At 42.2% G+C, this 125,677-nt stretch overlaps 2 protein-coding genes and 1 non-coding gene across 6 annotated transcripts; 1 reads left to right on the plus strand and 2 right to left on the minus strand.

The window, feature by feature from the left end:
* Window positions 1-19,022: 19,022 nt before the first annotated feature.
* Window positions 19,023-44,630, minus strand: GTF2H2C (GTF2H2 family member C). 2 transcript variants are annotated; one of them, XM_045075246.1, is made up of 16 exons: window positions 44,525-44,630; window positions 41,427-41,510; window positions 40,702-40,779; window positions 40,346-40,382; window positions 39,849-39,935; window positions 37,243-37,293; window positions 36,863-36,917; window positions 31,850-31,955; window positions 30,555-30,645; window positions 30,300-30,387; window positions 29,341-29,448; window positions 27,906-27,969; window positions 25,145-25,248; window positions 24,503-24,605; window positions 22,105-22,144; window positions 19,023-19,624 (listed from the first exon to the last, which is right to left on the minus strand). In XM_045075246.1, the coding sequence occupies exons 2-16, from the start codon at window positions 41,480-41,482 to the stop codon at window positions 19,505-19,507; spliced, it is 1,188 nt and encodes a 395-aa protein (XP_044931181.1). In that variant the 5' UTR covers window positions 41,483-41,510; window positions 44,525-44,630; the 3' UTR covers window positions 19,023-19,504. The 2 variants fall into 2 exon arrangements, with proteins under 2 accessions (XP_044931181.1, XP_044931182.1); XM_045075247.1 differs by lacking the exons at window positions 40,346-40,382; window positions 44,525-44,630 and having other exon boundaries at window positions 41,427-41,461.
* A 4,373-nt stretch (window positions 44,631-49,003) lies between these two features.
* Window positions 49,004-113,858, minus strand: OCLN (occludin). 3 transcript variants are annotated; one of them, XM_004764493.3, is made up of 9 exons: window positions 113,723-113,858; window positions 104,783-104,895; window positions 99,510-100,185; window positions 96,876-97,037; window positions 66,839-66,984; window positions 58,563-58,778; window positions 55,118-55,289; window positions 53,770-53,811; window positions 49,004-51,537 (listed from the first exon to the last, which is right to left on the minus strand). In XM_004764493.3, exons 2-9 carry the CDS (start codon window positions 104,830-104,832, stop codon window positions 51,436-51,438), a joined length of 1,566 nt encoding a protein of 521 aa, XP_004764550.1. In that variant the 5' UTR covers window positions 104,833-104,895; window positions 113,723-113,858; the 3' UTR covers window positions 49,004-51,435. The 3 variants fall into 3 exon arrangements, with proteins under 3 accessions (XP_004764550.1, XP_004764548.1, XP_004764549.1); XM_004764491.3 differs by lacking the exon at window positions 113,723-113,858 and adding an exon at window positions 113,493-113,616; XM_004764492.3 differs by lacking the exon at window positions 113,723-113,858 and adding an exon at window positions 111,929-112,124.
* Window positions 72,323-72,434, plus strand: LOC123390837. Its single transcript, XR_006605444.1, has one exon. It is a non-coding gene; the product is annotated as a U6 spliceosomal RNA (small nuclear RNA).
* Window positions 113,859-125,677: the final 11,819 nt, after the last annotated feature.

Genomic DNA, 125,677 nt, shown 5'->3' on the forward strand with positions numbered 1-125,677 from the left:
TAACTCACTCTTGACCCAGGATCTACAAAATGTTCTCCCTGAAGAAAATTAAAATTCAAGTTAGCAACTGTATGACTTAGAGTATACACTGATCTATGAATAATAGTTGCTAGACCTTCCCCCACCCCCAACAAAGAGTTGGACTGGATTGTGGGGCACGGGTTTTTGGATGGTCATTCCTTTAATTTTCATTTCTATTAATGGAGTGTTTTTTAAGATTTTATTTATTTGACAGACAGAGATCACAAGTAGGCAGAGAGGCAGGCAGAGAGAGAAGGAGAAAAAGGCTCCCTGCTGAGCAGAGAACCCCATTCAGGGCTTGATCCCATGACCCTGAGATCATGACCTGAGCTGAAGGCAGAGGCTTAACCCACTGAGCCACCCAGGAGCCCCATAATGGAATTTTAATGCAGTGCAGCCCCCCAACCCCCCCACCCCCGCTCCAAAAGAACACCTATGAATGTGTATTTGAGTCAACAAGGAGCCTTCTTAGGGCTCCAGAGATCCAGTTCAAACTCAGGATTATATTTACATTTCAGATATACTTTGGTTAATGAGGACATTTAAGCTACAGGGAGGAAAATGGATTCAGAAGGGTGGATAGGTGTTAAGCAACCTCCCCTTCTGGTAATAACACCAGCTTCCTTTCTGAGCAAACACTCCTCCCCCACTTCCCCGTCTTATTCTTTTCAGGGTTCTCATCTTCTGAGTCCTCTTAGCCCATCAGTCCTCCTTTTGCTTCAGCCAATTTGGGATGGGCTGTCACCTGCCACAGTAAGGATTCACAGTGAATCCTTACTAACAGAGCATAAAGTAAGCGACCAGCAGGCAGCAGCTCTGAGGCCGGCTGGAGGGATGGTACCTGATCTGAATATCTCATCCCGCCCTTCAGGTTGGGGCACCAAGGCAGGCTAGGGGAAGTGGCCTCAAAGAGGGGGACACTGGCTCCAGTTCAACAAGACAGTGTCCATGTGGGAAACAAAAGCAAAAGAAATGCAGCTTAAATTAAAATCTTGTTAAAGCTTGCAGCCCACGGAGAGATTCCAGAAACCTGCAGAGTATGACCTTCCTCAAGGAACTCCTGGCTGCCTTAGTCCCTTAAAGTTTAAAAGTACCTTATCTTGGCAGCAGCAGGCCCCTGGAGGTCCTGAAAGCCTTGCCTCCAGATTCCTTGCAGACTCGCGGTAACCCTAACCTCTACTAATGAAGACAGATACCATCAGTCACTCCTCACAATCCACCTTAACTCTTTCTGCCCACAGGTCCTGTCCCGTGAGTAGGGAAGCCGTGAAGGTATGTGGTTTTGGAATACAGGGGAGGTTCGGCAGGCTGGGATCCGGAGCCGACCACCAAGAAAGAATTCTTGAGACATGTCTGGTGCAAAACGGTGGTTTACTGAAGCACGGGGACAGGCCCGGTGTGCAGGAAGAGCGACTGCCCCAGAGTCTTGAGGAATGGTTGATTATATACTCAGGGAGTTGGGGCAAGTAAGGGAAAGGGAGGTTTGGGGCGCCTGGCTGGCTCAACCAGTTTAGCGTCTAGCTTCAGCTCAGGTCATGATCCTAGGGTCCTGGGATGGAGCCCACATCCGGCCACTCTCCTTACGCCTACAGCGCCCCCTGCTCGCGTGCTTGCTCTCTCTAATAAATAAATACAATCTTAAAAAAAAAAACAAAAAACTTTTATATGCTAAAGTGGACCTCCAAGATAATGCCAGAGAGAACAACAAGATAATCAGAGGCCTTGCAGGTTTCAAGGCTGTTTTCCCCTCTAGCAAGGGATTGACATTAAGGTAGCTGGGAGATTCCTGGAAGAATGTCACACCTGTCCCACCCAGGAGTAGGGGGTGGAGCAGCTTCTGCTTTGTTTTTAGCTAGCCTTCCACTCCCTCATCAAAAGTCTAGCCAAGGGGCGCCTGGGTGGCTCAGTGGGTTAAAGCCTCTGTCTTGGGCTCAGGGTTCTGGGATCAAGCCCCGCATCACATCGGGCTCTCTGCTCAACAGGGGCCTGCTCCCTCCTCTCTCTGCCTGCCTCTCTGCCTACTTGTGATCTCTGTCTGTCAAATAAATAAATAAAATCTTTAAAAAAAACAAAAACAAAAAGGTCTAGCCAAGAGAGACAGGAGGCCCTCTGACTCCCCCAACCAGACTCACGCAGGAGACTACGTGACCAGGCTCCGCTACTCCTAGCAGCGGAGAAACACTCAGGCTTACAAAACCAGAGATAGATAAGGGAACGTAAGGAGACTAATGGTCATTTTTGGAATGTAGGTGAGGTTCGGTGGGGTGAGGTCCAGAGCTGACAGCCAGAAAACGTTCTTGAGACGCCTTTGGTGCAAAAGGTGGTTTTAGGGGCGCTTGGGTGGTTCAGTAGGTTGGGTGGCTAGCCTTTGACTGGGGCCATAGTCCCAGAGTCCTGGGGTCGAGCCCAGGAGTTCTCCCTCTGCCCCTCCCCCTGCTTGTGTTCTCTCTCCCCATCTCAAATAAATAAATAAAATCTCTTTTTACAAAGCGCAGGTGGTTTATTAAAGCACAGGGACAAGGCCACAGGTCCTGAGGGGTTGTGAAGAGCTGACTGAAGATATATTCTGGAGTTGGGGAAAGTTAAGGAAAAGAGATGTTTTCAGAAGAACTTTCATATGCTAAAGAGGACTACCGGATAGTGGAAGCCTTACCATTGTCAAGCTCCGGTTGTTTTTCCCTCTAGTAAACCATTAACATTCAGATAGTTGGGAGTTTCTTTCTGGAGGTTAGGTTATGGACAAAAATGCTTTTTTTCTTGTAAATTACTGACATTTTGTAAACTGAGGGAGACTGGCTCTGGCTGCACTGTGATCCCTGTTAGTTAACCATTTGTTTTCCCTTCCCTTAGCTTTAGGGCAGCCAGGGGAGCCTGAGGAATGCCCCACAGACCCCACCTGGGAGCTGGGGGTAGGGGTGGGCTGCAAGATGTCAGCCTACGCTTGCCCTCAGCCCACCTTCTGCTACCTCATCGAGACTGCCTCGTTACATCTTTTTTTGTTGTTGTTGTTAAACTATATCACAAGTAGGCAGAGAGGCAGGCACAGAGAGAGAGAGAGGAGGAAGCAGGCTCCCTGCTGAGCAGAAAGTCCAATTCGGGGCTCGATCCTAGGACCCTGGGATCATGACCTGAGCTGAAGGCAGAGGCTTTAACCCACTGAGGCACCCAAGTGCCCCCTCGTTACATCTTAAATGTCGGAGATGAGCTATCCCTATGACAGTTTCAGCTGGACCACTAAAAATTACCCAACTCCAAAGGAAAAGCAAACATGGTTCTATCAGTGGTAGAGAAGTCAGAAGATTCAGGTTCCTGGTCACTTTTCAGTAAAAGGCTGCCTGCAAAAGCCCTCAGGGGCAACCCATCCGCAACCCTTCTCCATCCCTGTAGAGAGCTTTTTCTTTCCTTTCTGGTCTCACCTTCACTTAATAAACTTTCACTTCACTTCAACCTTTGTGATTGAGTTTCCTTACTACGTACAGCTCACTGACTAGTCCTTGAAACAGGCAGAGTGAGATTCTTCTGGTGACTTAACAGCATCGATGTTGACATTTTGCTAAGGGCAAAGGCAATCCCAGCCCAAACCGCACCCCCACCAGCCTCCAGGATCCTGTAAGCCTAATTTATCATGTAACAATTCCTTTAGATATTTCCTTTATCTCTAAACCCCCCAAGATACCTTTTGGCAATCACCACCCCAAGCATATGACCCAATGATATACATCTGAATGGTCTCATGACTGAATTTCTACTCAACAGTAATAAATAGGTAGCCCCCTCAGGATCCTGGAAACCTTGTTTCCAAAACAGGGGAGAGGCTTACACTATCCCTAACCACCCCCCCAACTTGAAGATATATAATCACCACCCTCACAACTCCATTGAAGCTCTCTCTGCCCACGGGTCCTGCCCTGTGCTTTAATAAAAACACCTTTCTGCACCAAAGACATCTCAAGAGTTATTTCTTACTCCTCAGCTCTGAACACCAACATCTTTCCTACATTGGTTATATATAAGCCACTGGGAGTAAGGTAAATTATATTTAAAAGTTCTACACAGGGGCACCTGGGTGGCTCAGTGGGTTAAAGCCTCTGCCTTCAGCTCAGGTCATGATCTCAGGGTCCTGGGATGGAGCTCCACGTCGGGCTTCCCTGCTCATCAGGAAGCCTGTTTCTTCCTCTCCCACTCCCTCTGCTAGTGTTCCCTCTCTTGCTGTGTCTTTCTCAAAATCTTTTTTTAAAAATGGAAATTAATAAATTTTGAAATTTTGAGAGGATATTGAACACCATTTAAAAAACACATTCCTGGGGCGCCTGGGTGGCTCAGTGGGTTAAGCCGCTGCCTTCGGCTCGGGTCATGATCTCAGGGTCCTGGAATCGAGTCCCACATCGGGCTCTCTGCTCAGCAGGGAGCCTGCTTCCATCTCTCTCTCTCTGCCTGCCTCTCCATCTACTTGTGATTTCTCTCTGTCAAATAAATAAATAAAATCTAAAAAAAATAAAAAAATAAAAAACACATTCCTTCGGCGCCTGGGTGGCTCAGTCAGTTAAACGTCTTGACTCTTGATCTCAGCATCCCCAGTTTATGCTTTTTAAATTGTAGTACTCAATAAATTTAAAAGTCTACTCAGACATCTCTGTCCATAGCTTATAAAAGAAGCAGCAAAGGTAGTTTACAAAATTGAACTCCAAGCAGCTAACAACAGACAACCAAACAGAAGCTTGGACATTTTTAGTCCTAATTTCAGCTCTGAAACTTATTGGCTAACCATGTGCTCATGAGGACAAAAAGATGAAAGGTGACATTAGTCATCTTCATGTAACACACAATAGTTTTTATAAGGCATTTGTTGCCTATACTTTAGACTCCTGACAACAACCATACATCTCCATGCTACCATGTGCATTCTGACATACCCAACTCAGAGGTGCAGGAACTGGTTGGTCAACTCAATCGCAGGAAACAAACTGAGGATTGATGGAGGGGAGGGGGGGGGGTGGAGGAATGGGGTGTCTGAGTGATGGAAACTGAGGAGGGTATATGCTATGGTGAGTGCTGTGAATTGTGTAAGACTGATGAATCAAAGACCTGTACCCCTGAAACAAGTAATACATTATATGTTAATAAAAACAAACAGAAAGGGCACCTAGGTGGCTCGGTGGGTTAAGCCGCTGCCTTTGCTCCGATCGTGATCCCGGGCTCCTGGGATCGAGTCCCACATCAGGCTCCCTGCTCAGCAGGGAGCCTACTTTCCCCCCTCTCTCTCTGTCTGCCTCTCTGCCTACTGGTGCTCTCTTGTCTGTCAAATTTAAAACAAACAAACAGGGGCACCTGGGTGGTTCAGTGGGTTAAGCCGCTGCCTTCGGCTGGGGTCATGATCTCGGGGTCCCGGGATCGAGTCCTGCATTGGGCTCTCTGCTCAGCGGGGAGCCTGCTTCCTCCTCTCTCTCTCTCTCTGCCTGCCTCTCTGCCTACTTGTGATCTCTCTCTGTCAAATAAATACATAAAATCTTTTTAAAAAATAAAATAAAACAAACAAACAAACAAACAAACAAACAAAAAGCTTAGAACACTCCCTCCAGTAGGGTAGCAATTAAAAGAATTAAAGAAAGATGGAGGAAAAGCTGAGAAATGCATAGAAAACTAGGGTCAGGTTGACCTCATGATTTAGTTGGAGGGTCCTGAGAATGCAATCAGTACTGTCTAAGGTCCAAATTTAAGGAAAAGTAACATTTTATGAAATATTTGGCAAATTGTTTTATACAGTGAGTTCAAGATACTAAAATTGAATTTTAATAAAATAGACAATATACCTCATAGAACACATTTAACAGGTGAGGAAAAATTCAAAGATTATTGCAATTCAAATAAGGAACCTAGGGGCACCTGGGTAGCTCAGTGAGTTAACCAGGACTCTTGATTTGCGCTTAGGTCATGAGCTCAGGACTGGGAGACCCAGCCCACCCCCGCACCACCTCCCACTCCCACCCTCGAGGCTCTGGTCTGGAGATGGACCTGCTTGAGATTCCCTCTCTCCCTCTGCCCCTCCCTCGCTTTAAAAAAAGAAAGCATCTGGGTGGCTCAGTGGGTTAAGCCGCTGCCTTCGGCTCAGGTCATGATCTCAGGGTCCTGAGATCGAGTCCCGCATCGGGCTCTCTGCTCAGCAGGGGGCCTGCTTCCTCTTCTGCCTCTCTGCCTACTTGTGACCTCTCTCTGTCAAATAAATAAAATCTTAAAAAAAAAAAAGAAAAGAAAGAAAGACAAAAGTGGAACCTAAACTTAAAAACCCCAGAGAAATTTTTCATAAAATGACTTCAAAATTACCTATAAAAACAAAGGCAGCAGCTGAGAGGTCCCTTGCAGATACCACTTGTACGGAAAATGGCCAGTTCCTGCAAGATTCCACTCTCCCCTGTCTTCCTGGTATCTAGCTTTGTGCCCTCCCAGCTTGTTCCCTGGGTTCTTGGCTCTTTTATCATACTTGGCAATGTTACCAACACCACTGCCCAAAAGGAACCCACAGTCTGCATGAAAGTGCTTGTGGTCTTCTGCGGGGAGACTCCGGAGGCGAGCACCACAGACGACTGAGCTGCGGAAGAAGCGCCGAACCCGCCGCGGGTGCAGTGAAGCCCAGCGCCGCCATCTCCCGGGCGCGCATGCGCTGGACTGGTCCTAGGGCACCCAACCCCAAGCTTGTTGCTTCACTACGCATTTGCGAGTCAAAGCCTTCCTGCGTTTTGTTCCTTCTGCTCCTCTTCCATTTTTTTCGGCTTAGGGAACCTTTTGCAGTGCGGGGGACGGCTGCCAGCTCCAGAGCTAACGGAAGCAGAGAAATGCTCTCTTCCGAGGCCTCCTCCCCGGCGGCCATTTTCTGAAAAGGGAAGAAAACCACTTCTGTGTGGTTTACTAGCGCCCAGACTTCCCCTGGAGATTTTCTTTATTTGAGAGCAAGAGCAGGAAGAGGAGTGTGTGGGGGATGCCACCTGAGCTGAAATCAGACACTAAACCAGCTCAGCCCCCCAGGTGCCCCTAGTCCTCCAACTTCTTTCTACCCTTTCATCCTTCCTGTTGCCCTTCTTCCTAAAAACACTGATCTTCTGTTTACCTTCCAACCCCATTCAGAACAAATGTGCCAGGAGGTATGTGAAGGTGTCGCGGCCATTCCCCAGCTCACCAGTGGGAGGGTCACTGTCTGAGCCCCCATCACCACTTAGGTCAAAGGGACAAAACAGGGCCTCCCCTCAGTACTGTCATTTACCACCGAGCCCGGGCATGCATGCTTGCGGTCTCAACTCCTGGGGGCCTCAGGAGTATTTCAATACCTACACCAGAAGTGGAATGGTTCTGCCCCACCGATGGGTTTACGGCCCCGCCTTCACACAGTATAGCTGATCTACCCACAGTGCTGCAAAAGCTGCAGCTAATTGAAAATCTTGATTAAGAGCAAACCTGGGGGCCCATGAGTGGCTCAGTGGGTTAAGCCTCTGCCTTCTTTCCGCTCAGGTGGTGATCCCAGGATCTTGGGATCCAGCCCAACACAACATCGAGCCACAACTCTCCTTTGGCATCATGCTTCTTTCCAGAATAAAGGGCCAGAGTGTAGTGGACTCAGTGGACTTAGCCAAAGCAGCCAAAACCAGCCAAGGAAGAGTATTCTTGGCAGACTTCTCCTTCTGAATTTGTTTTAATAAAGTGTGGCTCTTTCCTCTGGTTCTGATATACCCCCTTTCACTTCCTTTGCTGTGCTTTTCCTCCCTTCCCTAGTTCTCTTATTTGAAATCAAGCAATCCATGCCTCAGTCTCTCTCCCACTTTTCATCTTTTTTCCCTCCGAAAGCTTTCACCATCAAATAAATTATAAGTGTTGGGCGCCTGGGTGGCTCAGTGGGTTGGGCCGCTGCCTTCGGCTCGGGTCATGATCTCGGGGTCCTGGGATCGAGCCCCGCGTCGGGCTCTCTGCTCAGCAGGGAGCCTGCTTCCTCCTCTCTCTCTCTCTGCCTGCCTCTCTGCCTACTTGTGATTTCTCTCTGTCGGATAAATGGATAGAATCTTTAAAAAAAAAAAAAAAAGAAATAAATTATAAGTGCAACAACTGCTTGAACGATTCGAGCCACAGTGCCCTCTCCGCAATTACACAAGGGCAGCTAACTGAAAAAAACTCGTAAGACTCTACACAATATACTTTTATAAGACTATAATGAAGGTTAAAGACAAAATACAAAAGTAACAAAATTTTTTTTAACATTTTACTGATTTGAGAGAGCACACAGAAGCTGGGGGAAGGGGCAGAGGGAAGAGAAGCAGGCTCCCCACCCAGCAGAGAACCAGATATAGAGCTCAATCCCACAACTCTGAGATCATGGCCAGAGCTGAAGGCAGCTGTTTAACTGACTGAGCCACACAAGTGCCCCACAAAAATAAAAATTAAAAACAGGTCTACTCAGTTTCTAGGGATCCTTTCTCTATTGCACAAAATGCTCTTCATTTTAGGCCATGAACCACCTACACAGCTCTTAGGGAAGCTGTTGGGTAAGCCATCACCTCGGGGTCTTTTATACGCCTCTGGTCATGTCGCACAAATTAGGCTGCAAGGCCAGTCTCAAAACCAGAAACGAGCTGGTCCAGGCTGCCCCCTCGTCTGTCTCAGATCCTGGCACAGGACTCGTTAGGAGATGAATAACTCGTTAGGACCTTTCATTCGGTTTGGCCAGCACCGAGCACCGCAGCTCCCCATCTCTCTGGAGATCTACAGAAGCACCAGGTCCCAGCCGGCCAGCTGGAATCAGTCCTGTTCTTAGACAACAAAGTTCAGGTCAGTTTTGCTGGTGCGCAGGTCATTTCTGGGCAGAGGAACCCTCCGGGGCCTTCCTAGCTCTCCTGTTCTTTGTCAGCAAGAGCTAAGGGTGCAGGGAGGTGACCGTGTCAGGCAGCTCGGATTCTGCGTGACCTCTGTGTGACTCTAGTGCCTGTCCTCTGGCCTCCCGAGAGAGAAACAGGAATGAGCGAAATACGAGGGCTATAAGGTTAGGTGTGGAAGGAAAGCACCTTGGCCAGAGAAGGTTTACTTACAGAGGTTTGTCCTGCATCCTCCTCAGATGGAAGGGGAGTGTGTGACGTAAGTGGAGAGGCTCTGGGCCAGCCTTTCAATGGGAAACAGTGGGAAAGTATGTGAGGAACTTGGACTCAAATTGCAGTGTCCTGGGAGGTTACCAGTTGAAGTTCTAGGGCACGGAGTCAAGAGGCATTAAATGGTCAGGACTTAACACCTACCAGCTGGCCCAAAAGAAAGTATTTTATTCTAAAGAGTTTTTCAAGATTAATGAAAGGTGGAGCGCTTGGATGGCTCAGTTGGTTAACTGTCCAGCTCTTGGTTTCAGCTCAGGTCTTGATCTCAGGGTCATACGAGAAATTGAGCCCCAAGACAGGGTCCCTGCTCAGCACCAAGTCTTTTTCTCTCTCTCCTTCTATTGCTCCCCCTGCTGTGCTCTCTCTCAAATATGAGGGGGACGCCTGGGTGGCTCAGTTGGTTGAGCAGCTGCCTTCGGCTCAGGTCATGATCCCAGCGTCCTGGGATCGAGTCCCGCATCGGGCTCCTTGCTCGGCAGGGAGCCTGCTTCTCCCTCTGCCTGCCATTCTGTCTGCCAGTGCTTGCTCTCTCCCCCTCTCTCTGATAAATAAATAAAGTCTTAAAAAAAAAATTAATGAGGGGCGTCTGGGTGGCTCAGTGGGTTAAGCCGCTGCCTTCAGCTCAGGTCATGATCTCAGGGTCCTGGAATCGAGTCCCACATCGGGCTCTCTGCTCAGCAGGGAGCCTGCTTCCGTCTCTCTCTCTCTGCCTGCCTCTCCATCTACTTGTGATTTCTCTCTGTCAAATAAATAAATAAAATCTTAAAAAAAAAAGATTAATGAAATTTATGATGCTAGTATGTCTTATTCTTCGATGGTGACAGTTTCTCTACCTTTCTGGTATCTTTTAAGAATTTTCTCTTTTGGGCGCCTGGGTGGCTCAGTGGGTTGAGCCGCTGCCTTCGGCTCAGGTCATGATCTCGGGGTCCTGGGATCGAGTCCCGCATCGGGCTCTCTGCTCAGCAGGGAGCCTGCTTCCCTCTCTCTCTCTCTCTCTGCCTGCCTCTCTGTCTACTTGTGATCTCTCTCTGTCAAATAAATAAATAAAATCTTAAAAAAAAAAAAGGATTTTCTCTTTTATCCTTGGGATTATAAAAATTCAAAGTATTACGTCTAGGTGTAAGTGTTTCTACATTCATCGTGCTGGGCATTCAGCAGGCTTCTTTATTCTCAAAACGTGAGTCTCCCCTGGGCAATTAATTATCTTCTATTATTTGGTAAGTGCCTACCGTCTGTTCTCTTTCACTCTGCCTGGTATTCCCAATATTCAGTTGGAAAGTCTTCACTTTCCTTCCCTCAAACATTCTCCTACTAGTTTGCTCTACTTTCTGGAGATTCCCTCTCCATGATCTTCCAACTCTCCAACAGGAGCCCTTAATGTCTGCAATTACACTTCTAATTCCCACAGCTCTTTGTTGTTCTGACTCTCAAAACTAAATCAATTTTTTAAAGATTTTATTTATTTGAGAGAGACAGAGAGAGAATGAGCATGAGTGGAGAGAGGGGGAGAGAGTGGGAGAGGGAGAAGCAGATTCGCTGTTGAGCAGGGAGCCACTTCGGGACTGGATCCCAGGACCCTGGGATTATGGCCTGAGCCAAAGGCAGATGCTTAACCCACTGAGCTACCCAGGTGCCCCAGAACTAAACCAATTTAATAACAAGTCTGTAAGAACCTCACAGGTAAGGGAGTGCTATTGCCAAGGGATTTTGAGGAGCCACTAGCTTTGTAGAGAAGAGGCAACATGGAAACTACCATTGGCTAGGAGGCGGATGGTTTCCTTGTAAGGGTGGCAGGCCCTATTTTCTAGGGCAAGGTAAAAGAGCTAAAGCTGAGGTAGAGCACTGTGGCTGGTCTAGTTAGATTTCTCTGACAGATGTTGCCAGTAAGCGCAGGCTTACCTAGGTTTAGATTTTACCTAGGTTTAGACTTGGCCCTGTCTATGGGGCTAGTCTCCATTTTGTGGGTCCTGCTATAGAAATTGAACTTATCAATACTGATGTTTAAGCTCATCTGTCTTCTGCATTACCTGTTTCATTGAAAAGCTATGACCTTTTATCTTGGTGTCTGTTTTTCACATTACCAGCTCTCCTCAAATGTATACACGCCTTTGGTTTCACATTTAAGAGTTAGGCAAATGAGGGGTGCCTGGTTGGCTCAGTCATTAAGCCTCTGCCTTCGACTTAGGACATGATCCCAGGGTCCTGGGATGGAGCCCCACACTGGGCTCCCTGCTCAGCGGGAACCCTACTTCTCCCTCTCACACTCCTCCTGCTTGTGTTCCCTTTCTGTCTCTCTCTGTCAAATAAATAAATAAAGTCTTCAAAAAAAAAGTGTTAGGCAAATGAAAAGCTCACTGGCCAATGGGATGGTTAAAAATCTACGCAGGCTTGGGTGGCTGAGTTGGTTAAGCAGTTGCCTTTGCCTCAGGTCATGATCTTGGAGTCCTGGGATTGAGCCCCACATCTGCCTCTGCCTCTCTCCCTGGCTTGTGGTGTCTCTCTCAAATAAATAAGTAAAATCTTTTTCTTTTTTTAAGATTTTATTTATTTGACAGACAGTGATCACAAGGAGGCAGAGAGACAGGCAGAGAGAGAGGAGGAAGCAGGCTCCCTGCTGAGCAGAGAGAACCCCGAATCAGGCTCTCTGCCAGGACCCTGGGATCATGACCTGAGCCGAAGGCAGAGGCTTTAACCCACTGAGCCACCCAGGCACCCCAATAAGTAAAATCTTAAAAAAAAAAAAAAATCTAAGTCACATGAGTGTGCCTTGAACCTAAGCCCTTTACTTTATGGAGAACAGAGTAGGAAGCCAAGATTTACTTCAGAGAAGCCAATCTTAAGTGTCAGAGAAACACCTCAAACAATGAATTCAACTTACCTTTGTAAAGACAGAGCTAATAGCTCAAAGCTCACTTGGGATGATCCTTGAGCATAAAATGGTCAATTCTGGAAGGATTGTTTGGGGGTGCCAGTGCCCACACTAGATCCTCAAAGCCAGTTGAAGCAGTTTATTCACTTTTTTTTTTTTAAGAGAAGACCTTTTTTTTTTTTTTTTAAAGATTTTATTTATTTATGTGGCAGAAGAGATAGAGAGCACAAGTAAGCAGAACCACAGGCAGAGGGAGGAGGAGAAAAAGGCTCCCCGCTGAGCAGGGAGCTCCATGTGGGACTCAATCCCAGGAGCCTCAGATCATGATCTGAGCTGAAGGCAGCAGCTTAACCAACAGGCACCCAAGAGGCAATTTTTTGCCTCAGTGTTAACACCTGTCTATAAATAACCTGGTGGTGGGATAGAGGGAGCTGCCTTTTAATTGGTCCCTTGACATTCAGCCCTTCCTGTCACTCCCGCCCTTCTTACCTGGCATTCTGGGTCCCCAGGGTTCTATGCAGGGAACATCCTCTCTCATAGGCTACGTGGGTTTTCAGACTGTGGTTTTCTTTGGGCTGTTCTTTGATGACTACAATTCCATTGGAGTTTCCATCTCCCAAAAATCTGTTAAAATATTCATTTTTTTAAAAAGATATTATTCCTTTGAGAGGGGGAGCAAGGGAAAGAGAGCACATGCAAGTAGGTATTCACCAGCCCCTTCTCACCTTTCTATTACCAGGTATGCTGTTACAGCAACTGTGCTCCTTTGAAGCACTTTCCATGAGTCACCCAGCTGCTGCTGAACCAGCAATTCCTTTTGTAGGATGTCCAGAGGTCAGTGGACCTTCTCCATGCTGCTGACCTTTCTGCCTATAAAATTTTCCCAAATCAACCTTACTTTCCATTTATAATGTTGTGTGCTTCTTTGTCCAATATATATTTATTGTAGCATCTTAAAAGATTTTGTTGCCTTTATGGATTGGATTTTTTTTTTTTAAAGATTTTATTTATTATTTATTTGACAGAGAGAGAAATCACAAGTAGGCGGAGAGTCAGGCAGAGAGAGAGAGAGAAGCAGGCTCCCGCTGAGCAAAGAGCCCAATGCGGGGCTCGATCCCAGGACACTGAGATCATGACCTGAGCCGAAGGCAGCGGCTTAATCCACTGAGCCACCCAGGCGCCCCGTGGATTGGATTTTTTTGAACTTAAAATTCTATCTTCTGAATTTTTATTGATGATGTCCAGGACTCCTTCTGGTCTGTTTTTAATACATGATTGTAAATCCTCTTGTATATTGTAAGTAGATATTTGTATCTTCCGAATATTATGACTGTTTTTTTATTGTCATTTCATTGTCTTGTCACATTGATTATATTTAAAACAATGTTGCTTTAAAGCAGTGATAATAGATACTGTATAGTGACTTCGGTAGGAATTCTTCTAAACTTTCACCCTAAAGAATATGGGTTGTAGGGGTGCCTGGGTGGCTCAGTGGGTTAAAGCCTCTGACTTCAGCTCAGGTCATGATCCCAGGGTCCTGGAATCAAGCCCCGCCTCGGGTTCTCTGCTCGGCAGGGAGCCTGCTTCCCTCCCTCTCTCTCTGCCTGCCTCTCTGCCTACTTGTGATCTCTGTCTGTCAAATAAATAAATAAAATCTTAAAAAAAAAAAAGATAAAAAGCTTAATAAAAAAGAATATGCGTTGTAGATTTTTAGTGGATATCCTTTATCGGTTGAAAGAACAACCCTTTTACTCCTAGTGCCCCTGAAAACTCCTGCATAGCCTTAAAATTTGGTAGAATTCTATTACTGGGACCTCTTTTTAAGTTCTACACACCTTGCAATACTATGAGAAGCAGTGGTTTTCCTACTTCAGCATTTATCACAGTCCCCAGAGGATTTGCTGAAACAGATTGCTAGGCCCTCCCCAAAGGCAGATTCAGGTCTGTAACAGGTCCTAACGATGTGCCTTTCTAATGAGTTCCCAGGCTTTTTAAAATTCTAGTATAGGGGTGCCTGGGTGGCTCAGTGGGTTAAGCCTCTGCCTTCGGCTTGGGTCATGATCTCAGATTCCTGGGCTCGAGCCCCGCATCGGGCTCTCTGCTCAGCAGGGATCCTGCTTCCCCCTCTCTCTGCCTTCCTCTCTGCCTACTTGTGATCTGTCTCTCTGTCAAATAAATAAAATCTTAAAAAAAAATTCTAGTATAGTTAACATACAATGTTAGTTTCAGGTGAACAATATAGTGATTCAACAATTCTGTACACTGAATTGCATAGCCTGTGTGGTTTTTGAAAATTAGATGTCAACATTTAAAACTTAAAACTCACTTAAGATTGTATTTATTTTCAGAGAGCGAGTGAGCATGTGGGAGCGGGGTTGGGGGAATGGGGGTGGGGAAAGGGGCAGAGGCAGAGGGAGAAAGTGAATCTCAAGCTGACTCCCACGGCTGATGCAGAGTTCTGCGCAGGGCTGGATTCCACACCTTGAGATCATGACCTGAACTCAAGAGTCGTGCACTTAACTTTATGAGCCACCCAGGCATCCCTAGGGAAACTCACTTAAAAACCCAGTTTCAGTATCAAAATATTTGGTACCAGGGGGACTACATTCCCAGGAGGAAAAAATTGGCTGGGGCTGAGTCATGGTTATTTCCCCAAGAAAGTATTTTTGACTAGGTAACAAATGAGCCTGTACAGAATTCTGAAGGTATGAAGGATGCCCAGTGAAAGCTGTATCTCTCTTCCATCCCTGAGCCCAGAGTCTAGATGTTGTCTCCTTTAGATGGCACAGAGCTTTCCAGACACCACCACTTCGCATTACCTGACCCCCCCCTTCACTTACTGCCATTATCTGCCTGGTCCCTTTAGGCATCTGACTGCATCCAAGACCATTTTCCAGTCCCTCTTGTGCATTTAAAAAATTGTTTTAAATTTTTTTATTAACATATATTATTAGCCCCAGGGGTACAGGTCTGTGAATCGCCAGGTTAACACACTTCATAGGACTCACCATAGCACATACCCTCCCCAATGTCCGTAACTTAACCACCCTCTCCCTCCCCCCTTTCCCACACCTCTTGTGCTTACAGCACTTGGATTTTGTTAGCACATTCACACTGACTTCTTCATAGGTTGGCCTCTTAAGGATGGACAGACCACTGATCCACGAGGTTAGGGTGTGTGTCCTTTTGGTGTCTACATCCTAATGCTTAGGATCCCATAGCAGATGTACAGGTTTATTTAGAGAATTAGTAAGTTAATTAAGAAACTGTGTAGTATTTCCGGAACCCTAGCCTGAGGTGCGACTCAAACAGCAATTTAGTCAGGTGAAAAAAAGAACTGAATTCCCGTAAAGACCCCATCAGAGTCCCCAGTCAACCTTGTAACAGGTAGCCCCAGAAGAGAATTTGAGAACACGGAAAGTAATGCATCTTCAATTCTTTTAGAACCAGATCCAAAGAGGTATCAAGGACACTCCTGAGGCTACTTCCCGTAAGTGTGATGTCATACAACCCTTTCTTCCTAGGGCCCGGGATTCAAACTTCTGGCCCCTTCTCATGAACTCTTGCACCCACTAGAGCTCTTAGGATTTTGCCACCTGGCTTCCCATCAGCTGGCCGTGCCCTGTGGCACCTCTGTGAAACTGTTCCTCTGGTTATGTACTAGCCAGTCATTACAGAGATACAAATAGCACAACACAGATGTGCCCACACATGAGGAACATACATTTTGAGAAATTTTACAAAAATGTTTGTTTCTTCTTCCAACTGCCATTCTGAGCATCAGAAGCCCTCTTGTCCCCTCAGTTTCCACACGGGTCATGTTTTGATTATGACATGGCATGCGGATGTACAGCACGTTACATGTGGCCTCTACACCCAGAACTTACCTGATTTTCAACCAATTACTTCTTGCATGGATGTAGTTCTTCTCAAGGGCAAACAAAAGAAACAATGCACACATTGCCATATTAGAGGGAAAGATTATTGTTTGAACCATGATCCAAGTAAAAAAATTTTTTCCATTTCCCCTTCAACCGCCTGCTCCTTAGTTATTTATTACCTTCTTTGATGAATGGGACTGCTTTTGTGTTATTGTTCAGGGCCTCCACTAACAGCTAACATTAACTTCATTACTTTATTTTCATTTGTTTCACTATGACTTCCCACAATTCTATACATCTTATTATTTTGAATACTCAATTTGTTTATATGGCTCAAAAAACTTAAACCAAATAAAAATCTTTTTAAAAAAATTCTCATTCTCATCCCTGCTTTTGTCCACTCAGTTCTATACCCCCACCCCAGACAAACACTTTTAGATCTCTGAGTTTTCTTCCACTGCTTTAGTTCTTTTTTTTTTAATTTAATTTTTTTAAATATTTTTATTTATTTATCAGAGAGAGAGGGGGGGAGAGAGCGAGCATAGGTAGACAGAATGGCAGGCAGAGGCAGAGGGAGAAGCAGGCTCCCTGCTGAGCAAGGAGCCCGATGTGGGACTCGATCCCAGGACGCTGGGATCATGACCTGAGCCGAAGGCAGCTGCTTAACCAACTGAGCCACCCAGGCATCCCAACCACTGCTTTAGTTCTTAAAAGGCAGCCTTACTGATATATTTCACGTACCACACAACTTACCCAGTCAAAGCACGCCATAGTTGTCAGTAGGTTCACTGAGTTGAAGAATCATCATTATCACACAGTCGCAGATTATTTTCATCACTCCAAAAAGCAGCCCTCTGCCCACTGACATTCACTCATTGTCCCAGCTAGCTGTTCACAGCACTCACATTATAATCTTTATTTCCATAAGGTCCAGAGTGGTATGTCCTCTTTTTTTCTTCAGAAAGATCGCTTTTTTTTTTTTTAAGATTTTATTTATTTATTTGAAAGAGATCACAAGTAGGCAGAGAGGCAGGCAGAGAGAGAGAGGAGGAAGCAGGCTCCCTGCCAAGCAGAGAGCGCAATGTGGGGCTCGATCCCAGGACCCTGGAATCATGAGTTGAAGGCAGAGGCTTTAACCCACTGAGCCACCCAGGCTCCCCTCAGAAAGATCTCTTATGTTAAATAGTCTCCTTTACTACTATAGTATATTGTGAAGTTCCAAGAGGGAACTTCATTCCAAACCGGAACTAACATTCTTAGATCACCATCTCTATTTCTGTCATCTTAAACAAGCCAGTACTTTCTCTACAATATCCCTTTTATGTATGGTAGTAAGGTTATGTCTCTAAAGTATGTCTAGTAACTTTTCAAGAGGTGACCACCCATGGCGGTTCTTCTAGATCAGGTGATCTTGTTAATGGCATCTCCTACCACAGATAACCTGTGCTGACAAAAGGAAGGAAAACAGTAGTTACCTGGTTACCTATAGCTGAAATCTGTTTCCATATAAAGGACCACTGGGTCTAGGTTCGGAGAGTGTGACTCAAGGGAGAGAGAGCTGTTACTTTCATGTGGTCACATTATGTCTCTGGGCATGTGTGTGCACGTGCTATGGAAGGTGCATATTGCTGGGCTCTAGTCAAGATTCACTGAATGAACTCTCTAAGGTAGGATTACATTGTCTTCCTGACAATGTTCCTAACTAAAAGTTGTTATTTATAAACTCATACATATTGTAGCAAAACTCAATTTTAAAGTTTGTAGATTTAAAATAAACATACCTTTGCTATGGAGACCTCAGTAACTCTCAACAGGGTATGCCTTGTAAAGACTTCTGCCTATACTGGTCTCTCTACACTGAACCTAAAAGATGGCCTCATCATACATCCTCACTTAAGTTTTTGCAGTGAAAACAGTGACAAAGTTGAGAGGATTAAGTTAAATGGTCCCTGGGTATGAACCTGTGATGAAAACAGTGGCAAAGTTGAGAGGATTAAGTTAAATGGTCCCTAGGTATGAACCTCAGACTAACAGCAACAGACACAACTCTGACTTCATGAGCCTGAATGAAAAGGTAAACCAGTCTCACATATCAAATACACAGAACGGTGGTATCAAATATGCTCCACTAAGTAAAAATGCTTTAGCAGTCATTACAAAGGATGAAAGAGGCTTACCATATGAAAATGAAAGGATTAACAAGACTTTTCATTCACTGCATGAGAATGCCCCGTTAGTTATGCTTTCTAACCATGTCATCATAATAACTGATGAGGGGAGGAAGGTCAGCTAGGTTTCTAGGCAACTTTACTGTGGCAAAAATGACTCCTGGCTACTAAATTGTATCTGGACTAAATGCACTATAAATAACCTGATGGGAACTTCATGCTTTGGGCTCTTCTGGGTATGGGGTCTCTTAAAACTGACAGGTCCCTTGTGGGGCCCCTATAAGTTGTATTAGGGAACTGTTGTAAGAGGTAGTGGCTCCTTAAGGCCTGAGAAGGATGTCATCACCTTGCACCTGAACTGTATTGGATGAACTGCTACAGGACTTCCGCTGCTAAGGGGGACTGCCTGATGGTTTTCCGGCAGTCCATGCTCCTGTTTAATAGCCCCTGGAGCAGCCAACCCATGCCACGTGTGGCCACAGTTATCTTTTGAGTTTGAACGTGTACACCTAAAAAGATCCCTTTTGGTCAAAGCTATAAAATAGCTCTAGATGCATAAATTCTATAGTTATATTATGATTGTTTAGTTAAGACCAAAGAGACCCCTCAGGTGGGTGGAACAGTAATAATTTCCTAAATATTGCTAAGTTTTAATCTCACACTGAATTAATTAATAAATAAAATTTAAAATGAATAGATTTTTAAAATAAATTTAAATCAAAAATTTTTAACAAATAATAAATATTTATTTGCCAGAGAGAGAGAAAGAGAGAGAACACAAGCAGGGGGAGAGAAAGCAGGAGAAACAGGCTCCCCACTGAGCAAGGAGCCCAGTGTGGGACTTGGGACTAGGATCATGACTGGAGCCAAAGGCACACACTTAACTGACTGAGCCATCCAGGCACCTCTGAATTCACATTTATACTTAATTTTGTTTACACTAAAACTGAATAAAAATAAATCAGAGATTCTGTATTTACTTTAATTATAAAGCAATGAAATTATCCCATCAATTTAATCATTGTAAGTAAAGTAGATAACATAATGTGTAAGACTTTGAAAACACTGTAACTCAAAATAATAGAAAACAAAAATGAGTGAACTACTATTGAATTCTGGGCACTTCTGTGACAGGACACAAATTTTAAAATTTAATAAAATTCTACATTTTCTTTTTCTCCCCTCCACCCCTTTAAGTTTATTTTACCTTTAAGCAATTCATCGTGGTGCTCAAACTCACAACCCTGAGATCAAGAGTCTCATGCTCTTCCAAATGACCAAGCCAGGCGCCCAATCCTACATTTTCTTAGCAAAAAGTTTCTTAAGTCAGATTTTCCTTTCAAACTGCTCTTCACATTTTAACTGGAGTTTCTTCTGAAGAATCACTTTATTAACAATTGCAAATGTCCTTTTAACATGTATAATGTGTACCATATGCTAGAATCAAATACTTGAAGAAGTTGGAATCTTATGAATACAGCCAGGACAACAATGAAGAGAGTCATGAACAAAAACATCACAGTCCACACAGAAAACATTTTGGCACACAGCACAAACATAGACCTGCAGAGAAAAAGAAAAGAAAATTTAGACAGCAGTTTCCAGAAGTACAGAACAGCTAGAAGACATTCAAACTGCTTTGCTCTTTTAGATCTCTATCAATTTTCCCTACCCATCTACCTACTTTATTACTTTCAATATACTATTCTCCAATTTAAGGTGATTATTTTTCAAAAAAACCCATTCCTTACAAATGAGAAAATTACTTTGTCTTGACTCCTTAAAGTTTCTTGTATTGTAAAACATTCTTAATTACTTCGTTTTAAGTAACTACTGGGGAAGACACCTAAGCTTGAAATTAGTACTACTTTCAAATGCTTAGATCATTCCTCTGATTTGATTACAAAGAAAATCATAAATATTTAACACAGATTTAGTTATTGCTAGGGAATGACCTCACAACCAAACAAGTTATATTCCTCTTTTATTTAACTATTAAAGAATATGGAAAAAACAAATTTAAGACAAAAAAAAATCCATTATTCCATCAATATTACATATATGGATACTTGTGCCTTGGGGTGAAATTTCCAAGGCAGCATTATAAACAGGTTAAAAATTATTACATCTCAAGGGATGTCTGGGTGGCTCAATTGGTTGGACGACTGCCTTTGGCTCAGGTCATGATCCCGGAGTCCCGGGATCGAGTCCCACATTGGGCTCCCAGCTCCATGGGGCGTCTGCTTCTCCCTCTGACCATCTCCTCACTCATGCTCTCTCTCACTGTCTCTTTCAAATAAATAAATAAAATCTTAAAAAAAAAATTATTACATCTCAAAAGGCACAAAAATAAAGACAAAGTGTTTTCAACGACTTTTATTTATTTATTTATTTATTTATTTATTTATGTTTAAATTTATTTGGTAGAGAGAGAGAGATCCCAAGACAGGCAGATAGAGAGGGGAAGCAGACTCCCCGTTGAGCAGGGCCCGATGAGCAGGGAGCCGATGCGGGGTAGGGGGATGGGGTGGTGGTGCTTAACCATCTGAGCCATCTCAGGTGCCTCAAGACAAAGTGTTTTTAAAAACTGTCAAGTGAGGAATGCCTGGATGGCTCAGTAGGTTAAATGGTTAAGCCACTGCCTTTAACTCAGGTCTGTATGGATTCCTTGCTCAGCAAGGAGCCTGCTTCTCCCTCTGCCTGCTCCTCCCCGTGCTGTGCTCCCTCTCTCACTCTGACAAAAAAGTAAAATCTTTTAAAAAAAACAAACTGTCAAGTGATTCAAAGGTGGCTCTAGTAAGGATGAAGCTACTGATGTCCAAGAAGGATGTAAAACTTAATAAAATCGTTTTATGAATTGTGAGAGTAGAACAAGCAAGCAATCCTCCCAACTAATATTTCATACAGGGCATAAAGCATAGTTTTAAATATGAACACATAAATTCATAAAAACTTAAAACTAGACAGCTGTCTTATTTGCATCTTTACATAAGTGTATACATTCAAACTGGTCCCCCTCAAAAATTTAAAAGATATTTTCTCACTGGGACAATGGGGGAACAGCCTTTGATCTGTGGCCACCTTTAGCAACAACTTCAGAACAAACTGTGAAAGAGCTTGAAAATACCATATGGAGAAAGAACTCCTAATACTTCCAACTAAAGACTGTTTATTAATTAAAGGTAAGTGGATTTTTAATTTAAAAAAAATTTTTTTTAAGGGGAGGTTGTTTGTTTTAAGGTTTCATTTATGTGACAGGGAGAGAGAGACAGCAAGAGAGGGAACAGAAGCAGAGGGAGAAGCAAGCTTCTCTCTGAGCAGAGAGCTTGATGCAGAGCTCCATCTCAGGACCCTGGGATCATGACCTGAGCTGAAAGCAGATGCTTAATGACTGGGCCACCCAGGTGCCCCAGTTTTTGTTTTGTTTTGTTTTTTAAGGTTTTATTTATTTAAGAGAGAGAGACAGAGAGCATGAGAAGGGGGTAGGGAGGAATAGAGGGAGACAGAAAAGCAGGCTTCCTGCTGAGCAGGGAGTCTTGACATGGGACTATCTCAGGACCCCTGGATCATGACTTGAGCTGAACACAGACAACCGACTGAGCCACCCAGGTGCCAACTAAAGACAGTTTAAAGTACCAAAATGCTGTTACAGAAAAATGAAAATGCAGAATTATAACAAAGACTATTTAAACCATTTTACTCCCATTTTATCAGGAATTTATTTATCAGTTTATTTATCAGGAATAACCTGATAGGAGCTTGATTTTCGGTAATATACTAGAAACTTCTAATGTTATTTCCTCAATATTTCTTACATAATACTTAATATTTATCTATTTATTTATTTAAAAAAAAAGATTTTATCTATTTATTTGTCAGCGAGAGAGACAGCACGAGCAGGGGGAGCAGCACCAGGGTGGAGGAACCAGGCTCCAACTTGATCCCAGGACCCAGGATCATGACCTGAGCCAAAGGCAGATGCTTAACCAAATGAGCCACCCAGGCATCCCAATACTTAATATTTAGAAAGTAGATGAACTTACATGTTGGTCTTTCAATTCCCCCTGACATCCATAACAAAATCTGAAAAGAAAGTTTAAGAATCATTTTGTTAGGAATGCATTCCTTAAAATAGCGTAGCAAAATCTCAGTAACAAGAATCCTGTAATTAGTAAGTATATTATCTTTACACATGACTTTTATGAGAAAAACTGAATTAAGAATACCAATAACTTAAGAAATTTTACAGTATATTGCAAGATCATCTCAGAAAGCAAAATCCTACTTCAGAAAATCTGTTAAATTTTATTTTCATCAAGGTTAAATATGAGCATGCTTTCCCTCCTGGGATTCTGTGAGGGAATTACACCCTACAGAAAATAATCTGAGTGACTATTCTGCAACTCTCCTGAGAATAGCAGGTAGCCAGTATAATTCCAGATGCACAGAACAGAAGCTAATTCATGTCTGGATAGCTAAGGGCTTAATTTTCAAGAAATGGTTTTAAGAGTTAGAAGTTCTCAAAACTTAATACAAAATATAGCAGCCCTCTCCTTACCAACCCCACTTCATTTCCAGTTCCCAAACACTTTCGAAACTTGTAACTGTTTGATAGCTACCCTCACTTACAGTGCTATTTCTTGTTTTTCTGCCATTGGCTATAAGCCTCTATCTAAGGAAGATCAGAATTTAATTCTCTTTCAATCCTCTTGATCCCACAGCATGTACATACACATAAGTAATGCCATTCTCAATTCTATGTACTGCAATAATTTTGAATAGAGTAATATTAAATGCTTAGCTTATTAGGACTATATAAACATATTCAGCGGTGTCTGGGTGGCTCAGTGGGTTAAGCCTCTGCCTTCAGCTCAGGTCCTGATCTCAGGGTCCTGGGATTGAACCCTGCATCATTACATCATCGGACTCTCTGCTCAGCGGGGAGCCTGCTTTCCCCTCTCCCCTCTCTCTGCCTGCTTCTCTGCCTACTTGTGATCTCTTGTCTGTCAAATAAATAAATAAAATCTTTAAAAAACAAAAAAGGCTTATAAATTTAAAAAGGGACAAATGAGGAATTTAAAAAATAAATAAACAAACATACTCATCTAAGCCATATAAAACAACTCTTCCAATCTTCAAAACATTTTTTTTCCTGGAGTTAATAACTATATTGTGGTCCACAAGCTTAGTTTTCTATATAATTACCACCAGCACACCCTCAACTTTTCCCTGAAAAATCTAAATGTCCTCTCTACATTCACCCACATCAGGAATTCCAGTTTTCACCCTCTTGGTGACCTCTCTCCTGGAACATTCTAACCTTCTCCAAACTGGACTATTTTGACATGTGACACAAAAGTGTTATTCTGGAATCTCCCCTTATCATCATCCTAGGGCTTTCTTTAGACACATTTGAACTAGAACAATATTCCTATTCTCTTCCGGTCATTCTCTTTCTCAGTTCCTCTGAATCATCACTTCCACAGCTTCCCCAGAAAGTCTCTTTTGAAAGCCTCACAAGTCTGAAAATGTCTTTATTCTACCTACATTTATTTTTTTTTTTAAGTTTTTAAAAGGTTTTATTTATTTATTTGAGACAGAGAGCAAGCATGAACAGTGGGGGTGGGGCACAGGCAGAGGGAGAAGCAGGCTTGCACTGAGCAGAGAACCTGATGTGGGACAGATCCCAGGACCCTGACATCATGACCTGAGCCAAAGGCAAACGCTCAACTGACTGAGCCACCCAGACGGTCCTCTACCCAACATTTAATTGATAGGTTTGCTAGGTATGTCATTTAAGTTGGTAACAACTGTCCACATGTTGAAGGAAATCTTGCTCTCTGGCAGCATCCAGTATTATTGAGAAGCAAAATAATTTTAATTCCAGATTATGTGACCTAATTTGCCCTCATCAGAAATGTTTAGTTTTTTGCTGCTTATTCTAAAATTGCACAATGATAAACTCTAGCATGGGTCTATTTTCTCTGTTAAGACTCCTGAGAGTCCCTTTCAAGTTCTGTCCTCCCATAGCAGAAAATGTCCTTTAACTATTTCTTCCCTACTCTTCATATGATCTTTTCTCTATTTCTCTTATTATTCAATACTAGACCTTCTGGATAAACCCTCTGGTTTTATACCATGAAAATCAGCTAAGGCTGCAAACTGGGAATTTTTTTTGTTGTTTTAGAGAGCTGATTTTTCAAAATATACCATACTTACTATTCAGAGATGGGCTTAGGGAAATTAATAGATTTCTGGAGATCCAGATCTGTTTAATAATGACTCATTTCAGTCAGAACCAAGGCATTCTACCATCTCATTTTCCATTTTAGAAGTAATCTTGCCCAAGTTAACAGGACTATTTTTTTAATGTAATAACAATGCATTCAAACATTACTCTACCACATATAACAGATTATAGATTAATCAACACTCATATACTTTTCTCCATTATGTTCTTCTAGAGGAATTTCTTGAAAAGCATCCAAAGGAAATAAATGATGGTAGGACCGAGCCAAATGTGGAGCAGACACCAAAGTGAGACCTAACAAAGAAAGCAGAGAACCATGTTTAATAGCCCAAACCTCGTTAAGACAATGGCTGAAATGTCAAATGATAGGCTAAATATTTTCAAGGTTTTTTTTAGGTTTGCTGGTACTCATTTCTTCATTTACAGATCACCTTAAAAAGGAGATTCCAGGATGGAGTCTGTTTTCTGTCATTAATCGTGTGACCTCTCTTGGCTATTTGCTTACTTAAAAATGAAACAAATTTCTACAATGCAATTACTTTTTTTTTTTTTTCAATGCAATTACTTTAATTCCTCATTGTCTTTACATATATTTTACAAAGGTTAAGAGCTGCAAAGATGTCTCCTGGATCTACTGCAAAGCCTTTGAAGAACAGACTCCTTTCAGAGGGAGAATCAGAAAACTCCTGGAATGTCATGTTTATACTTAGAAATGGAGTATTGGGCCCTCTGTAAAAAGAGGAATCCTTAATATTTACAGTTACTTTAAGAGCTACATAGATAAGAAGTTATTCAAGATTAATTTACTGGATAGAGAACAGCTAGTTTCTTACCACAGATTTTACATTCAACTGGAAGCTCACAGTACTTGGCCCGACACTGTGGGCAGAAGTATCCTCCTAATGTAAGTCCTGGCTCAGTGTTGCTATCCAAGTGCCTGTGGGAGGAAACAGCACTTTTAAAGTGGTATAGAAAGATGGGAATGGTTACAGCAAAACGAAGTACACTACCTTGATTTTAAAATCTTGAAGCTGTTTCATAGTTCATTTAAGCCAAGGTTTTCTTCTTTTCTCTCTGCATTTCTGTTTTGAATAGCATATATTAATGTCTGTTTTTGTGTGTGGGGGTGTTTTTGTTTTTAAGTAATCTGCACATCCAACGTGGGGCTGGAACTCACAACCCCAAGATCAAGAGCTGCATGCTCTCCTGACTGAGCCCGTCAGGTGTGTTGCATTAATGTCTTTGAATTCACTCATTTTTTTTCTTCTTGAGGGGCTCATCTGCTATTAGTTCCATCCAGTACATTTTTCATTTCAGACCCTGTATTCGTCTCTAAAACTTTGATTTGGGTCCTTTATGTAATAGCTGTTTTAATACTTTGTCTACTAATTCCATTAACTGTGTTGTTTCTTTTCTTTTCTTTTTTTTTTTTAAGATTTTATCTATTTATTTGACAGAGAGAGATCACAAGCAGGCAGAGAGGCAGGCAGAGAGAGGAGGAAGCAGGCTCCCAGCTGAGCAGAGAGCCTGATGCAGGGCTCGATCCCAGGATCCTGAGATCCTGACCCGAGCCGAAGGCAGCGTCTTAACTCACTGAGCCACCCAGGCGCCCCTAACTGTGTTGTTTCTAAGTATGTTTCTGTTCCATGAATCTCTCTTTGATATGGGTCCTATTTTCCTATTTCTTTCCATGCCTGGTCATTTTTTGTGGGTGGGGTACTAACCACTTCTCAGTTACATTATCATAGGTGTCTTTGTGGGCTAAGTTTTTTCATCTGATAAATGCATATTCTTAAATTTAATGTCCAACTTATCTATTTATTTTGGTAGCATAATTCTTTTTTTAAATTTATTTTTAACATATAATGTATTATTTGAGGGGTACAGATTCATCACTCTTACACAATACACAGTACTCACCATAGCACATATCCTCCTCAATGTCCATCACCCAGTCACCCCATCTTTCCCTCCCCCTCCCCTCCAGCAACTCTCAGTTTGATTCCTGAGATTTAGAGTCTCTTAGTTTGTCTCCCTCTCTGGTTTTCTCGTTTCATTTGCTCCTCTCTTCCCCTATGATCCTCTGCCTTGTTTTTAAAATTCCACATATTAGTGAGATCATATGATAATTGTCTTTCTCTGATTGACTTATTTCCATCCATGATGTTGCAAATGCAAGATTTCATTTTTTTTTCATGTCAGGCCTGGTCATTTTTAATTGGCTGCCAGACATTATGAATTTTTCTGTTTCAGATGCCGGATTTTTTGGTAATGCAAATAATATGTTGGGGCTTTTTCTAGAATACAGTAAAGTAACTTGGAAATAGTTTGAACTGTTCAAAACTTGCTTTAGAGTTCATCAGGCTGTCCAGAACAGCTGTTAGTCTAGGGTTAATTTGGTTCCATTTCTGTGGACTCTATTCAGAGCCCATTGTTAAGATATCCCTCCACACTGGTAGGACCATGAAGTGTTTCCTGCCCCATGTGGGCTCCTACAACTATGCTGCCTGCTCCTCATCAGGAGTTCTTTCCTGGGCCTCTAGTGGCTCCCACACGAATGTGCTGATCATGACTCTGCTGATAACTCATGGGGAAGTCTCTGCAATCTAGAGAGCTCTCTGTACATCTCTTTACTTTCTAGCACTGTGCCTGGAAAACTACACCCATTTAGCCTCCCCCAACTCTGAACTTGGTGTCTTTACCTGACCAAGACCCCCAGGCTCTGCATGGGTTTTCCTTCCCTGTACTGCAGCCTAGAAATTCTCTCGAGGCAGTAAGCTGCACTCACAGGGCCCACACCTCATTTGCTTCCCTTCCTGCGCTGCTTGTTGTCCACATCTGAAAATCATTGTTTCATATATTTTGTCTGGTTTTCTGGCAGGAGGGAGGACAATACATTCAGTCCCTTATTGTACCTTTATAGCTGAAGACACAACTCTTATTTGTGATTTTGAAAAATTGCTTTTAGTTTTATAATTACAAAAATAAAAAGCTCTGAAGTTAAAACACAGTATGTTCAAAAAGGCCTAGGAGCCATCCCTTTGCCTTTCTCCACACACTGCCCAGGTAAACATTTGTTTAGTTTTTACTTTTTATTTCTGTTACTTTTTTTTTTTTTTTTAACATTTTATTTATTTATTTGACAGACAGAGATCACAAGTAGGCAGAGAGGCAGGCAGAGAGAGAGGGGGAAGTAGGCTCCCCGACGAGCAGACAGCCTGATGTAGGGCTCGATCCCAGGACCCTGAGACCATGACCTGAGCCTAAGGCAGAGGCTTAGCCCACTGAGCCACCCAGGCGCCCCATAAACAAGTATGTATATCCAGTGAAATGCCCACCGTCATCTTAGATGAGTAGCAGCATACAATACACTTTTCTCTAACCCGCTGTTTTACTTAGTAACAGAAGATTTCTCCGCAGGAGTAAACAGAGATAGTCCTCACCCTTGTTACAGCTATGAAGACGGTAACCTTTTACGAAAGCCATTGCACCGCAAGCGCACATAACTCAGTTATGTTCTTTTATTTATAACTTATAGGAAAGAATTTAAAATGTCAAAACATAATCACTGACAGTTTCAAGGTTTTTACTTACGCCATGCTGAAAGAGGGTTTTGCATCTTGATCAGACAGAGAAGCAATGGTATGCTGAGGAAATCCTTCAGAGAAGAAAATGTATTACTTTCTTTTTTCAAGCAAATAGCAAAATTCTAGGACTAGGAACCTAAAAATGTTCCTACCAGAGAGCCCACAGAGTTATACAAAAGTTCTCTCTCCTGCCTTTCAGATTTATTACAGTATGGCCAAGCTGACTGTAATTCAGGTCATGAGAAAAATTAAAAGTAGAGAATGTGGGGCAAAGTTCTGTCTGTACATATGGTTGCAGATTCTAAAGTTTATAATTATCTAATTTAATGACGACACATACTGCTTTTAAAAAGAAAATGTTTGTAAGTTTTAAATACTTCAGACATAATGGAGGAATCTATTACATAGTTGTCCACTTTCATTTTCTTATTATTATTTTTAAAGATTTTATTTATTTGACAGAGATCACAAGTAGGCAGAGAGGCAGGCAGAGAGAGAGGGGAAAGCAGGCTCCCCGCTGAGCTCCCAGGACCCTGGGATCATGATCTGAGCTGAAGGCAGAGGCTTTAACCCACTGAGCCACCCAGGCACCCTGCCCAATTTCATTTTACGTAAGAATTTACTTCTATGTTTAAAATCCTGGAATGCCTAAACTCATGCAGTCTGTCTTCCATACATATTTTTAAATTGAAAATACATCCAAGAAAAACAAAAACCATAAAAAAAAAGATTTCATTACAGAAAAATGTTAAGTCTATCTACATATCAAAGCAAGTAAGTAAGGGTACATGGGTGGCAGTCAGTTAAACATCTAACTCTAGATCTGGGCTTAGGTCGTGATCTCAGAGTTATGAGATTGAGCCCCACACCTGGTTCCACGTTCAGCACAGTCTGCTCAAGATTCTCTTTTCTTCTCTCTGTCCCTCCCTGTGGCTTGCACATGCACACACTCTCTCTCAAATAAGTCTTTTTTTTTTTTTAGTAAAGATTTTATTTATTTATTTGACAGAGAGAGACACAGTGAGAGAGGGAACACAAGCAGAGGGAGTGGGAGAGGGAGAAGCAGGCTTCCTGCTGAGCAGGGCGCCCGATGTGGGACTCCATCCCAGGACCCAGGGATCATGACCTGAGCCAAAGGCAGATGCTTAATGACTGAGCCACCCAGGCATCCCTCAAATAAATGTTTAATAATAAACAAATATCTATTTTATTTTATTAATTTTTAAAGATCTTACTTATTTGGGAGAGAGACAGAAAGAGCAAGAGCAGGAAGGGCTGACAGAGGAGGACAAACAGACCCCGCATTGAGCACAGAGCCCAATGAGGGGCTCGATCCCAGGACTTCGAGATCATGACCTGAGCCCATGTCAGACACTTAACTGACTAAGCCACCCACGCACCCCTAAATATCCATTTTAAAATAACATAAAATAAACACTTACCCATGCGAATAAGTGAACATTCAGAACTTGAGCTAGCAGGTGGAGGACTAACATGATGTGTCAGCAATTCTTTGTAATGGCTTTCATCTAAAATAACATGGTATGTGCCTAATCAGATGAAAAGTAAAAGGAAAAAAAATTAGCTTTCCAGGCATAGGTACCAATCATAGTTTCTTTTCTTTTTTTTTTAAGATTTTATTCTAAGTAATCTCTATACCCAAGGTGGGGCTCACACTCAAAACCCGAGATCAACAGCCACATGCCCTTTTGACTGAGCCAGCCAGATGCCCCTCAATTGTAATTCCTATGCAATTCTGTAAAAGTTTTACCATTTGAAAATGTATATTTTCAAAGTAAGTATTTAGGTTAAATTATCATTTTTCAAAAACCTCACTTAAATGACATCTCTAAACTAACTTCTCCAGGAATAATTATAATCACAATATAATTAAAGCCAAGTTGTAAGATCTTTACAAAGTATTACGTATTAGTGAAATTCCTAGTGTTTCTTTTTTTTTTTTTTTAAAGATTTTATTTATTTATTTGACAGACAGAGATCACAAGTAGGCAGAGAGGCAGGAACAGAGAGAGAGGAAGAGAAGCAGGCTTCCCGCTGAGCAGAGAGCCCAATTTGGGGCTTGATCCCCGGACCCTGGGATCATGACCTGAGCCGAAGGCAGAAGCTTTAACCCACTGAGCCACCCAGGCTCCCCTCTAGTGTTTCAAGACTTATAATGCTTCCTCTAAACACTGACATAATTACTGTAAAGTCCCTGCATTTTGAGATGATATCTTATAGAAGCAATGACACATTTAAGATGACTATCCATATTATGGATTTCAGGCCATGAAGTGACTTAAATTCAGTACCTTAAAAGTAGATGAAAACATCCTAATTAATAAATTGTTACTTCTTACATAGTAATTATGAATAAATATTGAGGAATCTAGATATATACCACCAGTTTCACGAGCAAGTACAGTGCAAACCCGAACCTCTGCAGACAATCCAATAACAGACACTCTTATTTTAGCTGACTTTAGGGTCTTCATAAAGTCCATGTAAATGAAGGATTTTGGGGGAAGAAAAAAAAATGCAAAAATTAACATACTTGAAAAACAGAATTTTCTGAAAACTAGTAATAAATTCACTACAGAATTCTCTTTAGAGTTATGACTCTGGTTTTGATTATGAAAAAATGCAGTGGTTCTACCTTGATTAGATCATAGATATTAGATGGATCACAAGTTGTGAGGCTGCTAAAGATGATTAGGACTTCTCTACTTGTATGTCCAGGCATGTGTCTACAGAAAGATAAAATATATTCCCATTAGGTATAACTAATTAATAAAGACTTTACCCAGACAAAATAGTCCATGTGGTTTATGTGTTTAGACTACAGAGTATCTCATTTGTTTTAACATTGCAAAGGAATGAACTGGGTATATTCTAAACATGTTAATGTAAATTTTTCTAAAATTAGCTACACAAAAAACTGATTCATTTACTGTTTCCATAAATATTTACTGAATACTCTTTTAGGTTCTAGGAATAGAGTAATAAGCAAGAATGAACAAGGTTTCTGACATCATGAAGCCTACAAACCAGTAGATTCATTCTGTGCAAACTCTAAAGTGTACACTGGAAAAGTATGACAATACCATATGGATCAACTTTAAGGTGTGTCTTGACAAAAGTAGCATGCTTCTTTTTTGAAGGGTATAATTTAACCTCATGGTGATTCAGAGTGATAATATTCATAAACATTAATTTCTGTGTATCATTTAATTATATGATAATTTAAAGGACTTGAAGACACAATGAACTATTTTCCCCTATCTAAAAGGTATCTATGCTTTTTGGAGCAATTTTATCAGCTATTTACACTTTCCTGCTTCTGTCTGCATTGCTGGGCCCTCGGATTTCATTTGTGGATGCTTCTCTTGAGCCTACCTCTAATGCGGGTGTTAGCTCCTTCTCACCTACTTCAAAACTAGAAAAATGCCTATTATACAAAGGTATAAAAGTCACGACAGACTTCCAGAGATAAAATATATGTGCTAGCACTAACAGAATATTTCCATTAGGGTCTTAACAACCTTCCAGATATCTGAAGTTGCTGGAAAAGCATGCTACTAATGTGCAGATGTACTACAAAGTAAGGAAAGTCAATAAACATACAACAAACTCAAAACTATTATGCACATTACATTTCATAATTTCATAATTTTTAACAAAATATTTTTCCATCAACATTTCCTTTTATACTAATATTGCTACAGTTTTAACTGTATTTTTCTAAAACCTCTAAGAATCTATCTTACCAACTCAAACGTAAAATAAAAACTACAAGTGGACACCACACTAAACATCATAAATGAGATTACATATTTCTCTTAATGGTTTCATTACTGCTCAGCTTAGGAAGATACATATCAATACATTATCATCTCAACTCATTCAAAACAACTGGACACCAATTATAAATAAAAAATTTGAAATACCAACTTTAGAGTTTGCATAGCCATGCTTAAGGAGTTATAGAGAGATGGTTCTCCATGGCAGGTCATATCTACAGCTTTCTTCAAAGATGTTATATGTTTCCTTGGGTTTCCTAAAATAGAAATAGAATAATCTACTCATAACATTTTATCTATACATTACAGAAATTTGTTTCTCCCCAAACTTATCTATGTTGTTAAAGAACAGAATCCCTTTGATTTACATTTTTAACAAGTTCCACTTTTACCAGAGGCATTTGTTGTATCAACTTTTACTTCATACAGAAAAGACAAAATAAAAAAGTTTCTATGAACTGGCACACATTTTTTTTAAAAAAGATTTTGGGTTTTTAAAAAATTTATTTGACAGAGAGAGACACAGCAAAAGAGGGAGCACAAGCAGGGGGAGTGGAAGAGGGAGAAACAGGCTTCCCGCCGAGCAGGGAGCCGGATGCAGTGCTCAATCCCAGGACCCTGGGACCATAACCCGAGCCAAAGGCAGACACTTAACGAATGAACCACCCAGGTGCCCCCACATTTTTTTTTTAATGTGAGGCTTGAACTCATGACCCTGAGACCAAGAGTTGCATGCTCTACTGACTGAGCCAGCCAGGTACCCTATTAGCACATATTTTAAATATTATTAACTTAAAGTGCAAAACTTTTTAATTTTAAGACTCAAACATTTTCACATCTCTGAAGTCATGCTGCATCTTCCAATCATTGGCAGCCAAGGAGCACCTGTGACGCAGACATCACTGCTCCCACGTGAACCTACGAATGGCTACCGCGGCCTTTTTCCAAATGCATCACGTACTTTTTTGTACTATTCATGCTTAGTCTCACTGCCACTTCAAGTGTTTCTACAAAAGGTTATTAATGCAAAAGGTTCTATTTTTATGTAGAAAGGCAAGGAACAGAGCAGTGAGGTATAAATTTATTACTAGTGAAAAAAATTCATTAATAAAAGAAAAATTCCCTATTTTTCTTCAGGGGATTAAAAAAAGAGCTTTAGAAGACCTAAGAAAGGAAGATTTCTGCAAATAAAAACAGCTGTATTATCTTCTGTTACCAAAATAACATCTGAAAAGATTGTCTATTGCTATTTTCTCACACCAAACAATACATTTTTTGGTGTGAACAATTTATATATATCATCTAGCACTGTAACAAATTTTAACTGCTAGAATGCTTCCTTCTTGATGGCTCATAAAATAAAAGTATCTTACAAATGATGGAATCTCAGAATCAATGACATATGGTACTCTTCAAACATTTTCTTCTATTTCAACACTGTCTTCATATTAATTAATGAAAATCAAAATATCATGAAATTGATTTGATCAGGTAATTCATCAAATTACCTCCACACTATTGAACACTTCTTCCCAATTTGTCACTACTGTTACAAAGAGCGTATTTGTAGAATGAGGTTTTTTTCTTCTTTCATAATGTTTCTTAAGTATAAATTCCAAGGAACAACCATTTTTCTATCTTTTCCCAAAAATGTTAAATAAATTAATCAGTCTATCAACACTATAGGTACCAGTTTTTCCATGGTTCCATAAGTAATATACTGCTTTTTAAACTTCATTTTGTTCATTTAAAGTATATAAAGTAATAAAATACTGAGTGGTTTAGATTTTCGATCACTTGTTTGACTAAAATTTCTTTTTTTTTTTTTTTTTTAAAGATTTTATTTATTTATTTGACAGAGAGAGATCACAAGTAAGCAGAGAGGCAGGCAGAGAGAGAGAGAGAGAGGGAAGCAGGCTCCCTGCCGAGCAGAGAGCCCGATGCGGGACCCGATCCCAGGACCCTGAGATCATGACCTGAGCCGAAGGCAGCGGCTTAACCCACTGAGCCACCCAGGCGCCCCAAATTTCTTTTTTTTTTTAATTATTTTTTTAACTTTTTTTTTTAAAGATTTTATCTATCTATCTATTTATTTATTTATTTAAATTTTGTTTGTTTGTTTGTTTAAGATTTTATTTATTTATTTGATAGAGAGAGATCACAAGCAGGCAGAGAGGCAGGCAGAGAGAGGGGAGGCAGCAGGCTCCCTGCTGAGCAGAGAGCCCAATGCGGGGCTCGATCCCAGGACTCTGAGATCATGACCTGAGCCAAAGGCTGAGGCTTTAACCCACTGAGCCACCCAGGCACCCCAAAGATTTTATTTATTTATTTAACAGACAGAGACCACAAGCAGGCAGAGAGGCAGGCAGAGAGAGAGGAGGCAGCAGGCTCCCTGCTGAGCAGAGAGCCCAATGCAGGGCTCGATCCCAGAACCCTGGGATCATGACCTGAGCCAAAGGCTGAGGCTTTAACCCACTGAGCCATCCAGGTGCCCCTTAATTCTGTTTTTTTTTTTTTTTAATTAACATATAATGTATTATTAGCCCCAGGGGTACAGGTCTGTGAATCGCCAGGTTTACACACTGTACAGCACTTCCCATAGCACAAACCCTCCCCAATGTCCATAACCCAACCACCCTCTCCCTAGTCCCTTCCCCACAACAACCTAAAATTTCTTTTTTTTTTTTTTTAAAGATTTTATTTATTTATTTGACAGAGAGAAATTACAAGTACACTGAGAGGCAGGCAGAGAGAGAGAGAGAGAAGGAAGCAGGCTCCCTGCTGAGCAGAGAGCCCAATGCGGGACTCGATCCCAGGACCCTGAGATCATGACCTGAGCTGAAGGCAGCGGCTTAACCCACTGAGCCACCCAGGCGCCCAATTTTTCTTTTTTTTTTTTTAAAAGAGTTTATTTATTTATTTGACAGAGAGAGATCACAAGTAGGCAGAGAGAGAGGAGGAAGCAGGCTCCCCAGCAAGCAGAGAGCCCGATGTGGGGCTTGATCCCGGGATCATGACCTGAGCCAAAGGCAGCGGCTTAACCCACTGAGCCACCCAGGCGCCCAATTTTTCTTTTTTTTTTTTTAAAGAGTTTATTTATTTATTTGACAGAGAGAGATCACAAGTAGGCAGAGAGAGAGGAGGAAGCAGGCTCCCCAGCAAGCAGAGAGCCTGATGTGGGGCTTGATCCCGGGATCATGACCTGAGCCAAAGGCAGAGGCTTTAACCCATTGAGCCACCCAGGCCCCCCTAAAATTTCTTTTTTAATATCTATTTAATTTCTCTTTGTATTCTGGTATGAATTATCTGTCATCTTTGTCCATTCATCAACGTATAACTTCTTCACGTTCTTATTTATCTGAGTAAGTTTTAAAATATCTGCCATTATTTAATACATATTTCAAGTATTTAGTCTCAGAATCAAAAAATTTTAGAAACAAGAAGTACCTCACTAAGTCCAAATCTGTCATTTCATAAGTAAGAAATGAATCTAACAAGTTAAAAGATTTGCCTAAAACAACTACCTACCCGACAGCAGTACCATCACTTAAACGTACATCTCCTTGCTCTTCACCCACTTCTCTTTCTACTATGCCATACAAAAGAGTTTGTTCATATCCTACTGTATTGTGAGCATAGGAAAAAGGTGAATTAGTTTACTGTCAGTGTGGTTTACAGCAGTGATTCTGATCAGAGAGACAACGGGTGCTGTCAAAAGGCCTATCAAAATACCTAGAGGACTTTCATCCCTATATACATATGACTTCCCTCACCCACAGAAAACTACTCTGAACGTGAGAAGGGTGCAAGACGGTTGGTCCTATGTCCTTTCCTTGGGGAAACCAACCTGTCCTCTCAGTATAACAAACCAGCTGCTCCCCCTGCTTCCATCATCCTGCTCCAGGTACAGGCACATAATTCAGGCCTACCAACACAATACTGCACTCTGGGTCATTCTGCTCACGGGTGGGCAGGTCAGAAGCAGGGTCATTTGGAGACCTCTCTGGGACTTGTGCTGAAGCTACTGACTATGAGGGATATGCAGACTTGGGGCTAGTAACAGACATCTTTTCACCTTACAGAAATCCTTCAGAAAATGAGGTCAAACAGAACTAGAAACCCTGGAAACTACTATGTGTGAAATCAGCCCTCCTTTAGATGTGAGTCAATAATTTCCCTTGTGTGCTAAAGCTAGTTTGAGATTTTTTTTAGTTACTCATAACTGAATTTCTTGATCACTCCAGGCTAACATACATGTCACTCCTCACTGCCATAGTGAAAAACTATTAATTAATGACAAAAATATATTATTTCACACTCATCTGTATTGGTAAGGATGAAAGGATGAGAAACACATTTAAAGGATAGCATATTTTGGAGACATTAAAACAGAATCAGTGATGTGAATTTGTTACAGCACATATACCAAAGCAAATGAAACCTGCACTACCTTATTTTTTTTTTTAATTAACATGTAATGTACTATTTGCTTCAGGGATACAGGTCTGTGAATCATCAGGCTTACATATTTCACAGCACTCCCCATAGCACATACCCTCCCCAATGTCCACAAACCAGCGACTCTATCCCTCCCCCCACCCCCACCATTGCACTATCTTATAAGAGAATAAAATTTAGTTTAGGCATGTCTTGTAAGAAGAAAATTTGAATTATTAACAATAATTGAAAATTGAATTATTAACAATAACTGCAACTCAATTTTTAAACCCTTTGTTCCTCAGAGGTTTAACTTTTAAAAAATAATTGAAAATTGAATTATTAACAATAACTGCAACTCAATTTTTAAACCCTTTGTTCCTTAGAGGTTTAACTTTTAAAAAATTAATTTTAAGAGTAAGTGGATTTTTGGAGTTGTTACAATAATTTTATCTTAATACTTTCAGGATAAGAATCTGTAAGCCTTATATAAACATTTACATTCATTGCAGTAGTATCCATTACCGTACAGAACTCAATTTAAAACAGTTCATCTTAGATACCAAGAGTTTAATGGAGGATTTAATGGACAGGTTATTAAGAGTTTCACATGGATAGCATAAAAGAAGTCTCCATTTTACTTATTAGCCAACCTTCTGAACAGGGTTACAAGGTTGAGTAAATAAAGCCAAGTCCTTGAGTTCTATAAAGGTAATTTTATGCATACCTGAGAGTTCAGTCAGTTTTTCAGCTCTTTTACTCTTTGTTACAATTATTCCAATCTCAAAATAAAAACAAAAATGATTATTAACAAATTATTTCTTCTTCATAAGAATGTACATAATGAAAATAAATTAGTAATTACAAAAGGCGTAAGTAACATATGAGAAACTTTTTCTCATGCTTTTGACAGAAATTTAGCTATGAGTTCACTGTACATTATTTAACTTTTAGAATTGTCTTGTCACTGGTAAGTGTACCAGAAACTGTTACAAAATCTGGGTCATACAGTAATTCACAGAACGCATGTCCAAAATTTTAAAAATAAATTAGAACTGGCAGTAATAGCAGGAATCTAATTCTGAATTCCATCACTTATCTACATACCTGACTAATAGGATTTTGATCAAAATATTCTTCTACGAAGTATTCCAATAACTGTTTAAAGAAACACAAATATTAGATAAGGGCAAAATTTTTTTTTTTTTTTAAAGATTTTATTTATTTATTTGACAGAGAGAAATCACAAGTAGATAGAGAGGCAGGCAGAGAGAGAGAGAGAGGGAAGCAGGCTCCCTGCTGAGCAGAGAGCCTGATGCGGGACTCGATCCCAGGACCCTGAGATCATGACCTGAGCCGAAGGCAGCGGCTTAACCCACTGAGCCACCCAGGCGCCCAAGATAAGGGCAAAATTAATAACCACACAGAACATGTTCTGTGAAACCCACTTATCAAGCATTACTTCTCATGATTTTTAGGCTCATAGATTTTCAAATATGTTTAGTAAAAATATTAAATAAACAAAAATAAATTTAAGAACATTCAAATAAATAAAAATCACAATATTAAATAAATGTGAATTTTAAATGGTAAGTGATGAAATGGGTTTAACAGATGGAACCAGGGCACTGGGTGGCTTAGTTGGTTAAGGATCTGACTCTTGATTTCAGCTCAAGTGGTGATCTCAGGGTGATGAGATTAAGCCCCAAGTCAGGTTCTGTGCTCAGTGGGAAGTCTGCTGGAGATTCTGTCTGTCCCTACATCACTCCCTGTCACATATGCTCTAATAAATAAATCTTCAAAAAATAATAAGAAAAGATAAATAAAAGATGGAACCATCTGGACTTATGAGATAGAAATAATCTAAACATGGAAAGCTCCAATGAAGCCAGAAACGAGAGAATGAGCAGAAATGAGGATGCATTTTGATAAATTAGGAATAATCTGAATGTGTTTCTGAACTGGGGGGAAAGATCTGAGTAAGTCCAAAGACAATGAAAAGCAAGACCATGACTGGGGTGAGAGGACAGAAATTAAGAGCATAAATAATTAGCCAGTTTGTTCATTTTTCTAAATAATGTGATGAAACTTCTAATTAGTTATAGTTTGTATTAACTCAAAAAAGTGCATTCTTTAAGAAAATTTCTTCATGGGAATGTGTAATATTTACCCAAGGGTAGAGGGTAGATAGAAAGAACTATGACCAAGTCCTAGAGCATTCTGGCATTCTAAAGTGGGAGAGAGGAGCCTAAGAAGAAACAGAGACTATATGTGACCAAAGTCAAAAGAAGGATGTGTGGGGCGCCTAGCTAGTTCGGTCCTTAGAGGGTGCGAATCTTGGTCAAAGGATCCTGAGTCTGAGCCCCACATCAGGGGTAGAGATTACTTAAAACAAAACAAACAAACCAACCAACCCACCACACAAACAAAAAACAAAAGAAGAATGCCTTTGAGGAAGGAAGAAGTGGTCAACTATTTCAGTTGCTATTAAAGATAAAAAGGAGTTGAATTTCACTTCCTAGAGGTTTATGGTGGACCTTGAAAATGTAGTTGTGAAAAAAACACTCCAACTGGAGCGTGTTAAAGGTAGAATGCTGCAGACATTCAACTGTGGAGAGTTGATCAATACTGCAATAAAAGACAAATATAATCTAATAAATTTTACAAACTCATGTACACGAAGTACCCGAAAAGGAGCAGGGGATTCTGGAGCATAATGCAGTCCAGCTGTAGGACTCAGTTTCTACCTCATCCTACTCCTCTGAAGCCCCATTCACCACTGAAAAAAATCCTGAGAACTTCCACTAATACTCTTGCTTTTGGAAAGAAGTGAAGAGAACGAGTATTCTTAACTTTTTCCTCCTCTGTTATGAATGAATAGGGAAAGAAATAAAGAACTGACCTTCCTTTTTAGAAGAGAAGAACCCAAGCTTCCACTTAATTGAGGGAAAGAGTTCAAAGGCTGGAATAACCTCATGGAAATGCATTATTTCCTCCCTCTCCTGCCCAGTTAGTTAAACAAGATACAGGATGGTTAATATAATCTCAGAAGATGAAACGAAGCCCTGTAAATCCAACAGAGTCTGCACACCACCCAAGCTGAGCCTCACCCCTTTGGTGCACACCATTTCACCCCAGGGGCTACTTTTAGGCCACAGAAAAGTAGAAAAGTTCGGTACCCTGAACTACCCAGTCTAAAATCAAGCTTTACAAGGGAAAACATGATCCACACAAAAACCTATTCATAGAGGTTCCCAGCAGCATTATTCATAATGGCCCCCAAAAGTGGAAACAACCCAAAGTTGTACACAATGGAATACTGTTTGGCAAAACTACAGAAAATTTTTGTGTTTGTTTTTCTACCACCCCCCCGCTTTTTTAAAAAAATTTTATTTATTTAAGTAATGTCTACACCCAACGTGGAGCTCAAATTCACAACCCTGAGATCAAGAGTTGCATACTCCTCTGAGCCAGTCAGGCACCCCTGGGTTTTCTCTTCGTAATGATAAAAATGCTCTAAAATTGACTGTGGTAATAATGTTGCACAACTACTGTAATATTCAAAAACCTGTAACAGTATATTTTAAGTAAATTAACTTTATGGTATATGAATTATGTTTTAATAAAGACCTTATAGTAAAAAAAAATTTTTTTTTCTTCGAATTCAGCATCCTTTTTCACATTTAGTATAAATTAAAATGGTTTTACAATACCTTTAAAGTACAAGTCAGTCTATTTGGCTTTAAGTCTTGGTCTTCCATTGTTCTTGATCCATCTACTACCACATAAAGATGACGCATCTACCAAATATAAGCCACAAATACAACAATTTTCAAATAAATTTTTGGCCAAGAAGTAAAAATGGCATTTAGTATTTACATATTCTACACATACTTTTTTTTTTAAGATTTTATTTCTTTATTTGACAGACAAGAGATCACAAGTAGGCAGAGAGGCAGGTAGAGAGAGAGGGAGGGAAGCAGGCTCCCTCTGGCAGAGAGCCCAATGCGGGACTCGATACCAGGACCCTGGGATCATGACCTGAGCTGAAGACAGAGGCTCTGAGCCAACCAGGAGCCCCTCTACACATACTTTTTCTTATATTTGTCTAAAACATTTATTCTCTTACTACTGTTAATTCTGTCATGACAGAATGTTTCTCTAACCCAACTAGCTCTTGTATTGGTAAAGAAAAAAAATGTCAACATACCATTCCAAGTCGAACTTGTCCATGGTGCTCAAATACTCTGTTAAAATTATGTAAACATTTTAATGGAATGTCCTCTGTTATACCCCCCAAAATACAACTTTTCAACTACCTGCATTTTTCAGTGAAGCAAATTATTAACTTATGTGGTCCACATAATTACAGGAATTTTGGACAGTTCCTGAAGACCCATTTCCCTTCTGAGGCACTAAGTTGCTGGTTCTTTCCCCTTACTCAAGAAATAAAGGTCAGTTTCCCTAGAATACAGCTGAAATGAAGTACTGAGGAGTGGGTATAGGTGGACAGAAAGGCTTAAAGGACTCTATTTAATCTTTTGTAACACACAAAATTTTACATACCTTTTTCTCTTTGCTTTGAAGAGAATGTCTTCTATTGTAGCTTTAAGTGATCCCGATTCATCTTCTTTAAGAATCTCCCTAAAAGCATTATTTACTTGTTTGAAAAGCTAAAAATTTATTAACTCAAAAGAAATGAAAACATATATTCACACAGAGATCTGCACATGAATGTTCATACCTGCATTACTCATAAAAGCCAAAAAGTGTAATCAGTCTAAAAGTCCATCAACTGGTGAATGCAAGAATGAAAACATGGTATACAATATAATGCTATCCGGTAATAAAAAGGAATGAATTACTGATCCCTGCTACAATATGGATCAACCTTGAAAATACTGTTATAGGAAAGCAGCGAGACAATACTGATCACATATTCTATGATTACATTTACATGAAATATCCAGAAAGGCAAATGCATGGAGACAAAAAGTAGATTAGTAGTTGCCTCTGGCTAGAGACAGGAATGAAATTAATCGCAAACAGGCATGAAGGATCTTAATGGGGTGGTGAAAATTTTCTAAAACTGATTTATGGTGGTGATTGCACAACTCAATAAATCTAAAAAACCGATGAATTTTAAGTTGGGAACAGGTGAATTGTAACATGCGTTAAACACACTTCAATAAATTTTAAAAACCAATCACTGAACGAGAAGAGAGACAAAGTTGTAAAGAACAGGAAGAAACAAGGTGTAAAAGAGAAGGGAGAAATAATGCCCTACGCACCATGTCCTTTCATAGCCTCCTTCCCATCGCTTAGTTCTTTCAGGTTCTTCATCCATTTTTTCCTTTAATGGATTATTCAATATCCTGTAAAAACCACTGAGTGTGAATTTTCTAAGAATATTTGGCACCAAATTCATACATTTAAATGTGAAAAGTAAAGAGAGGGAAGCAAACATACAAAGTAAAAAACAAAGAATGCAAGGTCATCCAATTCTTTGCTATTTATTTAATAATCATTGTTGAATGAAAATACTGAACAAAATCCTCATGGAACTCTTTTTCCCATCCGTAAGAAAAAATACAAATGTCCACACACGAGTTTGGCACCAAGAGAGAGAGATAAGCATCTTTCTAAAATTTTTAAAAACAAAAATCCATTATTATCATAGGATAAAACTACAGAATTATGGGAAGTGAGAGAAGGTACAGATGAAACAAGATTAGCTACAAATGATGGTTATTATTATAGCTAAGTGATGGATCATGGTGCTTCACTCTACTACCTTTCCACCTTTGTATATGTGTGAATTTTCTTATTTAAAAAAAAAAAAAAAACTCTGGGGCTCCTGGGTGGCTCAGTGGGTTAAGGCTCTGCTTTTGGCTCAGGTCATGATCTCAGGATCCTAGGATCAAGTCCTGCATTGGGCTCTCTGCTCTGCAGGGAGCCTGCTTCCCCCTCTCTCTGTTTGCCTCTACGCTTGCTTATGATCTGTGTTAAATAAACAAACAAACAAAATCTTTTAAAAAAAATCTCTAAGTAAGCTCTATGGTGAAAGTGGCACTCAAACTCATAAGGTGGATACCAAGAGTCACATGCTCTACTGACTAAGCTAGCTAGGTGCCCCATCTAATCATGAGTTTTAAAATGAAATGTATTATTTATAAATGGTAAAAGCTTATGGCTCATAATTCAAAAAAGGACAAAATATTAAATGTTTATTATGCTCTCAACTATTAAAAAATAGGAGATGTTTAGTAACTCAATAAATAGGACACAGTTTCATCTAGATGAAGGTTAACTGGTTTTTTGCTTTATTACTTTCTGTATTTTCATGTGAACATGAATTTTTTTAATAATCGGGGATGAAAATGGTGGTGGGGGAAATCTACTAAGCACAGCCAAGTAATAAACATTCTAGTCACATCTACACTTCCATCTTCCCAAATGGTATATCCCTCCCCACCCTATGCTCCCACTTCCTTTGGCTTCCTTCTTCCATATACGATCAAAGGAATCCTAAGGGCTAAGAAGACATTAAGGCACACAAATCCCCTCACTGACAGGAGAAAAAATTAATTTCTGTAATAAGGACCATAAGCAAGACCTTACACTTCCACTTATATCATGGTTTTCTACAGAAAAATGTATTTTAAAATCTAGAGAACTGACTTATCATGGACTTCTGAAATGAACATCTACTGACAAATTGGAGACTGCTTTAATGGTATCACTGCTTTCTGTGGCACCTGCTATCATCAGGTATTATTTGCTAAAGTTCTGTATGCCTCTCACTGAATTGACAAACCATTCCCGGGCATAGGAAGAGATCTATTGGTTTCAGGAAATCTGGTGATCTACTTTAACATACTTCGGTAGAGTGCCTGAAGCAAGGACAAATGACTTAGAATTCTAACATTTGTATTATTTCAATGCCCTGGGCTAGTGCTTGTAAATTTAATGATGACTGCAGGCAGAGGATATGGTGATTAAATGAAGTTTCTGATCCTACATGAAAGTTTCTGTATTTACTGTGAATTATAAAAACCAAAGCTTACATAGTATTCATGATTTTTTTAAAAAAGATTTTATTTGGGCGCCTGGGTGGCTCAGTGGGTTAAGCCACTACCTTCGGCTCGGGTCATGATCTCAGGGTCCTGGGGTCGAGTCCCGCATCGGGCTCTCTGCTCAGCAGGGGGCCTGCTTCCCTTCCTCTCTCTCTGCCTGCCTCTCTGCCTGCTTGTGATCTCTCTCTGTCAAATAAATAAATAAAATCTTTTAAAAAAAAAAAATAATAAAAAAAAAATAAAAAAGATTTTATTTATTTATTTGTCAGAGAGAGGGAGAGCGAGAAAGCGAGCACAGGCAGGCAGAGGCAGAGGGAGAAGCAGGCTCCCCGCCGAGCAAGGAGCCCGATGTGGGACTCGATCCCAGGACGCTGGGATCATGACCTGAGCCGAAGGCAGCTGCCCAACCAACTGAGCCACCCAGGCGTCCCCATGATGTTTTTAAACACCAATTCTTACAAAGTCACTACGGCCATCCATCATACCAATATTTAAACGTCTATTTTATTCTTAGTTTGCTACTTTTAATTTTTCTGGAAGTTCAGAAACGCAGTGAGAACTAAAGAACAGAAGCTGCAAAGAGGCATACTTCTGGCTCACTACATCCAAGGACTTCCTAAGTAGAGCTGTCTGCACTGGGAAATGACAGGGATAGGACAGAGGTTTTATGATCCCGTAACTACTGACGTTCCAGGGGAAACTGGAAGTTTATCATGGATGTTATTAACGGAGCAGAAGGCTACGCATCCTAGAGAAAGATGTACTTGGCGACGTCTTAGGTCTGTTATCTCCAAAAGATCCGTTTCCTGAGGCTCCGACTCCAGAAAAGCCACTCTGCCTAGCAGAAGCCGGTCAGTGTGATTCCTGTCACACGAACTCAGAATGCTGCTGCAAACAAACGAGATCTGCACCCAACATCGCAGTTTATGAAGCTTTTATTCACACATCACCCTGCCACGCTACGAGGCGTGGGTGATCACTGTCCTGTTTTCATACATGGAACTCGAGGTTTAAAACGCTGGTAACTCTCTCGAGGTCACACAGCCGGAGGCAAGTTAAACTCGAACTCAAGCCCACAATTCCCAAAACTCGCATTCCGCTTTAGGGAAGGAGAGCCCGGCCCTGGACTGCAGCCCCGGATGCTTCCGTGCAGCTACAGGACGGCAGCTGCCGTCCTCCCGCTCCACACGCTCCCTCCCACCCTCCATCCACAACCTGCTGGTCGAAGCCCTTCAGCCTCCGCCCCCCTACCCTCCCGCCCGGCCGCGAAGGCCCCTCCTTGCTGCCGCGCTCCCCAGACCGTCTGTTCCCACCTTGGCTCCGCGAGGACCTCTACCCGCGAACTCGCCCGTCTCGTAGGACGCCGCTCTAGCCGGAAGCTCCGCCCAGTCTGCGCGGAGGCCTCTGCCGAAGTCCTTCCCCCGAGCGCCGCGGCGACGCACAAACGTTCCGGATGATGAGAGCGTCGGTCGCGAGAGCAAAGGGCTCGGGGACGGGGCGTTCCAGGAGCTGACTTAGGGTGCGAGGAGGAGCCTCTTGCCGCACTCTCAGCCGTTATTCACAGAAAGGCAGGAAAAGTGATGTCTCCTCGGCCGGGTAGCCGTCGGACCGGGATTTTAGGAGCTTGAATTTGGTGTATTCTGAATGCAGCAGCAGCAACTAAGCCAGAACCTTGCCGTGCAACAGTTTTCTGGGGCTGCTCCGCTGCCCTGTTCCTGCAAGAAGTATTATTGAGCACCTGCTTTGGGCCTGATACAGTTCTAAGCACTGAGTAAATAGCAATTAAAGACTAATCCCTGCCCCCCGTGGAATTCTTCTATGAATACATTTATCGAGACAAACATACTGTATCAAATGGTGATAGTGCAAATAGAGAAAAATTAAGCATGGAAGGGGAAAATGGTACCAGCTTAGCAGAGTGCAAGTCAGAGGAGTCCTCACTGAGAAGACAGTCGAGCCCTGACCGAATGAGGAAGGGAGTTAACCATAGTTACAGCTAGGGCAAGCAAGATCTCCTGAGGCGAAGGGAACTGCAAGAGCTACCGCCCGGACGTGGAAACACATCATGTGCTTCTGGGACTGAATGAGAAGATGGGTTGAGTGATGGCAGCGGAAGGCGGCTGGGGGCTCTCGACATTTTCAAAAACTTGGGACAGATGATAGTGGTTTGGAGGAGGGCGGTATGGCAGTGCAGCTAGCGAGAAGGGTTGGATTCTAATCTTGTCCATAGGCCAGCTGTGGGTTAAAAAAGAGCCAGTGACCCAAAAGTTTTCAATTGAGCAACTGCCCAGTTAGAGTTGCTATTTCTTAAAGGATGGGTGTGTGTGTGTGTGTGTGTGTTGATCAGTTCAGTTTTGGACAAGTTTAAGATGCCTGTGATGCCTGCTAATACATACAGTTAGTAGTGTGCATGAACACTGTAGGGCCTTAAAACGGGAGAAAGATGTCAGCCTTCTGTGACTGCGGTGACCTCAAGCAGAAACCAAAAACAAGAAGTGGAAAACCAAAGAAGCAGAGGCCGAAGGATTTTTCATGTGTTTATGTGGAACTAAATTTTAGAACTGAATTTTTACAACTGATTATATGTCCTGACACATAATTATACATTAGATAACTGTTTGCAAGCACATCTACCCCTTCCCGCTTTGCTGTATATAACCCCCTGTGAAGGTGAAAGTTTCAGAGAGGTTCTGAGCAATGCGAAAGTTTCCTGGGCTACAGTCCTCAGTAAGACAAATAATGCATTTATTAACCTACTGGGAGGCGGGCTTTTTTTGTTTTTTAAGAGGACACTAGCCTTTCCCACAAAGAGATGGCTAGGCAAGGCCCATGCAGAGGCATCAGAAAAAGCTTACGCCCAGGAGACGAACAGTGGGAAGGAACTGCAGGAACTGGAGCTTACTTCCCCATCAGCATACACTTCCCCGACTCTGCTGCCTATATCGCCTTGTTGGTACCAACATCTCCTCTTAGCTTCTGTCCGCTCAAAAATATAAACACCAGCCATGCAGCAGGATACTGAAAAGACCTGGATTTAAAATCAGGCTCTGCCACACTGGGTGAGTAGCCAACAAGCAAGTCACAAACTACATTTGATGTATGGAGTGGCGATACCTTCAGCTACCCTACAGGGCTTACGCATCACATAATGGCAGCTCCCTTACCAACTACTTTTATTCCCCCCCCCCCCCCCCCGAAGACAAAGGCCTTGTTATTTTCAGAAAGGAGGAGAATTTGGCATTGCTGAAATCTTTCCCAGGGCCAGTCACCTTTCATTTTTGCCTCCCCCACATCTTTAACTCTTCACAGGACTCGGACTTTTTCCTTGCCCTTCCTACTTTCCTCTGTCCTCCCTTCCTTTCACAAACTCCACTTCTTCCTTTTTCTGTTCCTCCGTTCTGGTTGCCATCGTGTTATAAGACAGGATGCATTCCTATGGAACAACTGGCCACAACCCCAAGCCCCAAGTATGTGTCGTATATGTTCACAATCCATCAGTCTGGGAAAGCCTTGTTGTTGTTTTTTTTTTTTTTTTAAAGATTTTATTTATTTATCAGAGAGAGAGAAGGGGAGAGAGCAAGCACAGGCAGACAGAATGGCAGGCAGAGGCAGAGGGAGAAGCAGGCTCCCTGCCGAGCAAGGAGCCTGATGCGGGACTCGATCCCAGGACGCTGGGATCATGACCTGAGCCGAAGGCAGCTGCTTAACCCACTGAGCCACCCAGGCGTCCCGCCTTGTTTTTTTTTTTAATTAAAAAATTCTAGGGTGCCTGGGTGGCTCAGTGGGTTAAGCCGCTGCCTTCGGCTCAGGTCATGATCTCAGGGTCCTGGGATCGAGTCCCGCATTGGGCTCTCTGCTCAGCAGGGAGCCTGCTTCCCTCTCTCTCTGCCTGCCTCTCCATCTACTTGTATTTCTGTCAAATAAATAAATAAAATCTTTTTTTAAAAATTCCAATTTTTTTAAAAAAAATGTAGGGTTTATACCCAATGTGGGGCTTGAACTCATGACTCTATCAAGAGTCCCGTGTTCTACCAACTGAGCTAGCCAGCAACCCTAGGGATGGCTTTTCTTTTAAATGGAAAAAAAAAAAAAAAAAAAAAAAAGAGTCCCCAGCAAAGTGCATTTGTGGAGAGGAGGCTGGATCATTCAAATTCACAACTGTGGAGTTTACTCTCCTCTGTATATATTTTAGTCAAGCATCTTAACTAGAAGTTGTACCAAGACAAAACAAAGCATGTATAAATCCATGGTAATCCCCTGACATAACTAGGGCTGACACAATATTCTAATTGTGTACAAATTGGGAGAAGAAATGGATCTAATCTAGCCTAATGTTTCAACTAGTAAAACTAAAGGATAGCTATGAAGAATGGAACAGTCTGTTCTTTGCCCATGGGTAGCTAGACACAGCCACCAGGCTTAATAAATTTATGAAGAGCTCAGCCAATGTTATTGTGCCAAAATTCAGACTGGAAGAGGTAGACTTGCCTTTTCCAATACCTTTAGATGAAGCCTCACACACTGCAGAGACTCATTAAAAACCTTCACAACTTTTTATTTTTTTAAAGATTTATTCATTTGATAGACAGAAATCACAAGTAGGCAGAGAGGCAGGCAGAGAGGAGAGGCAGGCTCCCTGCCGAGCAGAGAGCCCGATGCAGGGCTCGATCCCAGAACCCCAGGATTATGACCAGAACCGAAGGCAGAGGCTATAACCCACTGAGCCACCCAGGCACCCCAACTGCTTTTAACAGTATAGAATAATCCTTATTTTGACACGTAAAGGATTTGTTATCATCCCTGAAGTCACAGTGCCAAGCCTAATGCCGTTATCTACCTAAAAGTCAAAAGAATTGATACCCTAAGGCTGCACCCAGCACAGACCAATAAGGATTGGGATGATTATACACTCTTACACACGATTTGCTTTTTAAAAGCTTGTTTCGAGTCTCACCTTGCAGCTTTGGAAACTAGGTGTAACTGGCATATTTATTATGTTGTGATAAGGACTGTTGTTCTAAGTCCTGCATTACCTTCATAACAACTATGGGAATAGGTACACATAGTTCTCACACAAATAAGCAAACTGAGGGACAGGAAAGCTAGGTAATTTGTCCAAGGTCACACAAAGAGTAACTGCTGCAGGGCAAAGGAAGAATAGGACAACACAAACAGGGAGGAGCCAGCGGGTCCTGTGGCAGCCACTAGAAATCTTGGGGGGATGCCTATACTGGGTTGCAGTCCCCCCCATAAAATCACAGTTATGTTTCCATGCTTTTCTCTAACTGCAAAGTGGTATTATTTTAACTTAACAGTGCTTTCTAAAAACTGCCCAAATTACTTGGGCATTTTTTTTTATGAAAACTGTTCACATTAAGACATGTGAACAATATGAAACACAGGAGGAAGGATGACACAGCCCTCCACCTAAGTCATTCGTCCTTTCACAGAAGAGAAGTCACACAGTTAGTGGAGAACCACAAGCTGCCAGGAGACTGGGTCTGAATCCTGATTCCTCCAGCTGAGCCTTCAGAAATGTGCAAACGAGGTATTTCCTATCACAGTGATGAAGCAGGGAAGACAGCTCTGGGTGAGGAAGTCTTAAACAACCTCAATTCAAGAAGGTCCCTAGAGCCACGACTGGAGAACTCCTTCTTCTGTTGCTCATACAGAACTAGCGGAGACACACACACACACACACACACAAACACACACACACACCCATTCTGGTCATTATAGATACTTTCAGTATTTCATATGAAACATTTTATATCAATTGAAAGTACTTAAAATACTCTTAAAATATATTTTATTAACACCAGACAGAGCAATCCCATTTTACCCAACCCATGAATTTAGTGACAGTCAACCCAGAACGGGAGTACAGAACCTAATACTCCAACAGACCAAGATTCCAATCCTATTTAATCACTTGCCACTGTGTGATGGGGGACCAGTCAACCTACCACATCATCAGTTTTCTTACATGTTAAATGAAGATGAGAAATGATTACATGTCAATGGAATGTTATAAGGATTAAATGATAATTTTATATATGTGCGTGGATACAGTTTAACTTTTACTATAAATACTAGTAGCCTTCAATTTATTTCCAAAACTACACGGCATATATGAAAAAACTAACACCCGTTCTTTCTGGAAGATGGATATACATATGTTTATAGTTTTCTATATTTCTTTAAATTTTTCAAAATACAGAGAAATTAAAATATTTATCTTATCTACTTTTAATACAAAATCACCTACATAAAGGAATCCCTGTGTGCAGCTATCAGCAGGATCAAGCAGGATCACAGGCTTTCCCAACAGAACTTCTGGAACAACTGTTTATATTAGAAGGCAGACTGCAGAAGTAAGCATCTCAGGTCAGAGCTGTATGAGACCTCTGACATCTAATCTAAACCTTTAATTTTCCAAACTAGAATTTGGCCTAAGTGGTTCTTAAAGTTACATCCAGCTGCTTAATTCCAAGAGGTATTTAAGTACCACATTTGAGAAAGGGTTTTGTTATTTTATTTCTAAGTCCAATTTTCTGACACAATTTTACAGTGGAAATTCATGCTATTTGATTCTGTTCATTCAGCTGTACACTTTTGTTTTGTCAGAACCCCAGCAACCTTCCTATCTTCATAATCTAAGTACACTGACTTCCAAGAACAAAGAAATTTCAATTTTAGCATACATAAAACTGAGTTAAGTTGCTCAAGAGAGTCTTTACCGTCTGGTGTAAAACCAAAAGGTATGAAAACTATAAACTATTACCTTTTGTAGTAAGTATGTAAGGCACATGGAAAATTAAGAATTTCTTCAATTTGAAGAAATGAATCAATGTTATAATAGAAAAATTATTTTAAGATATATCTTTGGAAAAAGATTCAGACTTGTATATAAAGAATTACATACTTAAATGTCTGAATTGTATACTAATGATTATTTAAAGTTTATTCTTCAAAAATTTTCACAAAAAACAGTTCTAAACTGGGGGGATAATCACAACCAACTGTGCTCACTATATGCCCACTACTATCAGCTAATTACACTTTACTAATAAAAATTTAAATTTAAAAAACAAGTGGTGAACCAAGGGTACCATCTGAAGTAATTTCATGTTTTGTGGGATTGCATTCTATTTCCAGAAAAATCATCCTTCTGATAGCCAAGACTGGGAAAGTGAGCAACCAGCACAGCACCCAAAATAGTTTAAAACATGAACAGATAAAACTGAGTATGATTTTCCAAAAACTTAACAGCACTAATGATGTAAAACAAGTGTATGAAAGAGAGACAACACCAGGTTTAATACCTTAGAAAGTATGTACAGAACCTGAACATTGTTCAATTCAAGTCACAACTGAATCAGCAACGTCATCAGATACTCTGATATAATGAAAAAGCCTAGTTGGTTTAAAAACAAACAAACAAACAATGCATGTAAACCATAAAAGATTACAACGTATTTTAGGTTACACAACAGAATTCTAACCAGGAGCTTTAAATTTTGATTCTTAAAAAGTGAATCTATATACAATCTTTAAGTTCCCATAATTTGTTATTTTTATATGATCTTTATTATCTGGATAACATAAAATAATAGAAGCTCTTTTTAACACCATTGATTCGCAGAAAGAAATCAACAGGAAGGTTGTAGTTAGCTAACACAGCTAACATACAAAAGGCCAGGGACTTTATTCATGGACTCAAGTCATAAAACAGACTTAACCAACACTGCAAGCCAGGAAACAAGCACTTTCACTTCAGACACTTCACTGCAGGGACAGAATTTCCTTACCTGAGAAGGAATGGTTATAAATAACAGTTCTGAAGGCAGAACTCCGGGAAGAATGGACGAGATAGCCTATGGGAACTAATGAGCGCACTTACGTATTAACAGAAGACTGTGCAAGTTCACAGCACAGGTCACCGTGCTTCAAGGTTTAAAATCCTCAACCTGTAGTCAGTCAGTCCTTAATACAGCAGCCAAAGTTTAAAGCCTAGAATCCTTAAATGGAGTGTTCAGCCCAGTTGATTATCAAAAGCTAGTTATAAAATGCTTCAATACTGATGATATTAAAGCTACCAAAACTTTGTAATGATCACAAAGACTTGGTCTCCTGGGTTAGAATCCAAAGTCATTTTGCCTTCTGACAACATTGCAGAGATGTCAAATACTTCTTAATCTCTCAAGTTTATGCCATTTGTCTTTTATGTTTTCTGTCTGTCATAATCTCCCACCATTTTCTTGATGTGGGACAATTTGCTCTTCAGCTGCTTGCAATAATTCCTCTTATTTTTGTAATCTGCAGACTAAAAAAGAAAAAAAATAAATAAACCAGGTAAATTTAACAGAATAAAAACAAGTTGTGTTAGCTGCTAGGAAGGCAGAGGTGAAGCAAAATAATCATGGAATATGTCAAAATTGTTGGGTTGAGGAATGGAGTAATACTGGAGTAATAGGCAGTTTCTCTGATCATACAGGCGGTTGATTCTTTTTGCTCAATTGTATCTTCTAACCTGAGTTTTACAAAGCATATGCTAATTTCTAGTTATTTGTAAAGTGACCCCAAAAATTAGCTGGATTTTTTGCTAACACATCATCTAAAAAAATCATTAAAGCAAGGGTGCTTGGCTGGTTCAACTGGTAGAGCATGTGATTCTTGGTCTCGGGGTTGTGGGGTCAAGCACCACACTGAGTGTAGAGAGAACTTAAAAACAATTTTTTAAAAGATTTTATTTATTTATTTGAGAGAGAGCAAGTGTGTGCTCGCACGCACACCAGGAGGGGGAGGGGCAGAGGGAGAAACAGGCTCCCAGCAGAGCGGGGAGCCCAATGTAGGGCTCGATCCCAGGACCTAGAGATCATAACCTAAGCCGAAGGCAGACGCTTAACCATCTGAGCCACCCAGGCACCCCAAAAACAAATCTTTTTTTTTTTTTAAAAGACTTATTTGACAGAGAGAGAGAAAGAAAGTGGGCACACAAATGGGGAGCTATAGGCAGAGAGAGAGGGAGAAGCAGGCCTCCTGCTGAGCAGGGAGCCCAATGTGGGGCTCCATCCCAGGACCCTGGGATCATGGCCTGAGCTGAAGGCAGATGCTTTATCGGCTGAGCCACCCAGGGACTCCCAAAAAGATTTATCTGACACACAGAGAAAGAGAATGCAAGTGAGCATGAATGGGGGGAGGGGCAGAAGGAGAGGGAGAAGGAGACTCTCTGCTTAGGAGACAGCCCGATACCAGACTCGATGCCGGGACCCTGGGAATATGATCTGAACTGAGGGCAGACAACTTAATCAGCTGAGCCCCCAGGAGCTTCTCGAAAAACAAAATCTTTAAAAAACAATTAGTCAAACAAAAACTGGTGATATTGGTTGACTTGGGAAAGGAGAAATAGGTAAATGGGGAGTAAGACAGGGAATTTTACTATATACCCTTTCCTTTCCTTTTTTTAAATTAAAAAAAAAATTTTAACGTAATCTCTACAACCAACATGGGGCTTGAACTCAAAACCCCAAGAACAAAGATGCCCCCACTATATGCTCTTTTAAGTTCTTGCATTTAAAATTATGGTATTTTGTAATTTTTAAAAAAATTTAATATAATACCTATTAAAAACAAAGTTTTAAACCAAGACAGACCGATAAAGCCAAGTGTTGACAAGGATATGGAGCAAAAGGAATCTACACAGCTCACTGGGAAAATACTGGCAAACCAGGAAAGCCGTTGACACCATTTATCCGAGGTCAGACAGATACTTGCCCAATGACCCTGAAATTTCACTCCCAAGCACACACCTAACAAATGTGTTCACATGTGCAGAGACACTTACAAAAATGTTTCAAGCTGCATTAATTATAAAAGCCATAAGCTGGGAACAAGCCAAGCCCAACCAAGGCCCATATTGGACTCCATGCTTAGCACAGAGCCTGCTTTTCCCTCTGATCCTTCTGTGCTTGTGCTTTCACTCTCTCTCAAATAAATAAATAAATAAATAAATAAATAAATAAATAAAATCTTTTAAAAAAGAAATCACATCTAAAATATACATACTACATGATTCCATGTACAATAAGTCCAAAATAGGTTAAACTCCTCTATGTTGGCTAAACTCACTCTTCTCCTCTATGTTGGTAGAAAATAGGATGGTAGTTATCTGTGGGGAGAAGAAAAACTGGAGGAGAGCACAAGAGGGGTTTACCAGGGAAATGTATACACTGGGAAATGTATTTCTTCATCTGGGTGCCAGCTACAAAGGTAGATGGTTGCTTGGTGAAAATTTACCACGTTGTACACTCATGATGTGTGGTTTCTGTATATATATACTTCAAGTTTTTAAAAAAGCTTATCAGAATTGGTTGTAGCTGCAAACAACTGAAATGAAGTTCTACCTTCTGTTACAGTTTTCAGCTTGTGGTTTTAGGGCCTTTTGTCATAATCAGTGCTTGTGTGCTAAGTGTTCATAGTCATTTCAAAAGGTTAAATAAAAGACATATAATAGAAAAATTCTTCCTCGAAGGATCTTACAATCTGGGATACTTACTCCCTTAACTTGCTTCAGTCTATTGTACTCATCGGCAGCAGCCTATTAATGAGAAACACAATAGAGGATGGTTAGCGGGGCATTTTCTCTTTCAAAAATAACATTCCTGATGTTCTATTTTAGAGCTAAAACTGATACCAATGCCAAAATGACAGGCAATTAAAATAATGAAGTCTTTAGGTTCTAACAACTATTACAGTCAGCCAGAGGGCCTTAAGGCAGCCAGTAAAGAGAAATGTATGACTTATTCCTCATGTTTCATTTTCATAGACAGGTTAACTATTTTGTTTAGCTGCCTCTCATCTGTCCCCATGTTGGTCCATGTGCCACGCTGACACCAGAGAGACCTTCACTAAAGCATAGCTTTCATCTCGTTATAGCCCATTATGAAACTGGTCTAAGCTCCTTAGTAACTAACTTAAATATATATGTATTATGTATATATGTAAGTGTACAGACATATACCCACACTAATATATATATTTGTGATGTATATATTATAGATATGTTATTATATACTATACATATATAAAATATTTTGAGCAATAAACTAGTATTGGATTATAACGCAAAGCATAAAACAGATATCCATTTATGTCAGTACCGACATAAATTTATGTCAATACGGATATAAATGATTAAAATAAATAAACGTGAGGAAGTGACATATTTCTTATGCACAAGAATTCCAAATAATTTGTGTAAGTGCACTGTCTTTAAAGAGCTAAAGCGTAATTTCCCATTCCTGAAGGGTGATGTAGGAACAGTGACTTCCTTGTAAAGAGTACAGTATAGAAAGGGGGATTAAAAAGGAAAGAGTAACTTTCACAGACAAACATTATCTCAGCCATGGGGGAAAACACCACCACCACCATAAGCTACTGCTGAGAAAAATAATAAGAAGGATGTAGTAAAACACAAGATAACTTCATATCAAAGATAGTGTGTGTCTAGGTGCACTTGTGCACGAAGGGGCTATATTAACAACCAATATTTTGGTGACAACCAACTGACAGAATTTAAGGCAGTTTATTTTTCAGTACCCAATTCTGTTTGCTTAATATTTTATATAAAGAATGAACTGTGTTTATAAATAGAAAAATATAGCTTTTTTTTTTAATAGAAAGGGATAAATGTACATAGCCTAATTTTTGTACTTTGTAACTACGTTAGTACACTCTTCATTTTGGAAAGACTTTCATCCAAGACAGGATTTCAGCTGTTTTTCAAGGAAATCAATTTGAGAACTGCTAGCCAAATCTGAGTCTGCATTAACAGAAAGGATACTCTATCCTCATAGATTAGAATAACATCATCTATAATATGTAATTATCAGGTCTGAATTTACCATGTACTCTTCACTTTCTTCTCTATAGTCATCCAATTCTTTATCCAGACGAGAGAGTTCTTTATTGACCTCATCGAGTTCTGCTTGTAAGCTCTTATATTCCTGCAGGCCAGTGTCGAAATTTCTCTTGTACTGTTGTCTTTGTTGATCTGAAGTAATAGGTGGATATTCTCTAAAAATTGAAAAAATGACTATGACTCTAGCCGACATAAATCACAGTATTTCTTCATCAAAGATAATGAAGCTGGTGGGATATGGAAAATTACAATCTCCTGCTTTCGTTTTGTTGCTTACAGAAAGAGAAAGGTGGGATGCAAATGAGTTCTCTTAAGAAGATTATACTTCAGGGGCACCTGGGTGGCTCAGTCAGATGAGGATCAGACTCTTGATTTCAGTTTAGGTCATAAAACCAATCCTCTTCGGGCTCCATGCTCAGCATGGTGGCTGCTTAAGATTCTCGCCCACTCCCTCTGTCCCTTCCCGCCTGCTTGCACTCTCTCCTTCTCTCAAAAAAAAAAAAAAGAATGATTATACTTTATATATCACTGCTTATGCTTTTAAAAATACTATGCTTGAAAAAATATATATACTATGCTTGTGGGGAGTGCAGTGCCTGGGTGTCCCAGTGAGCTGAGTGGTTGACTCTTGGTTTTTGCTCAGGTCATGACCTTAGTAAGGTCCTGGGATCAAGCCTAGTGTTGGCTCAACTTCAGTGGGGAGCCTGCTTGAGATTACTTCTCTCTCTCTCCCTCTCCCCCAGTTTGTGCATGGTCTCTAAAATAAATACATCTTTTGAAAAATAAATTACTGTACTTATATAATTTTTAGAAATAAAATTAAAGGGGCGCCTGGATGGCTCAGTGGGTTAAAGCCTCTGCCTTCGGCTCAGGTCATGATCCCAGGGTACTGGGATCGAGCCCCGTATCAGGGTCTCTGCTCAGCAGGGACCTGCTTCCTCCTCTCTCTCTCTGCTTGCCTCTCTGCCCACTTGTGATCTCTGTCTATCAAATAAATAAACAAAAATCTTAAAAAAAAATAAAGAAAATTAAAAATCATTTATGAACTTTAAAAGTAAAGTCATAGGAACTCACTTATTCTAAATATACAACACCACACAATCATAGAATATTTCTGTTTAAAGTCTTAAAACTGGAATTTTGGAACATAAGTATGTTTTCATCATCACAGAGCAGAGCAGAGCAGAGCAGGTGACAGCCAAGTAGTTGTTTTCTGCTACCAACTACAGTTTTTAGATTGTCTTTTTATTTTTATTTTTTTTAAAGATTTTAAAAATTTATTTATTTGACAGACAGAGATCACAAGTAGGCAGAGATGCAGGCAGAGAGAGAGGAGGAAGTAGGCTCCCGCTGAGCAGAGAGCCTGATATGGGGCTCGATCCCAGGACCCGGGGATCATGACCCAAGCCGAAGGTAGAGGCTTTAACCCACTGAGGCACCCAGGCGCCCCTAGACTGTCTTTTTAAATTGATCTTGTTTTCCTAAACAGGAATAGCTTATTTTGAGTCCTTTGATTACAGAAGTAGACTTTAAAATGTACATGTACAAAAATACATGCTCAGCATACAAATAATGCAGCAGTACACAAAACTGAAAAAAAGCCCTGAAATTCTGCATCACTTGTAATTCTCAATATACTAGCCATTTTTTATGTGTCACTGTGATGCTCATTAACTAACAATCCACTGAGGAAATACTCTGAATTGTTTCACAGGACTAAGGAACTTCACAACAACAAGGAATTAACATTTTTACATCTAAATTGGCCTTTTAACATCTTCATTTTACAAAGATGAGAAATGAAATGATTTGCTCAAAAGAGGAGTAAGAATTGAGGCTTCTTACAAGTTTTAATTTAGGGGTGCCTGGGTGGCTCAGTCGGTTAAAGCCTCTGCTTTCATCTCAGGTCATAATCCCCAGGCCCTGGGATCGAGCCCCGCATGGGGCTCTGCTCTGTGGGGAGCCTGCTTCCTCCTCTCTCTTTCTTTGCCTAATTGTGATCTCTGTCAAATAAATAAATAAAATCTTAAAAAAAAAAAAAAGTTTTCATTTAAATCTTCCATGGTTCTAGTTAAAAATATATTTTATATCTAGATGGCTGAACTTGGCCAAGAACTTCTATTTTGAAGATTTATTCATTTGAGAGACAGAGAGCGAGCAAGCGTGTAGGGGAGGGGGAGAGGGAGAGAATCTCAAGTAAATTTCCCACTGGAAATGTGGCTCAATCTCACCACCTGAGCCAAAACTGAGGTTAACCTATTGAACTACTGAGGTGTCCCTGGCCAAGAACTCTTGTGAAGAAAGGGGAATGAAGAATGAGAATCACCAGTGAGATTTCATACTCTACTATACCACTCATCCCTCCTTCTACCCTGAGAAGCAATGTTTTGATGCACCACGATTCACACTACAGATGTTTCTGATTTGTACCCCACTTTTCAGAATACCTGAGCATCAAAGGGCCACACACCACCACGAGCAGAGTTGGTAATTATGCACTGTAACTCAACCACCAGCACACACAGGAACTTAACCACACCTCCCCCAGAACACTGCATTGCCCACTGTTTATGTAACTGCCAAAATCCTCCAGATTAAATTTTTTTTTTTTTTTCTGGACAGACAGAGATCACAAGTAGGCAGACAGGCAGGCAGAGAGGGAGGGGAAAGCAGGGTCCTGGCTGAGCAGAGAGCCCGATGTGGGGCTCGATCCCAGGACCCTGAGATCATGATCTGAGCCAAAGGCAGAGGCCCAACCCACTGAGCCACCCAGAGGATTAAACTTCTAAAAGAATCTCTGGTCTCATCATGAAATTTTAACTTAAAAGTGAATGCCAGGGGCACCTGGGTGGCTCAGTGGGTTAAGCCCTCTGCCTTCAGCTTTGGTCATGATCTCAGGGTCCTGGGATTGAGCCCCACATCAGGGTTCTGCTCCAAGGGGAGCCTGCTTTCTCCTCTCTCTCTGCCTGCCTCTCTGCCTGCTTGTGATCTCTGTCGGTCAAATAAATAAATAAAATCTTAAAAAAAAAAATCAATATACCTTTAAAAAAAAAAAATAAAGTGAATGCCAAAACAAAGCCATAGCATTGGTCTGGGAATTTTATGATCAGTAACCGCAGTTTCTGTATACTCATGTTTTCTTTGTTTGGAAGACCCTTCTTGGGTGATAACTGGTGCCCCAACATCAGTCACCTCGTGAAAGATGCTCAACATGTTTTTAGAACACAGTCACAGCCAAACAGACCCCTCCCCATCCACCTTTGTTACCAAAGAGTACTAGGGGGGAAAAGAGCCTCCAGTCCTGGCTTTTCAAGGATGAAATTGTACCACCCAAGCCCAGCTGAGCCCGCATGCACTTCCCCCAGCCGGCTGGCCCAGGCTAACATCAGAACCGGCATAGGCAGTTCCTGCACGAGGCCATCCACTACCTGATCCAGTCCTCCTCCAGCTCGTCGCACGACTCGCCGCCAGTCGTATAGTCTGTTTCATAGTGGTCCTGCTCCGGCCGCTTGGACCTGCCTGCTCTTCCTTTCGTGGGGGCTCTTCTGGAAGGAGTCTCATAGTTGCTGCTGCTGCTGTAGCGAGGCTGCCTGAAGTCATCCACGGGCGAGGTCACCGGCAGCTCCTGCACCACTTCCGGCACCCTAACGAAACAGCAAGCAGTGTTCAGGGATGGTGGGGTCCACTACACCCCGTGGCCAGCAAGAGCACCGTAACCACAGAGAGCGACAACAGTATGCACTAAGAGACATCCACACCTACGTGTGTTCGCACAAGCAGTTCACGTACTCTGCATGATGGAGATCCCCAGGCTCCTGCGTTCAGGTTAGCACCAGCTCAGACCCTCTGGAACACACCAGAGGTTCCAATGTAAGGGGAGGCCCTCTGGAAATCCTTCTGAGTAAGATGGACCCAAGATTGCACTTTAGGAAGCCCAGGCTGCTGTGTGAGAGGTGTTTTCTGGACCTGTGCCAGGGACTTACTCCACAAAAGGCGGTCAAGAAAATAACACTCAGAATTCTTTTCCACAGGTTCTTCCAGGTTCGTGGAATTCAGAGTTGAAGAGAAATGCACGTACCTATCTACCTTTGGAAGATGACTCTCAGAGGTAAGCATTTTTTTATTTAAAGATTTTGTTTATTTATTTGACAGAGAGAGATAGGCAGAGAGGCAGATAGAGAGGGAAGCAGGCTCCCCCCTGAGCAGAGAGTCCAATGAGGGACTGGATCCCAGGACCCTGGGATCATGACCTGAGCCAAAGGCAGAGACTTTAACCCACTGAGCCACCCAGGGACCCCAGAGGTATGCATTTTTAATATTAATTCTAGACTCCTCTTCAGCAGTTTTCTTGTCAAGATATAATCTAGAAAAACTCAAGTACTAAAAATTTAAACTGCTAAGGTCATCTTATAGCCATGTAGACTGAATGGCATGGAAGCATTACAATTATTAGACTTATTTTCCTAATGCAATTATTTAATATTGCATTAGATTTTTTATTGCAAATGTTTCTGTGCCAAGCATGAAAACGAGGCCAAACACAGAAATAAGTAGCAAGAGCTATGGCAATGGTTAAGTACATGTGAGTGACAGCGATGCAGAGCTTAACTCTTCCTGGCAGCAGAGCTGCAGAAGGGCAAGAAGAGCACTGAAAGGAAGACAAAAGACACGCCAGACTTTCCAGCCTCAGCCTTGATATTCAAACCAACTATTTAAAATGTCTTAAGAGGGGCGCCTGGGTGGCTCAGTGGTTGGGCCGCTGCCCTTTGGCTCAGGTCATGATCTCAGTCAGGGTCCTGGGATGGAGCCCCACATCAGGCTCTCTGCTCAGCAGGGAGCCTGCTTCCTCCTCTCTCTCTGCCTGCCTCTCTGCCTGCTTGTGATCTCTCTCTGTCAAATAAATAAATAAAAACTTTTAAAAAAATAAATAAAATGTCTTAAGATTTTTGTTTTCTCACTGCTTTCAATTTACAGAAGCTCTCATCATGAGCTTTGTCTGTGAGGTGTAATCTATTTTCTAGGTGATCCAGAACTGCTTGCCACTAACTGTTGTCAGTCTTCAGATTTCTATCACACGTACTAATGTCTTGTAGAAACCTAAAGCGTTGGGATGTGTATGCACAGTTGCGGTGGTTAAGTGGGATTTATGCCTACTTTTGAATGTATTCAGATTACAGTGGCTTTGTATGCTTTGTTATTGCTACATCTAAAGAAGGGAAAATGTGACTTTCTCCATGAGTCAATGAGTAACAAGTTCCTAGACACTCTGCCAAAACTGCCAGTATTATGCTTCTCGCTCTGGGAACGCAGTAGGTGTATCTGAGGGAGTAGTGACTAGAGGAGGAGGAAGCCAAACAGCAAAAGAAAGTAGAAAAGAACAAAACCCAAAACATTAAAAAGGGCCTCCTCCCATAATTACTTTAGATATTGATCTTACAAATCTTTACCTTGTTGGGCTCCTCTGCCCCTTCCCCTTGCTTGTACACACTCTCTCTCTCTCAAATAAATAAATACAATCTTTTAAAATAAATAAATAGCTCTTTACTTTGGAAGTTTTCCACCTCCCACTCTCCTACATACTTTTAACACCAGAGGGGTAACATACTTGATACAGCATAAAACCTAAACACAAAATGCTTACAAGTATATATACAGTTAAGAGCTAGGGAATATGGGGGCGCCCGGGGGGCTCAGTGGGTTAAGTCTCTGCCTTCGGCTCAGGTCATGATCTCAGGGTCCTAGGATCGAGCCCCGCATCGGGCTCTCTGCTCAGCTTCCCTCCCACCCCGCCTGCCACTCTGCCTACTTGTGATCTCTGTCTCTCAAATAAATAAATAAAATCTTTTTTTTTTTTTTAAAAAGAGGGAATATGTGTACTGTCAATAATCTCTGAACCTACCTTTAGATACAAATTCCATTAGGTCATAATCTGCATGACCCTGAAGAGGCAACCAGCTGTATGCTTTCCCTGGTCTCCAAACTCCGTGTCCAGGACCAGAAGTTCACCCTTGTGTATTCTGTCTCTTCTATGCATATGTTTTCTTTACACATCCTCCCTCACTTGCCTTTGGTTCTCCCACCTTGCCCTGATTTTCAGTGTAGCTACTAGGTGTGGTCTTCTGTCCCTAGTAGATCGCCACCTCCATGAGAACAAGGACTTGGAATTCCCGGGGCACCTAGCCAAATACTGGTTACATGGCAGGTGTTCAAGAGAATTCCTGAACTGAAAACACATTCACAAGAATCCTCTTTTCTGATGACACCCAGTACCGACGAGGAAAGAGAAACAAGACATGATCAACATCAATCAGCATACTGTCCATTATGTACATGGTATTTTATTTGATTTTAATCTTTTTACCAAAGAATTTATTTATTTATTTGAGAGACAGAGGGGACAGGGAGGAGAGGCAGAGGCAGAGGAAGAAGCAGACTGCCTGCAGAGCAGAGAGCCTGAAGCGGGACTCGATCCCTGTCTCTGAGATCTTGACCTGAGCCAAAGTCAGACGCTTAACGACTGAGCCATGTAGTATTTTATTTTATTTATTTATTTTTAAAGATTTTTTCTTTATTTATCTGACAGAGATCACAAGTAGGCAGAGAGGCAGGCAGAGAGAGAGGAGGAAGCAGGCTACCTGCAGAGCAGAAAGCCCGATGTGGGGCTCGATCCCAGGACCCTGGGATCATGACCTGAGCCAAAGGCAGAGGCTTAACCCACTGAGCCACCCAGGTGCCCCGCCATGTAGTATTTTAGAACTGCCACCATTACTGGAGGGAATATCTAAACCTTGTCAATCAGAGAACCCCACCTCCCTAGCCTTGGGAATGACAATGACTCAAAAAGGGCCAATCAAGAATCTTTCAATATATTTTGTATGTCAGCTTTGGGAAAAAACATTCTATTTTCTAAATCCTGTGCTGGAAGGTCAATGTAGCCTGGAAAAAGTGGATGACTATGCTGCTTTAAAAGAAGCTGTACTGACAATAAAGCCCACACAGCAACAAGAGTCCTCATATCTTCCTTCTGAGTTCCTGGCTCACATCCTTCCTGAAGGGAGCCCATTCCTTGGTCTAATGTGGACCAGTGAATTCCTACAACTCGTATACAGTCCTAACAGATTATCGTAATGGCTTCTTTACTGCACCATACAAGGGTTCATTGGCACTCTCGGGTGTCAGCCCACCTTGAAAGCTCTGGGACATGCCAACATTCAACTTCCTTGACTTACAAAGATGAATTCACCCTGGATTTAGACAGGATAGCAGGAGAGGTACCTAGTGGGGGGGCGGGTAGCTCCTAAATTTAACTAGAAAAGGTAGGGAAGCAACCATTTTCAGTTAAATTCTGCTATCTCCTAACCCAAGTGTGAATTCTAATTGCCTTGAAATTCTAAGATACAGGACATGATGAGCACAAGGCACCAGACACAACTGTAATTACCGTATGATTCCACTTTATAAGAACTTCAATAATAAACTCAACTAAGAGGCAGTTACAGGCATCAAAATTGTGGTGGTGGGGGGGGCGCCTGGGTTTCTCAGTGGGTTAGGCCTCTGCCTTCGGCTCAGGTCATGATCTCAGGGTCCTGGGATCAAGCCCCGCATCGAGCTCTCTGCTCAGCAGGGAGCCTGCTTCCTCCTCTCTCTCTGCCTGCCTCTCTGCCTACATGTAATCTGTCTGTCAAATAAATAAACAAAATCTTTAAAAAAAAATAAAAATAAAATAAAATTGGGGGGGGGGATGGAGATATCAATGAAGAATGGGCACATGAGGACCTTTTGGAGTGCTTGGCATGTTTCTCTGTTGGTGTGGTGATGGTGACTTCAGCATTCACACATGCAAAAAAAAATCATCAAACTGTATGTGTTCAAGATTAGTACTCTTGACCGAATGTGTTATGCCCTGGGGGAAAAAATTCTAAGTGTTGAGGTACCTCATCCTTACCATGGACCTCAGACACAATGTTCCTGCTCTAATTCCTTGTCTATGGACTACAAGAGCAAGGAGAGGCCCTCGTGGGCTACTAAGCACCTTTATGAAAGCCTGAGGACAGACAAACCCATTATATAATGTGCATCTCCTACCCCATACAAGTGGATGTGCTCTGAATCTTCCAGAGCATGCAGAAAATCTGCCATGGGCAACACCTGGCCATATCTATTATTCCCCAGAGGCTGCAAGTTCCTTCCAACATTAATAGATACAAAACAGGACATAATGTCCCATCACATTCCTTAGCACCATCCCCATCCTCCCCTTCTAGATTTTGAAACTAGGCATCACATTTGCATTTCCCAGACCTTCAAAAAAGTTCTAGGGTTTAGGCTGGGAATAAAAATAAGTACACCCCCTGAGGACTACAATTCGAGTGTACCTATCAAAATGATACAGGAAATTTCTTCCAGCTCAGCACTTCTGCTTTTAGTTATTTATCTTCCAGATGTATTCGCATATGTGAAAAGTGATTCATGTACAAGTTTATATCCTGTAGCGATTTGTAATAAAACACTGGGGGAAAAGTGTGCATCAATATAGGGTTAAAAGGTAGGGAAGCAACCATTTTGTACAGTACAGTATATCCATCTGGTGGAATATTATGCCGCTATAAAGCAGATCAGTAAACTCTTTGTACACTGATACACACAATCTCCAAGATGTATTGCTAATAATGTATTTAATATGTTAGTATTTTTTTAAAAGATTTTATTTTTATTTGAGATGGAGGGAGAAGAGCAAGGGACCACGAATTGGGGGCAGAGGGAGCAGGAGAAGCAGGCTCCCCACTGGGAGCCCAACATGGGGCTCGATTCCAGGACCCCAAGACCATGACCTGGGCCAAAGGTATATACTGGGCCACCCAGGTACCCCCTCAATATGCCAGTATTTTCTAAAGAAAGGTCTAACTAATGTACATTTTGGCCAACATATTTTAAAAATAATTTATGGAATTATAAGAGAAATTAAGAGAAATCAAGAGTTATATAAGAGGGGCACCTGGGTGGCTCAGTGGGTTAAAGCCTCTGCCTTCAGCTCAGGTTGTGATCCCAGGGTCCTGGAATCGAGCCCTGCATCAGGCTCTCTGCTCGGCGAGGAGACTGCTTCCTCCTCTCTCTCTCTGCCTGCCTCTCTAACTACTTGTGATCTCTGTCTGTCAAATAAATGAATAAAATCTTAAAAAAAAAAAAAAAAAGAGTTATATAAGAAAAATTGGTGGGGTGCCTGGGTGACTCAATTGGTTAAGCATCTGACTCTTGATCTCAGCTCAGGTTTTGATCTCAGGGTTGTGAGCTCAAGCTCTGCACCTGAGTTCAAGCCCAGTGTGGAGCCTACTTAAAAAAAAAGAAAGTGGTAACACTAGCTGCCTCTAGGAACAGGAACTAGGTAGTGGGGGACAAAAGCTAAACCTATGTCCCTTTTCCATTTTATATTTACAAATGTACTGGCTTATTCAAGAATAAGTAAGATTTTTAAATTATTGCAAATGAACTTGTGAAAATATCTTGGTTTTCATGAAAAGAGACAGTATGTGGAATACTATGTAACCATTCAGGCTTTATAATTAATTTAGAGGCACAGCTGGTCACAAGATGCATTATAAATATTTATTATGTATGCACGGAAGTCATACAAATCATACTTTTAAACTTTTACAAGGATTGTGTCTCTACTTTGTACACCTTTGCCCCTGACTGCCTCAAGCACTTTGGCTTTTTCTCAAAATCCAAACAGGAGAACAAAGAAAATGCTCTTCCTCCAGATCATTCACAACTGAAACCAATGGCATAGTCAATTCTTTTTTATTTTATTTTATTTATTTATTTGACAGACAGAGACTGCAAGTAGGCAGAGAGGCAGGCAGAGAGAGAGGAGGAAGCAGGCTCTCCGAGGAGCAGAGAGCCCGATGTGGGGCTCGATCCCAGGACCCCAAGATCATGACCCCAGCCAAAGACAGAGGCTTTAACCCACTAAGCCACCCAGGTGTCCCAGCATAGTCAATTCTAAAGACCCAAACAAAATAAGTATTGAGGGTAAGGCAAACTCCTGTTTCCAAGTTCCATTCCAGGGTAATAAAAAAAGCTATTGTCTCAAACTGACTCCACAATTAACTCAGCTGCAGGTGCCCAAACTACAGTGCATTCGGGGGGATTTCTACCTAAAGTGGACCACTAGATGGGAGGGATGGGGGTAGGCGCGGGAGCTGGAGATACAACTTTGAAGCAACACCAAGTTTTCCAGCAGATACACCTTTAACTTAAAACAATCCAAGTAGTTAAAGGGAAGATTTATTTATTTTTTAAATTTATTTTTATTTTTAAAATTTTTTTATTTAAAGATTTTTATTTATTTATTTATTTATTTGATAGACAGATCGCAAGTAGGCAGAGAGGCAGGCAGAGAGAGAGAGAGAGGGGAGGAAGCAGGCTCCCTGCTGAGCAGAGAGCCTGATGTGGGACTCAATCCCAGAACCCTAAAATCATGACCTAAGCCGAAGGCAGAGGATTTAACCCACTGAGCCACGCAGGCACCCAGGGAAGGCTTTATTTTTTAGTCTACAAAGGAATCTGAAGTTCTAGAATTGTATATAGAAAAGAGGGTGGCTGCCTGAGTCAGTCGCTGGAATACGTGACTCTTGATCTCAAGGCCATGTGAGTTTCAGCCCCACCGTGGGTGTAGAGGTGACCTAAAAATAAAATCTTCAGGGGCACCTGGGTGGCTCGGTGTGTTGGGCCTCTGCCTTCCACTTGGATCATGATCTCAGGGTCCTGGGATGGAGTCAGAGAGCCCCGAGTCAGGCTCTCTGCTCAGCGGGGAGTTTGCTTCCCCATCTATCTCCCCCTCTGCCTGCCTCTCTACTTACTTGTGATCTCTGTCAAATAAATAAATAAAACCTTAAAAAAATAATAAAATAAAATCTTCAAAAAAAAGAGGAGTAATTTTTCATCCTCAGGCAAAAATTATATCCAGTCTACAAATGTATTTCAAAATACCCTTCCCTCTCTAGTCATTAGGTTGAATTTGAATTAGGCTTTACGGTAAATTAAAACCACAACAGGGATACCATTTCAGCAACCATAATGGCACCTACTCTAGGCCAGAAGCTCAGTGTGAGATTATTTACACTACTTGTAAAACGGACACCTACAGGCTTTATCAGTTTCACATCCCCCAGCAACATGAAGGATCTAACACAGCCAGTGAGATCTCAGAATTCCTGAATTCAAACAAAGTCTGCTCGTTAAATAAAGATGGACATGCCTGGGGGGTGGATCAACCTGCAACCTTCCCCTTCCATTCATGAGACCTAGTAGTTACAGGCAAGGAGAGACAGAACCGCACACAGCTCTGCCTTCTATCAGTACCATCCTCCACTTGAACCTCAACTTCAAAACCAGCAAGAGGGAAGAGAACCACTTTTTTCAGAGCAGAAAAACCCGATTTATCCTTTCACCCTTAAACCAGCAAGAGAAAAGAAGCTTAGAAGGGGGAGAAGATCCCACCAGCTGACAGTCTCACCCTTCTCATCTGCCAACCCTCCATCAACACTGCAAAAGATCAGTCTCCAGCCTTTGGGAAACTGTTAAATTTATTTATTTATTTTAAAGCATTTATTTTAAATGGTACAATAGGAACTGATTTATCAGCGTATATCCAATTACTCATTTTTAAGACTCATTCTATCTGAAGGAGGAAGATGCTACTTACGGTGTTGACTTGTAGGAAGACTCCGGATAGGGCCTCTTGTCATTCACTTTACCATTAGAAGAGTAGGCCACAGGACTGTCCACTCTGTCCACATAGTCAGAAGGGGGAGGAGGCATGTCCTGTGTGCCTGCAGAAACGTTTTTAACCTAAAGAAAAAGCCCCAGGAGACACAGTTAATACTGACCCTGTAATTTAAAGGGGAAAGAAATGAAGGAAAATATCACATATAAAATTACCTAATACTTATTGGGCTTATTAATACTGTTAACCCACCTTGTTATTGTTAGTTAGTGTTAACAATCAAACCCATATTCCTACCAATACACAACTGATGCCATTGTTAACAAGTCCAGAATTACAAAGAAGGGGAAAAAATCCCAATTACCTGACCCTCATCCTGATGTGACCAGGCAGAAAGATTATCCATTGCTCCACCCCATATACAAGGACTAATCTCATTTTATCTAGGCTGAGTCTGGGTTAGGGCAAGAATTTTCATTTCATTTGTTTTCCTTTCCTTTCATTTTTTTAAAATTTTATTTTATTTTATAAAGAGCACAAGAACACAAGCGGGGTAGTGGCAGAAGGAGAAGAAGACTCCCCACTGAGAGGGAGGCCAACACGGGGCTCAATCCCAGGACCCTGGGATCATGACCTGAGCCAAAGGCAGACGCTTAACCAACTGAGCCACCCAGGCGCCCCAAGAATTTTCATCCCTAACAAGTTCTAAGGTAATGCTTATGCTGCTGTCTGGGCACCACAGTTAGAAAACAACTAATCTAGGACAAAAGACACTGGTTCTTCTTTTTTTTTTTTTTAAGATTTTTTTTTTTTTTTTTTTTTTAATTTGATAGAGAGAGATCACAAGCAGGCAGAGAGGCAGGCAGCGAGAGAGGAGGAAGCAGGCTCCCTGCTGAGCAGAGAGTCCGATGCGGGGCTCGATCCCAGGACCCTGAGATCATGACCTGAGCCGAAGGCAGTGGCTTAACCCACTGAGCCACCCAGGCGCCCCGACACTGGTTCTTCTTAACCTATCCACACTAAATATGGAATGTTGAAGCCACAGAAGAAATTAAGAAGCGCAAACTGACTTCTGCTATAGTTCTTCAATGAGAGATTTGTTTATCTTATTTTTAAGATTTTATTTATTTGACAAAGATCACAAGATCACAAGTAGGCAGAGAGAGAGGAGGAAACAGGCTCCCTGCTGAGCAGAGAGTCTGATGTGGGGCTCGATCTCAGGACTCTGAGACCACGACTTAAGTCGAAGGTAGAGGCTTAACCCACTGAGCCACCCAGGTGCACCTATTCTCCTTTAACATACATTTTCAATGGCTCTGTTCTTAATACACAACCTCAGTTATCAGGAAAAACCAAACAATCTGATTAAAAATGGGCAGAGGACCTGATAGACATTTTCCCAAAGAAGACAAACAGATGGCCAACAGACACATGAAACCATAAAAAAACTGATAGAAAAAAACTTAAGATGACACACACAAATGGAAAGATACTCCATGCTCTCGGATTGTAAGAACAATTATTGTTTGTATGTCCATAGTACCCAAAGCAATCTACAGATGTAATGCAGTCCCTATCAAAATACCAACAGCATTGTTCACAGAACTAGAATATCTGAAATTTGTATGAAGGCACAAAGACTCCAAAAAGCCAAAGCAATCTTGGGAAAGAACAACAAAACTGGAGGTATCACAACCCTGGACTGCAAGATACACTAAAAAGCTGAAGTATTCAAGACAGCATGGTACTGGGACAAAAATTAGACACACGTATCAGTGGAACAGAATGGAGAGCGCAGAAACAGACCACACTCATACGGTCAAACTAGACAAAAGAGGCAAGAACACAAAACCTGGAGAAAACAGTCTCTCCAACAGATGGGGCTGCACAACTGGACCGCAGTATGCCCAGGCTGGAATTGGATCACTGTCCTACACCAAATACACAAATAAACTCAAAATGGCTTAAGGACCTAACTGGGAGGCCTGAAACCATACAACAATTAGAAGAAAACACAGGCAGTAATCTTTTTGGCATCAGCTATAGAAACATTTTTCTAGGTCTGTCTCCTGAGACAAGGCAAACAAAAGCAAAAATAAACTACCGGGATTACCCCAAAATAAAACTTTCGCACAGCAAAGTTAACGATCAACAAAACAAAGAAGCAAGACACTGCATGAGAGAAGGTATTTGCGAATGATACATCCAATAACGGATTAATATCTAAAATACATGAACTCAGCATCCAGAAAAACCAAATAATCTGATTAAAAATGGGCAGAGGACCTGACACATTTCTCCCAAGACGACACACAAATGGCCAAGAGACACATGAGAAGATGCTCAACATCACCAATCATCAGGGAAATGCAAATCAAAACCATTATGAGGTATCACTTTACATCCGCCAGAAAGGCCAAAATCAAAAAGAAATAATAAGAAGACAAAATAATGATGATAACAACAACAAAAAGACAAGACACTGGTAAAGGTGTGGAGAAAAAGGAACCCTCAGGCACTACTGGACGGAATGCAAACTGGTACAGCCACTGTGGAAAACAGTATGGAGGCTCCTCAAAAAATTAAAAATAGGCCATACGATCCAGTCATTCCACTACTGGCCATTTGCCCAAAGAAAACAAAAACACTAATTCAAAAAGATATATGCATCCCTCCCTGTGTTTATTGCAGCATTATTTACAATAGCCAAGATGTGGAAACAACCAGTGTCCAATGACAGCTGACTGGGCAAAGATGATGTGATGTATATGGAATAAAGTTACTCAGCCACAAAAAAGAATGAGATCTGGTCATATGCAACAACATGAATGGACCTAGAAGCTATGTTAGTCATGTAAGTCAAGCTAAGTCAAATAAGTCAGATAAAGAAAAACAAATACCACATGATTTCACTCATATATGGAATTTAAGAAATAAATGAATAAACAGAGAAAAAGGGAGACAAAAACCAGATCTTTTTTTTTTTTTTAAGATTTTTATTTATTTAACACACAGCGATCACAAGTAGGCAAAGAGGCAGGTGAATAGAGAGGGGGAAGCAGGCTCCCTGCTAAGCAGAGAGCCCAATGCGGGGCTTGATCTCATGACCCTGAGATCATGACCTGAGCTGAAGGCAGAGGCTTAACCCTCTGAGCCACCCAGGCGCCCCAAAAAACCAGATCTTCAATACAAGGAACAAACCTGTGGTTGCTGGAGGGGACGTGGGTCGGGGGATAGGTTAAAAAAAAAAGGGGGAATTAAAAGGTGCAAACTTGGGGTGCCTGAGTGGCTCAGTGGGTTAAGCCTCTGCCTTCGGCTCAGGTCATGATCTCAGGGTCCTGGAATGGAGCCCCATGTCAGGCTCTCTGCTCAGCAGGGAGCCTGCTTCCCCCTCCCTCTCTCTGCCTGCCTCTCTGCCTACTTGTGATCTCTATCAAATAAATAAATAAACTCTTAAAAAAAAAAAAAAAGAGGTGCAAACTTCCAGTTACAAAACAAGTCAGAAAGATGAAAAGTTCAGCATAGAAAATACAGTCAGTAAGATTGTAATAAGGTTGTCTGGTGACAAGTGGTGACTATACTTATCATATGAGCAATGAGGAATATAGACAGTTGTGGAATCATTACGTCGTACACCTGAAACTGATATAACATTTTATGTTAATTTAACTATAACTAAAAAAAAAATTAGTGGCATGGTCAATGGGGAAACGCCCTATGTCATAAAGTTCTGTTTACAGGCCAATGAGATAAGAATACACCATATTTAGCACAGTACCTTGATGAGCATAGTAAAAACTCAGAAGATGCTGGGTTTTGAAATTAAAGCCAGCTGATGTAAATAAAGAACTTCTGCAAGTATTTAAATGTGAAAGCAGACTATTTTGCTATTAAGTCCTTACAATTAGGTTCAGCACCAATACAGCGTATTTCCCTATGACACACACAGTTTACACCTTGTTTCCCATTAAGCATAGCATTGAAACGGGACCTGCTCCTTTCCATCACTGCAGTAACACATACCACGATACCTCTTTACCCACCACTTGAAGTACATAAGGTATTCTTGATTAGCAGTCCCTCAAGCCAGAAATGGGATCACTTCCTTCGGAAAGTGGGCATTTGGCGGCAACTGGGAAACCAGTGGGTGGCTTGCAAGGGAGTGTGCTTAGATGTCCCCGCATGGGGACACGGACAGGTGGGAGCCATTCTCAGCTCCCAGTGGATTCCCTAGAACTTGACACCACTGCCAAGCTTCACAGGCAAACACTCCCCAAGTCAAAGGTCTATTCTTTTTTTTTTTTTTTTAAAGATTTTATTTATTTATCAGAGAGAGGGAGAGAGAGCAAGCACAGGCAGAGGGAGAAGCAGGCAAGAAGCCCGATGTGGGACTCGATCCCAGGACGCTGGGATCATGACCTGAGCCGAGGGCAGCTGCTTAACCAACTGAGCCACCCAGGCGTCCCTCAAAGGTCTATTCTTATCATGGACACTTCATCAGAATTTCAAAAGACTTCCTTTACTTAAAGACCCATTTAACACTTTTCCATGTTTTTCCTCTTCACAACTTGAGCTGAGGCTGCAAAGCTCTACTGTTCTGGCAAACCTGAAATCGAAACCTTACCAAAGAAAGGCACCTGGGTGTACTTGCAGACTTCTTAGTGCCTGGAAGAATAAGCCCTTCCTCTGTCTTTGCCAGATAATCCTTAATTGGGCTTCAAGTCTTGGCTCATTACCAAGTAGTGGCCATGCCCATAAGCCCCAGAGGCCTTCCACACATGTCTTTGCTGAGAGATGAGGCAGCCACCTGCGCTCGGTCTCGCTCAGCACCTGTGCACACAAGCCTCCCACAGGAGAGCACTTAGGCACGGCCTTACAGGCGTTCCCAACCAGAATAATGATGGCTTGCTCCCGTCATTGTTCTAACTTCAGGGGGCAGTGGACTATTCTTAAGACCACAACTTTCTGCCCGCTTACAATGTGTCAAACAATAAACACAGATCATTCAGTAGGCACAAGCGTACAGATAAATACTAACATTCCCTTTTCAGAAATGAGGAAGCTATGACTCAGAGAAATAGACACCTTTTCCAAGCACCTACACTTAGGATAAAGGTTAATGTGGGATTGAACTATACGGCTCCCTCAAAAGCCTCTGCTACAATCCGCCACCCCTCCCTGGGCTGCCTCCTACCTTTCCCTGGGTCTCCAGAGCCCAGCATGGTACCAGGCACAAATCAAGAGCCCAGAACTGGCTGCAGAAAGGTGATCTCGTTTATTACTGCTGAACTTCTATGCTGTACATATCCAAACATCTTATCAAATGAGCTGCTCTGAGCTGACCTTCAGGTCTTTGAGTCAGCAGAACCAGACCAGCTTGACCCCTCACTTCACCCTCCAGCACAGGGCTCCAGTTTTTAAACCTTTTTTATGCATTTTTACACAGAAAATCCCAAGGCAGTGCTTTGCTTTGGCAGAAGGTATGCTAAAGTTAGAACAATGCAGGGAAGATTAATTATTAACATGGCCCCAGTGCAAGTATGATATGCAAATTTATAATGCATTGTAGATTAAAAAGAAAAAATTCTCCAGCCAGACTCAAAGATAAATAAGAAGCAGGCTTTGTCCTGAAAAGGAGCTTAACAATCTCTAGGCAAAGGCAAAATATGTTTGTAAAACAGGGAGTAAGGTATTTTTTTTTTCCTATCCTTCATTTTTCCCGAAAGAAGCTGAATTATTCCTTTTCTCATAGTACCAACACAAACTTGCTGCATTCAAAGAACAGCAGCCCCAGTGGGCACTTACACAGGAGTCCTCAGCCTGTGTTTCCTGGAGTGAGCAGAGGCATTTCCTTTTTTTTTTTTTGAGCAGAGGCATTTCTTTTTTTTTTAAGATTTCATTTATTTATTTGACAGAGAGAGAGACACAGGAATAGAGGGAACACAAGCAGGGGGAGTGGGAGAGGGAGAAGCAGGCTTCCTGCTGAGCAGGGAGCCCCATATGGGGCTCCACCCCAGGACTCATGACCTGAGCCAAAGGCAGGTTCGCCTGATGCGCCCCACAAAGGGATTTCTGAGCGGCACTGGTATTACTGATTGGGTCCTCAGCCAGTCCACAAAACTTGATGATGCAGCTCAAATTCTTGACAATAAGCAAATAAAACCCACCATTCTAATAACTGTTGTAAATTTTTAAAGCTTTAGAACCTGAGAAAAACGAGGCTTAATACTCAATAAAAAATAGTGAACAACATTCCTAAACTATCCTGAGAAAAGCTCTAAGGGATTAGGGTCAGTAGAAAGCAGAGTGCAACTATGAAGTAAAAAAAGAGGCCTTTTAAGCATAAGTACTGAGGGGAAAGAAAAGTTTGAGAGCCGGTGGGTACTGCTCTGAAGCCGGGTAGAGCCTTGGGGCCAGCCTGGAGGCCTGATCCCCTACTCCCACCCCAGAGCCTTTCAGTGGGGAGGAGACCCAAGTAAAGCAGGGGGTGTGGGGGTGTACGGATGCTGCAGAAATCCACACAGCAGGCCCAATTGGCTTCCCTTAAATGGCTTCTGTTTGAGGAGGTGCTGGTCCTAGTAGCACCCCATCCCACATTCAGACATTGTGAAAGGGAAAAACAAGACAGCAGAAGGAAGCAGATGCCTGGGTGGCAAGCTGGTTAAGTATCTGCCTTTGGCTCAGGTCATGGTCCCAGCATTCTGGAACCAAGCCCCACGTGGAGCCCCACACAGGAGCCTGCTGCTCCTCCTGCTTGTGCTCTCTGACGAATAAGTAAATGAAATCTTTTAACAAGAGAAGAAAGAGGAGGGACGGACATACACAGTGGCTGTGGAGAAGACATACATCTAACCAACTAAAGAGTGACTCAGACTCACTCAAGACTAACTTCAAAAAGGACAAGTACTCACACAGACCACATTTAAAGAATACAAATAAGTAATTTAGGGTGATACATAGGAAAGTTCCACTAAGAGTCCTACTCCCATTAAGAAAGAACTAAAGTGCTTCTGAAATGTCAAAATAAAATACATTCAAATAAAGTAATTTCAAAAGATTTTCACAAGAGGTAATTACAACGAGGACAAATTTTTATTCAAAATTTAATTATACCTGGGGCACCTGGGTAGCTTAATCAGTTAAGTGCCTGCCTTGGGCTCAGGTCATGATCTTGGGTTCCTGGGCTAGAGTCCCAGGTTGGACTCCATACTCAGCGGGGAGCCTGCTTCTCCCTCTGCCTCTCTGCCCTTCCTCCTGCTCGTACTCTCTCAAATAAATAAATAAAATCCTTTTTAAAAAAAAATCCTCCATTTTAATTATACTTATTAGAAGTGTTCTGATTATGCACTTGTGAAAAAAATCCTGGTAATAAATAACATCTAACGCTCCTTGGAGAGTTAATAAAAACATCCTAAGTCCCTGTGGGGTGCCAAAAGGCAAACAAAAGGGGTGGCTCCAGCGCCACCTTGGTGTCCCCCCAGCAACTATCATCAAGGCCCCTCCTTCCCTGGATCGGATCATCTCCACCATCATGGGTGCCTGCGCTCTGGGCTTCTGTGCAGCCGCCCCACCCTGACTTTCTTCAAGTCAGAGATGGCACAAAAAGGTCAAGAAAGGTTTAGGTCACTTTGAAAGGAAACCTTCCCTCTCCCAAAACCAAGTGTGGGTAAACACTGCTCTCCACACAAACCAAGGTCGTCTGCAATTAACATAACTCAAAAAGAGCAATGACAACCAACCCCCACTCTCCTCTTGGCCCCCTCTTCATTCCCAGTCCACACAACACAGGCTCCACCCACATCCAAGTGGTGGGGTCAATGTGACACAAGTCACTGACCTCTGAGAACGGAAGGGAAAGTTCACCTGTTTGAGTATCGGTCACATGCCTACAAAACCTGGCCTTGTTTGTTCCTCACCACTGCCAGGTGAGATAGGACTATCTCCATTTTCAGATGAGGAAATTGAGTCTTTGTGAATAAATTAATCGGCCCAAGGTCACTTGGTAGAGGGAGGATTGGAACCCTGGTCTGCCTGACTCCAAAGACAAACTCTTTCTGGCACAACTAACAGCCACCTCGGTCACTTAAGGATGGCTGGAGGTACTCCTGTTATCTAGGTGCTGACTATTCCCCGAAACAACAGGAACCATTCTCAGCGCCTTCCCTCCTCACCACACCCTAACCGGTATGACGTGTATCCACTCTGAAGAGTTTTACTTGCTTATCAGACGAATGTTGTTAGAGACAATTTTGAAACAAAACTACTGTGGATTAAACGGACTTGAAAATTAAAACGAATACGTGCTTCGTCACCAGGGGTCTCTGTTGAGATCAGAGTGTAGGAACACCACCCTCCAAAGGGAAACAGAAAGGCTTTTCCTGCTTGGTAAGTTAAGTGGAGAAACATAGCAGACATCAGAGGGAAGAGCACCATAATCTCAAAGTACCATCTCCAGTGTTTACCACCTGAGGTCCACCTTCTCTGGCACTACAGCAAGTGGCCCAACTCGTTTTTCCTGTTTTGGGTTGTTTTACTCTCATAGATGCTCGCTCAACAAAGCCTCAAAATTGTCTCCAGAAAGCACTGTCAAGAGGTTCCTCTGCCCTCAGCGGGTTGAACAGAGATGCTCTCCAAGGAACTAATCCGACAAGTGATGAGATGGTGGAGGAGGCTTGAGCAAATCTGATTAATTTATGTCAATCAGATTAATCAGATTAATTTATATTAATTTATAATTAATTTATATTAATCAGATGCCATTGAGGATTTAGCTAACACAAGGTCCCCTGCCCAAACTGACGTTGCCCACAGGGAATTACTAACGTATACCAGCAAAGGTGAACTCTGCCGCTCCTAAGTTTCAAAGTGGGGAGCAGTGTAGAAACCTCATACTCAATCTGTGATCTCATTGTCCTGAAAACGGAAATCCTGCTGTAGACTCATGTACCCTGTGTCAGCACACCCCAACAGGTGTGCCATGAGGCACAGAACACTTAAGTCCTCGGAGCTAGAGCCCATGGTCAGTCACCATCTGGGGATCCACATCCCCTTTAAGTTTACTGCTCTGTACAACAATACCATTTTCTAAGTATGCCATAGCATGGAAAAGGCCTCGACTTCTCTCAAAAGCTCTCTGGGGATGCGGTGTTACAGCTGCAGCTTGCTTCTATGGAACAGTGGTTCTCAAAGCGTGGTCCCCACTCCCAGAACATCTACAGTACCTGAGAACTTGCTAGAACCACACACTCTCATGTGCCATTCCTGAGGATGAGAAACCACGGGGGTGGGCCAGCAAGCCCCTTTTTAACTCTGCCCTCCACATGATCCTGATGCTTGCTATGGTTTGAAAACTGCTAAGGGACCACAAACTTTTCCTACACATCACAGACAAGTGACCCACTTAGACCATGACAACTACAGTTAACATTTATTGCAGTGCCAGAAATATAAGAATCTTTGCTTTCAAAGAGCCACAGAGACACCCACTAGCTCAAGCATTTTCAACCTCCCACCTCACCATTCATCACAACTCCCTAAACTGGCTCTCCATGATGCTCTCGCCTCCCCAAGATTGAGCCCTAAGTCTGCAGACGAATAGGGCGCTCCTACTTTTGTTCTATTCTGTCCCCTCTGAGGCCACAGATAACAGCAAAATCTTTCCTGGGGTGAGAATCTAGGATCCTGAGAGTCAGCACTCCTTCTTGGCCCTGGTTGAAAATTAAAATGCTGTTCCAGTTTCTGCAGATGTCTAATGTTGATCACCAGTACCCCCCTGTCCCTGTCACCTGCCCAAACACACTGGCCTCCCCACTCCCATGTGCAGGGATAGAACAGGCAGAGCCTGCCTACAACCTTCAAGAGAAGGGCTCCTGGGTGGCTCAGTGGCTTAAGCCATGATCTCAGGATCCTGGGATCAAGCCCTGCATCGGGCTCTCTGCCCGGCGGGGAGCCTCTTTCCCCCTCTCTCTCTGCCTGACTCTCTGCCTATTTGTGATCTCTCTCTCTCTGTCAAATAAATAAATAAAATCTTTAAAAAAAAAAAAAACCCTCAAGAGAACATTTGGTACTTAATCTCTCGTGGCAAGCTTACAAATCAGGGGAAGATTAAGTTAAAATGAACCAACATTACAGTTCCATTCAAATTTTAGGATTATTTGTTCCAGCACTTTGAAGAATGCTGGTGGAATTTTGAAAGGGATGGCACTGAAAGTATAGATTGCTCTGGGCTGTATAGACATTTTAACAATGTTTATTCTTCCGCTCCATGACACCATACACAAAGATAAACTGGAAATGGATGAAAGACCTCAATGTGAGGCAAGAATCTATCAAAATCCTAGAGGAGACCATAGGCAGTAACCTCTTCAACATCGGCCACAGCAACTTCTTTCAAGACATGTCTCCAAAGGCAAAGGAAACAAAAGTGAAAATGAATGTTAGGACTTCATCAAGATAAAAAGCTGTACAGCAAAGGAAACAGTCAATAAAACAAAGAGGCAACCCACAGAATGGGAGATGTTCACAAATGACATTACAGACAAAGGGCTGATATCCAAGATCTAGAAAGAAATCCTCAAATTCAACACCCAAAAACCAGGTGATCATGTCAAAAAATGGGCAGAAGACATGAACAGACACTTCTCAAAAGAAAACATACAGAAAGCCAAAGTTGGTGGCATCACAATTCCAGACTTCAAGCTCTATTACAAAGCTGTTATCATCAAGATGGAATGGTACTGGCACAAAACAGACACACAGATCAATGGAATACAAGAGAGAGCCCAGAAATAGACCCCTCAACTCTATGGTCAACTAATCTTCGACAAAGCAGAAAGAATGTCCAATAGAAAAAAGACAGTCTCTTCAACAAATGGTGTTGGGAAAATTGCACATCCACAAGGAGAAAAATGAAATTGGACCATTTCCTTACACGACACATGAAAATAGACTCAAAATGGATGAAGGACCTCAATGTGAGAAAGGAATCCATCAACATCCTTGAGGAGAACACAGGCACCAACCTCTTCCACCTCAGCCACAGAAACTTCTTCCCAGGAACATCGCCAAAGGCAAGGGACACAGGGCAAAAATGAACTATTGGGACTTCATCAGGATCAAAATCTTTTTTTTTTTTTTTTAAAGATTTTATTTATTTATTTGACAGAGAGAGATTACAAGTAGGCAGAGAGGCAGGCAGAGAGAGAAAGGAGGAAGCAGGCTCCCCGCTGAGCAGAGAGCCCGATGTGGGACTCGATCCCATGACCTTGAGATCATGACCTGAGCCGAAGGCAGCGGCTTAACCCACTGAGCCACCCAGGTGCCCTAGATCAAAATCTTTTGCACAGCAAAGGAAACAGTTAAAACCAAAAGACAGCAGACAAAATGGGAGAAGATATATTGAAACGACATAATAGATAAAGGGCTAGTATCCAAAATCTATAAAGAACTTAATCAAACTCAACACCCAAAGAACAAATAATCCAATCAAGTAATGGGCAGAGGACATGAACAGACATTTCTACAAAGAAGACATCCAAATTGCCAACAGACACATGAAAAAGTGCTCCACATCACTCGGCATCAGGGAAATACAATCAAAACCACCTCACACCAGCCAGAATGGCTAAAATGAACAAGTCAGGAAATGATGCTGGCAAGGATGTGGAAAAGGGGGAACCCTCCTACACTGTTAGTGGGAATGCAAGCTGGTGCAACCACTCTGGAAAACAGCATGGAAGTTCCTCAAAAAGTTGAAAACAGAGCTACCCTACGACCCAGCAATCGCACTACTGGGTATTTACCCTAAAGATACAAATGTAGTGATCCGAAGGGGCATGTGCACCCCAATGTTTATAGCAGTAATGTCTACAATATCCAAACTATGGAAAGAACCTAGATGTCCATCAACAGATGAATGGATAAAGATGTGGTGTGTACACACACACACACACAGACACACACACACACAATGAAATACTATGTAGCCATCAAAAGAAATAAAATCTTGCCATTTGCGATGACGTGGATGGAACTAGAGGGTATTATGCTAGTGAAATAAGTCAATCGAAGAAAGACAATTATCATATGATCTCACTAACATGAGGAAGTTGAGAGGCAACGTGGGGGGCGTTGGGGGTTAGGAAAAGAATAAATGAAACAAGACGGGATCAGGAGGGAGACAAACCATAAGAAACTCTTAATCTCACAAAACAAACTGAGGGTTGTGGGGGTAGAGGGGTAGGGAGGAAGAGGTGGGCTTATGGACATTGGGGAAGGTATGTGCTATGGTGAGTGCTGTGAAGTATGTAAACCTGGTGATTCACAGACCTGTACCCCTGGGGTTAATAATACATTATATGTTAATTTTAAAAAATTTAAATTAAAAAAAATAATAAAAACATACAAATGGCTAATAGACACATGAGAAAATGTTCATCATCACTAACCATCAGGGGAATTCAAAACAAAACCACATTGAGATACCACCTTACACCAGGTAGAATGGTCAAAATCAACAGGACAGTAAATAACATGTGTTGGAGAGGATGTGGAAAAAGGGGAACCCTCTTACACTGTGGGTGGCAATGCAAGTTGGTGCAGCCACTTTGGAAAACCGTAGAGATTCCCCAAAAAATTAAAAACAGAGCTACCCTATGACCCTGCAATTGCACTACTGGGTATTTATCCCAAAGATAAAGACACAGTAAAACAAAGGGCCATATGTACCCCAGTGTCCATAGCAGCAACGTCCACAACCGCCAAACTGTGCAAAGAGCCAAGATGCCCTTCAACAGAGGAATGGCTAAAGAAGATGCAGTCCATATATACAATGGAATATTACTCAGCCATCAGAAAAGATATATACCCTTCTTTTTGTATCAACACAGATGGGACTAGAGGAGATTGTGCTGAGTGAAATAAGTCAAGCAGAGAAAGTCAATTATCATATGGTTTCACTTACTTGTGGAGCATAAAGAATAACATGGAGGACATTAGGAGAAGTGAATCGGGGGAAATCAGAGTGGGAGACAAACCATGAGAGACTGGACTCAGAAACAAACTGAGGGTTTTGGAAGGAGGGGCATGGGGGATGGGTGAGCCTCGTGGTGGGTATTAAGGAGGGCACATATTGCAAGGAGCACTGGTGTGATGCATAAACAATGAATCTTTGAACACTAAAAAAATAAAATAAAACAAAGATGTTAAAAAAAAAAATGAACCAACATTAAACGTATTTATATTTTGGGTACTCTTACCAAGCTTCCTTATTCAAGCTCATCATTGCAACAAGGCAATTACCATTCTAGCTAGAATTTACTGTGCGTTAATAAGTTATGTGCTGGTCCTGACCTAAGCCCTTTAATCACTACAGCGTCAGCTTATCTGAAGATAAAACCTTTATTTTCAGTGACATATAAAGATTCTATCAAACGAAAAGACAAAGACCTGGGGCAAGGTGATTACCTTCATCAGAGTCCAAGGAAGCCGAAAGTCACCCAATACTGATCACAAAGAACAGGGCCCAAGAGCCACATCATGGACCCTGTCTCTTTCTCTCCCCTTCTCTAGGTCCAGCCAGATCATCCTCACTAGCTCCCATCATGAGAGGTAAATGCTGGAAATAAGGCTACATAAATGTTTCATCACTATGTCAAAACCTTACAAACTTCTAGAAATGAGACTAGGTAGAGATCAAAGTCAGTCTTTAGATTTAAAGTATGTCTTACTTAAAAACAGGATCTTATTTAATAAACTTCACTTACAACTTGGTAACAATGGAGAAATTAGTTGATGGCGTGTTCTTTCCAAACTTAGTCTATTCTTGCTTCTGATATAAACCAAGTAGTATAACCAGAAAAAGTGCAAATTAGGAGACATGCAGAAAATATTAGCTGGGAAGTGATATCCTGGTCTGTAGTAGACAAGCATTTCGCATGCATATAAATCTCATTTTAGTCTGTAAGTTTTATTACCTAAGTACTGTTTTCCCCAATTCTACTGGCAAAGACAACTGAGGCTTAGAGGTTTTCAAAAGAAGAACAACAGAACAAAATCTATACGTTACAAGGCAAATACAACACTTGTCCTGCTGGTCATGAGGACAGGTTTGAGACAAGCTGCCAAAGCCCTCTGCAAACCTTGGTTTCTCTATCTTTTTCTTTTCTTTTTTTTTTTAAGATTTTATTTATTTATTTGACAGAGAGAGATCATAAGGAGGCAGAGAGGCAGGCAGAGAAAGAGAGGAGGAAGCAGGCTCCCCGGTGAGCAGAGAGCCCAATGTGGGACTCGATCCCAGGACCCTGAGATCATGTCCTGAGCCGAAGGCAGCGGCTTAACCCACTGAGCCACCCAGGTGCCCTTGGTTTCTCTTTCTACAAGAAGGGTGCCCATCCTGTTAGGGCTGCAGTTAGGATAATAATAATAATGTATAAAGTGGCTAGCCCAAAATATATACTTAGGAAGTGCTGATTCCTTTATTTCTTTTACTGTGATTTTTTCTTTTGGCTTTGTTGCCAAAATTCAGATGTGAAACTCAAACCCGGTTCATCTTGATATACTATGCCGGCAAGAGCACTGAGAAAGCAGTCTCAGCTAGAGCAGCCTCCGCCTGACTCCAGGTCACTGACAAGCTGCCATCTTGGTAGTGAGGTAGTGTGGTAGAGTGACCCCACCCTAAGATCCCGGACCTCACTCAGGTTGTTTCACTTTACCAAAGCCGGATCAAAATTTATTCACAGAGCACTTGAAACCAAGGAGCTGAACTCTTAGTTACTATAGCAACCCGAACACAGTTGGTAGCAATAAAAACTAACCTCCAGAGCACATGTCTCACAATCAGTGCCTTGATATTTACCATAGGCATGTGCTTTTCCAAGGCCCAGCCCCACTGGTAAGTATGAACTCGAGAGAAAATGAATATGTATGTCTTGATACTTATGTTTACGACCTTCTGAAAGTGCAGGTGGAGGGAAGAGAGATTTGAACACAAAGATAAACATGAAATACTCATCTTCGTGGGCTACTGAATATTAGTCCTTCCCAACTCTGCTCTGACATCCACGGCTAAAGAGTGCCCCCACTTGCATTCTTGGTGTTCTGGCAAGACTTGGCTCCTCATAACACAGTTCTCTGCCCTGGTAAGAAGCCCAACTCAAGCAGGGGCTGGAAGGGATCTGAGCAGCATGACACCCTCCTGGGAGAAGCTGGCAGAGTTCAGAGGGGCAATGAGTGAAGCAGGCACGTTCAAAGATGCTCAGAGGGGCACCTGGGTGGCTCAGTGGGTTAAAGCCTCTGCCTTCGGCTCAGGTCATGATCCCAGGGTCCTGGGATCGAGCCCTGCTTTGGGCTCTCTTCTCAGCGGGGAGTCTGCTTCCCCTTCCCCCCAACCCCCCCACCTGCCTCTCGGCCTACTTGTGATCTCTCTCTGTGAAATAAATAAATAAAATATTTAAAAAAAAAAAAAAAGAAAGCTACTCAGAAACCCATCCTAAGCCATTCTGAATTTAAACCAGCCCATGTGGCCAGAGTCATCATGAATCAGAGGGCAATTACAATTAATTCACGTACTACATATTGTCTACAGGGCAGTTTCCCTAGAAACCACCTCACTATTCCACATGGTAACTATGGGAAGTGCCAACTGACATGTTATGTGACGAGGGTCCTCCCATGAGCACCACGGGTTAGTGTATAGATGGTGCCCTGACCTCAGCCTCATCAGGGCCCCTTCCGCAGGCCAGTCCTAGATGAAGCACTAACATGAAAAATTCAAGAGCTCTAAGTGGCTGCTTCCTGCCCCTCTCCTCCTATAGAAAAATGAAGCCTATCCAGACAGAAGGAAAACAAGGAAATAAATCTTAACAGCGTTTAAATCCCTGATTTTAATTGTTCCTGATATCCAGCCATATCCCCGTCCTCTGTGGCTAAGTTGTTGAAGTTCTAAGTACCATGAGTCAACACCCAAAATCTTGCAAATAAGATAAAGATTAGGTATAGGTAAATCTTTTTACCTATACTAAGTTGTATTGTCTGTCACCTGTAACTAGGAAATTGCTAATTCGTTCAACATCAAAATTCTTTCTTTTTTGTACATTGAATTGTTTTCAATATCCCTGGAAGGCACACAACTATACTTCTACTGCATTTTCTCAGATACATGCCATATTGGTCTTGAGAAGCAGACAAGATAATATGGCCAGATCATATGAATAAGGAACCCAGGGTCGAGAGGATTTAATCTGTTTGCCAAAGAGTGCTGGAATCAGCACTCAAACCCAGACCTTCAAAATCCTGTGTTGCTGCCCTATACCAGGCATCCATTCCCAAACCAGACTTCCTTGACATACATATTGGTTAAAAATAATAGAAACAATCTGCTTTAAGTCACAACAGAAGCATTGAAGCTAGACTCCAAACCCTGTTATTTCAAGTCCCTAGCATGCTGCTGCTGCTTTAGGGTAGGTTACATAATTTATTAATTCTTCTGTTTGGAACACATCAAAGCATATACAGAATCTATGCAATAATAAAAAAAAATTATTCGAGTGGAATTGAGCTAATACGCTGCTTCTACCAGACAAAGGTAGAAAAGCCACCATCATACATGAAGAGTAGAAGAAAGGGGTGGCCCTAACAACCCTGTGAGGCTGTTTATCCACAACACACTACAAAAGAAGGAAGCGTCTCCTCCGCCTATGGCAACGCACAAACCTAGCAGTGCCTGGTTTTCCAGGCTGTTCACATTGCTCAGAGCATCGAGGAGGAGGAGGTCTGCTCCATATGAGAACATCTGAGGGGACCTACTCGATTCCACTGGGACTATGAGCTGATTCCCAGCACTGAAAAGCACCTTGTCCTAAGGTCAAGACAATGGAAAGGGAAAGATCACCATCTCATCTAATTGAAGCAGGGAAGGCAGCTTGGAGCTAGTTCACCTCTGGGGGCAGGTAAATGGAAGGGTAAAATCCACAAAGCATAATGTAACTTAGACTTAATAATTCTTGAGTGAGCTGGTGGATACGTAGGTGTCCATTATGAAACAAATAATAAACAGGGAGGCTATGCATAGGCCAGAGGTGACAATGTCATGAACCAAGATTTAAGATTAATTTGTTTCTATGAACCTGTAATCCAATTAAAAAAGAGAGAGAGAAGTAATAATTAAAGTTTCCCTAAGAGCATGCTGGTATGGAAAAACTCAGTTAGGGTTCTAGACCTGGCTTTAAACCTACTGTATGACCCTATATATGTAAATAAAAAAATGCTCTCCATTACATAATAGCAAAATTAACTTCAACACTGATTTCCTCCTTTAAAAAAAAAAAAACACATATACTTGAAGAAAATGACATAACAACTTTAAAAAAAAAAGACATTTATTTGAGAGAGAGAGAGAGAAGCAGACTCCCCACAGAGCAGATAGCTTAATATGGAGCTCCATTCCCAGGACTCTGAGATCAGACCTGAGCTGAAGGCAGACACTTAACTGACTGAGTCACCCAGATGTCCCAATCTAGTAACTTTTTACATAATTATTCTTGTCAAAATGAGTAACCCAGAGAATTGACTTTCACCAAAAATGTAAAATTGCAGAAGATAAAAATTCAGGATGACTGGCCATTTGGGAACAAAATTAAATTAGATCTTCTCTCATATCACACGAAGAAATAACTTGGTCAATCGTAATGAACTGTCTCATTAGGAATCAGTATTTATTAAAGACTTTACAGTGAAAACTGAATGCAGTGTATAGGGAAACCTTTCTATCATCTTTCCAACTTTTCAATAAATCTAAAACTATTCTAACATAAAAAAATTTATTTTAAAAATTGGATTGGGGGTAATGGGTGCACAATGCTACAAGTTTACTAAAAATCAGTTAATTGTATACTTATAATGTGTGAATTTTATGGTATGCAAATTATACTTCATTAAAGCTATTTTTTTTTTTAAGATTTTATTTATTGGGCGCCTGGGTGGCTCAGTGGGTTAAGCCGCTGCCTTCGGCTCAGGTCATGATCTCAGGATGCTGAGATCGAGTCCCACATCGGCTCTCTGCTCAGCAGGGAGCCTGCTTCCCTTCCTCTCTCTCTGCCTGCCTCTCTGCCTACTTGTGATCTCTCTCTGTCAAATAAATAAATAAAATCTTTAAAAAAAAAAAAAGATTTTATTTATTTATTTGACACACAGAGAGAGAAATCACAAGTAGGCAGAGAGGCAGGCAGAGAGAGAGGGAGAAGCAGGCTCCCCACTGAGCAGAGAGCCCAATGCGGGACTCGATCCCAGGACCCCGGGATCATGACCCTGAGCTGAAGGCAGAGGCTTAACCCACTGAGCCACCCAGGCGCCCTCACTAAAGCTATTTTGAAAAGTCCCTGGGTCTAGGGGCGCCTGAGTGGCTCAGTGGGATAAAGCCTCAGGTGGTGATCCCAAGGGTTCTGGGATTAAGCCCCACATCGGGCTCTCTGCTCAGTAGGGAGCCTGCTTCCTCCTCTCTCTCTGCCTGCCTCTCTGTCAAATAAATAAATAAAATCTTTAAATAAAATAAAAGTTCTTGGGTCTAAAGGTTTAAAATGAAAAAATTATAAAATCAAGAAACACAAGAGAGGAACTTTATACCAATCAAGGATTAACTGACAGGTATGTTTAACTGAATCCTCTGCACACATTTAGTCCACAACAGGGTAAAAAAATAAAACTTTAAAAACTGAAGAAACTATAGAAGACTATTCTTTTTTTTTGAGATTTTATTTATTTATTTTAGAGAGTGCATACAGGGCCAGGGGCAGAGGGAGTCTCAAGAAGATTCCCTGCTAAGCACAGAGCCTGATGCAGGGCTCATCTCATGACCCAGAAATCACAACCCACAACCTGAGTTGAAACCAAGAGCTGGACACAACCAACTGCCTACACAGGTGCCCCAAAACTACAGAAGACTATTAACACACCTCAAAGATGTCTGGAAAACTCTAGGAACAGCACAAAAATAATATGGAAGCCATAAACATACAAATGGAAAAATGTAAGCACTTAAAAAATAAAAACATTGTAAAAAAAAAAAAAAGGTGAAAGACCAAAAACAATCTGCGAAAAAATATTAGCAACATATAAGACAAAATGCTAATATTCACAATATGAAAAACTCCATTAAGAGTGAACAAACCAAAAGAAAACTAAGCCAGGTATGAATCAATCAATTTAAGAATACAAATTAGCAGATGGAAATATGCTGAATCACAAAAAAAAATTTTTTTTAAAGATTTTATTTGTTTTTTTGACAGAGAGAGCACAAGCGGGGGGAGCGGCAGGCAGAGGGAGAGGGAGAAGCAGGCTCCCCACTGAGCAGGGAGCCTGATGCAGAGAGATCATGACCTGAGCCAAAGGGAGATGCTTACCCAACTGAGCCACCAAGGCACCCCTGATCACAGTAATTTTTAAGTTAAAATAAAACTCAATCTTCACTTATCAGATTAATAAAAATCAGACTAGTGATGTCCAGAGCAGGGCAAAGATGTGGAGAAAAAAGCACTCTTCCATATTGTCAGTAGAACTAAACAGCCTTTAAAAACAAGGCAATGTGGCAGCACCTGACAATTTAAAATCTGACACTCGATGAACCCTTTTAAAAATCTACCTCATATATACTACTAAGAGTGCATAAAAACATGTAGGAATGTTCACTGCACCGTTATCTCTAACTGCAAACAAGTGGAAGCAATCAAAATGTCCATAAATAGGAGAATGAATCATAGGACTGTCATACTATGTAATACCATACAGCTGCTAAAAGCAACTAGGTAAAGGGTTATGTACTGACAGATTTAATTATTCTAAGTATTTTACAAAGTTCGCTTATTGTAACAAACCCATTCAGTAGGTACAACGATCATCCTCATTTTAGAGATGGGGAAGCTCAAGTAGAAGGATCTTGCCAGGTCCCACAAAAGCAACTGGCAGGGCTGCATTTTGACCTGGGGAATTTGGCCCAAGTCTACACTTTATACCCACTCTGCTATACTGTACTGATTTTGTGTCTGTGACTACACACATGAATGGAGTCTAAGTTGGGGAGCTGGGGGAGGAGAAACATCCACATGACAGTAAGAAGTACCTAATTTCAAAAAATTAAATTGTGAGTGAGCAAATGAGTGTCTGAGAATGTATGAAATCGGGGGCGTCTGGGTGGCTCCGTCATTTAAAAGTCCAACTCTTAATTTCAGCTCAGATCACAATCTCAGGGTCATAAGATCGAGAACCTGTGTAAGATTCTCTTTCTCCTTCTGCTCCTTCACTACTCCCCACCCTCACTCTTTCTCTCCCTCTCTTAAAAAAAAAAAATAGAAAAGAAAAGAAAAAAGCATGAAATCAATAATTAAGGAGAAGGATTAGGAAGACATTGACCTTTCTGATATGGAACAACTGAATAGTTCATTTGAGAAAATTCTTCAGAGAGCATTAAAAATTTTAAGAATAAAATTTGTCTGAATTTTCTTTTCTTTCTTTTTTTTTTTTTTTTTTGTATATGTGCTGCCAAAACGAGCACTGAATTTTCATAAAAAGGATTGGGCACCTAGGTGGCCCAATTGGTTAGGCTTCCGACTCTTAATCTCACCTCAGGTCTTGATTTCTGGGTCATGAGTTCAAGCCCTGTGCTGGGCTCCACACTGAGCAGAGAACCTACTTAAAAAAAAATAAAAAGAAAAAAGAAAAAAGATATAAACCTCTTAGAAGTCATTAAGCAGGCCCAATGGAAACGGTGAGAGAGAAGATGGAACTTTCACTTTTTTCTTTTTTTTTCCTATATTTGTGTTTTGTTAGAATAAATTTGATTATTTTCATACTAAGACCTTCTCACAAACCACCACAAACAAAACCCATTACTTTAAAAAGTCAAAAACTGGGGCGCCTGGGTGGCTCAGTGGGTTAAGCCGCTGCCTTCGGCTCAGGTCATGATCTCAGAGTCCTGGGATCGAGTCCCGCATCGGGCTCTCTGCTCGGCAGAGAGCCTGCTTCCCTCTCTCTCTCTCTCTGGCTGCCTCTCTGTCTACTTGTGATTTCTCTCTGTCGAGTTAATAAATAAAATCTTTAAAAAAAAAAAAAAAATAAATAAAAAGTCAAAAACTGAAAAAAAAATTTAATATTCAGCAATAGGGATTGGCCAAATATATCTATACAATGGAATGTTACTAGAAAAGGTGTGTGGAACCACAGATTCAAACATCACTGCTGGTTGTCTAAATTAGTACAGGTATTTTATTTAAAAAAAAATTTTTTTTAAGATTTTATTTATTTATTTGACAGAGGGAGATCACAAGTAGGCAGAGAGGCAGGCAGAGAAAGAGAGAGGAGGAAGCAGTCTCCCTGCTGAGCAGAGAGCCCGATGCGGGACTCGATCCCAGGACCCTGAGATCATGACCTGAGCCAAAGGCAGCGGCTTAACCCACTGAGCCACCCAGGCGCCCGGTACAGGTATTTTAAAAGGCAATTTCAATATTCAATTTCTCAATATTTATAAAAAAATATATATATATATATATATCTCCTCTGACTCAGTAATACTACTCTGAAAAATCTGTCCTAGAGAAGTATATAACCAGATACACAAGGTATACAAAGTTTTTTTTTTTTTTTTTAAGATTTTATTTATTTATTTGACAGACAGAGATCACAAGTAGGCAGAGAGGCAGGCAGAGAGAGAGGAGGAAGCAGGCTCCCTGGGAGCCATGCGGGGCTCGATCCCAGGACTCCAAGATCATGACCCAAAGCGAAGGCAGAGGCCTCAAGCCACTGAGCCACCCAGGCACCCCGGTATACAAAGTTTTTAAAATCCTATCACTGATTATAATATTAAATAGCAAATGTATGGGGTGCCTGGGTGGCTCAGTCAGTTAAGCGTCTGCCTTCAGCACGGGTTGTGATCACGCGGTCCTGGGATCAAGCCCTGCATTGGGCTCCTTATTCAGTGGGGAGCCTGCTTCTCCCTCTGCCTGTCACTCCCCCTGCTTGTGCTCTCTTTCTCACTGTCAAATAAATAAATAAATCTTAAAAAAAAATAAAGAGCAAATGTAATCATCAATGAGACTGGTTACATCAAACATGTTATATCCATAGGAAACATGAATATGAAGTGGTAAGAAGTTCATCACAATAGGTTGAAAAGCGAAAAGGGCAAGGTACAGGTAGAATGGTGTGATCAGTACACTTTCGTGTAATTAAGCAGGGAGTCTACTTTTCTCTGATTTATTTTCACAAAATGAAACAATGAAACAAAGCGCCTGGTTGGGTCAGTTGGCTGAGTGTCTGACCCTTGGTTTCAGCTTAGATCATGGTCTCAGGGTCCTGGGGTTGGTGCAGAGTCCTGGGTCCTTCAGAAACCCCACTCAGTGGGGAGTGTGCTTGTCTCCCTCTTCCTCTGCCCCTCCCCCCACTTGTGCTCTCTTCAAAATAAGTAAATAAGTCTTTTTAAAAAATACCACAATAGGGACGCCTAGGTGGCTCAGTTGGTTGGGCAGCTGCCTTCGGCTGGGGTCATGATCCCAGTGTCCTGGGATCGAGTCCCATATCAGGCTCCTTGCTCAGCAGGGAGCCTGCTTCTCCCTCTGCCTCTGCCTACCACTCTGCCTGCCACTCTGTCTGCCTGTGCTCACTCACTCTCTCTCTGACAAATAAATAAATAAAATCTTTAAAAAACAACAACAAAAACCACAATAAAAGGAATCATAAAAAACTAAGAAGAGTACTTCCAAGAGTAGGAAATGGTAGAAAAAGATACCTAGAAATGAGCAAATGGGAATGAATAATACAAGGATGGAAAGGACAGATTTCCCTTAAAACCTTTTTGTTTTTTACTATTTTTAAGTTTTTATTTTAATTCCAGTTAGTTAACATACAGTATTATGTTAGTTTCAAGGGTACAACATAATGACTTAAAACTTCCATACAACTGTGAACGTAAGTTTTGTAATATAACTTGAAGTCTGGAATTGTAATGCCTTGAATTTTTTCTTCTTCAAGATTGTTTTGGCTATTTGGGGTCTTTTGTGGTTCCACACAAATTTTAGGGCTATTTGTTCTACTTCTGTGAAAAGTGCTGTTGGTATTTTGATAAGGAATGCATTAAATATACACACTGCCTTGGGTCGTATAGACATTTGAACAATACTTGTTTTTCCAATCCACGGGCATTATGGAATGTCTTTCCCTTTCTTTGTGTCAGCTTTAATTTCTTTCATTAGTGTTTTGTATTTCAGAGTACAGGTCGTTCACCTCTTTGAGCAAACCTGTTTTTTGTTTTGTTTTGTTTTTAATTATAATTCTGACCACAGGATTTTTGTTTTGTTTTTTTAAGTAGGCTCCACACTGGGCTCACAGTCCTGAGACCAACACCTAAACCAAGACCAAGAGTTGGCCACTTAACACACTAAGCCACCCAGGTGCTCCATCCACGGGCTTTTTAAAAGATTATAATTGATTGGGGAAGTTGCTACTTCGCTAAAAAGTACAAAAATTAAAATAGCACACTGATAGTTGCAACAACATAAATGAATCTCACAGATACTATGTTAAGTGGACACAAAAACACACATTTTGTAATTTCATTCATATGAATTTTAAGAACAGGCAAAACCAACTGACAGAAAAACCAAGTGACAGGAATGAGAGGGGTTACCATCCTTTAAGGGATACTGAGAAAGGGCATGAGGAAACCACAGACACTGGAACAAACTACATCTTAACCTGGGTGAGTACAAAAACTCACCAAGCTAAGCAACTGGTGGACCTACTGTACTTTACTCTGTACACACAGATATACATTGCACTTCAATAAAAAGTATCAAAAATTTTTGAGGAGTATTTAATGATGTGATTTAAAAAACTGTAATATAATGTTAAATCAAAAAGCAGAATTTTGGGGCGCCTGGGTGGCTCAGTGAGTTAAAGCCTCTGCTTTCAGCTCAGGTCATGATCCCAGGTCCTACGATTGAGCCCCTCATCAGGCTCTCTGCTTGGCAGGGAGCCTGCTTCCCCCCTCTCTCTCTGCCTGCCTCTCTGCCTGCTTGTGATCTCTGTCAAAAAAAAAAAAAAAGTCTTGGGCGCCTGGGTGGCTCAGTGGGTTAAGCCGCTGCCTTCGGCTCAGGTCATGATCTCAGGGTCCTGGGATCGAGGCCCGCATCGGGCTCTCTGCTCAGCAGGGAGCCTGCTTCTCTCTCTCTCTCTCTGCCTGCCTCTCCATCTACTTGTGATTTCTCTCTGTCAAATAAATAAATAAAATCTTTAAAAAAAAAAAAAAAAAAAAGTCTTAAAAAAAAGAATTTCACACTGACAAGGAACATAATCATACTTCCTCTGATTTAGAATAAGAAGGGGGGAGGGATTAAAGAAAATACATCAGGGGGCACCTGGGTGGCTCAGTGGGTTAAGCCTCTGCCTTCGGCTCAGGTTATGATCTCAGGGTCCTGGGATCGAGTCCCACACAGGGCTCTCTGCTAAACACGGAACCTACTTCCCTTCCTCTCTGCCTGCCTCTCTGCCTACTTGTGATCTCTGCCTGCCAAATAAATAAATAAAATCTTTTTTAAAAAAATAATACATCAGAAATTCAATTAGCTAACATATAGTACATCATCAGTTTTTTATGTAGTGTTCAGTGATTTTTTTTTAAAAAATACTTTATTTATTCGACAGAGATCAAAAGTAGGCAGAGAGGCAGGCAGAGAGAACGAGGGGGAAGCAGGCTCCTCACTGGGCAGAAAGCCCGATGCAGGGCTTGATTCCAGGACCCTGAGATCATGACCTGAGCTGAAGGTAGAGGCTTAACCCTCTGAGCCACCCTGGCACCCCTCAATGATTCTTTAGTTGCGTATTAACACCCAGAGCTCATCACATCATGGGCCCTCCTTAATGCCTGTCACCCAGTTACTATATATATATATCTTTTTAAAGATTTTATTTATCTGAAAGAAAGAGTATGAGAGAGCGCACGAGTCAGTGCGGAGGGATGAGAGGGAGAAGGAGGTTCTCCACTAAGCAGGGAGAGCCCAATGTCAGGACCTTAGGACCATGACCTGAGCCAAAAGCAGATGCTTAACAAACTGACCCACCCAGGCACCCCAATATATACATTTTTTAATTTAGAAAAAGTACCAATGGGGCGCCTGAGTGGCTCAGTGGGTTAAGCCGCTGCCTTCGGCTCAGGTCATGATCTCGGGGTCCTGGGATTGAGCCCCGCATCAGGCTCTCTGCTCAGCAGGGAGCCTGCTTTCCTCTCTCTCTCTCTGCCTGCCTCTCTGCCTACTTGTGATCTCTCTGTCAAATAAATAAATAAAATCTAAAAAAAAAAAAAAAAAGAAAGAAAGAAAGAAAGAAAAAGTACCAACTAGCTCTGGAGTTTGAGGACATAACAGAAGAAAACAAACACCCTCAGATTTATTAAAAGAAACTTCTCTGTCAAATAAATAAATAAAATCTTTAAAAAAAAAAAAAAAAACCTTCAAACATCTAACATACAACAATGTTGGTACAAACTTAAGGGACTGACTACAAAGGACCAGATTAACACCCACAACATGGTCTGCTTATTTTATAAAGTATAAGATATGCAGAAAAAGGAAGGGGGAAAAAAAAACCCCTAAGAATCCCTAGGAAGGCAAAGAAACCATTGCACTAGAGATTTGGGAGACAGGAAATTAGAGTTGTACATTCTCTCACACATAATACCTAAGGGCTGAAACCTGCTTTAAACTCTTAAGACACAACTTTTTTTTTTTTTTTTAAAGATTTTATTTATTTATTTGACAGACAGAGATCACAAGTAGGCAGAGAGGCAGGCAGAGAGAGAGGAGGAAGCAGGCTCCCTGCTGAGCAGAGAGCCCGATGCGGGACTCGATCCCAGGACCCTAGGATCATGACCTGAGCCGAAGGCAGAGGCTTTAACCCACTGAGCCACCCAGGCACCCCAAGACACAACTTTTGAAGTGCTTTTCTCTGGGGATTCTGATCCTAAAGATTTCAAAAATCCAGGAAAAAGCAGTAGGACCTAATAAAATAATAACTGTCTAGACCTACCCTAATACATAGGGAAGAAGGAAACTAATTTTCAATAGCTAATTAATTGTTCCTTTAATAAGGTTTTCTTCCCCCAAAAAACCCCCCGCGATATTAGCTGATCTCAGCTAATATCTGGGGAGTATCTGATCTCAGTTCCCTACAATTAAATGCAAATTTTACATTTTTATTTATTTATTTAATTTTTTGAAAAAGTGAGGGAGGGGCCGAGGGAGAGGGAGAGAACCTTAAGCAGGCTCCATGCTCAGTACAGAGCCCCCACTGTGGGGCTCAATCTCACAACCCTGAGATCATGACCTAAGCGGAAAAAAATCAAGAGTCAGAATCTTAACCAACTGAGCCACCCAGATCTCCTAGAAGTCAAATTTTAATCCCCACTTAGTACAACTAATCAATGGTACATTTTCTTTCCATTATTTTTTTTTTAAGATTTTATTTATTTACTTATTTGAGAGAGAGACAGTGAGAGAGAACATGAGAGGCGAGAAGGTCAGAGGGAGAAGCAGACTCCCCATGGAGCTGGGAGCCCGATGCAGGACTCGATCCCGGCACTCCAGGACCGTGACCTGAGCCGAAGACAGTTGCCCAACCAACTGAGCCACCCAGGCACCCTCTTTCCATTATTTTAAGTGAAGATTATTTTTACGGTATTAATTTCTAAAATCCAAAAGGTAGAAAAATCACAAATCCACTGTCAGGCATTTCAAATGCAGCATCAAACATTTTCACCTGGGTCACTATTGTTAGGAGTTAGTTGGACAGTTAGGCGGTCAGGGTCCCCAAAAAGAAGATAGAGTCAGGACAGCTAAAATCAAGTATCAGTGACATCCTGGTTCTGCAGCTTAGACTGGATAGCACTGACATCCCATTTTGCAGCCTCTGCAGAAATGATTTCTGCAAAACAACCCAAAATAAGACAATTACCACAAAGCACTAGTCAGTATCACAGGCAAGGGACAGTGAAGACTTAAGCCTCCACATTCAGTAAGAGAAAAAGACCATCAACACAAAACATTAACCTAATAGATAGACAAATACGTGGCCCAAGCCCTGACTGGCACCACTCAGCACACCCTGATTACTTAAGAAGGTTCCGCGAAAGAGGTCATAAAAACCCCTAAACTTAGGACTTCCAGGGGCAACCCACCTGGGTCCCTCCTCCCTCTCTGGGAACTTTACACTCTTGCTCAATAACCTTTGCTTTGCTGCCCACCAGTATTTGTCTGGTCTACCTCTTCATTCTTGGAAGTGGCATGGCCAAGAACCATGGGCATTAAGGGGATACAAATCCTGTAACACACATTATCAGAGGGACAGAGGTGCTGAGCAGAATGGAGCAAAAGAGCACAGAAAGGAGAGTTGTGTAAGTAAACGGCAGAAACAAGGAAGAGGGACTGAGGTCAGCAAAGCAAATTTGGGCAGGGTGAGGGGAGAATGGATGGAAAAGCAAACTACCTGTGGCTAAAATCACCTCCAAATAACTTATTTCAAATAGCATTTCTTAGCCACATCAACTGGGGAAACTAAGGGAAGCAGCCGGCGGTACATGCGACTCTTGATCTCACCATTTGTGGGTCTGAGCCCCACACTGGGTGTAGAGAATACTTACAAATAAAATCTTTAAAAAATAAAATGATTAAATAAAAAAATAAAAGTAAAGTCCTTTCTGCTTTATGGAAGTATCATTTTCATAAATTGTTATGGCTATCTTTTGCCCAATTATCAAAAGCACCTAGAACTGATTAAAACCTCAGGACAATAAAATCAGACGAGAGACCAAAGTTCACTAGAACACTATTACTACCAGCATTAGTCTCTCTTTAGTTGTTTTTTTTTTCCCCAGGCTCTCGAAACCTCGAGTAAACAAATCCAACAGCCAGTGAAAACTGACACACCCAGAAACTCCCAGCGAAACATTTACTTCATAGTTCACAATAGACTTCCTATTCCGTCTACAGGTGGCCTTGCCTGGAGCTAAAGGTCGAAAGAAAACACTCCCCTACACCTTCACACTTTATGGGGGGAAAAGCCGGAGGAAAAAGAAACCACGCAGGCCCCAAGGCAAGGCCAGGAACACAGGAACTCTCCTCTCAGTGGTGTATATATGCCACACCTTCTGATGTTCCTAAGACTGTTTCCTTTTGGCTCCTTAACTAACTAGAGGAAAATCTCATCTACAGTTCTAGATTTCTTAAAATCAGACATACACAGGGACGCCTGGATGGCTCAGTCAGTTGGGCGTCTGCCTTCAGCTCAGGTGATGATCCCAGGATTGAGCTGATCCCTGCTCAGCTGCTCAGCGGGAAGTCTGCTTCTCCCTCTGCCTGCCACTCCCCCTGATAGTTCTCTCTCTCTCCCTCTCAAATACAGAAATAGAATCTTAAAAAAAAAAAAGCAGACATACAGAATGCCAGAGCTAAAGAAGTCTTCAAGATAAGCAACGTCTTTATCCCTGACCTGACCAGCAGTCCCCGCCCTTAGTGCTTTTCCCTTCCCTCCCACTGGCCAGAACAAACCTCCCCTGAAGCCCTGTCCAGGCTTCTCAGCTAACCCTCATCACAGGAAGTCAGTCTGCTCAAAGAAACCTATGATGGCAGTTTCTGAGGATGCCTCCAACTGCTTCCTAATGGAGTTTCTGAGAAATAAAGTCTCACTCCAGACATCTCTGAGGACATGTTAGGTATCAGTAATACATATTTCCAAGGTATTTTCGGAAGGAGGAAATTGCTGAGCTTTCAGCAAACCACATCTACACATACTGGTAGAAATGACAATATGGCATATATAAAAAAGGGAATTGCTCTAATTTCTCTCTGCCTCACTGACATATTTCCTAAGTATCCATGCAGAATTAGTCACTACAGGGGCACCTGGGTGGCTCAGTGGGTTAAAGCCTCTGCCGTCGGCTCAGGTCATGATCCCAGGGTTGTGGGATCGAGCCTCACATCAGGCTCGCTGCCCGGCAGGGAGCCTGCTTCCTCCTCTCTCTCTGCCTGCCTCTCTGCCTACCTGTGATCTCTGTCAAATAAATAAGATCTTAAAAAAAAAAAGAATTAGTCACTATAATTTGCTAGGCTGTTACTCATGTAAACACTTTGTACATAGCACCTGCCACCACTCCAAAACACCCCTCTTGACCCAAGACAGCAAGCACCCGAAGTAGCAGTGCCCCCCTCCAAAATGATAACCAGGAATATAAAGGGGGAGGAATGGTTCTGTTTTGCAAAGACCAAGTTCTTTCTGCATAATTCCTTTAGAAGCCATTTCTTTTCAATGCCTAGATACACTTCTTGCAAATGGAAATCTGAGGGGTGCCTGGGTGGCTCAGTTAGCTAAACGCCTGATTTTTTTTTTTTTTTTAAAGATTTTACTTATTTATTTGAGAGACAGAGAGAAAGCGCAAGTGAAGGGAGGAGCAGAGGAGGAGAGACAAGCAGACTCCAAGCTGCTTGGAGCCCGATGCAGAGCTGAATCCCACAATCCTGAGACTGGACCTGAGCAAGAAACAAGAGTCCGACACTTAACGGACTGAGCCACCCAGGTGCCCCAGTGTCTGACTCTTGATTTGACTCAGGTCATGATCTCAGGGTTATGAGATCAAGCCCCATGTCGGGCTTGGTGCAGAGTCTGCTTGAGATTCTCCCTCTCCTTCTGCCCCTCCCCCTGCTTGTGAATGCACCCCCACAAAATGAATGAATGAATAAATCAGTCAATCAATCTAAAAAAGATCTGGTTTTCATTTTGCAGTAAAACAATTTCCACTTAACATAGCACCTTTTTTTAAAAATCATCGCACCTTCTTAAATTCTGAGTAAAACATGAGGGCACAACTCTTGCAACATATACAAACAGTAATTCTAAGAACATAATTTCACAAAGCACTAAAGGTCAGGTTGAGACAGAAACCTGTTATAAAAAAAAAAAAGCAAATGTCCAATATTTTACCACTTACCCACTCTTCGACATTGGGGGGTTGTTCATCATAAATATGTTCTTTGTCCCACAAAATATTCGACTTGTCATACCGATCCATCTTTCCTCGGGTTTTCACGGCAAAGAAAATTATTAAAGCAAAAGCCACAATAACCATGAACCCCAGTACAATGGCAATTGCCTAAAAAGAGATTAAAGATATTGACAGTTAGATTTTAATTGTTTACTTTATCTTAATCCAGTAAAAACCTAAGGCCCTACACTACATATCTGTGGTTTAACAGATAAAAAACTGAAACACTCACATTTCAGAAATATAAAATGTTGGCCCAGGCTAGGTGGGCTGAAGCTAATAACACATGCAGTTTGATTCAATACTCAGAAAAGGCTTCAAGTTAGGCACTATCATCATTCCATTTTAAGTGACAGAACTCTAGTTCCAAAGCTTGAGTGCCAATTGGCCTTATTTTTATTAACAGATGAAAATGGCCAGTAAATTAACTCAATCATCAGTATCCTTCTAAAGGGCTTGAAAATTGTGACTCTCAGAAATAGCTTTAGATACATAAGCATGTTTATAATCTCGTTCATAACACATACTGGGCAAATGTTTTTACCCTGAATGTAAATTCCAGTCCATAGAGGATCTACCTTACCATAAAGTATGCAGACATGATTTAACCAAGCTATAAATTAGAGAAAATGGATGAGTGATTCATGTAGTCTGGCAGGTGGTTTCTGCTGGAAATTTTTTGTGTACTTGCAAGAAAGGGCCCCGTGACAAGGAAACTCCCACCCCGACAGTTCTCCCAGTGTCTGGTAGGTCTGTTAAGTGGCCTGAAGAAATTTGAAACTGAGGCAGGTACCAGGCCCCTGGCCTAGATTCTGCTCACTGTAACAGGGGGGTCTCTGTGTAGCCATTATACCCTTTTTCAGTGAATATAGGTTTGGGGCACTCAAAGGACTAAGAGAGATGGGGTGTGGTAAGGCATGAGTACCAACCCTCAGCCCTGTTTACCACAGGTAACATCTGAATGCCAACAACAAATCTGCTGAAATTCAGAGGGAAAACATTTCAGTCTTCAAAATAATGGTAGTGGGAGCCTGGGTGGCTCAGTGGGTTAGGCAGCTGCTTTAGGCTCGGGTCGTGATCTCAGGGTCCTGGGATTGAGTCCCGCATCAGGCTCTCTGCTCGGCGGGGAGCCTGCTTCCCTCTCTCTCTCTCTCTGCTTGCCTCTCTCTCCATCTACTTGAGATCTCTCTCTGTCAAATAAATAAATAAAATCTTAAAAAAAAAAACAAAAACAAAATAATGGTAGTTACTGGAAATAATCTAACCCCAAAGGAGTGACTCATTCAGGTAAAAGAGTAAGAATTCCTGGTTCAGTTTAAGGAGGGGGGGCAGGAAAAAAAAAAAAAACAGGGAAAAAAAGATTAGAACTCCATCATGAGAAAGATCGGCAACCTCATACCTATTCGCATGGGTAGAATCAAAGAGATAAAACAATGCTGGTGAGAATGTGTACAAAATAGAATCCTCACACACTTCTGGTAAATGTGAAACAGTCCAACCAGTCTGGAGGACAGTCTGGCAGCTCCTCAAAAGCTTAAGAACAGACACACTGTAAGACCCAGCAATTCTATCCCTAGGCATACACCCAAGAGAAACTGAAACATGGGTTCACGCAAGAACTTGTCCACAAATGGTCAGAGCATTATTCCTAACAGCCAAAACAGACATAGCCCAAATGCCCATCAATTGCTGAACGGATAAGTAAGATATGCTATAGCCATACAATGGAATATTATTCCACAATAAAAAAAAATTGATAAGACATGCATGAATCGTGAAAACATTAATGTGAAATGAATGAAGCCAATCATGGGGGCACCTGGATGGCTTGGTCAGGGGGGGGAGCATGTGACTCTTGATCTTGGGGTTGTAAACTCGAGGCCCACAATGAAAGCACAGATTACTTAAATAAAACTTCAAAAAAAAAAAAAAAAAAGAAAAGAAAGAAGCCAATCATAAAATGCCACATATTGTATGATTTTGTATATATGAAATATCCAGAATAGGCAAATGTATAGAATACGATTAGCGGTCACCTAGATCTGGGAAGGGTTAGAGAAAAAAGTTACTGCTAATTCGTATGGGGTTTTTGTTGAGGCTACTGAAAATTCTAAAACTGATGATGGTGATGGCTGCACAACTCTGAATATACTTAGATTACTGAACCAAACTTTAAGTGAATGAATTATATGGTATGTTAATAGTATCTTTGTTTTTTTTAAGATTTCATTTATTTATTGGACACAGAGAGAGAGATCACAAGTAGGCAGAGAGGCAGGCAGAGAAGAGAGGGGGAAGGAAGCTCCCTGCTGAGCAGAGAGCCTGATGCGGGGTTTGATCCCAGGACCCTGAGATCACCACCTGAGCCGAAGGCAGAGGCTCAACCCACTGAGCCACCCAGGCGCCCCTGTTAATAGTATTGTAATAATGACACCCAGCCCCTCTACAGATTCTGATCTAAATACAAGTGACACCTTGTCAGCTATATTTTTTCAAAGTTCCCCCAAGTGATTCTATTAAGCATCCCGAGAGCCTCTACCCAAAGCCTCTACCCAAAGCCAGGACAAAAACCATCCATACCTCTTGGGGATCCACCACACAGTAGTGATACAGATACTGATCCATGTAGATCCCAGTAGCTGTAGACGCATAATACTGGTTGCAGAGGGCATATATCTGTGTACTGTATATAGACCCAGAAGCCTGGGCAGTTGGGTTGACTCCCATTATGTAGACAATGGTAGCGATAAACATCATGACACCCAGGATAGCACTCAGTATTATGACGGTCAAGTAGTATCTTCTTGTCCTAGATATGTCAGATCGTATAACGCTGGTAACAAATACCACCAATGCGGCAATGAAACAAAAGGCCGCCATGGCCAGGAGGAAGCCCTTTGCTGCTCTTGGATCGGTGTAGCCTCCATAGCCATAACCATAATTATAACCATATGCATAGCCACCTCCATAGCTACCAAAGCCACTGCTATAAGGGTAGCCTAGTCCGCCACCCAGTAAGCCAGTTCCATAGCCTCGATCCCAGGCAAGTGTGGAGGCAACACAGGCAAATATGGCGATGCACATCACAATAATGAGCATAGACAGAATCCGAATAACTCCTGGAGGAGAGGTCCATTTGTAGAAGTGAAGAATTTCATCTTCTGGGTAGAAAGAGTACGCCGGCTGAGAGAGCATGGGTCGGACGTGCATGTCTCCACCATAGACATCATTGCTTGGTGCATAATGACTGGGTTTGCTGAAATGCACATGAAAACACTTTCAAGTTAATACCATTTGGAGGCAGCAGAAAGAACACAGAATGTACATGGAATAATTTAAACCAGCCACTGGCCAAAAAAAAAAAAAAAATAACCTGTTAGTACTACGTCACTACAATGGGACACTTTATGTTCCCCAAATTCAAATATCGACATCTTAAGTCCCAATGTAATGGTATTAGAAGTATGGCCTAACTAGATTCTGAGCTAGAGTGCTCATGAATGGGAACAGTGCCTTCACAAAGGAGATCCCAGGAACGGTCTCGCCCCTTCTACCATGTGAGGATACAGGAAGTCGGCAGTCTGGGGTGCCTGGGTGACTCAGGGGGTGGGGGTCTAAAGAAGTCCACAGTCTGCAACCCAGAAGAGAATGCTCCCTAGAACCTGACCACACTGGTACCTTATCTTGGACTTCCAGTCTCTAGAACTGTGAGTGAGTGAGTGAGTAAGGAGGAGGAAGGAAGGAAAAGAAAAGACAGAAGAAAGAAAAGAGAGAGAAAGGAAGGAAGGAAAATAAATAAATAAATGGAGGGAGGGAGAAAATGGAAGGAAGGACGGAAGGAAGGAATTCATGTTGTTTACATGCTACCCAGTGTGTGGTACTTTTTATAGCACCCTGAAGCTACTGAGACACCTGAAGCTACTGAGACACCTTCACTGAACAGTAAAGGTTTCTGTGTATCAGAATCACCTGAAGGGCTTGTTTAAACATAGATTGTTGGTCTCCAACCCCAAGTTGCTGATTCTGCAAATCTGGGGCAGGACAAGTTTCCAGATGCTGCTGCTGCTGCCAGTCTGGGAACCATACATTGAGAACGACAGCTCTTAAGTTCTATGGACTAGAGGTTCTCGAATCTTCTACCTACGAGAATCACCTGGGGAATCTGTAGAATGCCCAGATGGAGCACTCCATCTCCAGTAAAACTGTAACCCCTGGGGAGGGGACCCAGGCAGTTCAGAACAATGATGTTAACCCTTTGGCTTGTGTGAGGTGAGACCAGTGCATTCAGATACAACACCTACAGTGGCCCACGCAGTGTCACATCCAATTTCTGGCAGCCTCACTCTCTTACCTGAGAAAGCACATTCATTCATTTATTCACATGACAGCTATTTACTGGAGCTGCTGGGCTGGTGTGGGGGGGGCACTGTGCCAAGTACTGACGACACAACAATCAACGCAAGTGTCTCAACCCAGCCCCCCAATCCAGGTTAGTCTCTTTGAAGGCAGTAAGACATTAAACAAATCACTACATGATCTCCAGTTAGTTATGGTAAGAGCTACAAGATATATCGGATATTCACTGAGGGCTCATCAGGGTGATGCCTATTAACTTGTCAACTCTAGTGACATAATCATAAACTCGCTGGAGACAGATACGTTGATGTGTGGCATGCAGAATCTAAGAAATGTGGGTCCGGGCAGAGCAGAATTCAATTCTCAAACTGACCTCATCCTCTTTGGTTTTTGCCATTATTTCCTTGGTCTGCTTCTCTGTTTCCAAAGCAAGACATCCTACAACTGGGTGCTGCCACAAGAATTCAAGGAAAAGGAGAAACTGGAAAGAACTCTGACATGCTGGTCTTTGAAAATGTCACATGAAAATTCCATAACTCATTCTACTTGGTTATTTGGGATGTCTCTATCTGGAGTTGTCACGAACAGTGTAGCTCTGGGCATCCTGAACATGTGTCCTCACAAACACAAGTACTTCTTTTTCTACGGTATATATCCAGGAGAATTTTTGAGTCAATTTTTTTTTTTTTTACCTTCCACTCTGAGACAACATCGAGGTGTTTTCCAAAATGATTACAGCACTTTTTTAAATGATTCTATCATTTAAAATCCCACTGACACTGTAACATTCAGAGAAGCATTGTTTATGAGATCCTGAAACTGGAAAATAGTCCAAATATCTACCTAGAGAGGAACAGGTACCTGTAACATAGCCACAGACGGAATGCTACAGAGATGATGAGCTAATACAGCAGCCACTGGCTACATGATTTACTGAACACCTGACATATACCTTGTCCAAACTGAGATGTGCTATTAAGTATAAAATACTTAGTAATTCTAGTATAAAAAAAGAAATGCAGGGGTTCCCGGGGGGCTCAGTCAGTTAAGCATCAGACTCTTGGTTTCAACTCAGGTCATGATCTCAGGGTCATGAGATCAAGCCCCATGTTGGGCTCTGCACTGAGCAGGGAGCCGCTTAAGATTCTCTATCCTCGGGGCGCCTGGGTGGCTCAGCTGGTTAAGCCACCGCCTTTGGCTCGGGTCACGGCCCGAGTCCTGGGATGGAGTCCCACATGGGGCTTCCTCTGCTCTGCGGGGAGCCTGCTTCTCCCTCTCCCTCAGCCTTTCCCCCTGCTTGTGCTCTCTTTCTCTCTCTGTCAAATAAATAAATAAAATCTTTAAAAAAAAAAAAAAGAAAAGAAAGAAGAAAACAAAATTACACATATGGTTCATGTTTGTTTGTTTTTTTAAATTTTTATTTATTTATTTTAAAGAGCAAGGGTATGGGGGGGCAGGCAGGGAGCAGGCAGAGAGGGAGAAGCGGACTCCCCACTGAGCAGGGAGCCCAATGCAAGGCTCAATCCCAGGACCCCAAGATCATGACCTTAACCAACTGAGACACCCGGGCACCCCTCACATTTTATTTCTATGGTAGTCCTTTGAAGCAAAGAAAGTTTAATAACGAAGTAAAACTGAAATGTACTGTTTAGGATAAAACAGTAAAAAAAAAAAAAAAAAAAAGAAAAGAAAATGAAAAAGAGCAAGTGATAACCATATGTAAGAACAGCAGTTTCCAGGGAAAGGTGGGGACACATAGAAGGGCTTGGAGGTGTTCTATTCTTGACCTATATGATGATCTTGCTTTGACTTTATTCATCGTTTCATATACAGGTCCTGTGCTGTTTTCTATATGTGCGTTATATTTCATCAATGTTTACAAAAGCAACACAAAATAAGTTTCGGGTTCATGGAGCACTACTCAATTACTATATTTTCTAGCATAACGTAAGGACCACATCTTCATGAACAACTGTGTCCCTACAATGCTCAGGTATTAATCAAGAGGCAATGTAACGGGGCGCCTGGGTGGCTCAGTGGATTAAGCCGCCGCCTTCGGCTCAGGTCATGATCTCAGTGTCCTGGGATCGAGCCCCGCATCGGGCTCTTTGCTCAGCGGGAGCCTGCTTCTCTCTCTCTCTCTGCCTGACTCTCCGCCTACTTGTGATTTCTCTCTCTGTCAAATAAATAATAAATAAAATCTTTAAAAAAAAAAAAAAAAAAAAAGAGGCAATGTAACAGGAGCACAATTCCTACCATAGCTGAGGTATCGAAGAGCTGAGGCTACAAACTACTTAAAGGAAAAAAATCTCTGCAACAAATTTAAAAATTTTCACTATTAAATTTCCAAATGACTAGGGATGCCAAGAACCCTTAACTTCGCTTCTTTTTTTATATAATGGCAAGAATCACTCTTAAAACTGACAATGTGGGGGCACCTGGGTGGCTCAGTGGGTTAAAGCCTCTGCCTTCAGCTCAGGTCATGATCCCAGGGTCCTGGAATCGAGCCCCGCATCAGGCTCTCTGCTCAGTGGGGAGCCTGCTTCCCCTTCTCTCTCTCTGCCTGCCTCTCTGACTACTTGTGATCTCTGTCAAATAAATAAATAAATAAAATCTTTAAAAAAAAAAAAAAAACCTGACAATTGGAGGGCCTCTGGGTAGCACAGTTAGTTAGGCAACTGCCTTCAGCTCAGGTCCCGGAGTCCGGGATCAAGTCCCACATAGGGCTCCCAGCTCCCAGCTCAAGATAAAATCTTAAAAAAAAATAAGTTAAAAAAAAAAAAAAAACTGACAATGTGGAAAACATTATGTCAAGTCAAAGAATCAGCCACAGAGGACCACATACTGCATGGTAACATGCACAGGAAAGGTGCAAAATGGACAAATCTAGAAACACAGAGAGATTCGTGACTGCCTAGTACCGGGAAGGTGGAGGGTGGGGGGGTGGGGTGATAAGTGAGTGGTAACTGGCAGTGGTTTCTTTGCGGGGGGTGGGGGGGTAATGAAAATGTTCTTAAATTGATGTGATGGCCGCACAGCTCTGTGACTATACTAAAACCCCTGAAGGGTCCATTCCAAATGGGTGAATTGCACCGTGTGTTACCACTATCTCAAAAAAGTATGAATTAAAGAATCGACAATGAGTCAGGGTTAGGATCAGTCACCTCAACGAAGCATTAATACAGAAGCTTCATACCATCTGTGAAAAAACAAAAAGGAATAAAGAGACACAAAAGTATCAGCCTAGACTATACAGAAGCAAACAACAGCAACAGGTGACAGCAGTTGCCTCTGCAGAGAAACGCGGGCATCCTGGATGTTAAGCTTCGGGGGAAACTCACTTCCGCTTTACACCCTTTGTTTCCATCTAAATTTACAAACACACGTTATTTTGCTATTCTTAACAGCAAACACTTAACAGATCAAAGTTTCACTTATATATATTTTTTACACGTGACAGGCTTAACAAAAAGAAAAAAAAGTGAAGCATTACTCACAATTCATCAGGTCTGTATGGAGGTGGACTTTCAAAAGGCCGCGACGACATGGCTGATGTCACTGATCACCTGCTCTTCAGGCACTGCCCCACAGCTCCCCAGAATAAACCGATCTGAGCAACGTAAGGAGGGTAATGGCATTACTGCTGAGCTCAGAGTTTCCTTGATTGCTAAGAAAACTAATGACACCAATCTCAAATAACTCCACACACCATGATTATTCCTCTTGTCCTTCTCACCGCCATCCTTACATCCTTACCTCCTTACATACCATTAATTCCTTGAGTACAGGGAATCACTGAGCATAGAACTACTCAGCCTGGTGGTCCTCACAGTACCAAGCACCATGCTCTGCACATCACTGGCAAATAAATTCTAACTTTAGGGGTGCCTGGGTGGCTCAGTGGGTTAAAGCCTCTGCCTTCAGCTCAGGTCATGATCCAAGGGTCCTGGGATCGAGCCCCGCATCGGCTATCTGCTTGGCAGGGAGCCTGCTTCCTCCTCTCTCTCTGCCTGCCTCTCTGCCTACTTGTGATCTCTGTCTGTCAAATAAATAAATTTTTAGATAAATAAATAAATAAAAATCTTGGAAACAAATCCTAACTTAAAAAAATATATATATTTTATTTATTTATTTGATAGAGATCACAAGGAGGCAGAGAGGCAGGCAGAGAGAGAGAGGGAAGCAGGCTCCCCGCAGAGCAGAGAGCCCGATGTGGGGCTCAATCCCAGGACCCTGGAACCATGACCTGAGCCGAAGGCAGAGGCTTTAACCCACTGAGCCACCCAGGCACCCTAGAAATCCTAACTTTAATTACTAAGCTGTAGTCATAAAAAATTCACAAAGTTTTTACAGCATAGGTTAAAAATAAAAACGGTATTTTCCAAATCGTTCCTTCGAAGAACAAGAAACGTAAAAAATAAGAAAATTTCTATAAATGTATTTACTGTTGTTGTTTTTTTTTTAAAGTTTGAGTAACACCATTTTTTAAAAAGTTTTATTTTTTGAGAGAGAGCAAGCGAGTACAGGCATGAGTAGTGGGAGGGGCAGAAGGAGCGGAAGAGGGAGAATCTCAAGGGAACTCCGTACTGAATGCAGAACCTGACATAGGGCTCAATCTCACCACCCTGAGAGCATGACCCTGAGATTATGACATGAGCAGAAATCAAGAGTCTGATGCTTAATCAACTGACTGAGCCACCCAGGCACCCCAATCAACAAGTAATTATTAAGTGCCTACCCTATACCATGGGAGTCTGTAGAAGTACTAGAGAAGGTCAGAGACAAAGAAAAAAAGCAACTACAACAGGCAGTTATTTAGTTATCAGGGATAACTATGTGATCAAGTGCAGGGCAGGGATAAGCAGAGGAGAAAGACCAAGACTTAAAGAAGAGGAGGAAGAAGCTGGGGGTGGGGGGGTGGGCAAGGAAGATCACTTGAGCAAGAGCTACAATCCAAGTATATTAAACTATGTATTTTTTCCTTTTAAAATAAAGTTTGCAGAAAAAAGGTATTATGTTAGGTAAATAAATTCAAACTCTCTAAATTCTGTTCCTTAGAATCAGTGACAATTATCCTCCACATCCTTATGGACAGTCAATTCCAAATTTCAAAATAAGATGTCGCCCAAATGTATATAAAACCTCAAAGATGGAAATATGTTGACTTGTTAGGAACACCAAGACAATTAGCGTGATTTTTCAAACACAGTGAGGGACGACAAGTTCTTTAGTTTATTAAAAACAAAACAAAAAACTGTTTTACTGAGTATTAACATACCCAAAAGATGCACAAATCTTTAAGTGTACAGAGCTCTGAAACTAGCACCTAAATGCACATATAAATAGGCAACTTAAGCCATTAGCACGTTACAGTGTTGTGGAAGAGTAATAGAAGTCCAGACTGGCTTTCTAACTGATGTTCAAAAAAAGAACATTTTAAAAAAAAACTGAATTTAAACACTATTAGGGGCAACCTGAGTGGCTCAGACTGTTAAGCAACCCACTCTTTATTTCCACAGCTCAGGTTGGGACAGGGGGGTCCTGAGATGGAGCCCCTAGGGAGCCTCTGCTCTCAGCACAGGGTCTGCTTGAGATTCTCCCTCTGCCCCTCCCCCCAACTCATTAGCGCAAGGGCATGCACTTGCTCTCTGATTAATAAATCAATGGGTGCCTGGGTGGCTCAGCTCATGCCTTCTGGTCCTGGGATCAAGCCCCATATCTGGTTCCCTGCTCAGCGGCAGGAAGCCTGCTTCTCCCTCTCCCATTGCTGTTGCTTATATTCCCTCTCTTCCTGTGTCTCTGTCAAATAAATAAATAAAATCTTAATTTGTTTAAAGATTTTATTTATTTGACAGAGAGAAAGGGCACAAGTAGAGCAGTAAACGGTGGGAGAACGAGGCTTCCTGCCAGCAAGAAGCCTGATGCGGGACTCAATCCTAAGACCATGGAATCATGACCTGAGCTGAAGGCAGACGCTTAACCTACTGCCTTCGGCTCAGGTCATGATCCCAGGGTCATGGGATTGAGCCCCACATTGGGCTCTCTGCTCAGCAGGGAGCCTGCTTCCATCTCTCTCTGCCTGCCTCTCTGCCTACTTGTGATCTCTACCTGTCAAATAAACAAATAAATAATCTTAAAAAGAAAAAAGATAAACTGAATTTAAACACTATGAAATGTAGGACTCCAATTCTGAAGCTGAATGTCAAATGCTGACAAACGTTATCTTAACCCTTTTATAGCTATGGCTCACACATTCAAGACTATGCCAAAAAATTCCAGGCTCCATGGTATTTTTTTTTTAAATTTTATTTATTTATTTGAGAGAGAAAGAACAAGCGAGAGCATGAGAAGGGGTAAGGTCAGAGGGAGAAGCAGACTCCCTGCTGAGCAGGGAGCCCAATGTGGGACTCGATCCCAGGATTCCAGGATCATGACCTGAGCTGAAGGCAGTGGCTTAACCAACTGAGCCACCCAGGAGCCCTCAATGGTAGTTTTTTAAGTCATCTCTACACCCAACATGGGGCTTGAACTCACAACTCCAAGATCAAGAGTCGCATGCTCTACTGATTGAGCCAGCCAGCGGCCCCTCCATGGTAGTTTTCAGGAATTCTAAATTAATCCAGACTCAGGCTAAAGTTTAAATTTTGTCAAAAATCCAGATACCAAAACCTCTTTCCACAGTGCTATTTCAGGGATTCAGAGTTTAGTTATCATGCCTCCTCTATTACCAAAGATTTTATATTGTGTAGCAAGTAATTTTAGGAAGTTTATCAAGAACAAGGCACACCATATTGACTTCATTTCATTTTTTTAGAAGGTTACCAAACTGGCAGATGAAGCCCAAGAATCTTGAGCACATCCCCGTGCACAGACACTCCTCTAGAACTGAAAAATGGAATGTAAATATGATAAAAGAACAGACCATTCATGATCCCAGCCTCCTGGGACTGACTCCTACACCTGGGGCTCTTTGCTCAGCAGGGAGCCTGCTTCTCCCTCTGTCTGCCATTCCCCCTGCTTTTGCTCCTGTTTGCTAGCTCCGTCACTCTGACAAATGAAATCCTAAAATAAAACACAAAAAAACTTGGACCATTTATGTCCACCTAAAGGGAAGTTGCTTTGGTGACCACAGATGAGGTGGGCAAGCTTATCCAGATTTGCAGCTGACAAAACACTGTAAAGGATAACCAACCCACTGGCTTCAAGTATATCAAATTCTCCGCAGGGCCAGACTGACGGATTAAAACAAACCTAGCGGTTTTAAAGGCTCACTGTGAGAGGACAAATTCTACTTCTCTTCCTTGAACCTCACTACCCTACTTTGCCAAAGGGCAGGGGATAAGCCTGACCTCTAGGCTGAAATAATTAAGATAATATATTAAGGAAGATGAGCAAAAGCATACACAGCAAGGTGGTTATCTTGAAAGTGAGACATTCCAGTGTTCAGGCACTTGGGTACATTGTATTCATTTTCAAATACTGGTAGCACAAATAAACATGTTACAAAAGGAGGCTTAATTTTTAAAAAGGCATTTCCTTGGTGAGAATTTCAACAAACTTAACAAGTTATCCCAAACTCTGGCAGTATTATTCACAAACAGTGCTTCCATCTAGGAATGCTACACTTTATTTTTTTTTTTTTAAGATTTTTATTTATTTGACAGAAAGATCACAAGTAGCCAAGAGAGGCAGGCAGAGAGAGAGAGAAGGAAGCAGGCTCCCTGTTGAGCAGAGAGCCCGATGTGGGACTTGATCACAGCACCCTGGGACCATGACCTGAGCAGAAGGCAGAGGTTTAACCCACTGAGCCACCCAGGCGCCCCAGAATGCTACACTTTAAAAAATAAACCTGCATAACCATGAAATTTGTGCATCATGTGTCCCAACTAGGTGCCTGCCTGGAGGTGACTGACTGTTCAAGAACTAGAAAAACCCGGCTCCTGGGTGGCTTAATTGGTTATTAAGTGACTGCCTTCGGCTCAGGTCCTGATCCTGGAGTCACAAGATCGAGTCCCGCACTGGACTCCCTACTGAGCACGAAGTCTACTTCTCCCTTTGACAACCCCCCCCTCATGGTCTACACCGCAAATAAATAAATAAATAAAATCTTAAAAAGAACTAGAAAAACCATGTCTTAAGACAACTGATTGAAAAAACAGGAAATGTCTGGCCTGGTCAAATCAACATCAGATGGACCACCACAGCAACCTTCACGTATCTGCAGAGCTGTCTTTGTAGTCCTAGAAACCATTCTTTGAAGAAAAGATACCACAGGATCAGATTTCATGTCAATGTTAGGAAGCCTCTCCCTCACCCAGACTTCCCACACCCTTCAAAAATAACAAATAACAATTTTTATCTCAAGCCATGTATGCAAACCTTAAACTGTTTGATATCTGGGGAGGCTGAACTGAAGGAACTCTAATGTCTCCTTCAAGGCAGTCTGGGACATGCTTTCAGGATACAGCCACAGGGAAAAAAGAAAAGAAAAGAATCAACAAGAGACTGTTACCCAAACGCCAGCGGGACACTGTTAACATTATCCGCTCAATAAATGTACGTTGACTGAAGGATAAAATAAAAGGAATGAAGAGGATACAGGATCCAGCCTAAGGGGCTCAGTGGCCAAGGTCACAGTGCCCGAACCAAGCGGATGATAGAGACATAAGTCAAACAGGCAGGAGCAGAGTCAGGAGCAAAAAGGAAACAGCAGACTCTTCCTAAATATGTAAGGTTGACTGAAGTTAAAATACTAAAAAGTTCTCCCCTTGAAAATGTTTTTTTTTCCCCCCTGAAGATTTTATTTATTTATTTGACAGGCAGAGAATACAGTAGGCAGAGAGGCAGGAAGAAAGAGGAGAAAGCAGGCTTCCCGCTGAGCAGAGAGCCCGATAGGGGGCTTGCTTGATCCCAGGACCCTGAGATCATGACCCAAGCCGAAAGTAGAGGCTTAACCCACTGAGCAACCCAGGCGCCCCTCCCCTTGAAAATGTTTACTGGCTAAAGCTGTCCTAAATAGAAGTCTAAGCTAAGACAAAGAATTTTCTTCTGCCTGAAAACACTATGTCCCTGAATAATTCTTTAAAGCAATGGTCAGTAAAAGATAAATTTTATCATATCTAAGGAGAGCCTATTCCTTTTCAATCACATGCAGCAACGGTTAATTTGTCTTTATGAAGTTTTTTTAAAGTTGTGACTGGTACAAAATTTTCTATTTATATTTTAGCACATAATTAGTAAGTTGTCTAAAATTTTAAAATTAGGCAGATTTTAGGGCGCCTGGGTGGGTCAATGGGTTAAAGCCTCTGCCTTCAGCTCAGGTCATGATCTCAGGGTCCTGGGATCGAGCCCCATATTGGGCACTCTGCTCAGTGGGGAGCCTGCTTCCCCTCTCTCTCTGCCTGCCTCTCTGTCTACCTGTGATCTGTCTGTCGAATACATAAAAATCTTAAAAAAAAAATTGGGCAGATTTTGCAATAGAGGAGTTCTGTATTGGTAACTGTGTTTCAGATAAACTCTCCAAATGATTCTTAAGCACACCATGTGTTTCCAGCATAGCTGCCTAGATTAAAGGAGTCAATCCCAGGAGGGCCTTGATCTTGGCATTTCCTGTCTATAATGGGCAGGAACCAGCTGCTCAGATCTCACATCAAATATCCCCTCCTCAGAGGTGCCCTCCTGGAAGTCACCCACTTCATCCACCAAATCGTGTTTTTTCAGAACACCCCCCCCTACTAATTATTATTTTTTCTTTCTTTTTTAAAAATTTCTTAAACTGCCAGCATCTCCGCCCCAACTGGAATACAGCTTTTCTGTCTTGACCATCAATCACTCTTCTTCCTGATCCCTGATATAAAGTGTTGTGTGATCAATCAACATACGATTTATAAAACCCAACAGTTCATATTACAGTTGGGATTTCAATACAGCTGTGAATGCCTGTAAGTTCCTCACAATGCTAGCACTCAGTAAACATAATCCTTTAGTTTCGACCAAATTAGTTAAGTGCTTACAATCTGAAGGAGAGAAGAGAGTCAAACACACAACCATGAGGACATCATTTGGTAGTCTGTTGAAAAGCGGAATTCCAGTCTCACATCTGCCCAATGAATCCGAATCTATCTTAATAAGATCCCCAGGTGATTCATACCACAATCAAGGTTAGGAACCATGGGGTTAGGGGGCAGGGCAAGCCAAGAGGCTAAAACAAAAGTGTTAATAAAAATCCTCAGGGTCTTTTCACCCCCAGTATTTCCATAAATAATAACCTGGATGGAGAAAAAAAAAAAAACTGCTAAGGACTCTAATCAAGGAAGCCTTTAAACGCAACTGCCTTCTGGCAGTCTCCTGGGCAGGTGAAAGATTTTATATCAATTAATTTGTGTGGTCAAAAGTAATCTTTGTTATTTTGAAAGGACAGTAATTCCAATTATCTTTAAAAGAAAACAGGAAGTTTACCATCACAGCAAACAAGAGGTGGAAATATTCTATGAGACCAGAGCGGCTAGTCAAAAGTAGAGTGATCCAGAAAAACCCCAAATCCTTCTAGTGCCGGAGTATCAAGGGCTGCTGCTTTTCTGGTATACCCTCCCCGATTAGCCAAAGCAGTTTTCAAGCCATACCATTTGTAATGTTTCCCCTACCTTCGTTTTCCCTTTGAAATGAAGTTCTAGTAAGATCTGCCTTTTAGAGTTGTCAGTATCACCAAATGATAAGAACAAAACTCTTGGCACAGTGTCGGGCTCTCAGTCAGGAGGCACTGCCCATCGTTTCCTTGAAATCTCGCCCTCCGCCTCTCCATCACTGAACCACGGTGGCACTAATAACTAAATAAATGCAAAAAAAAAACAAACCAAAAAAAAAAAAAAAAAAACCCTACACAGAAGTGTTGCTTTGAGGAGACAGCTATTACTGTGGCTCCACCATTTACTATTCTAAAACACCAGAAAGAGAAAACAAAGATTCATTTGTACCGAGCAAAAGCAACACGGCTATACTGGGAATGGGCAGTTTGAGAAATCCACCTGCGCCTAGAAAGGACTAGTTTGCTGTTCCACCAAGCATCACCAGAAGTGCCTTCATGGGAAGGTTTCTCTTTTCCAGGGATCCCAATAATACACCTATTGTGCGTGAGGGCCACACACTAACCTGGCAGGCTGCCTCTGCCCGGCCCCGAGTCGTCTCCCAGGTGGGCAGTTTGCCCAGCCAGCCCCAGGGCCGGCCTGAGGATGCCCTGGCTTCTCGGGGTTATCGCTTTGCCCGGGACACAGGGGCTCGGAACTGCTCTTCCAGCCCCGAGGAGCAGAGGCCATTTTGGCCCCTCAACCCCGCTCTCCCCGCACACTTCCTCCGACGCAGGCAACATGTCGGCCGGCCCTGCCCCGTAGGTGTCTGAGCCCCGCGGCAGATCCGCGTCGGTGCGCCGGGCGGGTGAGCGCCCGCGCGCGCCCAGCTGCGAAAGCCCGGAGGCAGGTCCGCCCACCCGGCCACGGCCTCTGGGTCACGGGTGAGAATCCGAAGCGTGAGCAGCTTCCCTCGAAGGCCAGCCTCGCTCGAAAATAAATCCCCGCCCCAGGCTTGAATCGACGCGGGCTCGCACAGCTCCCCACCAACTGGACGCCACACGGCCGGCCGGCCCACCCCGGGCGCTAGCAGTATTTCACGAAGACAGCCGGCCCCCGCGCCTCCCCCGCCCCGCGACACCCGAGGGGTGGGTCGGGGGGAATCGATGAGGTCCTGCCCCAGCCCCGGGATCCCAGCCGCCCGGCCAGCGAGCAGGCCCCCCGGCTGCAGCCGTCTGGCTCAGGCCCCCGGAGAAGCCGGGCGTGCGCCCCGCTCCCGAGCACCTCCCAGCATCGCTCCGGAGGGCTGAACGCGGGGCTCGGGAATCGCCCGCCCGCCCCCATCAAAGCGAAAAGGTGGGCGCGCTGCCGAGACGCAGGGAGAGCACCAAGCGTTTCCGCCGAAAAGAGCTGAACGGCCGCTCCAAGTGGCCCTTCGCCGAGGCAGCCTCCAAGTTAGACCAGTGCGGCTCCCCGGCCAGACCCGCTCCCTTGCGACTCCCGCCGGTCCCAGCCCAGAGCGAAACCGCCACCGAAACCAGCGTTGGGCGTCCTTCCCCGCGCCTCCCCTACCGGACCCGAGCCACGATCCCGCGCGGGTACTCTGAGGCTACCGCGCGCCCCCGGCGCCGCGCCCAACTCTCACCTACTCACGGCAGCCCCGCCGACCCTCCAAGGACCGCGGGAGCCCAAGGACGCGCTCGCTTGGCGAGCGCACCTGCCGGAGACTCGGCTAGGAATTCAGTCAGTCCTCTTCCACTCCTCCTCCTCCTCCCCCTCGCCCCCACCCACCACCCCGGCCGTCCTGCCCCCGGGCATGCGCACCAACGCCAGGCCGGTGCTGGAGGTCCGCGGCCCCGCGCACGGCCAGCTCACCTGTTGCACCCTGCGCGGGCCCCTGGGTGCTCTGGCTGGAGTCTCGCCGCCACCTGCAGGGGAAGGAGAAAGGGGGAGGAAGACGCCGGCGAGGAAGCGTGCTGTGGCCGTCCCCTCCCTCAGTGACCCATTCACCTGAAACTCGGATGGGAGGGGGAAGGGAGCGGTGGAGAAGGAGGCGGGAGGAACCAGCCCTTCTCCGCACACCCTTGCCGCGATCCCAGTTAAAGGAACAGCGCGGCCTTGGGGACTGAGCGTAGACGAGGCGCCCGGGCTCCGGGAGGGTGCGGGTGGCCCTGGCCCGCGCTGTGGCGCGCTCCGAACTCGGGAGGCTTCGGGTAGAACAGGGGAGTAGTTAGCGATCCCAGGCCAAGGGACGTCTGGAGGGGACTGACTGTTTGAAGAAGGTCCAAGGGTACTCAGCCCTCCGACGCGAAATGCCCCTCCTTACTTACCAATTTTCTGCTCCGAAAATTTGGTAAGATTTTGTTGGAAAGAAGCAGCCAGAAGTGGGAGATCTCAAAATTAAATTAAGGAACTGTTTCTGAATCTCTGGAGCCAGACAAGAAGACCATTACTCAGAGAGGTTAAATGAAGGTGAGAGATGATAGATGTTCTTGTTGGTAAATTTGCCATGAAAATAAAGTTCACACTGTAGTATCCATTATTTACAACTCAACGTCCTTTGCCGCGCCCCGAGATTTAAACTATTTAATATTCTCTTGGATGGGGGCGGGGGAGCCTAGTTCTGTGTGTTGTATTCTATTTCGTGATCTGGAGGTTAATTCCAAAGGAGTGTTCACTTAGGAAAATTCATCGTCTAACACATAGCATTGTGTATCTTTTTATATAGTATATTAATATACTATACTAAATTCCTCAAAATGTTAAAAATAGAATTACCTATTATCCAGCAATTACACTGCTAGGTATTTACCCACGGGATATAAAAATAGAGATTCAAAGAGATACATGCCCCCACCCCCCATGTTATAGAAGCATTATCAAGAATAGCCAAACTATGGAAAGGTCCAAAAGTCCATAGGTCCATACACTGATGAATGGATGAAATAGATGTGGTAAATATATATAGATACAGATATAGATATGTAGATATATGGATATAGATAGTATGGACTATTACTCAGCCATCAGAAAGAATGAAATCTTGACATTTGCAATGGCATGAATTGAGCTAGAGTGTATTATGCTAAGTGAGGTAAGTCATTCAGAGAAAGACAAATACCATAAATCTCACTAATCTGTGGAATTTAAGAAAGAAAACAGATGGGAAGGGGGAAAGGAAAAAAGAGAGAGAGGGAGGGAAACAAGTCATAAGAGACTTTTATGGACAGAGAACAAACTGAGGGTTGATGGAGGGAGGTGGGTGGTTGATGGGCTAGATGGGGGATGGGCATTCAGGAGGGCACTTGTGATGAGCACTGGGTATTGCATGTAAGTAATGAATCACTAAATCCTTCCCCAAAACCAATATTGTACTGTATGTTAACTGCCTAAAATTTAAATTAAAAACAAATAATAATAATTTTACTCCAAAATGTTACTATTTTAGTTATTGGCAATTTAACTATCTGCATTGAAGCCTAGAATTTCGGTTTCTTAAATTCCTGCTCTACTTTGTGCTTCAATCTGGAATGTCAGCATTGCTAATTAATTTATGTTCAATCCCACCCATTTCCCTGCCTTTAACTGCATGGTTAGAGATGTGACTCTCCCATACATTAGATCTTTAGGTACAATTCAATCCTTAAGGAAGTAAAAGCATTATGTAAATATAAGGGATTTGAAATGATGACAGCCTTAATGGGTAGTTAATCTAATTTTGTGTGTGTGTGTGTGCGTGTGAGCGTGTGTGTGTGTAAATCATTGCTACAATTATTTTAGCATGACCATGTAGTTTTCGAATGATGCAGTTTAAATTAGTGTTCTTAACACTGGGGAAGTCAGGTTAATCCTCTTAATGTTCTGCTGTCAGATTACTGAAATCTCCAAACATTCCATTCAGTTTATAATTAAACAAGGGAACATTTCCTAATACTCTCAGACTTATAAACACACATCTATTATTTTATAGTGTACTTTGAGATGTTCTGAAGAGAACTGAGAGTTTTCTTCCACTTTTTAAAACTTGAAATATTTTTCACAGGCCATAAACTTCACCCTGAATTTTAAAGATTTTATTTACTTATTTGACAGAGAGAAATCACAAGTACACTGAGAGGCAGGCAGAGAGAGAGAGAGAGAAAGAAGCAGGCTCCTTGCTGAGCAGAGAGCCCGATGCGGGACTCGATCCCAGGACCCTGAGATCATGACCTGAGCCAAAGGCAGCGGCCTAACCCACTGAGCCACCCAGGCGCCCCCACCCTGAATTTTAAAGCATGCATACAAGTCAGTGGCTTTTCCTGTATTCTCAAGATTGTATAATTACTACCACAGTCTAACTCCAGAAATCTCGGGTCCATCAGTAGTCACTCCCATTGCCTCTTGTCTCCAGACCCTGGCAACCACTACCCTACTTTCTGTCTCTACTGATTTGCCCATTCTGGACATTTTATATGAATGGATAATACAATATGTGACCTTCTGTGTCTAAGAATAGCACAATGTTTTCAAGATTCATTCATGTTGTACCTGCCAGTACTCCATTCCTTCTTTTTTTTAAAGATTTTATATATTTCGGGCAGCTGGGTGACTTAGTTGTTTAGGCTCTGCCTTCAGCTCAGGTCATGATCCCTGGGTCCCTGGGATTTTCACTGTTTCTCTCTGTGTTGAATAAATAAAATCTTTTAAAAATATTTTTTAAAGATTTTATTTATTTACTTGACAGAGAAAGAGAGCAAGCGAGTACAAGCAGGGAGAACAGCAGAGGGAGAGGGAGAAGCAGGCCCTCCACTGAGCAGAAGCCCCACCCTGGGCTCTATCCCAGGACTCTGAGATCATGACCTGAGCCAAAGGCACACACTTAACTGACTGAGCCACCCAGGTGCTCCACTCCATTCCTTTTTATGGCTGAATAATATTCCATCACATGGACATGACATACCACATTTTGTTTAAACTTTCATCAATTGATGGACATCTGGGTTATTTCTATTTTCTGGCTATTATCAATAATGCCACTATGAACACGCATGTTCAAGTGTTTGTGTGGACGTATGTTTTCAATTTCCTTGGGTGAATTAAGTTTTTATTTATTTTTAAGATTTTATTTATTCATTTGACAGACAGAGATCACAAGGGGGAAGCAGGCTCCCTGCTGAGCAGAGAGCCCAATGCGAGGCTCGATCCCAGGACCCTGGGATCATGACCCAAGCTGAAGGCAGAGGCTTTAACCCACTCAGCCACCCAGGTGCCCCTGAATCAAGTTTTTTAATTAAGCTTTTTATCATTTTAAGAGACCAACTTATGCATAGAATGTTATTTTTCTTATTCCCACACTAAACCTAAACACAAAGGCATCTGTTAGGATGGAAGGTGAGTTCCCATATTTTATTTGCTTCCTTGGCAAATTCATTCATTCAACCACCTTTTCTGAGGGCCCACCACATGAACAGTAGTGAACCAAATCCAGAAATCCCGGTCTTTGGGAAGCTTACATTCTAGTTACTGCCTAATTTATGAAGATGAAATAATCAGATTTTTAAGGTGAACTGTGTGAATTAGTAAGTTTTATTCACATTTTTAACTACAAAATGGCAATTTCATATGGTTCAATTTGATAGCTAAATTTCTATTGGAATATTATGTAGTATTTTTATTCCATTCAAGTTAATTTCCTAGACAATGCTGACAACATTGAAAAAAAATTTTTTTAATTTTATTTATTTATTTGATAGACAGATCACAAGTAGGCAGGCAGAGAGAGAGGAGGAAGCAGGCTCCCTGCTGAGCAGAGAGCCCGATGCAGGGCTCGATCCCAGGACCCTGAGATCATGACCTGAGCCAAAGGCAGAGGCTTTAACCCACTGAGCCACCCAGGTGCCCCAACATTGAAAAAATTTAAAAATATTTTTCTCTTAGCTATTTTCTTTTTTTTTTAATATTTTATTTATTTATTTGACAGAGATCACAAGTAGGCAGAGAGGCGGGCAGAGATAGAGGAAGAAGCAGGCTCCTTGCTGAGCAGAGAGCCCGATGTGGGGCTCGATCCCAGGACCCTGGGATCATGATCTGAGCCGAAGGCAGAGGCTTAACCCACTGAGCCACCCAGGCGCCCCTCTTAGCTATTTCTAATGGGGTGTGTTTAGGTAGTAGTTGAAAATGTTCAGAAAGGGGCGCCTGGGTGGCTCAGTGGTTTAAGCCTCTGCCTTCAGCTCGGGTCATGATCTCAGTGCTGCATCGGGCTCTCTGCTCGGCAAGGAGCCTGCTTCCCCCTCTCTCTCTGCCTCCCTCTCTGCCTGCTTGTGATCTCTCTCTGTCTATCAAATAAATAAATAAAATCTTAAAAAAAAAAAAAAAAAGAAAATGTTCAGAAAGAAAAGCCAGCCTGAAAACTAAGACATCATCTGTCAATAGCGAGATAGTTTGTTGAATGCTATATGAGGCCATGCTCAATGTAATCATGTTCTGTAATCACAAATTGTAGCAAAGCTTTGTTTTTAATCAAATATTCCTTCCCAGCAACTCAGTAATGTTTTCAACTATCATACACTTTTGAACATTATTTGAGGAAAATTCTCATGACTCAGAAACAAAGTAAATATTATTCCCAGAAGACCTACGATTAGAAACTTGTTGATTTAACATGCAGCCAAATGAATGATAAGATTTTAAAAACCAGTTTTTCTTCCTTTTTTTTTTTTTTAATCTAAAGGAGAAAGTTCAGAGCTCAGAATATGGTCAGAAATTTGGGCTGAGGGCACCTGGGCGACTCAGTTGGTTAAGTGACAGCCTTCGTCTCCCATCATGATCTTGTAGTCCTGGGATCCACTCATCGGGGAGTCTGCTTCTCTCTCTGACCCTCCCCCTTTTCATGTTGTCTTCCTCATTCTCTCTCTCAAATAAAAAATAAATAAAAATTAAATTAAAAAAAAAAAAGAGGGGCGCTTGGGTGGCTCAGTGGGTTAAGCCGCTGCCTTCGGCTTAACCGAAGGTCATGATCTCAGGGTCATGGGATCGAGCCCCACGTCGCGCTCTCTGCTCAGCGGGGAGCCTGCTTCCCTCTCTCTCTCTCTTTCTCTGCCTGCCTCTCTGCCTACTTGTGATCTCTGTCTGTCAAATAAATAAATAAAATCTTTAAAAAAAAAAAAAAGAAATTTAGGTTCAGTCTCAATGTTGCCCCTTAGTAGCTGGATAAAATTAATCCTTCAGGGAAATTAAACTGCATAGACCTCTTTTTTTCTCCACTGTAAATATGGGATGACGGTAAACAGTAGTCTCTTCCTATGGTTGTTGAGCAGCGCATGGGCTGTTCACCAAGACAGACCATATGCTGGGCCACATGACAAGTGTCAATAAATTTAACAAGTCTCTGTCCCATCTGCCCGAAACTGTCCCTGTCACATGGTTATTCCATAAATATTGGTCAGATAAGCAAATGAATACAACCCTGATTCCCTATTCCAGCACACCTGTGGAACGGTGCCCATCTCTCAGATAACATCCTGTCACTGTGAAAACAGTACATTCCTTCACAGTGTTTCAAGGCTTACATCCCTCAGACTAGGTTTCAAAGGAGAGAAGCTTGGAGATGAGACTATTTCCCTTCTGCTCTACCTGCTCAGTGAATGAATTCAGTGATGGGCATCTGTTCAAGGGCAACTCAGTCTGGCGTTGACGAGGGCCTGGTGTAAAGTGCATCTGGGCTCCCCAACCAGTCACGAGTGGGGAGGCTCCCAGTCCCTGGAGGGCAATTTCCTTGTACAGATTTATGGAAGAATTCTTGGGGAAGTCACCGGGAAGGCAAATTCGGAGAGGACGGTGACACAAGATGAGTAAAGCTTTATCACTCCAATTGCTGTGTGTTGAGCAAGATCCTTCCGGAAGGAAGGATCCAAAGTCCAGCAGAGTGAGCACCTGGATGGGAACTTCAACAACTGGAATGATAGTAACTGCAAATGCCGTCGTCATCCTGTGCCAGTGCCAGGCTCCGCACTGTTTTATGCACTTTTTTTTTTTTTTGGTCCTCACGACAATCTTATGAGGTACTATTAATTCCCCCATGTAGGGATAACTAAAGCTCAGAGAGTTTTCTTTGTTTGCTCAAAACACCTGCTAGTTGTAGAGACAGGATTCAACCCAAGGAATCTAGTTCCAGAACCAATGTCTTAACACTGTTACTATACCCTAGGACTGCTTTTTTTTCCTCTCTAAAAAATACCCAAACCCCTTTAAACTACCTACCCAGAGAAAGATTTCAGAATGCGGCTATAGAAAAGAAAAAAAAAATTTAAAAAATGGCTGTCATGGAATGTTACGGATGAGAATGAGCCAATTAGAGAGTCCCCAACTTTCAAACATATTGGACAAAATAAACAGGGCCATCCCCCATTCAAAAAATACAGTATGATTCCATTTATATAAGGTTTAAGAACAGGCAAAACTAAGCTATATCACTTGGGGATTCTTTTTTTTTTTTTAAGATTTTTTATTTCTTCATGTAACAGAGAGAGATCACAAGTAGACAGAGAGGCAGGCAGAGAGATCGAGAGGGAAGCAGACTCCCTGCTGTGCAGAGAGCCCCATGCGGGGCTCGATCCCAGGACCCTGAGATCATGACCCGAGCCGAAGGCAGAGGCTTAACCCACTGAGCCACCCAGGCACCCCCACTTGGGGATTCTATATGTAAGTGGTAAAACTACAAAGGAAAAGCAAAGAAATTATTATCTTTCTTAAGAAAATAAGAGCACAGTGGAGAGAAGAGCGAGCTGTACTTGGAGGGATGGCAATGTACTATTTTCTTCACTTAGGTACAGGTTAAATGGCTATTAGCTTTATAACAATTTGTAAACTGTACATGAATGTTTATGTACTTTCTGTGGGGATTTTGTCTTTTCTAATAAACATTTTAAAGAACAGCGTTGGGGACATTCTTAAAAGTTGGTTGGAGACCTACCTTCAGTTTGTTTTGTTTTGTGAATAACATTCCCCGAATACAAGCAGAAAAGAACTTTCTAGGGTCAGAGTAAGTTGAGACCATCTTTTTTTTTTTTTTAAGATTTATTTATTTATTTGACAGAGAGAGATCACAAGTAGATGGAGAGGCAGTCAGAGAGAGAGAAGCAGGCGCCCTGCTGAGCAGAGAGCCCGATGCGGGACTCGATCCCAGGACCCTGAGATCATGACCTGAGCCGAAGGCAGCGGCTTAACCCACTGAGCCACCCAGGTGCCCCAGTTGAGACCATCTGAAGAGGGAATGGGAGGGTTTCAGTCTGGAACAGGATATAGTTATAATTATGTGGATGATGCAGAGAAAGAGATTTGGGGCTGATTTTCATTTTAATTATATCACTGATCCTTGGAGGGGAAAATTCAGGTTTTTTAGGGAACTGACCTTCCTGGATCTTTTTTTTTTTAAGATTTTATTTATGTATTTGGCAGACGGAGATCACAAGTAGACAGAGAGGCAGGCAGAGAGAGAGGAGGAAGCAGGCTCCCTGCTGAGCAGAGAGCCCGATGTGGGGCTCGATCCCAAGACCCTGGGATCATGACCTGAGCTGAAGGCAGAGGCTTTAATCCACTGAGCCACCCAGGCGCCCTTTTTTTTTTTTTTTTTTTTTTTTTAAATTTCCTGGATCTTTTAAGCTTAAAAAAAAGAGAGGAAAAAGTGAACATTAACCAACTACTGCAAATACAGTGTTCTTATATCTAATATTAACTTCATGGGGGTTCTTTACCTCCTGTGTCCCCAAACTTTAAAAAGTACTAAAACTAGGGGCGCCTGGGTGGCTCATTGAGTTGGGTGTCTGACTCTTGATTTTGATTCTGGTCATGATCTTGGGGGAAGGGGAATGTGCTCCACGTTGTTTCTGTGCCCAGTGGGGAATCTGCTTGGGGATTCTTCTTCCCTCTCCGTCTGCCCCTCCACCCACTCACGCTCTTTCTCTCTCTAGGATAAATAAATAAATCTTTTTAAAAAAGTACTAAAATTAATCCTTAACTTATCACAAGAAATCTTGACCCTAGAAAAACCACTTGAACTGGGATGGTATGAAACTCATACTCCTAGCAGACAACAACCTTCTCTTGACATTTTGTTGGTTACGAATTACCATTCTGTTATTCGTTACTGGGGTGTCTGCTTGGCAGCTCTTCTGACTTCATTTGGAGATTATTCAGGAGAAACTTCAGGAGCCTGCAAACAGAAACTCACTTCAGCTCCTGAAATGTTGATGCTAACCCACACAGGGTGCGGTCTGAGCGGCACATTTGCGAGCTGTACATGAAAGGGACTAGTTAGTCACTCCAAAAATATTTATTCGGTACCAGCTATACACCCTCCAGACCCTGTTCTGAGCCCTGGAGATACCATGGACTCAAGAAAAACAGGGTCCCTCACGGAGGCTTATACTTTATTTGGGAGAAGACTTACAACAGAGACAATTAAACTGAAAATGAACAAGATAATTTCAAATAATGATGAATGACTTAAAGAAGTCCAACAGGCTAGGGCACCTGGCTGGCTTAGTCAGAGGAGCATGTGACTCTTGATCTAAGGGTGAGAGTTCGAGTCCTGCTTTGGGGGTAGAGAATAAGCAAACAAACAAACAAACAAACAAACTTAAGAATAAAAGAAGTAGAAACAAGCGAAGGGGACAGAGAGAGAGGGAGAGGCAGTGGACAGGAGCTACAGGAAGTAGGGCAGAGTGGACACTGGTGGCTGCCCCAAAGCAGTGACATTTGAATTGAGACTTTAATGATGAGAAGGAGCCAGTCATGCAGAGATCTGAGCCAAGAACATCCTACAGCAAAATTGGGGGCCACTTTAGGCATTTAAAGAACAGGAGGCCAGGAGAAGGGGAGTTGAAGCATGTTGGAGAAGAAGTGTGCAGAGGCAGAGGTCAGGCCTCAGATGCCATGCCACCTGCCTGCATGTTTTCATCTAACTGAGTGAGAAGGCTTTGGAGGGCTTTAGGCATGTCATAGTAATGGATTCATGTGTTAGCATTTTGTGCAATTTTAACTGTCCACCTAAGCATTTTCCTGTTTTTTAAAATAATTTTTGGTAACGCTTGAGGACTTACCTTTGAAATTTGTAGCTTCTGAACAGAAAGGACTAAACCTGAGCAAGAAAGCAAGGGTGATTGGAAACCAACTGATAGGATCTTGAGAAATGCAAACTGACTCCTATTTATCTTCCTACCTGCATCTTAATTAGAAAGGTCAGCCTCCGTGCCTGAGAGGTACAAGCTTCTGGAGGGGCTGGAAAGGGAAATGGTAAGGGGGTTTCTGCAATAATCATGGGACTCTTTTCCATGCTTTTTCTATGTTTTCTGAAATTCCTCAGTGAATGAGCATGTATTCCTTTTTCTTTTTTTTTTTTTTTAAGATTTTATTTATTTATTTATTTGAGAGAGAGAGCAGAGAGGGGAAAAGAGGGCAAGAGCTGGGCTGGAGGAGAGGGAGAAGGAGAAGCAGGCACCCCACTGAGCAGAGAGCCTGAGGATATGGGACTCAATCCCAGGACCCGGGCATCATGACCTGAGCGAAAGGTAGATGCCTAACCCACTGAGCCACCCAGGCACCCCGAGCATGTATTCTTTTTGACAGTTAGGAAAAGGATAGGTTTCCATTTTTTCCTAAGTTATTGTGCTGGAAAATTCAAATATAATTACAGAAAAGTTGAGAAGCTAGCACAATGAGCTAATCCTTCACCTAAATTCACCAGTTGTTAAGACTGTTCACATTTGCACTTGCATGCATGTGTGTGCACACACACTAATATACATGGTAATTTTTTTCTCAATCATTTATACTCATTGATGCCTTTTTTGGTTCGGCCATTTAAAACTTTCTTGGAGGGCACCTGGGTGGCTCAGGGGGTTAAAACCTCTGCCTTCAGCTCGGGTCATGATCCCAGAGTCCTGGGATGGAGCCCCGCATCGGGCTCTCTGCTCAGCAGGGAGCCTGCTTCCCTTCTCTCTCTCTGCCTGCCTCTCTGCCTACTTGTGATCTCTGTCTGTCAAATAAATAAATAAAATCTTTAAAAAATAAATAAATAAAAAATAAAAATAAAACTTTCTTGCAGATGGGGGTGTGACACTTTACCCCACATACTTCAGCGTGGACTCCTAAGAACCGAGACAGTCTCCTACACAGCCACAGTCAGTGTGTGCTGCTACAAACAGAATACCGTAGACTGGGTGTGTTATAAACAACAGAAATTTCTTTCTCACAGTTTGGAGCATGGAAGTCAGGAGACCAGGGTGCCTGCACGGTCAGGTTCTGGTGAAAAGCCTTCCCCCAGATGCACATAGTAGTTTCCCCTTACCGGCTGAAGGTGGGGAGATTTCGCTCTGGGGTCTTTTGGGAGGGCACTATTCCCATTCACAAGGGGTCCACCCTCGTGACCTAATCTCCCAAAAGGCCCCACCTTCTAAAACCATCAGGTTGGTTAGGATTTTAACATAAGAATTTCAGGGGGATACAAACATTCAGATCATAGCAACCCCCATACCACTAGCAGACCCCCGAAAATGAATACTAATACATAATCATATCTAATACGTAGAACATACTCACGTAGTTACAGTTGTTCCAGAAATGTCTTTTATGGTTTGTTGTTGTTGTTCAAAGATTTTATTTATTTGAGAGGGGGGGGTGTGCACAAGCGGGCGGGGAGGAGCAGAGGAAGAGGAAAAGAAATTCTCAAACAGACTCTGGAAGAGTGTGGGCGGTGGCTGGGCTCGATCTCACGACTCCAAGATTACAACCTGAGCCAAAACCCAGAGTCAAATGCTCAATGGGCTGAGCTGCCCAGGCAACCCCGTTGTTGCTGTTGTTTTAAATCCAGGCGCCAGGGGTGCCTTGGGTGGCTAGTGGGTTAGGCCTCTGCCTTTGGCTCGGGTCGTGGTCTTGGGATCCTTGGGTAGAGTCCTGCGGTACTGAGTCGAGTCCCGAGTCAGGCTCTCTGCTCGGTGGGGAGCCTGCTTCCTCCTCTCTCTCACTCTGCCTGCCTCTCTGCCTGCTTGTGGTCTCTCTCTGTCAAATAAGTAAAATCTTAAAAATCAATCAATTAATCAATCAATCCATGAACCAGGGTTCCTGGATGGCTTAGTCAGTTAAGCATCTGCCTTTGGTTCAGGTCATGATTCCAGGATCCTGGGATTGAGTCCTCACATCAGGCTCCCTGCTAGTCTTCTTCCCTCTCTGCCTTTCCCCCTGCTCCTGCTTGTGCTCTCCCTCTCTCTCATACACAAAAATAAATAAAATCCTAAAAAAAAAATCCAGGAGCCAGTCCAGGATTATTCCTTGGATTGCACTGTCGTGTCTCTTTAGTCTCCTTAATTCTTGAATAGTCCCATTACCATTTCTGTCCCTCATGACATTGTCATTTTTAGAAAAAGAATCTGGTCCAGTTGTTCTGTTGAATGCCTCATGATTTGGATTTGTACACCCCCTCCCCCTGCTAAATGTTAAAGCAAACCTTACTGGCAAGAACACTATATAGATGATGGGACTCCATCCCATTAGGAGGCTGACACTATGAAGCTGTCCCAGTATGAGTGATGCTAACTTTGAATCAGGTGGTGTCTTCCCTTTATAATCAAGAAGTACTCCTTGGGGTCTTACTCTGTAGCAACCTTTCATCGTGAAAGCTCTCAGTGTCCATTGCTGACTCCTGCCCGACTCAAGTGTTCCATCAGTTGGTGCGTTGTGTCTGCTAGTACTAATCAAGAATTAGCATCAACACTATCGAGTACCACCAAGAAAAAGAAAATACAAAGAATTTCCACATGTTAGAAAAAGAAGGTGGAACACATTCTAAGTCATTAA

This window comes from Mustela putorius, unplaced genomic scaffold, assembly GCF_011764305.1.
Source record: "Mustela putorius furo isolate JIRA1106 unplaced genomic scaffold, ASM1176430v1.1 tig00000145_pilon_pilon_pilon, whole genome shotgun sequence".
NCBI classification, from domain to species: Eukaryota; Metazoa; Chordata; class Mammalia; order Carnivora; family Mustelidae; genus Mustela; species Mustela putorius.

Excerpts from the sequence above, each read along its gene's own strand:
- GTF2H2C (XM_045075246.1), bottom strand. The coding sequence starts at position 41,482 with ATGGATGAAGAACCTGAAAGAACTAAGCGATGGGAAGGAGGCTATGAA. Across the intron at positions 40,383-40,701 it reads TTCAAAGCAAAGAGAAAAAG|AGTATTTGAGCACCATGGAC; the intron begins GTATGTAAAATT and ends TAATTTTAACAG. Across the intron at positions 29,449-30,299 it reads ACTTGCTCGTGAAACTGGTG|GCACATACCATGTTATTTTA; the intron begins GTATATATCTAG and ends TCATCTGATTAG.
- OCLN (XM_004764493.3), bottom strand. The coding sequence starts at position 104,832 with ATGTCGTCGCGGCCTTTTGAAAGTCCACCTCCATACAGACCTGATGAA. Across the intron at positions 100,186-104,782 it reads CCATACAGACCTGATGAATT|CAAACCCAGTCATTATGCAC; the intron begins GTGAGTAATGCT and ends TGTGCATTTCAG. Across the intron at positions 55,290-58,562 it reads CTGGAGGAGGACTGGATCAG|AGAATATCCACCTATTACTT; the intron begins GTAGTGGATGGC and ends TTCAATTTTTAG.